The sequence below is a fragment of the Actinia tenebrosa genome, unplaced genomic scaffold (assembly GCF_029948245.1).
Source record: "Actinia tenebrosa isolate PJP-AT-01 unplaced genomic scaffold, QUT_ActTen_1.0 PGA_scaffold3__52_contigs__length_22856419, whole genome shotgun sequence".
Taxonomy (NCBI): Eukaryota; Metazoa; Cnidaria; class Anthozoa; order Actiniaria; family Actiniidae; genus Actinia; species Actinia tenebrosa.
The window spans coordinates 7,192,573-7,331,253 of NW_028292580.1; the positions used below are offsets into that span (position 1 = coordinate 7,192,573).

Here is a 138,681-nt window from a genome sequence, read left to right on the forward strand (position 1 = left end):
TCATTTGGCTTACAATTTGATAAGTCAATATGAGAAACTTTGCGTTCTCTTAATTTTGCTGTAATTTTTTCTATGATCACATGTTCAGGATCAACTGTGCTGTATCTCACTAAACCATCAAACACCACCATATCATCTTTGAATTGGGCAACTTCTGGTACCTCTGCTCCTGGATATTCCAGTGCCACCAATCTTCGCAATTCTTCTTTCACTGATACCTTTGGTGTCTTGCCTTTGTAAAATGCTCTTTTTGCCCCTGGTCTTTTTCGGTTAAGCTTGTTTGTTTGAGGATTGAACTGATTAGCAGATACCATAGGGTCAGTTGACTGGGTTGAAGGATTGGACTGCAAAGATGCAAGAACATTTCTGGCAGAAGTGATGGTTGCTGTGGTTGTGGATGTGGATGTGGATGTATTACTTTGAGACTGTGTAGGAATTAAAAAACACCCTTCTTAGCTCCTCCTGAACAACATCCTCTACATTGCAAAAGAAAAATATTCAGTGTTAAACTTAACTGGAAACTGTCAATGTGATCATTGTGAGAAATAACCTGCAATGAAAAATTTCTATTATGCATACTTAATCAAACAGATATTTCAAAAGAAATGCACAATATGGGCCATGAATATTTAATTAATGGAAGGTCACAGCATGATATACAGTATTCTCTACTGCTACACATTATTTTCATGTGACAAAAATACAACAGTTTTTTAGCTTGTCCAGCATCACGAATGATGTAGATGCACCAAGCAACAAAACCTTCACAAACGGCTTTCAGCTATCTTAGTAATGATACTGGACAAATAGGGGCACCTGAGGTATATAGATGCACCCCTAGGGGTGCCCCTATTTGTCAGGTAATGTTGCTTTGGACCACCTCTCCCCTTCCCCTTCCCCCTATATGTCGGATGTCCCTGTTTGTCAGGTAACGTTAGAGTGCAGTTGTAAAACCCTTAAATAAGCGTAGCTATTTAGCAGTACATACCCGGAACTACTGCTGTTTAATTCTAGGTCTTTCACACGATTAGCTGTAATTACCTGTATTTGCGCGTATTCAAAGTTACACATATTTGATGGGTTTACTGACTACACTCTACAAAACCCCGATCACTTTTTTTATTAGTGGAATCAGGAGTATGTCATCGAAACCTCCAGCAAACTTTTCCTGAATTAACAGTTCGAAACTATAACTTACGTGAAGCTTGTCTGCTTATTCTTTTTATTTTCAAACGGTCGCCCGTGTTTTTTTTTACTTTGTTGACCTCTGCATCATCCGCCATCATGGTAATACACGTGTGTAGAAATGCCTTGCACAAACTTGCCCAAATTGGTGTCCAGGAAAGCTCGCGGTTGCACTAAATAGGAAGCCCAACGGAGAGAATTTACCTTGTACCTAGGGCTCCTCGGCGTCTTGTCTACTCAGTAAAATTTAGCGCCTCAATTATATGTAAACTGGCGAGTAGTGAGTTAATTTTACCGACAGCGACTGCAAACTGGCGACAGCGACTGCACATTTTAGCGATTGTAAGTTAGTGACAAGGAATAGCTATTTAGCGACTGCGATTGTAAATTAGCGACAAGGAATAGCTATTTAATGACAGCGATTGGACATTTTGGCGATAAGGAATTGCTTTTTTTCAACAACGACAGCAAAGTTATCAACAAGGAATAGCATTTAGCGACAAGGATTGCATGTTAGCGTCAAGGAATTTTATTTAGCGAATTTTGAAACGTCCGTATGACCATAGTATTTCAGATCATGTTAATTTTCTAGTCCTGTCAGTTTTCATACTTTGAAAATTTATTACCAATGTTTCTGATTTTTGTCTAAATGAAGGATTGCTATGCGTACACTCTTTTCCTATTTCTAACAGCATCCTGAATTTTTTCTGTTTGCAAACATGTTTCGACATCACACCAAATGAATATATTTCACTTGAGAAGGATTGTTTATGTGTTCCATCAATTAATTCTGGGGCAATATGCCAGTGGTGGCTATTGTATAATTGTTTTTCCTCTTTAGAAAGTGCATATTGTTTTGCCTCACATACTTTTCTTGCCTTCCTAAAATCAATCAAAATAGAATTGAAGACCATTATATTTTGTTAAGACAACATTATCACCTTTTATATCATTGTGTAGCAAAAATTTGGTGCAAAAACTCAAGAGCTTGAGCAGTTTCGTGGAATAGTCTTGCACATTCTTTTTTAGAATTTTAATAACTCTTAGTTGTTATGATGTTCAACTTTTATTAAAATGAATGGGATGTTTAAACCAATATCATTACTAATGTCATGTTATGTACTAGTATGTATGTTTAAAACAAAAAAATGTATTGATCAATAAAATAGTAATTGTCTAAATTTGAACTTTTAATTCTATTATTGAAAATGTTATAGAAAATGTAAAGCGTTGTTGAACGTGTGGCAACGGGCCAAGTCCTGCGATTGCGACCTACGGCCTACGGAAAACAGCAGATGATGGAGTGGAAATTCACGGCGAGGAGGCTAGAGCCTTCATTCACGAAAATTTCTATGTGGATGATGGTCTTGTATCGCGAGAGAAGCCCGAAGATGTCATCAAGCTGATCAAAGCAGCTCAAGGATCTCTTATGACGGCCAACATAAGGCTGCACAAGGTCATCTCAAACTCAACGGAAGTAATGAAGGCATTTCCCGCAGACGACAGAGCCTCCAGTGTACAAGATCTTGATCTCAACCATGATGTCCTCCCAGCCCAACGCTCCCTCGGAGTCATCTGGAACCTAAAGAACGACTCATTTGCATTCAAGGTTCAAACCGAAGAGAAGCCATTCACTCGTCGAGGCGTCTTGTCAGTCGTTAACTCCATTTACGACCCAATCGGCCTAGCAGTACCTGTCACTCTTAAAGGGAAGCTACTTCTCCAAAGACTTGTATCTCTTGGAAAGGAAAAGAACGGGAAAGCTTTGGGCTGGGACGATCCCCTTCCAGACGATCTGGCTCTTACATGGCAACAATGGAGATCATCTCTTCCAAATCTTGAGGAGGTCGAAGTACCCAGGTGTCATCACAGCATTGGTTTCGGCAATACGACCAGAGCCGAAGTACACGCATTCTCAGATGCGAGCCAGGAGGCTGTGGGAGCAGTTGTTTTCCTGCGACTTCTAAACGGAAGAGGAGAGGTCAGCGTGTCTTTACTGTACGGCCAGTCTAAGGTAGCTAGCAAAGTAACCAGCATCCCACGATTGGAGTTATGCGCCGCCGTTATGGCCACACAAGCCGTCCGCAAAATCTTGAAAGAGATTCGTCTGAAGATCGACGAAGTAGCCTACTACACGGACTCGAAGGTAGTACTCGGCTACATAGAGAATGAAAGTAGAAGATTTTATGTTTACATTGCCAACAGAGTGCAACTTATTCGAGGCCTCTCTATGCCGCAACAATGGAGATACGTCGAAACCGACCAGAACCCAGCAGACCTTGCTACCAGAGGCATTGACGCCAACCGACTAGCTGACAGCACCTGGCTGTCCGGTCCTGAGTTCCTGCGACAAAGAAACCTGCCAAAACCGGAGAAGAACGACGCAACGGAATTGTCTGGAGACGACCCGGAAGTAAGACAAGTTTCAGCAAAGTCATCGAAGGTCATAAGAATTGACTCTTCACGTTTTAACCGCTTCTCATCTTGGATTTCACTTGTTCGTGCCATAGCCTTGCTATTAAAGAAAATCAGGAGCAGAAAAGTTGCCCAAGACGAATCCCGAAGCGCAACCCCAAACCACGGCGAGGAGGGCCTACTTCGAGCTGGTGTCACAGAGCGCCGCGAAGCCGAGACAGCTGTAATTAACATCGTGCAAGCCGAAGCCTTCCCTGAAGAGACCGTGATGCCGAACTGCACCGAACAGCCAGCCACCATCAATCGGAGCACCTCGAGAGCCAAGAAGGAGTCCCTCAAGAGGTCGAAACTCTGCGACCTAGACCCCTTCAAGGATGAAGATGGTACCCTTCGCGTCGGCGGAAGATTGAGACGCTCGTCATTACCCCTGGCAGAAAAGCATCCAGTCATCCTGCCTAAAGATCACCACATCTCGGAGCTGATAATCCGACATTATCACCATAAAGTCCATCACCAAGGCAGGAGCATCACCCATGGAGCTGTGAGGCAAGCAGGATATTGGATAATTTCCGGCCACAGCGCAGTTACCAAGGTCTTGGAGAAGTGCGTAACCTGGAGAACTGCGTAACCTGCAAAAGAGCACGAGGCAGACTACTGGCACAGAAGATGTCCGACCTACCAGAAGATCGTGTGGAACCAGCTCCTCCTTTCACCAACGTTGGTATAGACGTATTCGGGCCATGGCTGATAACTACTCGCAAGCTTCGAGGTGGCGCCGCAAACTCAAAGCGGTGGGGTCTACTATTCACGTGCCTCAGTTCCCGTGCGATCCACATCGAACTGCTGGAGACGATGGACGCCAGCTCCTTCATTTGTGCCCTTCGCAGATTCACAGCAATAAGAGGGCCTGTTGCAAGAATCCGCTGTGACAGAGGATCCAACTTCGTCGGCGGAAAGTCGGAACTGTCAGATTCCCTATCTGAACCTGATGTCAGGAAGATCCAAGAGCACGCATTGGATCAAGGGTGTGAATGGGTCTTCAACCCACCACATGCGTCGCACTTTGGTGGGGTTTGGGAACGGCAAATCCGCACCATCCGCAGTGTTCTCAATGGAATGTTAGCACAGATCGGGAGCTCTCAGCTCACACATGAGCTCCTATCAACCCTCATGGCGGAAGTGACGTCTTTCGTCAATTCCCGTCCTATTACAGCCATACCAACAGAAGCAGATCAGCCCCAACCCCTCACTCCATCAATGCTATTGACGGCGAAGGAGCAACCCCTCAAGCCACCGCCCGGGGACTTCACTCAAGAAGATCTGTATTCCAGAAGACGTTGGAGAAGAAGCCAGTACTTGGCCGACCAATTCTGGACCAGATGGCGCAAGGAGTACTTGCAGAATCTCCAGCGTCGAACCAAGTGGCAAGCCCTCAAGCCAAACCTGGAGGTTGATGACCTAGTGATCATTAAGAGTGAGGACAGCCGTAGGAACCACTGGCCACTTGGAAGGGTGACGAAGGCCATCGAGAGTGCTGATGGCCAAGTCCGAAAAGCTGAGGTACGCCGACCTGATGGAAAGATGATGCTGAGACCAATCTGTGAACTGGTCTTCCTGATGTCTACCAAGCAGGACTGAGGACTGAACTCAAGATATGAACATTATCAGATAGAGTAGATAGTTTAGTTGCAGCTCATTATATACCCATCTATCCTTTTTAAAGGTGCATATTTAGCGATTATGATTCTTTAGTGATTCAGATCGATTTTCAGCAAGGAGTCGTATCCTTGGGCGAGGAGTGTTGTGTTTGATATTTTGTACTTTATGAGATATTAGTTCTACGTATTTCCGGTGTAATCTAATACTTTAGCGTCCTCTCTTAACTCGTGTTCTAGGAGCAGATCAGATGTAAGTGTCTTGTTATTTAGCCCTTTTATTTATTTTCTTATAGCAGTTTATTGAGTTTATCATCGTAATTAATTGTATATTTCTTGTAGTTTTCACCGTGTGATTTATAGTAAATAAATAGTGGAGTTGGAGCCTGTTTCGTTTACGAATCTCATACGGTTGACACTCGGCGCAAGATCACAATGCCCCGCACTGTCTTCGAGCGCTACAACGACCATGAAACAAAACCGTACATGTTTTATAAAATAATTGAGATCATCCCATTTCTTGCTCGGCAGGGCCTTGCTATGCAAGGAGACACGGAAGCTGAATCCAATTTTAACCAGCTCCGTAAACTGAGAGCTAATGATGTACCGTTGCTTTCCGATTGGCTTCAGAGAAAGTACACCTCTCACGACATACAGAACGAGTTGGTGTCAATCATGGAAGACATGGTATCCAGACAAATAGTTACTGGCTTAGACAACTCCTTTTTTTCAATCCTTTGTGATGAATACACTGATGTCAACAATAAGGAACAATTGACACTCTGTGTTAGATGTATTGACGAAGAACTTGAAGCGCATGAAGATTTCCTAGGGTTACTGGGTTTTCAGTGACAAGGCAAATGGTATATCGACAGGTGCCTTTAAATGGGATGTGCTAACTCTTCCAGAATTTTAGAGCAATTTAGCTCTGCCCTCGAATGGATAACACATAACAAATTGGGCATTAACAACATGATCCACATTTTGGATGACTTTTTGATTGTAGCACAATCCCTCTCCCTACATTAAGCCCAGCTTGATCAATTTCTTGCCTTATGCGCGGACCTGGGTGTGCCGATTGCTCAGGAGAAAACGGAAGGGCCAGCACACACGTTGAGTTTCCCAGGTGTGGAACTTGATTGCACTGAGTTTGAGGCCAGGCTTCCACAAGAAAAAAATCAGTGTCTCAGGGCTATTGAAAACACAAAGTCACGTAAAAAAGTAACCCTAAGGGATTTACAATCACTAAAAGGACTACTCAATTTTGCTTGTACAACCGTGGTTCCGGAAAGATATTTTTATGTCGCCTTATAAACCTAACATTAGTCAAATAACGAGGGAAGGAAAGATCTAGCTATTTGGAAGCAATTCTTGACCACTCACAATGGCAGAGCAAGGTTCTAGAGGATAACTGGTGCTCATCTGATGCTGGAGTTTTACACCGATGCTGCATAATCACTAGGCTATGGTCGATGAACTTATGGCAAATGGCCAGAGAACTGAAAAAGAAAAACATAGCTATAATGGAACTTTTTCCCATCGTTGTAGGTGTCAGCATGTGGTGCGAGCAATTGACAAATAAAAGAGTACTCTTTCGGTCTGACAACGAAAGCGTGGTATTCGCGATTAACAAACAAACATCCAAAGACAGAGACGTGATGGCCTTGATACGGCGTTTAGTGTTCACATGCCTACAGCACAATATACTGTTTAGGGCTAAACATTATACGTGATAAAATGAACGCTCTTGCTGACAGTTTATCTCGTTTTCAGATCCAAAAATTCAGAAATCTCGCGACAGGAAAGGAATCCTCTGCAACTCCCATCCCCGAACGTCTCCTACCGGAGAACTGGGAGATATCTTAACTTCATTGCTGCATAGCTCCCTTAGTCACTCCTCACTGCCTACCTACCAAAGGTCTTGGAAAATGTTCGGAGAATTCCACCACTACCACATTGGCACACCGAAATTCGCCCTCCCAATTGACGCAGATAGCATAACATTATTCGTAGCCTATCTAGCAAAGCAAAAATACACGGCTTCTACAGTTTTTACATACATTTCTGCTATTAGCTACACACATCGATTAGCATCTGTGTCAGACCCCACTCAATCTGCTGGTTGTAAATTGGCTTTAAAAGGGTACTGGAAGATACATCCGTCTCTTGATTCTAGACTACCTATAACCTTACCACTACTAGAGCAAAAAGTTCATGCTTTTAACCAAACTATTTTGCTTGACTACCACAAGCGGTTGATGAAAGCCATGTGCTCTACAGCATTTTTGCTGATCTTACGATAGGTGAAATGACATAGAACCACGGGCAAAGCATCAGAAATGTAATTAAGCTCAATCAGATTACCTTTTGCAAATCAGCAGACGGTATCACAATGTCGATTCAGCTTACCCTGAGATTTTTTAAACACAGCAATGTAAACCACCCTTCAAATGTGATAATGCACAACCCATCTGCCCGGTTACCTTAATCGCCGAGTACTTAAGAGTAAGACATCTTCAAAACGGCCCTTCGTTCTGTTGGCCAGATAATTCACCAGTTCAACGCTCTCAATTTGTAGAAGTGCTCAGACAAGCCCTAATATTTTGCGGATTAGATACATCTCTTTACAAAACACACAGTTTTCGAATAGGGGATGCCTCCTGGGCTGCAGCCCAAGGATTTTCAGACGCACAAATCAGACGCTTTGGCCGATGGAAGTGAAATGCCTTCCTAAAATACGTACGTTCCCCTTCACTATAATTTCTAAAGCCGCTTGCTGTAAGGCCATCGCCCTATTTAATTTAGATAGCGGAATCGTCCTGCAGCAGTAGCGAAGGAAATGATTCTCAGCCATATTCCGGGTAGTGGATTACTAAAATCATTATTGGGATACTTCACAAGACTTTCAGCAGGAACGAAAGTTATACGTTACGTTAACAATGTGATTATACGCAGTGAAAACATAAAGCCGTTCAATAGTTAACGATAAAAAGACACCAATGCAGCGAAAATTAAGTTTGCATTCACGTAATAGAATATATATTTTGAAGACTTCAGCAGGAGCGAAGATCGTATATTATGTTTTGATTGAGGTTGCAAACTCAAGTGTGCATTTACGTTAATAAAAGGTGTAGGAAGACTTTCAGCAGGAGCGAAACTCGTACGTTAGGTTTAAGATGTAACGATACTCCGTGTGAACATTAGGCTCATGTTAGAATTTTACGATACATAATTCATAGTTATTGTTATTACTTAAAGATATAGCGATCAAAACATTGCATTGGCCTTGGGTGGAGTGCCCGATTCATGTCCATTCATCAGTCTAAGCGGTTTGACCCTCACCTTTGATGAGAACATTGTATTGTAAGAAGTGGACTTACCATTTTGGGAAAACCCAAAATACAGTGGTATTAGTTATGTTAATAAACGGCCACACTCGTGGCCAAAAGTTTGCCAACATTGGCGTCTTATTACTGCATTGTGTCCTCATCAAACATAGCTAGTCCAATGCAACGTTCGTGATTCTTAAAGACGAACAAGCAGCATAAATGGTATTTTATATAGCGCCAAGATGCACAGTCATGTGGTATTCGATTATTTCCTTGTCTGGGTCGTTGTTCTTGTACCACAAGAAGCGCAGGAAGTCTCTGTGCTTTTGTTCCACTTTGAAGGAGTGGAACATCTGCTCGATGTCGCACATGGCAGCAGTGGCGTGCTCGCGGAACCGAAGAAGTACTCCATACAGACCGTTGGCAAGGTCGGGGCCGGTTAGCAGCTGTTTGTTTAGCGACACGCCTTGGAATTCCGCCGAGGAGTCGAAGACTACCCGTTTTTTATCGGGCTTTTTGGGGTGATACACCCCGAAGTGTGGAAGGTACCACACGTGACCGTCGTCGTCGCGACACTCGGCCCGTGAGGCAGGAAGCTCAACTGCGTGACCTTTTGCCAGTATCTTGCCCATGAAACCAAGGTAGTCGCTCTGCATCTTGGGCTTTCGTCTGAGTGACTTTAGAAGCCCAGCGAGGCGGTTTTTGGCTTGTTCCCGGTTGTTGGGCAAACATACATTGCTGCTGCGGAATGGGAGGGGAAGCTCCCAATTTCCTAGTTGGTCTTTGCGTGCTGCCGTCTCCATTATTGACATGAATCTTCTGTCTTCTATTGACATGTCCACTTCGTTGTCAAGAGGGCTTGTGTAGAAAATGTCCTCCTTTATTTTCTTTTCTTGGGTGAGGGTTTCTTTTACTTTGAACATGTTGGGGCAGTGAATGGCCTGAATTTGAACGGGTTCGTTAGACGCCATATTCAGAGCCGTGCGTTTGGTCGATAGATGAACGGGTCTTCTGATTCGATCCACGCACACCTGTCCGGAGATGGTCCATCCGAGATCTAGTTTCTGGGCCCACGGAGCTCCCTTGGGACCGTTCCTTGACTCTCTAACTTTAAGAAGCTCTGGTGCATCTCTTCCAATGAGCAAGTGGACCTTTGCATGCTGATCAAGTGGAGGTATTTCCGAGGCGATGCTTTTCAGGTGCTTGAAGCGCTTAGCAATTTCCGGAGTTGGGATTTCGCTTTTTTCTTGTGGGATTTGATGGCATTCGACGAGAAATGTCCTGCTATGGGATCTTATAGAAATACCGCTCGCTCTCCGTCCGTGCTTCTCCATCTTTTCTCCACTGCAGGTTGAGAGAAAGTACTTTTCAGCAGGACCTTTGACCTTAAGCTTGTCTGCGAGTTGAGGCGAGATCATGGAAGCGTTGCTTTGATCATCTATGATTGCGTAGACGCATTGACAGTTTTCAGGATCATTTGAAGAGAAGATGTCGACGAGGACAATCTTTGCGCACGACATCCCTCCCACCTGGCACACCGAAGTGCAGGCTGTCTTGACGTCCTTCTCTTTGTCTTTGTGGAGCGTAGTTGGATGCAGTTTGCTGTCGCACTTTGCGCAAACGATGCTTTCTTTGCAGTTTTTAGAAATGTGACCGGATTCAAAACAGCGAAAACACAGTTTTTGCTCGAGTATCCAAGCATTCTTCTCCTCAAGAGTCTTCTCGTTGAAGGCCTTGCAGTCAACTAAGGTGTGGCCTGAACGGTTGTGGAACTTGCAGTAACTCTGCTCTGTTTGCTTAGTTGTCTTTAAAACGCGTTTCACGTTGGGTTGGTCTCTGTTGACTCTTCTTCCGGGTCTTTCGGCGTTATCATAACTCTGCACTCCACTGGCTTTAACATTGGGGTGGTTCTTTTTCTCGGCTTGCCGACGGACCATTGAAGCGAACTCTTTGAAGCCGGGGTAACTACCGTCGTGTCTATCCGCATAATCAACGATATCTTTCTCCCATCTCGATCGTAGGAAACTAGGCAGTTTTTCGACGATAGGCCGCATGACGTTAGGGTAACTTAAGCACAACAGACCAGGTAGGTAGTCGAGTTGGCTAGAAATGTCCATGCAGAGGTCGGCAAACGTTTGTAGGCTTTCGAAGTCTTTTTCAGTGAAGGAGGCCTTTTCCTTGAGGTGCTGGAGAAGCGAGTTCGTTATGGCTGCTGTGTTTCCAAATCTCCGCTCTAATTCTTTCCAGAGCTCGCTGAGTACTGCGGCTTGGTCGGTGTGATGTCTTTTGCGGTAATTGTCTACTAGCGTCTGCACATCCCCTTTTGTGAAGCTTCGCAAGTAGTTCATTTCTTGAGCTGGGGTGACGTCAGCGTCATCCATCATGGCCTTGAAGGCCCTCTTCCAGGGGTGGAAGAGAGTAACTTCGCCATCGAACACATCGGGGCGACACTTCGGTAGGCTTTGCTTCGTGAGACCTGAGACAAGTCGCTGGTTGGTGGTCGTAAATGTCTCCAGCATTTCCAGAGTATAGTCTTGTTTGGGTGCCGGTGTGGATGCTGCTAACGGCTTTCTATCATCCATCCAGGCGATAACTTTTTCTTGAGGGTCGGTACGGGGTCGTTCGTCGAGTTCAACCAGAAGGTCGTCCAAGCCTGTTCTAGCTTGTTCTTCCTCTTCTTCGTTAAGGCACTTTTCGATTGCATCGAGTCGAGCGCTAGGTATTGCTTTTGCGTGATCTGCTGCGAGGAGCGCCATGTCGAGCTCATGTTTAGCCTCCTCTTCTTCTCTCCGTCTCCTTTCATCTGCTTCGCGCATTCTCCTTTGGTTCTCCTTTTCTGCGATCAGCCGGTCGTACTCGGCTTGCTTTTGAGCAGCAGCAAGCTTGGCAATTGCTTTTCTTCTCGAGCTACTTGAACTTGATGACAACATTTGCGAGGCGCGAGAGCGTGTGAGCGATCGTTGACTAATGAAGCTTGGTGCTTTTTCAGGCTCGACGATGTTCAGACGACTGGGGGAACGTTTAGGCGAGCGCTGGCTAGTGAAAGTTGGTGCTAGATTGACTGGTTGTTTTTGCAGAATTGCTCTCGCTTTTCCAAGAAGCTCATACTCGTCTTCCAGGTTCTCTTTTAGGTTCCCCCACTTATCTTTTTCATAAAGCTCAGTGAGATGAATGAGTGCTTCACGATAAATCTCGACCCTCTCCTTTAGCGACTCGATAATAGTTTTGTCTGGACCTTTCTCACTTTTCAAAACAATGTGAATCATTTTTTGTAATTTTCGGCCATGTTCTGCGAGGTTTTTCTTTGATTTATCAATTTCAGCTTCCAGAGCCTTTTCCGTGGGGCAGAATGGCCGTTTTTGTCGGGTTCCTTGTGCCCCCGCTGACCAATCAGGATGGAGGCTCATTTTGACACAGGGAGCCCAAACGTATGAACTTCAATAACTTGTCCAACAGTGAAGATTGGCAAGAAGTCGATAAATGATTGTGAAACTATAGCTTCAGATGACTTGAATAATATACTAACAAGATACTCGATGTCAAGGACGGCGATGGTTAAGGAATAAACAAAGTTCTGACCTTAGATCGAGGAAACAACCTTCAAAACTCCAGAAACTCCAAGCGTTGGGTGCGTGGAGGCGACGATAAAGTCGTCTTGTATTTCTCCTTGACTCCTTTCGAAGATTTCTGACTCCTTGGGAATCAGATTTTTCACTGTAGCGCTCGAAGACAGTGCGGGGCGTTGTGATCTTGCGCCGAGTGTCAACCGTATGAGATTCGTAAACGAAACAGGCTCCAACTCCACTATTTATTTACTATAAATCACACGGTGAAAACTACAAGAAATATACAATTAATTACGATGATAAACTCAATAAACTGCTATAAGAAAATAAATAAAAGGGCTAAATAACAAGACACTTACATCTGATCTGCTCCTAGAACACGAGTTAAGAGAGGACGCTAAAGTATTAGATTACACCGGAAATACGTAGAACTAATATCTCACAAAGTACAAAATATCAAACACAACAGTCGTGTCGGCTGCATTGCTACACATCTCAACGATGTTTCCACTTGACGTTATAACGCCAACTTGGTGATCAGTTGCCAAAATGTGACATTTAGACTTCTGGTGCTCTTGGCAATAGCATTTTTCCAATTTGAATAACCACCCTTGATGAAAGTCAATTCTTTGTTTTTTGCAGTAGAAAGATTGCCTTGTTTATTTTGATGAGCACAGACGTAACAAATGACAGAATCACTTTCTTCGCCATAGTGCAACCTTGGAAAATCGTTAAACCAGTTAGATTGAAATGAGCGATTCCATTATCCGATTTTCTTTCTAGGGAAACTGAAGTTACGTGGTTGATAAGGTTTTACTACAGGGCCAATGCATTTACTTGACAACTCGATGGTCGCAGCATTACTTGGTGTAGAATTGTGTACAACTACAATATTAAAAAATGCAAAAGATAACGTTAATTTTGGACGCATTCGAAATGTGTTTTTCGTAAAAAGGAACTAAGATAATGATGCATTTTTTATCATAAACCCATCAAAGAATACACACAAGCTACCTGTTCTATTATTTTGTTTTCATCACATCTTCTACAAAACATGCATTAAATATCCGATGACAATAATTGCATACGCAATATATAGCTTATTAAATGAAATAAATGCTAACATCGTATTGTGCACCCAGCCTCCTAAAAATCTGGCTTGTCAATAGTACGCTTTGAAAGCTGTAAAAAGAGTAGACTTGGGTTATTTTGAAAGAGTATTTCGGCAGTTTCTACAGACAACACTGCACCTGTCAAACCTATACTAAAAAGCCTGGATAGCTCTAAATGAGCGATAACTTGAACATTATCTGGCGAAAGGGATAAGCCATTTAAAGACGGCATTTTAAGTTTAGGCGACAGCTCTACTACCTGAATGACACTATATGCATTCAAATTTTTGCAGTTGTCAAGAAGTAAGTACTCTAAATTTGAACACACAGTTTTCCCCCAAAAAATTAATATCTCTCAACACATCTTGCCAGCTTAGATCTAGATAAACTAGTTTTGAAGAATTGGCTAAGTGACGTAAAAATGACACAGCCGAATACTTTATGGTGACATTCGTCATGGAAAAATAGGTAAAAGCTTCTGCATGTGACATTGTTGCCATTGGGTGTTTATCGGTTTCACTTACACACACGGATAAGGTCTGGTATCACCGGACCTGGTATTCTCATTAATTATGCTGTCAAATCGCTTGTTCGTAAACGAAAAAAATTAAATGTGTGTCAAACCGATCAAATTTTCAATTAAATAGCTCTCAATATTGCATATATGTTGGGGTTTCTGTGAAGCAGCATCAACTTTTAGCGTTAAAATAAATTACGAAAAGTCCCCAAAATGAACACCCCCCCCCCCACCGTTTTAAAGGCAGCCTACGGGCCTGTGTCAAAAACATATTGCATGAAGTTTGTATGAAGTTGATTTGTACCTGGTCCTATTTGTACAGTTATTCCGTAAAGCTTTAGCGCCCACCTAGCAAGATCCAGAGTAACTACATCTCCTCCAGATAGGACTCTCATATTTCCATTATGATTTGGCATGTTACAAGACCTTTTATGAGGTCGCCAAAATTTACCAAGAGTATATCGGTGGTGTGGACAAATCCACCAGGTTGAAACCTGATCAGCCAGTTCGTCGAATTTTCCGCATCTTGCTAGTATAAATTCATATTCAGTCAATTCTTCCCGAGAGAGGTGATATGTAAGAAGATGTCGTTTTATATCATCAGCACATTCAGTCAATCTAATTAAATGGGACCAAACTTCGTGATTCGCTGCAGTTTTCATCACCAATAAAGCAAACTTCCATTGCTTCACTTTGAAATTGAAACAATTTCAAAACACGTGCATTTGACAGCTCATTTATTTTGCTGGTCAGTGGCCTCATTTCTAAGACTACAAACAAAGCCACTGGCTCTGCATGATGTTTGGTGTTAACATACCGCTTTTTTGCTCTAATGCAGCACTTGTGCTACAAAAATCATACTTAACTACAAAGTAATGCTTGGGACAATCGTTGGGAGAGGAATTGAAGACTCGTCTTGATGGTTGCTTGTAGAATCACGTTGTTTTACCGATCGTGCAAATCTGATGTGAATAACTGTGTCAATCAAAGGTCTGTTCAATTTGTTGTATTTAATGCTCTCTATTGCCAAATTTACAGGTCTTTCCTGGAAATTCAATGGAATTAAAACTAAAGTAGTATATCTTTATTGATTTATTGATCTTACAAGTGGAAAGTTGTCTTCAATTATTTGAAATAAGCGTTCGCATCGTTTTCTATTAATTCATGGCTAATTCAAAATACAAATTTCTTACAAAACCAACCACAAATGAACGATAAAAAATATTTTTCTGAGCCCACTTGTGGAATGTGTTCAAAGAAATACCTTTAAAATATCCTATCTTTGGTTTAAACATAATTCTATGTCAATAGAGTAGAAATTTGAGGGACGTAACAACATTCGATTTTCATTTTCAGTTTGACAACTCGTAAAATGCTTAGATTTGGCGGAGTCACAATATGCCTAAAACATACTGGCCGCAAAATATTTTTACATTTTATGAAAGATCAATGTTTACTTGTATCACGATAAAACTACTAGAGTTATAGAGCGATCCACTTTTGAGATTTGAATTTGTATCTTTTGTCATAATTTTGCTCGTCACGAAATGTCAAATATAGTGCAAAAGTAGTGTAAATTTTCTCCAAATAAAATACTTCTTGAAGCTTTTAATATGTCAGGTTTTTCCTCAGATGTGTATCTACCAGCATGTAAAAGGATATAATTTTGTGCGCATTTTAAAAAGAGGTACGAAGCCTCAAATGTCATTCAAATTACGTTACCAGAAGGTGTCCAAAGACTTAATTTTTGCCTGAAACTTGACCCCCCTTGAACTTAGCGAATTTGAGACGACATTCAAAATAAAATGCATTTTAATACTACCAGTAGGAAAGGCTTTCTGTACATAAAGTTTGAAAGAAATCTGAGACCCCATCCAATTTGGGTTGGTGATTCTTAGGGACACAGCCTCTTAAGAGAATAATTAATGCATTGACCATTGTATTTTACATTAAATATTGATTATCACTTTTGTGAGTGAATGAGATAAATTTTCATTCGCTTTTTGAATGTTTGAAAGGAAGTAACATTTTTAATTGGAGCTTGAATTTCTTCACAAACCTTAGAATCTTAAATTTACCATAGTTGGTATTGATTGATGAACGAACAACATTACCTTTATAGGCATATATTGTATTATAAGAATGCTGCTCACTCACCAGCTTAAGTATATTTTTGAATATATGAGGTACTTCAGATTTATTATTTATAATTTGATGTGTAAGTAATGCTGATCTTAGTTTGAAAATGTTACTGAAGGATAGTAACTCTAACAGATTGTAAAAGGGAGATGCATGTTCTCTCGTACCACAAAAAAAACATGCATCTTACACATTTGTTCTGGATTGTGCGGATTTTTTTCAAATTTGTCTTATATGTGCAGCCCCAAGAGTGTATACCATAAGAGAGGTAGGGATAAATCAATGAATAGTAGATATTTCTTAAGGTTTTTATGGAAACATAGTACCGTAAAATCCTTAAAATTCCTATGTTTTTACTGTGTACAACTTTTATTTGATGTTCCCAATTAAAATGCTGGTCTATAAAATATGAATGGTATGTAAGCGCCTTCACGGTCGCATGCTTTTTTCAATAGCTCTACAAGATTTTTGAGTTTTTAGTATAGATTTAGGATTTTTTTTCACATTTTTCCAATTTGTAGATATTTTAAGAACTTTTATTAGTCTTAGGACATTTTTTTTTTGTTTGGATTCTAAAATCATTTACTTTTTTTCTGGGTGACTTAAACAAGGCAAAACCTCTATCTTCTGAAGAGATCTAGAAAGCTGAACTGTTCTGGATAAGAGATGCACAAGTACAACTGAAACAGGACATGAACAACAAGAGCTCAAAACGCCTTTGTCCTACAACCAACAAGGATCATGGTATGATAACAGTTGGCGGACGAGTAGATAAATGGATGCAAATGAGCTACAATCAAATTGAAGTCATTCTCTTACCCTATGATCATCGTTTTTCTCGTCTTTATGTAACGTACGTACATAATCAAGGACATTATGGCGTCGCGACTACTGTTGCCAAAGTCAGAGCAAGATTTTGGATCATTGGTGCTCACAAGATCGCTTCAACTTTGAATATATTTTTCTAGATATGAGTAACGCTTTATTTTTGCTTCGCTTTTTTTTAGATTTCGAACAACTCGCATATCAAACTCGCAACTAGCAACTAGCTTCTACCTTCTAGCTTCATGTACGTAAGAAGAGAATAAAGTTCTGAAACCGTAGCTTTTCATATTTCGTTTATTGACGAAACATTCGAAATCCGGTAGCTTGCTCTGAAACTCATTTATTTTACTCCACTAATAATTTACAGTGGCACCTCTATTAAGCGGCCACCTATTAAGCAGTCACCCTCTATACAGCGGCGACCTTTCAAAGTCCCAAAAATATGCCACTAAATTATTGTTTTTAGTACCTCTAGTCACTGTTTTCCTACCGCAACGGTAATATTGATTGCTTTTATTACCTCTGTTAAGCGACCAATAAGCCTTGTGTTGAAATATACTCTAATGCTATGAAGGAATCTTCAATGACATCATCCTTAAAATTGGCTAATTCAAATGTCATAGATCCTTGGTTGCCCTCAGAACTTTCTCCGCCAGGGAAAAAAAACTCAAGACCGATCTTTTTACATTCATACAAAGAAGCATTTTTTGGAACCCCAAATTGTCGATTTCCAACACCTTGTTGCTATTTTTAGGACATATTTCTTTCCATTCCAGAGCTTCCACCCAAACTGGAACTTCAAAGTTTCCTTCTCTGGTCGTTTTGGCTTTTTCGTTAAAGCACCATCTCCAGCTTCTTCTTTCTTGGATCTTTTTGAAAGTCGTGTTGCACCTGCCTCTTCAATGGCAATTGGCATTTTCTCTAATTTCTCTTCACGAGAGACTTCCAATTTATTACTCTTGTCACTAAAATCATCCCTCAGCAACATGCTATCCCCAAGAGCGTTAATTCCGAGGTCTTTCATTTGATTATCGGAAAGTAATTTTACATTGCTTTTGTCAATCTGTAAATAGAAGTTCGCTTGGAAGTTCTATACTTACAAAAACTGGATTTCCACTATTTATATATGTGTGTGTGAAGATCATAAAAGCAAAAGAACAGTTACTGTTCAGTAAAAAGGGGATAAATATATATGTCTCCAGTAATTCTCAATTTTCTGGAAGTGTGTGTAAATATATATATGTATAACTGTACAACTGGACATGATTGTACTTTTGATTGTACAATCGTGTCCAGTGATTCTTTACGATTGCCCTACCAACTAGCATTGAGCACTCTTGGCACACTTATTCAAAACTTTATTGGATATATGTTTGTGTCAAGATGGTCAATTGGTAGTTATTCCAACCACTAACTAACTTTAATTCCAGCAAACAAAATTAATGTAGGGGTGGGGCATGGGGGATATAGCCCCTCCACTTTTTCCCTTTTCCCATACTAGTCTCCTATATTTTCCAATCTTAACCCCCCCCCCCCAACTTTTTCCCACACAAGTCTTGTATATTTTATTTTCCGATCTTATCTTACCCCCCCCCCCTTAAAGTGCCTATAACCTTTATAGGATTATGATCAATTTTGATTTTCTGTGTGTTGGAGATGAATAAACAAAAAAATTTTTTTCGATTGACTAAATATTCTCGGAGATATAACGCCCTAAAGTACGCAGTTTTGCCACGCCCCATCAATTTGGACGGGATCACGAGGTCTGGTACCTAGTTGGCGTCGAATGACGTCACAACAAGAATGACTCGGCTTCCAATAAGTAAAACAAAGTAGAGCTAGGCTGTTCCTTCCAGTGTTTTTACCTGTTTTGGTCGCTTTATTTGCCTCTTTGAAATTAACCAGTTGTCAAAGAAAGGCTGTAAGATGAAATCCATTGATAATACTGATGAATGCTTTGATTCAAGTGACGAGAATGAGAGTATTTACAACCTCGAGGGCGAAGAATTAGACGAAGCCGTTAATGGATATCCCGGCGAACAGGAATATTCTGATGAAGAAGTTTATGACACTTGGGTTTTATCCTGTCAAATAGTTCCATGCTAGTTTCTTTCATTGTTATAGCTGGCCCCAGTTTTATAGTTACTTAAAAATATGACTTACTGAATCAACAACCATCCTCCAAAAAAGCCCTCAAGAAGTTTTTTGTAAATTTGGGTTATAAAGTTTGACTTTATTATCATTCTATGTTGTAGATATTACGAAAGATGCATGCAATAATAAAACTAGTCAATATTTTGCTTAATAAAACCTGTTACTGACACAATTTAGGTACGACAAATAAAGTATATGTTATGTTTACATGTAAATAAAGAATACTTTTCCCTACAACTAGCCACTGGATGTATTAGATTAAAATTATTGTTGTTGTTCGACTACTTCTCGCACTGGCAACTCAACTTCTTTAGGTGAAGACACAGAGGCAATTGCATCTTTTAAAACCTTTGGAAAATAGATAATTTAAACAGTTTGAAAAATAAAATCAGGGAATTAGAACTATCGAACCAGTAAACATTCCTGGAGATTTGACCAGCGACACTTTTCGGCGATTACGATCCGACAGTTTGGTTTGCTCTTCATGGTTGCAGACATAAATCCTTGGGATGGCAACAGTCCCAACCTCATCTTTAACTAACTGAGGACGATTTTACGAGATAAAATCAAATCTCTGATCATAATCATCTGGTAGGAAGTGTGTAGAAAATATGACGGAGGTAGCCGAGGGGTTGAAATTTGCTTGCTTTCTCCGCACAAAATCAATCCATCTTTGCTTCTGGGCGATTGTCGTTATGAAATGGGATCTTATGCAAGTATATACCTTTCGTAAAATCTGGGGTGTTTGAGCGGAACATTCCTGTGGAGTGATTAGACATAAATGTGAGTGATAACAAACCACTCGCCGTGGTTCCTGCCGTTTCTATTGCTCAATCGCGTCACTTGATATAGTGGGATTGTAAGCGATTCTGTATTTACAAAAGATATTTCCGGAACTTGTTTAAATTTGCCACTTCTCTTATGAATCCATCCAACGTGAACTTTAAATGGCTTAGTGGTGCAATTTTCCTATAAAACAATTTTTCTGGAAGTCAATTTATAATAATTCACAAGCATTTGATTTAGTACATTAACTGTAAAAGTATTAACTGTGCAAGATAATTAAACTACCATACAATCTTATTATGTGTAAATGTACTGTATTTGTATAATTTAATTTAACAGTGTAAACTGTTTACCTTCAAATTTTGGCTGGAGTTTTTGCCATAATTTTGAACTTTTTGTTTCTCCTTTATACTGTCTACTAGTCTTCTGATTTCTTGTGCACGTACATCTACAATATCAAAATGGTTACTCCTAGATTTAATTATCATAAAATAAGACAATACTTTAAGACAGTTCAATTAATTAAGTATGAGATCGAGCTATGATAATTTTGAGGAGGCTGAAAATTTGCAATGGCAGTTATTGGGTGGTGTGGGAGGGTGGGGGGCTATAAAAATATCCCCAAAATGAGGAAGGCATAAAGGGGGAGTCATAGCCATCTTAGAGGATACTTAGCTTCATGACGGGAATATCACTAACATTACGATAAATTCAAGGGGGACAGCAAAATAACCAAGGACAAAATCAAAATAGAATAGCTTCCTCCCTACGTAAATTTTGAGCCATCGCCTACCCAAATAATATTTTATAATTGATTAACATTATTGACTATTTTGAATTCAGTACCATTCAGCAAAATGCTCCATAAATGCAATTGTTTGTCAATTGGTGTTATTCAAGTTTAATTGCGCGCACAAGAAAATACATTCCGCGCATATGAATGTACAAACGCGCTATTGATTGTCCATTGATGCCCATGAATGTACACGCATATTCAATTATCGTGATTGAAAGTTGATTCGCGCTATGCTACCTGTGGTGTTGATGAAAGTACATTACACGTTATTGATACAAGTATTGTTTAGTTTAAGTACCTTTGCAGTCTCCTCGTCTTTGTGCCATTCTGCATCATATATTTCACCCGAAAACTTTAGAGACGAAGTTGATATAACAATAACAATAACGACAACAAGAACTACAAAGACAACGACAACTTTATTACAAAGCTTCTAGCTTGGCACACTTCCCTTGCTAATCGGGGAGACCAAGCTTAATAGACTATATATATACAATTAAGAATATAAGGAGGAATATACTATATATACAATTAAGAATATATGGGGGATTAAACATATATTGTTTATATGAGCTGAACATATGCTTGTGACAGATTCAGTACTGAAATCAGAAGAATAATGACTCACAGGGAAAAAATAAAACTTCACGCTTTCATGTTGTTTGATGCAAATTTGTGAACCTAATTTGCATATCGTACCAATAAAAAATAAATATCGTTTTAAAAAACGTTTTTAAAATGTTTAAAAAGACTCAACATGCTTACTTAAAGGCACAAGTGTTATTTAATGACTTGTTGATATACTCAGTTAGTTTTGGTTCCAAACTTGGTCTTTTTTCATCGCACCGGCAATTATCGGTTTTGCTTAACCTGGCGAAATTTAATGAATTGCCGACTTCTTGTACGGCGCGTAAGCAAGAGTACCCACAAATTTTATTTCATAAGTTTGTGGAGAATCTTCTGTTCAATAATGTTTTGTGTGGTGTTTTTGAGCCGATGGTGCCACCATAACACTGGTTCTCAGAAAGACGGAGGCTTGCTTTGGGGTTTGCAACCAAGACTTGTTTATGCTGGTTCAATTTGACCGTAAAAAATATTCAGACCGAATCCACGGACTATCTTCTGTCTTACAATGACTAAATCCCAAATAGTCTTCTACTCTATTAAAAGTATCCAATGTGCCCAGCACATTTGACACGTTTTCCCGTGTCAAAACTTGTTAGATTCTGATTTCATAATACATACGTAGGAATACACCTATATTTCATAGTATGAACTCTTAGGGAGTGTCCAACTGTTGACAGCTTGGTAAAAACGGACCCTAAACATGTAGTTTGTAGCTTCTGATCACGTAATATTCAATGCACATTTATTTAAAATGAACCTTTTAAATACGAGTATCCGAGATCTTTACATTTTTTTTTACTTTTATTGATGAATAAAAGAATACAAAAGAGAAAAACTATATAACCTGCATATAGCTAAAGCTAGTCTAGGCAGGTTAAATTCACAGAATATACACGTAGATTTACAAAGATGTCTTTATATGTTAATAATACTAAATAATCAGAGTACAAAGAGCTGAATAGGAAATGAAAAGCAGTTCACTGAGTAGAAAATGAAAAATAGCTCATTACAGATAGACTTACTTAAAAAGTTTGAAGATCTCAGTATCATAGCGATTAATATTAAGATCGTTTAATAAAACGGTTTTGATTTCCTTTTGGAAGTTTTTTTTGGATAAACTCCTAATGAAAGGTGGTATTTGAATATGTAGACGTGCACCCACTCGCGAGAAGGAATCTTTTTGAGTGTTTAAACGTGAATATCTAGTGTAGAAATTATCACTGGAAGAAGATCTTGTTTCATAGGAGTGAATATCTTTTATGTAAGTAAAGAGTTTGCTAATATTACTGGGAATATAATCATATTTAACATCGTACATTAGCTGTGCTACTGAATAAAAATAAAGAGATTTCGTTCTACGGTACCTAGTTAAAACACAATTGTTAAATAATATGATATCATGATCTTCCTTCACTGTTCAATAGTGCGTTAATCTGTGAGAAATAAGCTTTACTTGAACCCACCATTTCGATAATGTTCAATTTCATTTTCTAGGTCTTTGATCTTGTCCTGCAGCTCAGCTATAGTTGCCTTGCACTGCGCGTGGATATCCTTTGGGCATTTGCCCCCAAATTCTCTGTACAGGCCACGTTTGGCTGTATCTATTAGACGTGCTTCTACAACGCTTTTTGCAGAAGCACTAGGTGTTTCTACTGACCGCATAATAACCTCTTTTGCAACCTCTTTTTCTTGTTTTAGTTGATGTAATTCAATTGCCTTCTTTTGTATTTTCAAAGCTTTTACTCCGTTCGTAGCCCGACAGTTTTCATCACGATTGGAGGGACTATTTTTCTTGACTTTTATTTCAATCAATTCTACGGGATCTGAGCAGAGATCAAAGGAAAACATTTTGGAAAATGTCCATAATATTTATCAATTTACGCAATATATATTTAATGATCAGAAGACAACCGTGTATCGGCAGCAAGTTGACGACTCTACTATATACAGATATGTATATGTGGAAATTGTGGCTACACTTCTAACAGTCCATGGCATAAAACTATGTGTGAGACAGTTGAAAAGGATATTGTCTCGTCTCCGTCTGAAACGAAGATTGTTTTGTGGCGACGAATCTGATATTGACGATATTGTCAGGGCAATTGAACGACAACTACAGGACAGTGGGGGGAGTATCGGGTATCGAACGATGTGGAGACGCATACAAGAAGAGCATAATTTATGTGTTAATCAAAAAACCGTAAGGCAACTCATGAAAGTTATTGATCCGATAGTAGTTGAAACAAAGAAACGTCACAGACTAGCTAGAAGGAAGTACGCTGCCCCTGGCCCTAATTATTTATGGCATGCTGATGGTTATGACAAACTTAAACCTTTTGGGTTTGCTATTCATGGTGCTGTGGATGGATACAGCAGACGAGTTCTATGGTTACACGTGTCCCCAAGGAATAATGATCCAGCGGCAGTTGCTTGGTATTACCTGAAATACTTGGAACAGCATCAGCAAGCCCCAAGAATTCTCCGATGTGATTTGGGCACGGAAAATACAACAATCGAGGTTTTACAACCATTTTCCCGCTAGGACCGCAACGATACATTCGATGGGGTGAAAAGCTTCATGCATGGGAAAAGCACAGCAGACCAAAGAATAGAGGCATGGTGTGCGTTGTTGAGAAAGTCCTGCACAGGTTGGTGGATAAATATGTTTAACGATCTCAGGGATGGGGGATTGTACAATGGTCATGATCCCGTACACATTCAGTGTTTGAGGTATTGCTTCATAGGTGTGCTTCTGGCTGAGCTTCAAAGGACAGTTATGGAATGGAACTCTCATCCAATCAGAAGCAACAAAAATGGAGAATGTCCATCCGGTAGACCAAATGTCATTTACTTTTCACCTGAATTGTATGATTCAGAAAACTTTGGGATAACGGTGGACGTTGAAGACGTTGAAATTTGTTTAGACGAATATGCAAGTCCACAACCTCCTTACTACACTGATGACTTTCTACAACTACTACATCTGCTAAGGCCATTTGCTGAGAGACCAAACACAGTTGGTGCAGCTTGCGATCTGTATGTCGAACTTATTGAAGAGCTACGCTGTTTGTAAAGGGAGTAGACTTGAAAATTAACACCGACCTTGATCTGGATGTCAACTACATTTTTACTTGAAGTTTCCAAACATTTTCGTAATCAAGACTTTGTTAGACTTATAGTTCGCTTTAAATACTGAAAAAATACAAGTTTTATTATGCTTTTATGACATCAATTACAAGAACTGTCATATCTTTAATAAAAATTTCTATATCATAAATAACAGTAGTCCAATTATCATCAACGATGATGATACTAACAATAATTATGTCATCAATTATAATAACTATCATATTTTCAATCATAAAAAATCAAGTATTATCAATAACAATAACTATAATAACATAAAGTATATAATCTTTAATAATCAATCATTACCAATTATCAATTATCAATTATAATAACTATCATATTTTCAATCATAAAAAATCAAGTATCATCAATAACAATAACTATAATAACATAAAGTATATAATCTTTAATAATCAATCATTACCCTAAGCTCAACCAAGATCGAACGCATGTTTACGAACGGCCAGAGTACGACAAACAGAGGGAATCGCCTTTATGTGTCTTTCAGGATTACCTGAAACTGAACAAAAACCGACTGTATATTTGTTTAAATAATTAACACACAACGCCGAATGGAATAAAGTATAAAAACTATAAGTGTGTAATTTAAAAAAACTATTAAAACTAAACATAGTGCGCGCTAAATAGCGATAAATTGCTAATCCTATTGTTTTCAATAGCTTTTTAAACAATGCTTTGCATTTTTTAGTCCTATAAAAATAGCACTGTATAGGACTTGATAGTGAAAACTATTGCACACTTTTACTGTTTGTACTCTATAGTTTAAAGGTTCCTTTTCAAAAGTAATTTTAAATATGATTATATGTCTAACTATAACAAAACATTCAAAACCTAAAGTTCTCCTGTCATTTGCAGTCGAACGGGCCTCTGATTTAGTGACACACGGACATAATACTGAGAAGATGTTCAAGGGCTTTGACTTATTTGCCCCTTACCCCAAATGACACCGCATTAAGGATATCAATTGCACGTGGATGTTTCGTTGGATCGTACTCCAAACAGTTGGTTAGAATAGGAGGCAACTGGTTTAATGCTTCAGGGCTTTTCTCTTTCTTCAGCAGTGATTCCACATCGACACAAGCCTCCCCTGATACGTCTTGCCAACAATCTTTTTCTTAAACAAGCTCAACCAATGTGCAAGCAAGGGACCATATATCTGAGTGTAATGTTCCTGGTTGTTTGTCCAGTAAACATTCAGGAGCTAGATATTGCGGCGTACCCGGGACTCCATTGGTAGCTGTGGTTGCTATTTCTGGCTTGATTTTGCTCAATCCCATATCGCACAGTTTCGTCGCAACAGATTTCTTGTCAACTAGGACATTTGCTGGCTTGATGTCGCGGTGCACTACTGCAGGTTTCAGATGATGCAAATAGGTCACTGCTTGACATATTTGTTTGGCAACAAGGACTTTGTCTTGAAGCAGCATTTCTCGATGGCTGTGTGCTTGATAACGTTCATCACAAAATAAAATATCTTCTAGGTTAAACCCGTCCACTATTTCTGACACTATGTAAACAGAATTCTTGAGCAGGGACATGGCCATTATTTGTACGATATTGGGATGGCGAACCATACTGTGTACCTGCACTTCTGCTTCAAAAACAGATTGCATACTTTTGGCATTTCGCAATTTTATATGTTTCTTTTTTCAAGCATATAACCTAACTGATTAACCTTAAATAAAGGTGTACACTGAAAACATCTACTACATCTACCTACCAATGCTAAATAAGCATCTTTCTAACTGGAAAAATGCGTGGTCTCATCATCCTCTAAGAACTGAAAAGAACCTGAGCCCCATCCAGCTGTGGATACGTGGCGTTCACCTAACTGATGGCTCCACATTGGATGTTGTTTAGGTATGCAAATTCAAATGTATGGCCATTTGAAGGCCCATTTTGCAACCTTGTCAATCAAAAAATTTGTTTTCTTTTGATTTTATTCCTGAATGGAGCACAAACAATCAAAGTGTATTACAATGTATTACTGCTTAATACACTAGTATTGTGTCACAGGTTCTTTTTGAAAATCACACTGTAACAGTATAGTGACAATATCACATTTATTCTTGGGTTGTTCCTTGCAACCTCAGTTTTTTCAACTAAAGTTTAACAAAATAATTTGAGGCAAATGGTGTAAAACCCATGCAGTTTATTCTAATGTGTTGGGGACTCATGGTTATCACCATCACATCTTGATGAGACTGTTCACTGATAGCAAAATTCAGACAAAGAATACGATTCAAAACACTTTTTGATGGTGTGACAACCTTTGAACACAGTTTTATATGTGTTTAATATTTATCTATCTCACCCTGGTATATAGAATATGGATGAGTATGGAATTGACTGGTAGGGTCCTTCACCCATGGAGGAAGAAGCTACCATTGAAGTTCCTGATACGCCCTGCTGTTTAAATGATGCATAGTTGGCATCAATACAGGTTATCAGCCAGGAAACGGAAGATCATGATCCATATGCCATAGCTTTATACAGCAGAATTGTGAGTGAGGTAGAAGGATTTTTAGAGTGAATTCAGTGATGATTCAGAGCCATTGCAATAATTAATTTTACAGTGCAGACACTCAAACACTTTTGATGTTTTTCTTTTACATAAATTAAGGCTTTCAAGAGCCAATCAAATCATTAACATCTTTTAAACGACTTTACAATGTCGAGGATCAGTTTCTTTAGTTTGTATTTCAATAATGTTTAATTTTGTATGTTTGACAATAATTATTAATCAAGAAGGTGTATAAAATGTTTATTCGAGAGCAAGTCATTGAACTTGATAACTTGAAGATATATTTACCCCAAACAATGCTGCCATTTGGAATTTCTGAAGGCAAGGGTATTGTACAGTACTTGCATGGGAGAGGGGTTGGCTGTAATTAGTTTACCTTTGCAGAAGGTTTGAACACAGATACAATTAGGACGATAGCCGTGGTGTTAAAGCATTTTTGAAAATCCTGGTTGCATGGTTGGGGGTACAGATCTATATCCTTTCTGAAATTAAAATCCACTGCTTTTTAAAATTCCAATCACATTCCTTTTCCTGATTCACACATTAACAACATTATTAACAACAACAGTGATCTTCTCTCACTTGATATACAAGTCAACTATTTGAAAATCATCTATTTTTTGAAAGATGACATGATACCTTTCTCTAGCATATCACAATATTCAAATTGATATTATATGACAATGCCCTAATGGAACAATAACTATAACACAAACTGTAACATTGAAACATAGGATTATAAAAATAGATAATCTGAAACTTCATTGACTTAAAAGTCATTTATGATTCTATAGGACCTATGAAAAGCCTATTAAAGGGCCACTTGGACGAAAATCGCTCCAAAATTAAAACTCTTTCATTCGAGCTGGAACTTTGCTGAAATAATCTTGAACACATTAAGAACCTCTCACTGAAATATCTTTCTAATATTCGAAAGGGAAGGGCCAAAATTTTACGATTTATTTTCGTCCGCCATTAATTTCTTTGAATCACAGAATTCGACTCAAGAAGACTGGCACGAGTACTTATGACGTCATTTACTCAACCCAAACCAAAACATTGGTGGGTAATGTATGTGCCATGTTCGTAAAACTCGGTTTATTCAGAAAATATATAATGTTTCATTCGGTTTCCTAACTACTATATGACCAAATAATGTCTAGGCGCTGAAACTTTTCAGTTTCAATAATACTGACGATCATAATTCGAAAATTTCAATACATCTCGGCACGCCAAGAATCACAACAAAGTAGGACGCATGGACGAGATTCTAGCGGTTCCATCGCGCGAAGTGACTGAGATATTCGGGATTTATTCGAATCATTTTAAGGATAACAATTTTTCAAGGCATATTTACATACGAGGGCAAAGAGCAACCCCACAATTTGTGTCCGCGAGACATCCGACACAATGAAAGAAAAATCTACGAGCTGAGTGACAGACGCCGCTGTCGCGCGAGTAATAAATAAGAAACCTTTGACATGTTCTATTACAAAGATGATATTAGATAATCGTATGTTTGTACCTATTCAATGCATAATAAACATTTTGAAGCAAATAATAACCGTTCTGTAGTAAATCAGCTAGGAGAATTACGAGCTCACATTCTAAATTATTCGGCACGTAGATCTAAGTATATTGTCACAAATCTTTATATCACAACGCAGAATTCAAAAGGCAATCGGTTGTTTTCATAACATCAATCACTATTAGATTACATTGAAACTTCAAATTTAAGATCTTTATATCATGGACAGTACGTAGCAAATACAAATAATGAAATGAACGTAAGGAATTTTTATGAAAACCTTTTCCCAAGCATTGCTTCTTCTTCTAGTTCGGCTTCATCTTCATACATTATAACTTATGGTTCTAACTCTTCAGGATTGACAAAGCGAGCGTCCAAAGGAGTTTCCATCATATTTGAAGAGGTATCAAAGGCTTAAAAAAAGTCTGTTTAGAGATTCTTTTCACGATAACGCGTTTAAAACATCAAATAAACTTCAGGTAATCTAACAAGAAATGTATAGTCAAAACGACGCTAACATGACGGTGTTGAGTAAATGACGTCACAGCGTAAAACTGCTGTACATAATGACTCGTTGGCCGTGACACAAAGAAATTAATGGCGGACGAAAATAAATCGTAAAATTTTGGCCCTTCCCTTTCGAATATTAGAAAGATATTTCAGTGAGAGGTTCTTAATGTGTTCAAGATTATTTCAGCAAAGTTCCAGCTCGAATGAAAGAGTTTTAATTTTGGAACGATTTTCGTCCAAGTGGCCCTTTAAAATATTATCTGATTTAAAATCTTATATAATAGTTAATAAATTGTTAAGTTTAAAAACTGCTGTCTAGCTTAGTAGTGAAACTTTAGACCTCACTGCTTATATATAAGCATTTACAGTTATTCATACCTCTCCAGAACAGCCACCTCTACACTGTGGCCACAATTTGTAACACCAAAATGTGGCCACTGTGTAAATCTAAGCTACTGTACATGTTGTTGCAAAAATCGTCTCAGACAATGAATAACAAAAGAGCTTGAATTCTGAATTTTAAATTGACTTTGGGATATTGAATATAGAGTTTCCCAATTTTGACTATCAACTTTTGCAATTTTGACTATCAACCTTTGGTGGCCACTCTTGGCCAAACTCAGGGACTATTGGCAACGATGAGAGCATAACTTGTTCAAGATATAAGAGCGGTTGTCCGTGTCGGCCAGGTAAGACGTGTAAAATGCGAAAATTCAAAATCCTTCAAACTTCGTCAAAATGTAGACCTATAAGAACTAACAACGTTGTGTGAGTTTCATCTCGATCAGATAAATGTTTTAGGAGATAGGCGTCTACATTTGATTTCAAAGTTCACTTCCGGTTTTTCGAGGCCATTCTACAGCACTTCCAAAAGTACTCTGGATCTCAAAATATTTTGTGTCTTTCAACCAAGTAAGAAACGCTCCATAAACTAGAGATAATGTCTTATCAATAGGCATTTTATTTTAAACATTTGGACTTATACTAAATATTTTAAGGATTTTTCAATCATTTTTAATTTTTCAAGCACTTTTGCGTAGGTGAAATTACGTGCCAAATAACTCTACTGTTACATCGATTCACGAATAAAAAATATCTTTTAATCAAAGAATCATGTTTCCTCTTTGTAAATATCAAATAAAATTTTTGGGCAACTGAAAATTGAATTTTTTATGATTTTTTTTGTAACGTCCATTTGACCCGAAAATCATTTCACTATAGTCAACACGGATTTTTCCCCAAACAAATATACAAAGCCTTCAAAAATGCTTTATCCGTGGATGTGGATATCTTTTAAAATACTTACATTTTATATTCCGTCATTTTAAGAATATTTTCTAGTGCTTGACAAGAGGTCAAAGAACACCAAATTAAAATGCTTCAGCCAACGGTGAAGGTCCCCTTTCAAACTATAAAAAATTATAAACATAATCCTCCTATCTATTGGATAACTAAAGGCTACCTTGAAGTTTTCGTCATCCTGAAACTTGGAACTTGGAAATCATCTTCAAATCTGCCGTAAATCTGTGCGAATCTGAACTGTCCGACGTAATGTTAAGATTGCGTGACAAACATGTAGCCCAATATTATTTCTAAAGGCGGAGTTACACGTTGCGACCTGTCGGTCAGCGTTTTATTTATTTATCTTATTTTATCTTATCTTATCTTATCTTATCTTATCTTATCTTATCTTATCTTATCTTATCTTATCTTATCTTATCTTATCTTATCTTATCTTATCTTATCTTATCTTATCTTATCTTATCTTATCTTATCTTATCTTATCTTATCTTATCTTATCTTATCTTATCTTATCTTATCTTATCTTATCTTATCTTATCTTATCTTATCTTATCTTATCTTATCTTATCTTATCTTATCTTATCTTATCTTATCTTATCTTATCTTATCTTATCTTATCTTATCTTATCTTATCTTTTTTCTTTTTTCTTTTTTGTTTGCTCTAGTTTTACCCGTTTGAATGATTCAAAAATCGAGCCAACAAGAGAAAAATCTCTCTTACATTGCAACTCTATCGTGCCGATTTCTACCGTTTCTGCAACATCCGGCCTGCGAATAACTAAGAGAATATGAACAAAACGGAAAAGAACAAAAGCCTAATTAAATCATCTTCAGATTTTCGGTATAACTTGGTATCTACACTCTTCTACAGTTGTAAGAAGTCCAGTCCCGGACTCCGTTTTCTGTCCGCTCCGACTAGCCTGCGTTACATCCGGAATTTTCTTCGTAAAGTCCGTAGACTTTACAAAGAAAATTCCGGATGTAACGCAGGCGGGTTGAGATCTCAACCCATCGGAGCGGACAGAAAGAATGTCCGGCGGTTGTGAGTTACGTCAAACAAATATTTCTTGCACACAGCTACATGATTGCACTGCAGTCACAATCAACTCTATGAAAGGCTTCTTCAGCTGACGACCTTTAGACTTTAGGTGCGATGTGTCCAAGTCAAGTTCTTCGCACACTAACTTGAGAACTGCGACAGAAAGCTTCTCCAACTTTTTTGTTTTGTAAAGATTGCATAAATTGATAGATTCATACATGATAGGATGCTCGAGCTGACATTGATCGAGGATAGAGCTTCTTGTAGACTGGTACACGGTCTCGTCTTGTGCTGCTTCAGTGTCATCATTATCATCCTCATCATTCACCGGGTGTTGCAGGGTCGGGCCACTCTTCTTTAACTTGGCTGATTTTCGCGAAAAGTAGGACTGTATTTGCGTTGCCATTAGGAACTCTTCGAGCTGGAACCTGCGGTTGCCGTCCAAACTCTTAGCGTATCGCATTTGTTGTGCCACAGTACTTGGGTCTTGTTTGTTACCCGTATCTTGACCAATAAAAAACATTTCGTCTAGGAATGCCTTTTGTTTCTCTGAAAAACGTGCAGACTTCTTAGATGTTTTGAGGGCCCAACCACGGTTTAACAACAAATGACAATTTTCTGTTCTTTTGGCTTGCATGGGCTTCAGTGATGGCGCAGAAGCCTCACTTTCCAGCTTTTCTTGATATTTTTTCATGGCTTTGTCAAACAGTCTTTCTTTTTCTTGTTTCAGCACGCACTTGCCATACTGAATGTGGTCGTCAAGGGATGTATAACGTTGAAACATTTTGACACATCACTCAACAGGACATGCAAATAGTTTAGATATCCCTTCACCATCATCATCACTCTCACTGTCTACCATTTCATTTTCTTCTTCAGCAACAGACTTTCTCTTTGCAGAGGAGATTTCTGTGAACGAACCTTCACTGAATAGGGAATTGATGGGAGAAATACCCAAAGTTTCCGGAACTGAAAGGAAAAATGAAAAACGTGTGTGTGAAGCTATCCCTCTAACGAGTAAGATGTCTACTTAGTAAATGATTGTTATTGTTTATGTGTTCTTTTGTGGCTATGAAGTCCGATTCTAGAAAAACATTGTCTTTGACAGGTAGCACATACGAACTCTGTAGCTGTTGGTTCAACTGTTGGAGAAGTTTGTTGCCTCGATTTTCTTTGCGACCGAAGTCTTTCTCTGTGCTCTTTTCTTCGTTGTTCACTTTGCTTCACTCCTACGTAAATAGCATGTCTCCAGCCAGGTCTGTTGCCAGCGTGCTCCTCCCAATCATCTGTGTTGATAGCACATTGTTTGAGATTGTGCTTCAAATTGTCTTTGAAGCGTTTTAGTTGACCAACTCGGTTTCGCTTTCCATTGGTCTGCTCACCGTATAGAATTTTCTTGGGGAGTCTGGATTCGGGCATACGCACAACGTGCCCAGCCCATCTAAGTTGGTTCTTGATAATGATGGTCTCGATGCTGGAGATATTGGCCTCTTCTAACACACTATTGTTGGTACGTCTGTCCTGCCATTTGGTGTTCAATATACGGCGAAGGCATCGCTAATGGTATTTCTCCAGGTTTTTGAGGTGGCGACTGTAGGAGAAAGTTTTAACGCCAGTTTCACTGCAAAACTGGCGATATTGGTCACAAATTCTAGAGGGAATCATGGACCGGATCACATTTGGTGTTTCCAGAAGGCGCCCATCAGATAATCGAAGATAACGTTGGCCAAACGGCAGGTCTTGGACCACGTGAGGGCTCGTTATGAACGACAAAAAGTGATCCAATCGAACATCGTCTATTCTAACTCTCGCAGTCCTACTTAATGGTACGGCTGCAACACGACCATGCTCCAAAATGTGCCGTCTGGCAGCTTCAAAGCGATAATGAGTGAGTCCCGAGATGTGCTTTTGTATTTCTTTCAATGGGACCAAGTCGGCCATGATGGCAAGTATTTGTCTTCTCGTGTCCCAACTCGTAGCGTTTTGATATGTTTCTGCCAATGCTTCTAAGTATTTATTATCAACAGGGGATCGTACTCCAAGGGCTTTATCCACTACTTTAGACTCCTGCACAGCCTGCCAAAGGCGTCCAGCCTCACCAGGTGTGATGACCTCAAGTGCTGACATGATGGCGGCTCCAGCTTTTGAGACCTGTACCTTTTTCGCGCGCATGCTCATGTTTTTCCATGTTTTTTTCGGTTTTCCAACTTGCTGAGATTTCCCGCAAACATCGAGGAACTCATTTAGCTTTTTCCTGTGACGAACTTGCTGTTTTTGTTCACTTTCGTTGGTTGATCCTGTACTTGAGCTGGCACTATTTTCAGAAATGATAACGGTTGGGTCCCCCTTGGAGATAATAAGCTGTTCAAGAGCCTCCACTAGAGAGTCGCAACTATCGTCACTTTTCCTATCTTGATCCTTGTAAATAAAGCAAAGTTGCAGGATGTTAATTTTTTGCGATCATAACCCACAAAGTAACCCTCTGTCGCCTTTCTGGAAACTATGCTAACTGATTTATAAGAAACAATGAGAAGGGGCAATTTCGTGCACCTTTACAAAGCTTTTTGAAATTATATCCGACTCAGTATAACTAGAGCTTTCAATTAACGAACATTTCTCAAGCGAAAAATTGGCAAATTTATTTGATTTGGGATGACATAATATTTTCAACATTTTACAGTAATTAAAAAAAACCTTTTCTACATCCTTGCTTTGTCGAAAACTTTCAGCAACCTCCTGTTCTGCTTCAGCGCCTGCTACTTCAGGTTCAGTTCCTGGGACGATCGGAAGAGATTCTGATGTACATGAAGTAGATGCACCAATTTGCAGTTCATCTTCGACATCGTAAGAGTGTTCTAATGTAGCTCCTTGTTTCAGTTGTTCACGACATCGTCTACATATTGCTGAAATGATAATTGCACAACTTATCAATAAATTGTTTTAATATATAATTCGGTTTGCTCGCCATCATGACTGAACGGAAACAGAAGCTATAGTATTTCTGGAGTATGAGGCTCTTTCATGGGGCAAAGGGTCTATTATTGAATGGGTCTATTACTCAGTCGACACTGTGTGATAATACTTTTCGCATTCCTAAGGAGATCGCTGAAAATGGTTGAAACATTAGTGATTGAAAGGTAGCAATAGAAGGCGAAGAAAGTTTATATAAACAAAAGTCTCCCCCCCTCCCCTCCCCTAAACCTGTAAGCTAAATACGGTCAGCTTTACAATATATCTGCGGCATTAGACTTACATGAACCAACAGGTACTAAACACTTCGAGAGGTGGTATAAATCCTTGGACTGTGCAAGCGTGATCCCTCTGTCCCCTTTTCCTTTGCTCTTTTTATGCGCTGACAACTCTACGGGAACTGAGCATGTTTTCTTGTTGCAAAACCATCTGGTCCCATACCTTTCGCGGTGTCTAGGACATATAGTTCTCTTTATTTCTTGTTCGATATTTTCAAAAATCCCTGCCAATAAATAGACAAAGACTTGTGGTTCACACTAAACTGAAAAAACACAAGCGAATAAAAGGATGACTGGATGTGTGTGCGTGTCTGTGTGTCTCACCGGCTCGAGGTAATAGAAGTCGAGATTCTGCCCTCAAACTTGAATCGTTCACAGCAACCGACCTCAAGTGACCCTTGATATCTTTATTACAATCGCCAAGAAGGACGCACTCTTTATCAGCTGGATTACTAATGCTGGGACCACATGAACCTTCAACAAGTGAGGAATAACCGCAAGCAGCCATGCAGAACAGAGAAGATATCTCGGGAAATCCCCCGAAAAATCATAACATTTCATAGGAAAGTTTAAAGGACGAATAATTGTATGGTATAAATGAAAACCACAACTGATCACAAGTTGTATACTTACCGGTACAGGTGTTGATAGATTCTTGTCTTTAGTAATTAGTTATTCCAGTAAATTGTAAGAAAAACTATCAATCCTCAAAAAATATCTTTAAAATAATAACGAAGACAACGGCAGGATAAGGGCCGGAGCTGTTTTATGCTACCCAACGAAGTAAACTGCTTGCGAAATGTATTCCTCGTGACCAGAACAGGAGAAGTTACTGAAAGTGTTAGTGAAGTGTGAAAATTATATTGTGTTACAACTATAGTTGTGCACACATTTACTAGGAAACGAAAATCATGGTAAAATCACAATTGTCTAAGTACCAAGATTGAATATTAATGTCTGAGCTCTAAAATCGATAATGATTGTAATAAACGTGGGTACAAACAATACACACAAGCAAGACAGTGCTTGTATAGTACAAACGCTGACTTGATAATATTGGGCTACCTGTTTGTCACGCAATATTATCGTTACGTCGGACAGTTCAGATTCGCACAGATTTACGGCAGATTTAAAGATGATTTCCAAGTTTCAGGATGACGAAAACTTCAAGGTAGGATCGTTATAAAATTTTTCTAGTCTTTAGTTATCTAATAGAAGGATTATGTTTATATTTTTTCATAGTTTGAAAGAGGACCTTCACCGTTGGCTGAAGCATTTTAATTTGGTGTTCTTTGACCTCTTGTCAAGCACTAGAAAATATTCTTAAAATGACGGAATATAAAATGTAAGTATTTTAAAAGATATCCACATCCACGGATAAAGCATTTTTGAAGGCTTTGTATATTTGTTTGGGGAAAAATCCGTGTTGACTATAGTGAAATGATTTTCGGGTCAAATGGACGTTACAAAAAAAATCATAAAAAATTCAATTTTCAGTTGCCCAAAAATTTTATTTGATATTTACAAAGAGGAAACATGATTCTTTGATTAAAAGATATTTTTTATTCGTGAATCAATGTAACAGTATAGTTATTTGGCACGTAATTTCACCTACGTAAAAGTGCTTGAAAAATTAAAAATGATTGAAAAATCCTTAAAATATTTAGTATAAGTCCAAATGTTTAAAAAAAAAATGCCTATTGATAAGACATTATCTCTAGTTTATGGAGCGTTTCTTACTTGGTTGAAAGACACAAAATATTTTGAGATCCAGAGTACTTTTGGAAGTGCTGTAGAATGGCCTCGAAAAACCGGAAGTGAACTTTGAAATCAAATGTAGACGCCTATCTCCTAAAACATTTATCTGATCGAGATGAAACTCACACAACGTTGTTAGTTCTTATAGGTCTACATTTTGACGAAGTTTGAAGGATTTTGAATTTTCGCATTTTACACGTCTTACCTGACCGACACAGACAACCGTTCATAAAAGTTAGAGCAATAAAACTAAATCCATAAAATAAATAATAATTGTTAATTGTGTAATAGTTCTAATTTCGTTACTATTAGTCAATATCACTCAACGAGAACAACCTTTAATGAATACCATACACAAGAGGCATCAAATACACAGGAGACAATAAAAAAGTAATAATATGTGATTGCTTTGGTCGAGTGATATGGACTAATAGTCAATAAATTAACTAATAATAGTCACTACTATTACGCAATAGCAATTTAGATTTTATTTCACAGATTTAGTGTTATCACTCAACACCAACTTTCTGTGAAATACTTTGAAGGTACATTTTTATCAGGGTGGGGGGTGGGATACAACAAACAAGGTAGTGATTTTTAAGCTGATAAAATGTTTAGGAATGCAAATGAGGCAGACCCAATTTGGTACTTCCCTTGCTTTATGGGCTAGTAAATGAGCCCATCCCCTCATAGACCCTATCCCTTCCCCTCCTGGTATAAAATGTACCTTTCCTTATAATTACCTATCACACAGAAGTAAATGCCCTTCCAGCACTATCACATACGTCCTGGATTGCAGCTACAAATGTATCTTTATCAGGGAAATACCTTGGAAATGTAATTTTTTTAAACAGGTTGAAGAAAAGATTGAAGAGTTGTCAGCAAATTCTACCTTGATCTTCCCCAAACCAAAATCTGGAAGACAAGGTGCCCCAGTGGCAAGTATCAGTAGATCATTGAGCATCTTACATGAGGCAGACATAATATATTCATTAAGATATTCTATGGTGGCTGTTACATTGTCATCAATCTCGGCTGGAAATTCTAGGCACTTCTTCAATTCCTCAGCTTTAATGGATTCACTGGCAATGAACAGACTCTTGAAAATGTTTGGATACATTTTCATCCGTTTTCCAAACCCTAGAATTTGGAGACCTTCTCTCAATTGGTCCAGTACAATTTTTCTCTTCCCAAATGCATCATGTACAATTAGACTTTGGATGAGTGTTACCTTGTTATCATTCTAAAAAAAATTGGAAAGAAAATAAAATAATATCATTTCAACTGCAAGTACAATTTTCATGTACATATTCAATGGTTATCTACTAAGAAAATGTAATAAATACACGAGTCACCCAACGAAAATCAGTTTAAGGAAACTGCCTAAGTATGTATTAGATCAAAAACTTTGATCAAGGGTTCCGAACACTGAGAAGCTGATGCAAGCTTGATCACGTATCCTGACCTATGCATGTGACTAAAATGTAAACTCACTATTGGTCCATGAGGTCATGAATTATCGATGAGTTTGAGAATGAAATATTGGACTACTACACAAACAGGTGCATGTACAATGTACAGTACATCACAGCATTGATATTTTAGCAAACTCAATAAAGATCAAAGTTCCAATTTTAAATTGAAATTCACTTCCAAAATTCTTCTTGATTTTTGTGTTCTAAATAAGACTGGATTGTAACAAGCAAAAACTTTTAACAGACAGACAGGCTAGCTAGCTTTGTTACACACAGATATGCATCTAGTATAATCCAATAGCTTAAGTTAAGAACACCTTTAATCAATTTATTATTTATTTATCTATTTATAAATATCTGATTGATCGATCTATCTGTCTATCTATCTACAGTGGAACCCCGCTCTAAGAACACCCGCTTAATAAGGACACCTCGCTATTAAGGACAGGTTTACATTTTCTGTTAAATTAACCCGCTTTATAAGGACACCTTTTAATAAGTACAAAGGACACATTTCTAGGACCTGACTGACAGTTTCCATACAAAATCAACCCCGCATTAAGGTCACTTGAAATTTGAAGACGTCTTTAATGTATTTGCTTATTGATATAATGAGCTTAATTCGGATTATATTGTCAGTTTTTGCGTATCAACGGACCACACACTGATCATTGCAGTAAAGTTTCCTATTACAGCATAATGAAATAGACAAAGCTCGCAATACCATTGCATTGTTATTTTCCAGAACTCAACTCAAAATGAAATTGTACAATGCAGTGCAGTAAAATACGAATGTAGTTCTTGTACGGTCATGCACTTTTTGTTTTTGTTCCAGTTTAGGATGTTATATTGAGCATGTAGTTCAAGCATTACAGCACAGTATAAATAAATGGTTAAAAATGTGTTTTCAGCTGTTTTTCTGACACCTCGGTTAATAGGGACACCCCGTTAATAAGGACAGTTTTGTCCGTCCCAACGGTGTCCATATTAACGGGGTTCCACTGTATCTATTTATCTATCTATCTATAACTTTAAATTACGTCTGCCTGTCACGCAATTCAATACTAAATATGTTTTAATGTCAGCCAAAAATGTAAAAATATATGATCAGTTGTGCTTCTGTTTCATGCCATCCATGATGACTTGTGCTATCTGTTGCTTTACTAAGGGACCGACCTGTTACATTGTTTCAGCTTAAAGGAGAAGGATTACAAACTGAAATCAAATTAGACAGCATAACTTTGGTAAAAGATGTTGCATATATAGCTTCAATCCTGATGTTTTTATGGCGCAAGTGTGACAGGGTCACTAGGACCTATTTTTTGACTATATTTCTCTCTATAGCATTAATTATCGATTATTGTATCTGAGACTACACATTTTACTAGTAATACTCTAAAAATGTTCATTATCTTGTGCGGGAGAGTTTTTACTAAATAAATAATTACTGGTTCTGCTAAATGTTCCACTTGAGTTCAGAGATGTTTCCAGCTCAGTCATTGTCTTTTCTGGAAACATCTCTGCAAGGTGTTGCAATTCATTACTTTTTAGTGCTTCAACAGCTTGGGGCTTCATCTTCCTAGAAGGCGAGGAGGCCTTGTCATCATCGTCATCAATACTATAAAAACAAGGAACCAGGTTTACAAACGCATTTTAACAATTGAAAATAAATTGTTCACAAAACACTGCAGAGCACTCTTTAACTAACATATATAATGACATGCAGAAAAGAGAAATGTGTTATCATGTTGGTCATGAATTGAAGAGCTCTGTAAAAATCTAAGACAGCCCCACAACATAATCACCTCTAGAAAATACTTAATTGGTACCTTGTAACGCTTTCCATTTTTTTTGACGTGGAAATTATTAGTAACGGTTGCCATGTAGGTATGCTTGTTTTCTAGTTTGATGACATTGCAGCACTTTCATCATTTAGAATAGAGAATGACATGATAATAAATCCTTTTATTCTGGACATTTTGGCACTAACCCCACTTATTTTGACCTTCAACAGTATCATTCTTAGAGTCTGGGTTCTTCTTGTGCTATAAAGGTAGAAATTTAAGATCTAACCAGTCATGTTTATTTGAAATTTAATATAAAAAAATAATGATGATGATGATGATGATGATGATCATGATGATGACGATGACGACGACGACGACGACAATGATGACGATGATGTTGACGTTGATGTTGACGATGAGGATGATGATGATGCTGATGATGACGATAATCGTTCGCTAACTTGACAAATCTGTTTACTTTTGTTTGCTAGTACTGTACCCTTAGGAAGATCTAATTTGGCAATGTAGTCAGCAAGTTGTTTGTTTTCTTCAGGGACCTTATCATAGTGTTCTTGCAGTTGTTTGTGGAAATTTTCCTTTTCCATTTGTATTTGATAGGCATGCTTGAGTTCTTGAAACAGCTTTCCACACATCTGAAGAAGTTCATCACTCTCCTCAGCCGTTGTGTATAGATAATTCTGCCTACTGTCCAACTACTTTTGTAAATAAGTAATGACTATTAGTTCAGTTGACAAAGGAACAATACTCTTGCTGCAACAGTTGAGGTACTCTTGCCTTTGACGTCCTCTTTTTCTTCTACATTTTGCAGTGATTACGCAACAGTACCTAATGAAGCTATCTATTCGTTCGGAGTTGCATTTAACTTATGGACCTTTGGCTGGGATAAATGCATAATTGAATGCAGATTCACTAGCTCTGAAAATGCTTTAAATTCTGTGGGATAACTGGTGTGATTTAACACAATTAATCTTCTGAAGGTTCTAATTGACTATTTGCTGCATCCTTAGCGAGGAGAAGGAAAAACTAGAAATCGGGAAAATATTTTTAATTTTTGGAAAGTGTTGGAATGCATGCGCTCTTAAACCATAAATCCAAGAAATCCTGCTTTCAAAAAATGGATTTTGCCAGAGCCCTTGTTCTTCACTGCAGGCCAGAAGAAACGTAGTCTCTGGGTACGAGATTGCTTGGACAAGGAAAAACACATTTGTTTGGTAGGCCATCGCACGCGCATAAAATCATAAGAACTTACTTGGGCTGGTAGCGGCCAGTTCGTCATTTTCTGATGAAAGAAGGGAAAAAAGACACCTATATCATCATCTCCGAGGGGAAAAAATATTATTGCTTGCTAGGTAAACGCACGTTCATCGGTTTCGTACAGTCGATCATCACTACTAATTTCACTTTCTGAGGAAAGAAGAAGAAAAAGGAATATGAATATTCAGTCATAAGAATACTCGCACTTTGTAATTAGTGCTTCGAGCATATAGAGGAACACTTCGTTTCAAAGAAATGTTTTCGCTTCTGGTTGACAAACTTCAAGTTGCTTTTCCGGCTTTTTGCTTTTGAACGATTATCATTAAGAAGGGATTGCAGCTAAAAATATTCTTTCTTTGCCGTTTGGGGTACTACTACAACCCCAAACGACATGCTGGTTCGGCATGTTCACTTACAACTTTGCTAAATAAATAAATAAATAAACTTTATTTGAATGCAGAATCAATTTCAATTACCCTTCCTTGGAGCTGTATAAAAAAATTACGATGCTATTTACACATGAATAATTAAATTATAAATTTATATTAAAATTTTTAATATTAATTTCATAGTAAAAACTAGATGTAATTGCATTTAAAGAGGTGATCTGTATCCTATTTAGACATTCCACAGACCACCTATCACTATTTGTCGGACAGGCCTTTACTGGTAGATGCCCAAACACAACTAGAATAGTCAAGGTATGGTAAAATCAGAGCTTTATACATACTGAGACGAGTGTCAAATGGTGTAGCTGTTCCTAGACGCTTCAAAATAGATAAACCTGCTCTAATTCTCTTTGATGTTTCCATAGTTACTTGGCCAAGTTGAAATTGTCTTCCAATAATAATGTACTTAGTTTTCTTAACATTTAGAGATTATTTATTTGCTCTAAGCCAAGTCGGTATGTTTTCAAGATCTTGAATCATTAGAGTTTGAAGCATAATGGGATCTTCTGCTGCTGCAGTTAGAGTAGTGTGATCAGCATACATACTTGAGAATGAACGTACAAGATGTCGACCAAATCGTTCGAAAGTGTGTTGATGAAGTAAGTCAGTTTACGTTACTATTCTAATTATTTTTAGTCTTGTTTTATTCTTGGGGTCATTCTTGTAATCAATCATCTTTATATTTAGGTAGAAAGATGATGTTTGGCTATGTTAGTAGTAAATATTATTCATTTACAAAACAACAAAAAAGAGAATCCTTAAAGAGAGTGAGTCCTGACAATAATCGAAAACGCCGGTCAGATGCCATCAGAAGAAGCAACCCTACACACTACAACGCACTATACTACAGACAAAAGCTTCACTGTGAACAAAATGAGAAGTTACAAAGATATGGTTGTACGTTTATAGCCTTCAGTGATGGATACAGTCGCAAAATTGTCTCTTTTTCTCATGACAAATCATAGCATATTCACACTTAAGGTAAGTAAGCTGTCAGGAGCCGGTTGTATAAAGGCTGGGAAAAACTATCCGCCGGATAAGGGCTAGCCAGTGTATAAGATTCAGGACGGCTTTTATCTCTTAGATTGCGCTATTCACCCTTCGTACTAATACAACCAGTAATAATAATATTATGTAATAATAATATAATAGTTCCTGAGCATTATTAGAACTCAATGCTCTTACATAATTGTCCTAAAGTCAAAAGCAATAAATATAAATTTACAATATCATTGAGATAGATACCAATGAAATAGATAGATACCAAGAAAAAATCAGAACGCGAACGAATAAAGGGAAAAAAATCAGGATGTGAACAAATAAATTTTAAGCGCTGATTTAAACGAGCATATCGTACTAGCAGTCCTAACTATGTATGGTAGCGAGTTCCATAACCTAGCAGCAGCTACGGAAAAAGATCGGTCTCCATATGTCTTAGGATTAGATTTAGGAACAACTAATAAATTTTAGTTAGATGATCTTAGATTTCTTGCTGGTTGATATTTAACTACTAAATCAGAAATGTATTTAGGAGCCTGTCCATTTAAAGCCTTAAATGTAATCAACAAGATCTTAAAATTAATGGTGTAATATGGTGTAATATGTTCGTGTTTTTTAGACCTAATGACTAATCTAGCTGCCGTGTTCTGTATGCTTTGTAGTTTGTCCATTTGCGAGTCTGGTAACCCATACAGGATAGCATTACAATAGTCTAGCCTTGATGTTATAAAGGCGTGTACAAACTTTTCACAGTCTGCTTGCGTCAGGAATCTGCGGATCCTGCCAATGTTCTTAATGGCAAAAGAAGCAGATTTACATATGCTGTTAATGTGCTTGTCTAGGGTCAGATGGTTGTCAACTATCACCCCAAGGTCCCTTGACGCAGGTATAGGAGAAATGATCTACCAGTACCAGATTTTTCCTGATAGTGACTGGGTAGGAGACTAGCCGGAGGGATATCCTCGGAAACGGCCTACATTAGCTTAAAAGATGACAAATGATTTTCAATTGCTAATTACGTATCAATATTCTCTTAAATTATAATAGAGATCTTATGTTAAGAGAAGGAATATGGGATATGATAAGAGTTGACGATGGGACAGAATTTGCCTCTGATGTTATACATTCAGCCACTGCTTAAAGATTTTCGTTCAACATTGTGAGCCAGTCATGTCAGGTAACGCAAATCAGAAATACCAATCTTTAAGAATTTTCAGTTTGATTTGCTTGAGCACTATTAAAGTAGTGATAATTTTAGAGACATTTTGAACAGCTGCGTCATGACCAGTCTCAGCTGTCACCTAGGCAAGAGCCCCTGGCTAGTACAGACGCCATGAACTTGAGTAGTCATGATGTCAAGGTCAGCACTGTCTGCCCAGTTGAGGGTGAAAGAGCGCCATCAACCCCTAATCCTAAGATGGATGTCAGTCATGTATTGTTTTCACTAGGAAAACCATTGTTATGTAGCTAAGGGGGGAGGCGTTGTAGAGTATTGGGGTACCTGTGTTATTACGTGTCAGAAGTAATGAGAATAAACGTGGTTCTGCCATCTTGTCTAAAAAGTCCTCGTGAAAACTCAACATTCAGTTTTCGTCGCGAAGTCCTTGTTTCCTTTCTTCCGCCATGGTTTACGGAATGGAATAAAGAGAAGCATCCCTTTTTGCATAAATCCCATATGAGGATTGGGGGATGATGTCGCAATTGTAGCAAAAGTGGTTGTTTTGGTGGTTCGACAGGTTTTTAGGAAGCTGTTGTACCATCTGATCAATTTCAAAATCCAAAAGCTCCTCCTCACTAAATGTCTCGGAGTCTGATAAGTCTTCCTCCGAATCTTCAACCCACTTTCCCTTCATGATGATCACTGATTTGTTGACTAGGGTGTTGTTGTTGTTGACTATTTTTATTCTTTTGTACGAAAACATTGAATGATTATATTCGCGACTGCAAAGGAATGTAGAAAAAAATGACAAACTGTTTAAACTGGTGTGGCAGTTTTTATGAGCTTACCTGCTTAAACTTGATCTTTTCTTTAGTGTCGGTGGTCTTTTTTTTGTGAGTGTAGTGTGTTTTGTAACATTCCTTGAAATTTAAAAACTCCCTTTGCTGCATCACTTGTACCATAAGGGGTTTGAGCCTGTTGGCTTCTTCCACTACCTTTTGCCATTCTTGTGGAAGATTGACCATGGCAATTCGCTTTCTCTTCTCTATTTGTGCGAAGTCTGTATCATTAGGGAGGAATGTGTGTCCACGCATGAGAAACTTGTGATTCATCACTCTGTACACACCTTTCCTCACGAATTCGCAATAAAGTGCCATTATTATGATGTTTTTGTTCTGACCACCACAGCCGTCAGAGTAACTCACTAAAGACTTTGCTCCTGTTAAAAAGATAAGGTCTTTATAAGTTAAAGTATGTAACAAAGCATAATCTCTATACTTAGAGATGCTTAGGCCTGTTTATTTCGTCTAGAATAGTGGACTGCGAGTCTTGAAGTGTGGCTTCTTTTTCCTATGCTTCCAGGTCTTCTTCATTCAACTCTTTGGGGAAGCACGGATGGCGTAGCGGTCGCGAGTTCGAGTCCCGCCGGGTTCGGTGTTGTATATGAGTAGAGTTGTTTGTTGGTTCTCTCCTGTGCTTCGAGGGTTTTCTGGGTTCTCCGGTTTTCATTACTCCGCAAAAAGCAACTCTTAAATTCCAATTCGATCACGGAATGAGGGCCACAGGTTTGTTAGCCACTGGCTATTAAGTGCTACCCTCGTGAAAAAAAGACGTTTTTTTTGTCCTCTTGCTCGGCGGCTTGCAATCAATGGTCGACACCCATTTGCTGCTGCTGCAGTTTGGAACTGTTTCTCGAAAAAAGCTCTTTCCCATTCCGAGGTTTCTTCAATTTCATGTCCCTTGAGACTGATAGGGGGTCTGCCTTATTCCCGCGTCTTTCACCCAATTCAAACTTTTCGATCAAGAACGCTTTGACTTTTTCCCCAAACCTTGGTCTCTTCTTACTTATTTTTAGCGCCCAACCTATGGAACGAGCATTGCTTGTTGTTGATGGGCAAAAGAATTATCCATGTGTGCTTTTGCCTCTCGCTCAGATCTAAAAGTCAAGATACAAGTACTCTCACTGAATGAAAAGATTTCTGATTGCGTAGTGCTAATAACGCCTAGTTTTTTATGACGAGGTCCAAATGGTTGAATCACTTTTTAAACTTTCAATAACTTGTCGATCTGCTTGCAGGTCTTTGTAGGTGAGCACTTTACCTTTCCCAATGTCGTAGCCTTTCCAAAGTCTTATTCCACGCGGCTCATAATTAACTTATCTTTGGAATTTTGTTAGCTTCATGAAGGTCTTTGGAGGAGTTCACCTCAACTACAGCTGCGCTTCAACCTTTTTATCCTCCATAAGACTCCAGAGCTTTCTAGATGTCTTATGCACTCATTCACGAACCGTCTGATGTGGGCTTTCATTGGAGCAGTTTTCCTATCGCAAATGTCTTTGCCAGCTTACTTCTTGAGGGTCAGAAAAGTCATAGCAAATAGGTGTGACACCAGTTCTTTTGCCAAGTTCTGGAAGGCAGAGCAGCAGCGGGCCATTGTATAGTATGTACTCTATAATTCTCGTCTAACACCGAAGCTAATAAGATGTGAACTCATGTCTTCATCACATTTCACCAATGACAAAATTATAAAATCGGATCCAAATGGACCACAAGCCGAGCTTTGGGAGCCGAACGAATGTCAAGAGTCTAAACAAAAATGAACGTGTGTGGCAAATTGTTTATTGGGAAATAGTAAACATGTGTGGCGAAATCGTACATCATTATTCATGACTTCTCATGGTTTCTCGTTTTCTCCTAAGAAATTCACTAATAATAATACCTTTTAACATTTTTAGGCAAATGTCGACATGTTTTAGGTCGTAAATGTACGCGTAATGCAAAAATATTAGAACGATTTTACATAACCCACTTTTAACAACTGGAGTCAAATAACATGCTAATTAGAAAACAAGAAAATTAATTTGTAAAAGAGACTATATAAATAGCTTGTAAACAAAAGAATCTAAACTCTGCATCTTGAATTTCTTCCTTATTTAAAACAATATTATTGCTTTTTGTGCAAAAATATAATTGAACCTAATGATGACGGGTCGAACATTGACTTTCGGGGGAAAATTGAGAAGTCCGAGATCGCCAGCTCCTGTCACCACCTCTATTCTATGATGGTTTCAAAAGAGAAACACAAAACAGAGCTTTCGATAAGTCTTTTTGAGCTTATTTCATTGACCAGAAAGCATTTTTGAAGTAAAATAGCGAAAGAGGACTTAATTGGCATATGGCGCGAAAAAGCCGAACCAATTAGGACGAATACACTGCAATTCAGTGAACTTTGAAGCGATGCTGCGCTTCGGCAATTTAAGTTGCCAATCACAAGTTTACTCAAATCTCTCATTTAACACCAAAAGAAGCATGCAGTCGACAAATATTTTTGAAAAAATTTCGAAAAATTGAATTTTAAAAGTCACTAAATTTATGTCATCCATCATGTCTGACATGATAACGATATTTAACTGAATACATAAAAAAGAAAATTTTATGAAATAAAGCTATTACAACGCAAACATATTATTTCAAAGGTATTTAATCTGCTAAAAATATGTAGAAGTTTATTTATGCCGCACACAACATTTTATGGATCTCCAAACTCGGTCTTAAATTCATTCGATTTTACAGCCCGTGAGTGCCAAAAACTGAGGGGGGTGGTGATCTCGGGAACGAAGATATTTGGCTAATCGTAATCTTATCAGATACCTATCAAATGGTATAAATATTGAGGGAATCGGCGGACCCCCATCTTTTGACTCTGCCCGGTTTTCTCAGACAATGACTCTTAAGTTTCGACATAATTTAATATTCGAGATTTTTTATATGGTTGCCACTTACTCCAAAAGCAAGAGAAACACTGCTTAACATTTCAATACGAATACATATGTTCAGCTAGTGATGTGAAGCACTCCTGGGCTGTGGCATAACATTGTGTGTTAATGATATAAAGGAACAATTTGCGCACTTTACCTGTGTTGTTGCGCCGCCCCTTTTCTCGCTCGCTTCCTCTTTGTTGGTGGACTGGCTGGCTGACTGCACTGATCGAAGACACTGATTAGCAAAATGGAATGAACGAACGCAACGTGCAGCCCTGGGAAGCTTTACGTACCCCGACCCTGACCCTGACTCCGACTAACTAAGGTTTTTTTCCACATGCGTCCCTCACTCCCTGTCCATCCTCTCCACCCTGCACCACTCGATTTCCCGCTGCCCTACTTCCCAACTCCGACTGACTGCAAATAGAAAAGAATGTTATTAAAAATAAGCTTCTGCAAAACTGAGGTGTCGGGAAGCTTGTGAAATTTGATCTGCTAGAGCTTGGGGTCTGAGTAAACTCGCTGTTAGGGAATAGTTTTTCATATAGCATTTTAAAAAAAGGATGAAACGTTGTGACAATGTGCTCTCTGCTGTTAAGGGAGATGTACAGGGGTCCAAGCATTGGTACAAGAGAAAGAATTCGTGGCTGAGCTGAGGTAATCGTTTGACCAGAAGTAGAAAGAAGAGTTCTATGACGCAGATATGAATAGGAGCGATCAATGTTGCAGTCAGGATTGCACATTATTGGTGGGTCGGAGGTGGTATACTTCTTGGAGCTGTGGTAGATAAGTTGACAAGAGTAAAATTGGCATGGCCAGTACCCAGGTTGAAAGAGAAAAAAAAAACTTTTTTAAGTACTGATTTAGTGCAGTGTTGAGGACAATATTATAAACAGTGTCAAAGTCATGTCGTGATTTGAGTTCGAATTGTATTAGATGCATATTATTCATTTTCCGCACAGTTCTCACATGATCGCTGTCAAAGTATTGAATAAGACAACAACACTATTACTTTTAATTACGTTTTTAGTAGACGTTTTTTTTTTGCTGAGAAAGATAACATGAGATTACTTTTCATATTATTATTGCCAACGTACCTTTGAAGACAAAAACATGTAATGAATTCAAATTTCTGCATTGGGTTGACTATAAATATTAGACGTCATTTTTTAAAATAATACTAGGTCAAACTACAATAGAAAACTTGACATGCACACTCTAGAACATAGAATTGATTATTTAAATAAATGCATACGTATAACTTCATACATTTACAATATGTAATCCAGATCATAAACTAACCAATTTAAACTTCAATGAAATAACAGATTTTTAGAATACCTTCACAAAATCGCAGCATACATGTATGAAGTAATTCGATCATTGGTTGTCATAGAGAAGCCATTAGCTTAGCTTTAGGACTTGCTTTGCTATGGCTATCAATATTTTATTAATCATTTTTCATTGCATGAGAGTTCTGCTTTCTGACTTAAAGAATAGGCTCGAGTCTTTTCAAGGACAATACTAACAAAATTGACTACACAGTACATGCCACTCACAGCAAGTCGTAGATTTCTTCTGCTTATTCGTAGCAAAGCTTGCTCCAAGAAAGAGAGAAAGCTGCTTTCTTCAACGCTTGCACAGCATCTCTGATTCTCTTGTGAGGAATCACACAAAGAATCATTCCTTCACACACTATGTAGAGGTTGTCCATGTCAAACAACTCACCTACAGCCACCACTTGAGTCTGTAAGTAATTAGAGATCTCTTCATCAATGGAGCTTTCTCTTTGAGAGAATAATAGTATAACTATATGTAGATATATTGAAGAAAATGAAAATGATGAAGTTCTAGGGAAATAAGCTTAAAAATCGCAAGTATGTGATTTTTCAAAAAGTGCGAGTTAAAAAAAACCTTTGTCAAATGTAACCATGCATGGATTTCCGTTGTTAAATCGTCATTTTGGAAAATTCTGCAAAACTTTGCTCTAAAAAAATATTGGGCACATGTCGTATTCTAATAATCTAACAATCAGTATAAATGCATAGTCTATTTAAGAAATGTCGATCACAAGGAAGATTTCCTCAAATCACACAGCAATTGTACTGTATACCTATTTCAACAAAGTTTTTAAGGGCCAATGACAATAGGGAATATCAATTAAATCTTATTTATTTCATAAATGGTTTACAACATTTGTATTTTTATTGAATCAGATCTACAATACTTATGTATGGCTTGTGACTGTCAATCTTGTAAGATCAGTCTGCTTACACTTACTGTATAACCATCATAAACATATGTACATTTTAAACGTACAGAAAATCACTCGTTTAACTTACATGAACAAACTGTTGAAGTGGTGAATAGCATGCCACCACAACTTCGACCAACAGGGATTGTACAGGATCTCATGGCGGCGAATACAGTATGTGCTCTTCATGAAATCCTAGTTCAGCTTGATGTCTTTGGGCTTCTTGACATCCTGCCTACTACTCTTTGCTTTTCTTTTTAATTACTGTAAGGTCTCTCCTTCAGTGATTTGTGGTTTGATACTCCACAAATCCTATTTGAAGACCTCTTTTTTCTTTTTTGCTGGTCCATCTTCTTATCCAGTCTCTGCCACACGTCAATTTTAATTTCCAGCGAACCCTGTTTGTGAAAAAAAAAAAAAGAAAAAAAAAAAAAAAAAAAAGAATTTGCACAGTAAAATAAGGAAATAAAAAATATTTACCTAGGGGATTTTTATTCCAGACTCGCTGGAGCTCATGGGGCTTGGATTACCAATTACCAATATTCCCGACATAAGGGACTTCGTTCGTATTGTCTTCTATTCCTGACTCCGCACTCTGATATTAGTCGTCCTCCGGCATATCCTCAACAAGTGTAGTGGGATTGGGGTCTATGCCAGATGCTGAAGTAAGGCGAACATACAGGTTTCCACTTCCCTTGATGCTATTGATTGCTTTGGTGTCGAATTTGTGTAACGGCGAAAGAGTTGGCTTGATGATTGACTTCCTGCCAACTCTTTTTAAGAATGAAAACTGTGCTTCGTACTTTGCCAGACCTTCAAACATTTCAAGAGTGGAAAGTATTCCTTGCTCGCACTGCTTCTCATCAATTGTTGAAAACAGAGTTAGTTGAACTGTACCCAGAGTAGACCGAATAAGTCACTAATTACTCACTTGGATCTGTCTATCCAAGTTTTGTTGATTGTTACGTTTCGTCTTCCATGAATAAACATGAATTAGATGGTCGTTTGACCTCCTTTAATAGTTTTCTTCGATTCTAACCGCCATCTTTGTCCTTTCTAATGAGCCCGCTATATTTTATTTTCAAAAACGGCAAATACGTCATTAAAACAGGGTGCCCAGTTTCTGTTGTATTTTCATTTTACTTAAAATTAAGAGGGTAGGTCCAAAGTGGGCGTTGCCACCCTCTCAACCAATGAGATGTATGGATTATGTACTACGTGATCACTTTGAAATGCTTTGAGCTCGAATCCTGTTGTTTCGTCATCATACGGCCTCGTTTCAGTTTTATGGGTCCAAAATTCGTTTTGTAAACTCCTTTGAAAACTACAATCAACTGTTCTTGTCGTTGTCGTCAATTAAAACGTTCTCGATCCCAATACAAGTATTGCTTTATATCTTATATTATTACTTGCTTGCTGTCAATAAAACGCTCTTAGAAAGAATTAAACATGTTTATTGCTGAGAACTTTAAAAGAATGTTTTAGGGCATGAATTAAAATATGGAAAGCTAACATCGGCGCTAACATCATTTGTTTACTGTTTTAAAAATATAGACGGGTTTTTAGCTCAGCTTTAAAGACCCACTGCCACTTACCGTGATGCACCACAATTTGTTTACATTTTGAATCGTGTCTCCACTGAAAAAACAATTTCAACATTTTGAATAAACTCATAAATAGTCCCTAAAGCCGTAAAATAATATAAAAGAATCATTTTTGTGCATTAGTGCTATGTCGGAAAAGGATTTAATATGAAGTTATTATTCAATATATGAATCTTTGAATTTCATGGACCACGAAATTCATCTGTGACCGCGGTGCATCACGGTAAGTGGCAATGGGTCTTTAAATAAATCGGAAATACAAATACTGCTATGCATTTTACTTAGTACAAGTAAAGCATTGGACCCTAATGAACTCTTCATGGCTGTAAGAAGCATCCAAAATAAGAGGTTTCATAGTATAAATCAAAATATTTTTTAAACGGCGATACGTCTTTATAAATATTTAAACCCAGATGCTCAACGGCTGCATTTTATCCATAGAACTGGGTCATGACGGGAGATTCAATACTCCATTTTACAGTTCCGTTCCAGGCCGAGTTTCCACGCTTGATAAAAAGTAGTTTTGCTATGCGCAGAAACTGCAGCCTCGACTTGCAACTATTATTCGTGATCACGCGAACGGAACTGTAAAATGGATTATTCGTTCATGTTCTTCAGATAGTGAGATTAGTACATTTACAATTAATCAAAATTAATTAAAGGGGACAGGGTAGTTTCCTTATATAGATGAAGGGGACAGGGTAGTTTCCTTTTATGGAGATATCGCGTCATCATCTGGCATCAAGGTTAGTACGATGAAATATTACTTTGGGCTTACCCTCTTAATGACGTATCTGCGGTCTTTCCTAATAAGATATTGCAGGCTCAGCAATAACAAAGATGGCGAGTTTTATCGAAGGAACAGGACGTAAAGACTATTGAATTCATGTTTATTCATCGAAGACTAACGTAACGATTAATAAAATATGGATAGAAAGATCCAAGTGAGTAATTAGTGATTTTTTTGGTCTACTAACAAGCACAAACCAATTATTCTTCTACAACCTATGATAGAATAGTAAACTCAGCATAATAAGAATATGTATGCTAGTATTGCACATTAATTTGTATATACAGTACACCTATATGATGGTTAGCTATACTGTTATCCTTAATTGTAGATAACAAATACCAGGATTATATCGAAATCATGTTGAATCCAAAAATATTTACAATTCAATATTTTAAGAATTTATTAATTGTACAATATGTAAACTTGGTAACGGACATTCTGTCGGGATACTTTTATAATTACAGGTGTAATTTGTGCTTCTTCACAGAAAAGGTTGCAATGGAATTATGGAATTAAAAAATTTATATTATGTTATAATATTATAAATACTATATACTTGTACATGCAGTAGCTAGCTACACTAACGTTTCTCTGAACCAAGTATTTCACATATATATATACTGTCATGAATGTATACTTAGGAAACTGATCGATGATATATATTTCAATTTACAAAAATATCAAATCGCTTACCAATTATACTATCGAGTATATCTTTATCAGGATGCCTTTTCCCATGGGCTGCAGTCAAGTTCATGCCCTCCATTTCTGAATTTGTATAAAAACAATTCGTCAGAAGTGAAGCACATGATGTTGCTGTTTTCTTTGTTTTGGCCTGGTCAATGTGCTTTTCATACACAAAAACACAAGAGCGTTATAATGTTGCCACTGCCCTGCCGTTATGCTCAATGAGTTTAAACACTACAAACATTCGTTAGAATTATATCTAGTTTCTTTTCGGGATTTTCGCTCTGACTAGCGAGTCTTTAAGCGATTTATTCCTCTCGTAAGAGACGAAAGGAGAATCAGGAAAGATCCTTTTAAGGTTCTGGTTGCCAGTAATAAGGTGCCAATGCTTAATTAAAATGTTTTTGATGTTCGGTACGGCTGGATTGTACATAGTGACGAATGGTAGCATTTTACGATGTGATTTTGTGTTTCGCTTTTTTAAGCGCTTCTTGTCTTCCAATAAATTTAACTTCCTTAAGGATGTTTGTGAAGCTTTGTATGGCGTTTTCAAAAGCTTCGGCTACGGAGTCGTTACGTAGTAACAAAAGCCCTTGACAAAACCCTTTTTTACGCTAAGAGGGTGACATGATGAGAAGTGGGTGTATTGGAAGGTTTCAGTTGGCTTAAAATATGTTTTCACATCTAAAATGTGTGAAGTAGGGAATCTTGGTCCTTTATAAACTGTAGTGTCTGGAATAGGAGTATTCCCAATAAAGTTTATAAAGTCAGTAGAATCCTTTATGTATGACTCTTTTTTTTTTTTTAGCAATCAGTTGTAGAAGGTAATCTACAAATCTAGAAATACGTTCAGTTGGTCCTGCACTAGCAGATGCTATAGGTCGCCCTACTGGAGTTTTCTTATGAAATGTGGTAAGGGTGAATTCTGGTATTCGTGTGCGTGACTGGTTTAGGGGTAACCACTTACGTGTCATAGTATCTATATGACCGTCCGTTCGTAGTTTATTTACTAAAGTACAAACTTTGGCAGCAGTTTCTTCTACTATGGGATTTGAGAGTGCACGGTAGAATTTTTTATCATCCAATTGATCCGTTCCTTCTTTGATTTTAGTAGTGGTGTCGTAAATGACGGTGCCGGTCCCTTTATCAGCTTTTTTACATTTATATCCCTATTACTTTTGAGATTCTTAAGTGCTTCTTTTTCGCCGCTAAACAAGAGTCAGTAAGAGAGACAGTTTGATACAATTCACTTCTTGCTTTATTATCATCCTTAGATAAATTGTTACAATAGTTGAGAGGAGTCTAAGATGGCCTTAAGTTCGTTGAATTTGGCTTGGATGTTGACCATATTTACATTGTCTTTCTTATTTACATGTATCTTATTGATCCTAGATTGGGTCGTACTTGATGCTTATTTCACAGCTTTGTCACTAATGTTGGTTAGGCGGCTCTTTACATCAGTGATGGCTTGTGAATCCTTGATTTTCTTCTGCTGAAATATCATCAGGGCTAGTAGTTTTTGTTCTTCTTCGACACAGATGTGACTCATGGCTTTCTGAAAGTCTCTTGTCTGTCTCAGGTGCGGCTTGGGCTGGTATTGGAGGCCCACAGGACAAGTGCCTTTGGCGTGGTACTCTCTCAGGTATAACAAGGACTTTGTGGCTTTGGCTCTACGGGTCTGTAGGTACGATAGCCGGTTGAGATCAGGTTTGCTGCTGGTGACTTTAGGCCTCTTCGCCGGTGGCTGGCTTGAGGGGATTTAATCGTCACTACTCATTTCTGTGGCTGATTGTTTAGTCGGCGATGTTAATGGTGAGATGGTTGGCAGAATCTCGGCAGTTTGTGTGTTGCTGAGAGGAAGATCGTCCATAGTTCCTAGTAGAACTGTTTTAAGTAGCAATACCGGTTTCGATAAATATTATATATCTATCTTCGTCAGTTGCTTTTATAGGTTAGTAATTTTCAAGTATATGTGAGCAGCAAGTGTGGCTAGAGGAATTTAGAGCTACGTTTATATACCGTTAGCCTTGAACCTGATTGATTGGTTAGATATAATAAGGGTCAAGCTGCGTTCTGGTAGCTTGGTATTCGTCTGATTCAGGATGACTGGCAACAAACTGGTGCTCTCTAATAAGGAGAGATTCGTCATTTTCGAAATGAACCGTTGGATATCCTTCACAGAAATAAACAATTTTTCCGATGGTACCATTATCCAAAGTTTCTGACAAATTCTTTAGTAAAACTACTCCAGCTTCAGTTTTAAGGCGTAGGACGTAAGGCGCATTGCACGGACTCTTTAATACTGATGTGTTTATGTCAACATCCTTCGCTTTGAAAACGTATTCCTCCCCTTCCAGCTGTTCTAGTATTTGGTTGTTGTAGACTTCGCAAGGCATTCTTTTTGAGAAGAGGGTACGGCAGTTTCTTTCAGTGACGCCTGGTATGGGGCGTTTAATTGATTTTAGATAAGCAATGGCTATATGCAATGGTTTTCCTCTTCTAATATCACGAAGAATGTGAAGAAGGTCGTCGTTTTCATTTAAGATGGAAACCATATATCCAACTTTTCAAACAGTGATTTGCTTACAAGGGAAATCTCATCAATAACGAGTGTCCGGCATTGTTTCCAACGCTGAAAGATGGCGTGGTTTATGTCCAATACCAATGCCTATACAGCATGAAATAAATTTGTTATAATCTCAAGTTATGTGATATTATTTATCGCTGATTAAGATCGAAGAAAAACTTACCAGCAAAGGAGTGAATGGTACAACCATTAATATTGCTTGCGGCGATCCCCGTGGGAGCAGTATAAAACAATCCATCTCTGAATTCCTGGAGATTGCGAATTTTCGAAAGTACTCGAGACTTTCCTGTTCCAGCCTCACAAGTTAAAAAAATGCTTCGTCCGGTCTTGATAATATCTATTACGCGATTTTGATGGACGCCAAGATCCAGATGCATTAAAAATGTTTAGTATAAGCACTTCACTGACTTCAGGCGATTAAACTTTTAACTTCTAATCGATCACAATAATGGTCGTTGGCTAGCTTGACCTCGAGGATGGGTCTGTCATCGCGTTAGGGTCGTATTACGAAGAACGAACCTTCGTTCGGGCTTCGTTTTGCGTTCGCCAAAGTCATATCTGTCATTGCTGTGTAAACAAAGTGCCCTATGTACTGCCAAAATAATTGGATTATCCGAGCAGACAAGAGCACAAAAGAACCGCTCTTGCTTTCCTACCCCGGTCTATTTTACTGTACTGAAGGTAAATTTGATTAACTTATTAAAGGTGAGTAATCGCTAACGAAGCGGCGCCGGCGCTGCTTAGCACGGATAGTGCAGCGGTAAATACTCAGAGCGTACAGCCGATTCAAACCAAAAAGACCGTTGGTGGACGTGATACATATATTCCTATCGTACAGCTGATTCAAACCTGAAAGACTGTTGGTTGGAAAAGACGTTTAGTTTTAGAGATAAGTGAACACTATTTAATATCAATTTAGGGAGCTGTCATTAATTATTGGGGGGGGGAGGGCCGGTAAATTATTTGAAACTAGGGATCAAAAATTTTGGCAACACATAAAACTTGAGCCCAAACATTTTGGCCCCCTCTGGCAAGACAGCCCCAAAAATTACAGCCCTCCCCCTCCTATAAATATCTTAAATTTTTGTATATTAATCTGGAACGTTGCATATATAAGCATATATAGCACTATAAGCATATATAGCAGTTAGATTGATATGTGGTGTTGCTTGCGAGGCACTTATTCTTTATAAAATACATCGATTTGAAAATGTTATGATGGAAAAATATAGTAAAAATAGAAAATAATATATAGTTTTAGTTAGTTATGCCAAAAACATTTTAGTCAGCAACACTTGCTCTCCCCCTCCAAGTTCTGCAAACTCTTTCTGATCTTGTAGTGTTCAACAGACTAGCAATTTGTTCTTCTTCTTGATGCAATTCATCTTCAGTGTCTGAAGAGGAAAATGATGAAAGATCATCGTCATCGCTTCCAATCTCTTCAACCACTATTGATCATCATCCTCATCTTCGCCGACAGCATCCACTTTTTCGGGGTTTTTTTTCTTTTTTCTTTGCTCCCCTGGAGATTTTTAGTTGCTTGTTTTCTATATACATGTCGAGTACTGACACCTTTAATTTTTTCAGACCTCCATCCCCGGTATAAACCCTCCTAATTAAAGTCGTTGAAACATTTCTTCTTTTCTTCCTTCCTTGTAAGTTCTCTGGTCTCTGCCCTCTTTTTTTCCCTTTGCTCCAGATGATGAAGAAGTTCTAAGTATTGTGCTACTAGCCGTTTTTCAACCATGTACTTCTTGCCGAATTTCTCAACTGCGTCTTTATCATTCAGTTTGCCTGTAATTTAAATCAATTGAAATTATGTGAAACTGATTGATATTTATAAAGAAAAATGTGTTAAATAACATGCAATTCCAAACACCTTCCTTAATATTCTTACCAACAGCAAACAACTTTCGTAACGCAACTCTTAGTTGATAGTCAACTTCCCTGTTGTCTCTTGGGGTATCCTCCAATGCACAGTACGTAGTGCAGACCCTCCCTGCCATAGTCAGGATAAGGCCTCCTTACTCTCTCAACTTCTAACTCCATACCCTCACGAACCTCACACAAGGTTTCTACCAAACAGAATTATTATCAGTTTGTATGATTTATTTTGTGATATGCAAACTACACATATAGCATATAAGGGGCGGCGGAAGCTGAAAGATTTTGGGGGGGCACTCCAATATTTCACGGTACCTTGAAATGACCCCCCCCCCTCCCTGTTTAGCTTGATTACAAACGTGTATGTGTGATATTTCAATCAGTAACATTTTGCGCGCATTAAACCACTGGCAATTGTGCTGAGAGACTGAAAAATGATGCAAGTCGTCGCTAGATATATCGTATATTTTTTAGATACAGAAAATTATGTAATATCAAAATAATAAATAATGGTAATCATAACCAAATCTCATGCGTTTTGTGTGTGTGTGTGTGTGTGTGTGTGAGGCATTATATTCTGGGGGGGCAGGCCCGCCCAAAAAATCTAGAGGGGGGGCCAGTGCCCCCCCCGGTCCCCCCGCTTCCGCCGCCCCTGATATAATTTATAATAATTGACATGCACGTTGCAACGTTTTGACAATAATTGTAATAACTAGCACATGAACTGTCCTAGATGTAATTGTTTTGTTTTATTATTCCTCTTACATACTCCATGTACAACTCACCAATGTCATAATGGATCTTCATAAACTCTTCAAATTTTTTAAAGTATCCATGCCCATGTACGTTCCCCTTCTTTGATACGGCAGCTTTTATATTTTCCTCTAGATATGCTTTTCTGTAAAAGGAAACGTTCCAATTTAGACTGTGAAATGAACATAGAGGTCATGAATGAAACATTATATACACATTATTACAATAGAAATCATTTTACCTTCATTGTGTGTCGCATAAGCTGTCATATTGCCAGATGGAGCAGGTTCACCATCAATTCTGCTTCGAACTTCGTCGCATACTTTCCAAGCATTTTTCATCATGCACTTATCCTCTGTGTCCTTCAACTCGATCTTCACTCGTCATCTGTTTAAGTTCTTCTACCGAAACTTCAAAGTGTTCCCACTTTATGGTTGAGCCGTCGACTAAAGCTTCTCCAAAAATATGAAAAGTGGCGGTATTTTAGAATGCTTCTTTTAAAACAATGACTTTGAAGAGTTTTCAATCTACAACTATAAGGAACTATTTTGAATGTACTTTACCTATTGCCGCATTTGTACGTTCTGCTTTGTTTTGACTGGAGTCATTTCTAGCTCTATGTATCCGGTTTCTCCTCTTACTTTTATCAGGTCTGGCAATTTCAGCGTCCGTATATCGCACCTGCAGATTGGAAACTCCTACACCAGGGCCAACATCAGTAAGGTTCTGGAAGTTGGCAGGAATCAATGTCTTCGTGTATAGAGTCAATAACAAGTAACAACTCTAAATATACAGGCCACAATTCTTTTCCTTGGACTCTAGCTTTCAAAGACGAGAGTAGCTGCTGAAGCCGTTGTAACAAACTATCCATTTTGCCCATAATTTCATTCGCAAGCTCTCAGTCCTTCACTAGTGCATCACTTTTTAGTGTGTCGTTCCATGTTCTTGATATATATATACTTTATATAACAATTTATCATAGATATTTTTACATTTTTGCGAGTTTATAGTGTGTAGAACAAAACATACATATGAAGAAAAAATGGTTTGGACGTGTTACTACTCTTATAAATAATGTTTTGAATAAAATCAATAGAATTTGTCTGCATACCAAAAAAGTCAGAGGCTTATACTCTGTAACTAGCTTATAGGTGGGATACATATTGAACAGGTGGTTTCTGTGGATTATATGGGGGCCCAGAAAATTGCGACCCTCCCTCTAGCATGCGCCCAAAAATATTTGGCCCTCCCTAATGGCGGGCCCAAAAAATCGCAGCCCTCCCCATAAATTTACTGGCCCTCCCCCCCCCCCCAATAATTAATGACCGCTCCCTTAGAAACAAACATATATCAATTCAATTAGAAATCTACGAATAAGTTGAACAATCACACATATTCAAAACCCAATCCGTCTGTCCTGGCGCCCTTGCACAGAGTGCAAATTTCGTATTCTGAACAGACAGAGGTGAATTTAAAAAGTGGTACTTGCCCTGTAGTGTTATTATTTGTCAGCTCTGTAGTCCCGACTGAAAATAAAAAATAAAATACATAAGTCATTGTTGGTGAAGGATGTTAATTTTAATGTTTCAACACAGCTTAAACGAGCTAGAGTGGTTTTCACGAACCCGAATTATGAAATAAACTTTAGCATAATTATTTAGTGCTATAAAACACTCTTTTTCTTTTGTTATGAGCTGAATGTGCCTCGGGATCTCGTATATGCCATGATGATGGAGGTCGACCCTGAAGGGCTTGAAGAAAGAGGTGGCGTAGGAAAACGCAAGAGACCACCTAGAAATAAAGTGTTCACATCCAATGTGAGTAGTGAATATTACGTTTTCTGTTAGAGGTATTAAGAGTAGGTCTCTGTAAGACTCAAGCAAAGTGGGAAATGAAATTTTTTGACCACCCTTGAAATTTGGTGTGTGAGTAGGCCTTTATATGGGATTCAAAAAAACAACAACAATTTGGTCACCAAATGTATTGTTGCCATGGAAACGGCAAGTGTTTTATGAGACCTTAATTTCCAAATTTTGGAATAAATTAAACCCACTCGAAGGTAAAATTCAATGCTGTGTTTCTCATACATGTTAAACTTAATTTCCTTAAAACTTTCGTCAATTATAAAGTATCTTTTCTAGTTTAGAAAAATACCAATTATTGTTAGTTTGTTATTTCGTACATGAAATATTCGTGCCTTCAAGTAACCGATGTATCAACTGTTTTAGCAACAAGATAAAATGGTCAAAATGTTTTTTGGTCGTTCTCCAAAAGTATTGCATTTCTAATATAGAGGCTTGGTGGGAAGTTTTCTGAAACATTGAAGTTACCAAATCGTGCAAAATCTCTGCGGGTACAATCATCTTTAGTCCTTGGATAGTCAAATTATAAGGCCTAAAATTCCAAATTCAACTATATCTAAGCTTCGAAAATTAGGACCAAAAACAATACCGCATTTATAGTTTCTTCGAGCTTTACAATTTCTGTATTTCTTGGTAGAATTACCTGTAAGCTGTTATTTGACATAAATGCTGAAATTTTGAAGACTACAAAGTAAAAAAAATATGCTTATTTCGAGAAAATTTGAAAGAAAGAAGTCTTGATCTAAAATTATTGTTCTCATTTTCAACCGCTGATAGTTATCGCAATAGTAATCGGATTTTTTAACCCTCCTCCGTATCGGCTAACGGGCCTTCAAAAACTAACTCACATTTCTGCTTAAGTAGTTTGAAACGTTTATGTAAGTCGCCCGGAATTGTCCAGTCCATCTTTGGCGTTGTGAATTTCTCAGCCATAATGCTATGTTGTATATTTGCTGTTGGAAATAGCGAATTAAGGACCGTAAGCTTGAAATATTGCAAATAACACAAAGGTGACTTGAAAATGTTAATAGATAGTTAAACTTGATGTACTTATGAAGTTCTGGAGTCCATTTGTTTTAACTTGAAAACTCAGCGGTCGATTGTAAGGTAGTCGAGCCGCTTGAATCCGGTCGCTTGAAGTAATCTCTTTTTTTTTTATGGTAACAAGATAAATCTGCCAAACTAATCGTGTAAACGTGTTGATCCCACTTCTGACGCCACGTTGTAACACTATCGAACAAGAATGGTTGGTTTAAGCAGTATATTTGAACTATATAATGCACTCCATATTTAACACATAAAGCCCACATGTAGTCGGTGGGGAGAACAAGTCAAAAATGCACTGCAAGCCTAACTAGAACTTATGATTACGTCATACTTTTACACAATGATTTGAAAAGATTGAAACATCTGCAAATATTGACATGCTACATAAACAAAAACAACAGTTAAACTATTAATAATAAACAGTTAATTCTATAAAAAACAAACGTTATTAGGGTCAATTCCAGAACTAGTTCCATATTTTAAAAAATATAATGCTTTTTATTTAACTGGGTGATCATTTTCATTTTTTCTTAGATTTCAAAACTAATTTTCCAGACTTCATGAGTGTTTCTATCGAAACAGATGCCGTTGTGGAACTTGGAACTTCCTCGCTAACACTGAAAGCCAACTAACTACTTTAGATTTGCAATAGGTGTTTTCATCAGGATTATCAGTAGATACAGCATAGAAAATCTGTTTTCAATGTAGCTTTTGTCAAGATGGACAAAGATAGTTTGATGATTGTACTATCTTTCCCTGGTACTCCACTGTGCAGCAGTAATCTCCCAGCTCCTTGACTTTCAAAAATCAAAGATTTACGACCAACAGTAATCAACCACTATTTGGCTGTGAGCGCTTGTCATCACACCAACAAATAAGTCACCATCGTGATATCCATTTATAATATCTGGACCATGAAGAACAGTAATATCAGCACTATTACTACTACTACTACTAGTATCCACACGATCATTTGCGGCTGGGAATGACAATAGTCCATGAACGTTCTTTTCCAATTCCATGTAAATGCTATTTACTTAATTTCTGCTAACTAAAAATCTATCTTCTTGAGGGTCGTACATCTCTTGGCTTTGATCGAGGAACTCTTCTCTGCAACAACTAAATGTTGAAGTCCAACCGTTCACAATAAAATTCTGAGTTCCCCAGAGTATAACAAGTACTTCGTTCGCATTCTTAAATTAAATGACATTCTTGGATGGACTTAATCTGGGATTACAGTTTTGTTATGTAATCCGTGCAGAATGTTATCATCATCTTAAAAACGATTACAATAGTTTCTTTAGCCGTGCCTAAATATTTGCTTTATACTGGTTATTTTTTTTCCAAACTGTTTAAATTTTTTGACAATGGTTATTTTTTTCGAACTTTTAAAAATGTTAAAAAGTTTGATATTCTGTAATTTAAAATGGGTTTGGGTTTAGGGTTAGGGTCTTGACCCCACAAGAAAGGTGAATCGGTTTTGGTGGTTTTGTCTTTCCACAGGTAACAGTATAGATGATATCTTGGCTGAAAGACTCTACCAGCATCTGAACTCGAGGAGAGGGATTCTTCAATTCAGGATTAGATGTGAACAAACAGAAGAGAAAACCGCGAAGACAACCTGGAATCGAGAAATGATCCAAGTTTAAGTCTGATGGAAGAATAGGCCATGACTTGGTCCATTTGGTATTTAATATTGCACTGTGTAAATGCTGAGCACTCTGATCGACTATGGCTTGCATTCTGGATCCTCTCTATTAAGTTTTCTTTAATTCATTCTCGGCCGCAGTCATCTTCTTTACAATGTCCTTTTTGGACGAACCAGTTCCTCGTAAGATTCGAGATCAACCGAGTACGATAGCAGTGTAGATATATCATCCATATTGGCAATAGTCGTTAATTTTTATCAAATATAATATATATATAAATGTCGACGAAGAGGCGAAGCTGTACAAATTGTACTATTTTGAAGATCAGTCGTGGAGTAAATGACGTCATACGTCACACGTCACGCAATTGCCGGAGGTCAGATTTCTTTTGGCCGCGAGTATAAGTAGCCTCATTTTCAAAGCCTCATTTCTCCGCAATAAGTGTTTTTCAAACTAATTTTTTTTGTACATAACTTTTAAACAATCACATTACAGTCATACTAACCTAGAAAAATTTGTTTATTTGGACTTTTCAAAATCCGGGCGTTTTCGTCCAAGTACTACTTTAAAACTGTAACTTAAACGTCTAAATAAACTCATTGTCAAAATGTTAAATCATTACAACTGTTAGAATCATAATGTATGAAATATCATAGTTCAAATATTATAACCGTGAATCAGTTCAACAGAACATCGCAGAGGATGATTCGAATATTAAACCAGAAAACAAACAATTTTGCAAAAGTTAGTTCACAAAAGGAATATTATTTGCACTCAAAGTATCACTAACATGTCTATCACTAACTTTCTATAAACTAATGCCTCATCAGTTATCATATAACTGTGGTTACAGTAATCAACTTTATTCCAAGAAAAAAAAAGAAAAAAAAAGAAAAGAGATTAGTGGTATCCTAGCCCGTCTCGTCCCACGAAGCGCTCTTACAACACAATTAGCATACATGATCTCCGCATACATTATAAAGCGCGCGAAAATTACAACGAAGACACGACATCGCGTTTGTCCTATGTCTTGGAGTGTCCTTATGACCACAATAATTCAACGTTTGTTTTTCACCATCGATGTTGGCTTGACAGTTTGTCAGGATCATTGGTTTGTCAGGATCATTGACCTTGAAGAGAAACAGATCTTCTTCCACACTGTGCAAAGAGAGTAATATTCGTTCAGTATACACTTGAAAATGGATACGCATACCTCAAGTGTTCAAAGAAATCCGATGATGTTCATACCCGAGGAACGCTTTGTCAGTCATACGTATTCGAGTTGAATACAGACTGTTTTAGGAAACGCTAGAATACGGAAAGTCCGATACATTTAAAATGGGTATGCAAGACTCATACTTCAGGTTACAGGAAAAATGCTAAAATATTCTAGACTTTTCAACATTTGAATATTGCCTAATTTATTTGAACACGCATATATATTTATTTTGATGGCAAATCCGAGGATTTTCAACTAGGAAACGCTAGAATACGGACAGACCGATACATCTAAAATGGGTATGCAAGACTCATACTTCAGATTACAGGAAAAATGAAAGAGTATTCTAAACTTTTCAACATTTGAATATTGCGTATTTCATTTGAACACGTAGATATATTTTGTTTTGATGTATGGTTTAGCCGTGCCCTGACTGTGATGATCAGACCAGAATGTTAGTTCTTTTCAGGTTATCGAGGAGTGAGGTGTGCATGTAACGTTTAATTGTTATTAGAACGATGAACATAATCACAATACATATTATGGAATACTGGATATCTATTGTTTTGCTGTAAGAAATGTTTATTAAAAAATATCGTAAATGCTCAAAATAATCAAAATACTTTTAAATAGAGATAATATTACAATAACATCCTGGATTATGGTTGAACATTCATACCAATCGTTTTTATTATTCCGACAGGCATTTATTCTAACTTGAACAATTGAAACAGTCTACAAATAATTAGCCCTTTCATGAGAAGTATAAACATTCTGACAACTTATTAGTTGTGCATTTATTTTTCATAAAAGAAATATAAAATAGTTTTCCATTTTATATACTTTGATCTTCTATTCATTATGGTTTACTACACTTCTAAAAAGTATCTAAAAATGTATGTAAACAACTTAAAATTGAGAACGATTATTATCTTTATCCAACAGTTTGGAATACTTTCTGGTCAATGTAATTAATGTACTTTTAACTTGAATGATCAGAAACTTTAAACTTATATAAATACTAAATTCTGATATTGAGAAAGATATATTTGTATATGCACAAGAAAATTCTGGAACTAAAATCTCATATTCTTAATTACAACTAAATAATAATATCCTGTTGGCAAATTATAGTTTCTTTGACCTCCTTTAAAATGTAATGACTGCAATTGCAAATGACATGCATGTATATATAGAAAGAGATGTTACTACACATAAGATGAGGGCCAGTCACTATTAATTGTAAAGAAAGGGAGAAATTTAAAAAAAGATGTTTTGAACTTAGTACATTTATCACCAGGTGTATCAAAATTTATCATAACATCAAATTGCTGTGTGTAAAATTAAGAAGATTCCGTTCGTAAAAAGAGAATAAATAGACTCCAAAGATTCAAAAATTCGTTTCAATCCGGCATGTTTTATTTTACTCGCCACGAAGCCCCATGATGCCTCGCGCACTTAACTTATTACAAATTCAACACACTCCCCACGTTGGGAAGCAATTCTCACTGCTTGCTCAGCAGTTATGATAGAGTTCTAATTTTTAACTAACAAATTCAACGATGTCAACGTTCAAAACAAAAGTTCATTATTAATGTTGTGGTTCTTCTGAAACGTCCTTCATTCTTCTTCCTTGTCGTTTATCTCTAAGGGGTACAACTTCTGTAACGGCCTCTTTAAGACAGATGGTGCTCTCTTCTTTGACTTGACTCTAACGACTGCTCCACGGATCTGGTTGTCAGCTCCAGCGATGACCTTCTCTATTCTGCCGAGTCTCCAGAATCCTTGAGGCTGCTCATGATCCTGAACGATAACAACATCACCGTTCCTTGGGGTGTCTGCTTTACCCCTTTTCCTTGCAGAGTGACGGTGTGTTTCTCTCAGCTCCAGTAGATACTCGTTTCGCCACCTGAGCCAGAAATGGTTCATCAAATTGCTCAGGGGTTTCATTCTCTTGTTCAAGTCTTGTTCATGGACGGCGGAGTCCAGGCTTGTCATCACATTCGCATCTGGAAGGTTTAATAATATTCGACCACAAAGTAAGTGAGACGACGTCAGCGGTTCTTCCATGTCATTAACTGTCACATACGATAATGGTCTGGAGTTGAGTATCGCCTCAACCTCGATAACAGTAGCGAGCAGTTCTTCATATGTGAGACTTGCTCTACCCAATGTTTTCTTTAAACATCTCTTGGTAGACTTCACTAGTCTTTCGAAGAATCCTCCCCATCAAGGGGTCCTTGGCAAATTGAATGACCATTCAATTCTTTGTTCTGCCAAATATCGGCGTACTTTAAAGTCATTCATTAATGCTGTTATCCTCTTGCTTGCGGCTTGGAAGGTGGTTCCGTTATCTGATATAATTTTTGGCTTCTCATTTTTGGCTTCTGGCGTCATAATTGGTACAACATCCAAATGTAAGGCTCTTGTCACACAGCACGTGTAGAGACAAATCCATACCTTGTAACTTGGTTTCTTCTTTCCTTCACTTGCATGAAAGGGTCCTGCAAATTCTATTCCAGTGAAGGTGAATGGTGGTGATTCCTTGATTCTTGACTCTGGAAGTGGCGGCGATAAAGATGCGTTGTAGGGTCTCTCTTCGAACTTACGGCAAACAACGCAACCATGGATAACCTTTCTCACTGTGTGCCTTCCCTTGACCAAGCAGAATCTTGCTCTGAGTTCTGTGAGAGTATCCTTTACTCCATTATGCATCATCCTCGACTGACAATCCCTTATTAGAAGCACTGAGAATTCATTATTAGCATCCAATAGTGTTGGGTGCTTAGTTCCGTAAGGTAGGTTTGCATTGGATATTCTTCCTCCGCATCGCAGGATTCCATCTTCATCAGTGAATACTCCGAATTCTTGTTTCCAGTACTTAAACCGATGGTTCCTTGACATGTTGCATTGTGCTTCCCTAATCCAAAGTAGCTCTGCTTTCTTCAGATCAGTCTTTGTGATGTCCTTCACTTCTTCATCCTTGTTCCTTCTTTCTGACTTTCATTCTTGATTGAAGGATCCTGACAAACTTGATGGCCATGGCTGTAACTCGTAAGAGTCTTTGGAGGCTGCTGAACCTCTCACACTTGATAATATCATTCATGCACTTTGGTTGTTCTTCGGCAGTTACTAGTACAACCTGCTTAACTTGCTCCTTAACTGTCATTTCGTCAAAGCATTCAGCTGGTGGTTCTATCGATGAGTCCTTGCCTTGTCAAAACTCTATTTTGAACGAACTGTTTCCATTCCTTATCAACTTGTGTTATCCAATAGAGAGCTACTGTCGAGTCACTCCAACAGGTAATGCTATCTGCTGGAACTTCGCTCTCCAATGCCTTGATTATAGTCGTGATGAGTCTTGCTAGGATCAGTGCTGCCAAACGTTCTAACCGGGGAGTGGACTGTGTGTCAAACGGAGCTGCTCTTGTTTTAGATCCTACAAACCTGACATAAGTACACTACGGCTGTGTATGCCTTATTTGAAGCATCGCAGAATTCATGGTAGTTGCAGGACAAAACTTGCTCCTTGACCTCACCAAAATAGGAACGGTCTAATAGAATAGGCTCCGAGTTCCGTAATGTTTCAACTATTTTCCTCCCTTTTTTTTATTCAATTCATCATTCAACTCTTCCTCCCAATCAACCTTTGTAGTGCATATATCTTGTAAAATTATCTTTATTTGTAGAGTGACTGGGGATAAGAATCCAATAGGGTCGTACAGTTTTGCAGCAACAGCCGCAACGTTCCTCTTAGTAGGCTCAAGGCCATTGGCATACATTCCTAGAGAATTCAGATCATAAATGAATTGATCTTCCTTAAAGTTCCACTGTACTCCTAGGATCTTGTGGGTTGTTGTACTGCTATTAGACTTGTTAGGGGTTTGTTCTTCACCGTGGGTGTCAATGTTTGAGTGGTGCAACTCTGTTGTAGGGGATGATTTCATGCACTCTATGCTTGCTTCATTGTCTTCTATTCGCCGCCTTAATTCTGCAGAGTTGGAAATGAACTTTCTAAGATTAAATCCTCCTTCAGCTAGTCTGACCTTAGATTTCAAGTAGAGTTCATACGCCTGCTCTACTTTCTCAGCTCCTGTGCTAACATCATCTACATAGGTTGCACGCATCATAGTGTCCACGAAGTCTGGATCTTGTTTTCTGTACCGTTCCAAATGAAAGTTTAGAGTTGCATTTAGTAGAAATGGGCTCGAAGTTACTCCAAATACAGCTCTAGTGAATCGTAATACCACTACGATGGAAGTGTCTTTAGTCACATCGTCAATCCAAAGAAATCTTAAGACATCTCTATTTTCCTTGATTACAGATATGTTCAGAAATGCCTTCTCTATATCACCAGCTAAAGCTACCTTGTAAGATCTGAATTTCAGAATGATTTCCATTATCTTCTGTGACATAGCAGGACCAGTGTAAAGACAATCATTTAGGGAAGGACTCGTTGACTTGCATGAGGCATCATAAACAACTCGCAACTTTGTTGTACTTTTGTCCTTCCTTACAACTGGATGATGGGGTAAGTAATGGACCTTACCTTCTTCATAAGGTTCTGACTTATCCACCACTTCAAAAATTCCTCTCTCTATCTGATCTTTGATGACAGCGTCATATTCTAGCAGCATATCAGGTATTTGTCGTAGTCGTGTGAGTAGTCCATTCAAACGCTTTAGACTGAGTTCATAATTGTCTGGAAGGGCTGGTCTTGGATCCTTCCAGGGTAAGTGCACTTCATATCTTCCATCCTTGAATGAGATGGTATCAACAAACTAATCGTACACTGATTTTTCTGGTTGTGTGATGCGCAATGTTTCTAAGTCCCTGTAGGTTCTGAGATCACAATTGATATTACTAGTTCTTAGGGCAAGAGTCTGTGTTACAAGGTTTACTGTGGCGCCTGTGTCATGTTGGGCATCTTCTTCCAAGCGTCCAGAAAGGACCCATCCCAGTTTGGTATGTAGTGCTATTGGACCACTCTCCCCTTTAACCACACATCCTGTCACTAATTTCCAATACTGATCAGATCCAATAACAATATCAATCTCCGCATCTTAGTCTTCAGCAATTGGATCTGCTAATTTTAAGTTGGCTAGGTGATCATTCCTGGAATGCTCTGTGTAGTAGTAGGCTACTTGAATTTATAAATAGGAATAATGTTCTTTACGATAAGCAGTTTGGATTTCGTAAGAAACATTCCACTACTCATGCCATTTTATTAATTACTAATAGCATTTAATGTGCTATTGAAAGTGGTAATTACTCTTGTGGAATCTTTTTGGATCTAAGAAAAGCCTTCGATACTGTTGACCATCAAATTTTCTTTCTAAGCTTGAGCATTATGGCATACGTGAAGTAGCAGGAAATTGGCTCTCTTCTTATTTGCATAACAGAAAGCAATTTGTTTCTCTTGGAAGTGTTTGCTCTAAAACTCTACCGATAACCTGTGGTGTTCCTCAAGGCTCACTCCTTGGACCCATCCTTTTTCTTCTATACATTAATGATATGTGCAATTCATCTACCTTGTTCTCTTTTCATTTATTTGCAGATGACAGCAATCTTTTCTATCCTAATAAAAGTTTATTGAGCCTTGAATCTACTATTAATAATGAACTAATGAATGTTTATTCATGGCTTTGTGCAAATAAGTTGCCTTTAAACATTGACAAATCCAATTTTATCATTTTTCATTCTATTCACAAAAAGGTACATGACATATCAATCAACATAAACAACAAGTCTCTTGAGCAAAAACAGCATCTTAAATATCTTGGTGTTATGATTGACAGTTATCTTAATTGGAAACCTCATGTTGCCTATATTTCAAATAAAATCAAACGCAGCATTGGAATTATATCCAAAGCCCATCATTATAATAACTTAGAAATTTTAACAAGTCTCTATTATTCTCTAATTTACCCTTACTTAATATATGGCCTTATATTTTGGGACCATACTTATAAATCTGTTCTTACTCCTCTGTTCATTCTTCAAAAAAAAGCAGTCAGACTTATGACTTTTTCTCATTATATTGATCACACTAGTCCACTTTTTCTTAGGTTAAATATCCTGAAATTGGAGGATCTAGTCTATCTACATACAGCTTTATTTATGTTTGATTTTTATTCAGGAAATCTCCCTAGTACCTTTGAACATTACTTCCAACCAGTGAATCAGAGACATAATTATAATACAAGATTAGCTGCAAAGTCTTCCTATTCTCTTCCTAAAGCTAGGACCAACTATGGCTTATTTAACATTAAGTATATAGGAGTAAAAATTTGGAATTCAGTTGATGAAAATTTAAGAGCGACTGTCTGTAAAAATCGACCAATATCGACTTTTCGTGGCACAAGTCAAAAAATCGATTTCGCTCATATTTTATCCATAGGTAGGCTATAGTGTGAAATGAAACGTGCTGTAGTTAGTTTTTTTAAATATTGCTTTGTTTGGCGAGAATTTGAGAAAAACGATTTTGACCGGAAACGGCACTGAAATCGCCTTTCGCAAAGGTCAAAACTATCAGATTCTAATGAGCCTCGCGCTGGAATACTACGGCTCTGAACATCGTTGAAACACTATATTTTCTTTTTTAGTATATCTCTTCTTAGTTTGGCATTGAAATACTCCCATAATTTTATTTATTTTCGTCTGGAGAAAATTACAAATTTAAGCTATAATCGCCAAATTGCTTGTAAACAAATCATAGAGTCTGAAAATCGCTTACGTTTCATATGTGCTCTTCCTCCAAATTGCTCAAAAACTGTCTTGTAGGCTTTATGAGACAATAATCTTCCAAAATATGCAGAAAAATCGCTGGGCAATTTATTTTGACTGAGCTGCTGGGGAGCTTTCTGATCAGCTATTTAGCAATTTTTTGGCTCGTTGTATATTGCGTGACATGATAGAAATTCGCCACGATATTTCAAAAATCTTTAAAGATCGTCTTAAAAAATAGTGAAATCGATGAATATTAAGTATTTCTTTTATTTATAGAACTTCGAGTTATTATTTGGAAGATTTCTGAACTGTTTGTTTACCTCCAAGATCATGAAGCTTGAATCTTGCGTTACACTAAATTGTTGTGAAGGCGGCACAGAGTCCCGGTAAACACTGAATTAATTTGCCTTTTTTTTGTCCGCAATAAAATTGCCTCACGCAGAAGTAGATATTTTCATAACAACAAGCAGACCGTCCTTTCCTTTTTTCCTCGATACTCGCCTGCTTTTTTTCCCTACTTCTCGATTTAAACTTAACCCATTCATGCCACTGAAAGCTCAAGAGATCCGCGACAACACAGGTAGCCCACGCTGTTTGAGTATGCTTAATTAGTAGAACTGATGTGTGAATGATAAAAAACAAAACAAAACACACTCGTCATACTCATAGTTAGGTTTATAAGCTTTTCAATTCATCTAATTAGCTTTGCTTGATAACAGGTACACGATTCTACCAACTGCTGCAACTTGTCGACATACGGTTTCTTTCGCTTGGCTTTGATTTCAGAAACATCAAGGTCGAAGTAAAAGCACGCATCTCGTAATGCAGAAACACTGAACTTAGCACTGAGTTTCCCATTGGAAAGGAGTTCGCAAATATTATGTGTGTCATACATGGTAGGATGACTGAGGCCTATTTCCTTTGTTACTAGTATTCTCAACTCTTCCAATGTCTTTTCCTGTCTAGCACTGCATACACCTTCATCCTCATCGCCATCATCATCATCTTCTTCTTCTTCTTCTGCAGCTTCTTCTGCAATCAAACCAACGTTGCTTTTTGAAGCAATTCTTGAAAAGAAACTTGCTATTCGCTGACTTGTTAGAAAGTCCTTCCTATTAGAGAACAAGCGATTACCATCAGCATCTTTTGCGCGCCTCATCTCCTTAGCAACAGTAGACGGGTCTTGTTTTCTTCCAGTATCTCTACCAATGTTAAATTTCTTAAGAAGGTAATCTTTTTGGGCGGCCGTGAACTTTCCTCGTCGCATGGTTTTTAGGGCCCAACCCTTCGGTAGAGACTGTAGATTGGAGCTGACCTCTTTATCGTACGAAGAACCAACAGCAACTTCTTGTAACCTGGTACTACCTTGTTCGAGCTTATTTGCATAATCAATCATAGCCTTGTCTTGCAGGGTTCCCTGCTCCAGCACCTTCTTATGCCTTCCACATTCAAGGTGATACTGTAAGTTAGAATACCCTACGGGGCAGCAGAAGAATTTGTCAAATGAAGGGTTGACTGGGAGCTCACTGTCCGACTCTTCTTCGTCGTTATCTGTTGGTGTGTCACTGACTTTCTTTCCAGACCTCGGCGCTGCGAACTGGATCTTTTGGGCCATACTGCTCTCAATTACCGGAAGAGTCGGTATTTCAGCTTTACAATTTTTGGCAAACCTTTTCCAAGAAATGAGGTTTCCAGATCCGATATTGTACGCTTTCCAAATGCGCAGCTCATTTTCACCGTACTCAACGTTATTGACATAACTGACTCCCGCCCACTTGAAAGTTTTAAGAGCTGATGTATCTGGCAAACCCGAAAGCGTGACACTAACATTTGGAACTCCACCTGAAGATTCAATTGCTCTCTTCATCTGGACAGCAGTTTCAATGTCATTGCCTGCGTTGAGGAATAGACGCATGTGGGATTTTATAGTCGCTGCTTTTCTGTCGCAGGCTCCTTCCCCCCCCCCCCCCCCCCCCCCGTGGGTCGGAAAAGTCCATCCTTCGAACATTGACACCAAATTTTCCCCCGACTTTTTTTGCGTTGGCAATGGTCAATGCCGAGTGATAACACCCTGCATTGTCTGATCTAAAATACACTGATTCGAGGTTGGGCATAACGCCTTTTAGCTGCCTTATTACATCGGCCATGATAACCAAGACTACATCACTTTCTTGGCTACAAGATTGAAAAATGTGAACAATGGTGGTCATCTCGAGCTCGTTGTTTTGCCCACGTCTGAACGCCACAGTGATATGCCAGGGTATCCCACGTTTTCCGTACCAATCCCTTTGGCTTTCACGATACTTTCTGGGTAAATATTTCATCGCCCAGTCTTGGACTAAAAAGACTGATTGATCATCTAATTTATCTATCAAGTCAAGCCTTGCGTCCTCCTGGTTAATGGAACGAAGTAGATGGGACTTCCAAGCAAGAATGCTGTGCTTTGCTTGTTCAATGGTGAAGGTTAAATCGTCTACTTCATCTTGGGTTCCAGATATCTTGTCAGGTGATTTCTCGATTTCGTTAATGATTGAAGTCAAGAGGTCACAACGTGCACAATGGCCATCATGGATGTGATCACATGCACACTGGTAATCTTTCGCGGTTGGATCGCTTAGAGTGTATTTTCGACAGTGGTCTGGTACATCAGATGACATAGAAATATGGACCTATCGTCAAGGTCAGAAATATTACGTATTAATACATGAGGTTAATGGACCACTCTACTACCATCCTGCCTCTCCTACCCCACCCATCCCACTCCCTAGTGGTAGGCCATTACCTTATAGTCACTTTTCAGATAACGCTTGCACAACGCCAACTGCTGTTTCTTCTCTTTGGCCAAAGACATACCCATGCCCAGATCTCCTAGCTTTTCAACTGCTTCCATCAAGTCATCAAAGCCTTTCGCACCAGAGGCCGTAATATAATCCAGGCCCTGTAGGGACTTTCGAACCGATGCTGTACAAACTTCTAAAATTCGAAGAAGAGTGCTCCGACTTAGCGGACTAAATTTGGTTTCTGAACAGTACTGCTGATATTGTTTGACAATGCGTTCTGGAACCATCGACCTGATAACATTGGGTACTGTGATTACTTCATTAGACGACAGGGTGAGCTTCTTCTCGCCAAAGGGCAAATCCTGGATGATATGCTGGCTCGTTATGAAGCAAATAAAATGGTCCAATTTTTCTTGAGGAACACGCATTCTCGTATGACACGGTCTTGGAACAGGCACTCCCTTACCATGAATTAGTGAGTGTTTTTTGGCGATTTGATAGCGATATCGACTCAGATCCGGGATCCACATGCAAAGAGTCTTGTAGCTTATTTTCTCAACCATGATAGATAGTATCTGTCTGCGGGTATCCCACTGATCTGCCTCATTATGACACTGGACAAGGCATTCAAGTAGGGCGTTGTCTACACTTTCAGCGTCGTTTGATGATGTCGGTATCTGCTTTTGAATTGCCTTTGAACCAACTAGGGAATGCCACAATTCATCAGAATCATTAGGTGCCATCATGTTTAAAGATACTGCTACGGCTTGGCTAGCTTTCCTCACGTAATATCGCTTGGTCCGGTCTCCAGCTTCACTCCACGGTTTATCTAAACAGGATCGCACGGGGCTGATATCTCTACTTTTAAAAAACCTATTAAGGTGATACTTGGCGCTATCTTTCTCGCGCACTTTCGAGGTAGAATCATCTGAAATATCTGAATGCAGGGACAAACTTTCCAAACGCACATCGGCTTCAAAGAGACATGATGGTCGCTCGGCTGCTGGAGTGCTAGTTCCCAGGAAATCAGCTGATTTTTTGTCACCATCCTTGATAAAAAAAAGTAAGCTCAACATGAGTCGGCAGACCTGAAGAAAATTTATGTGATAGCTCCACTGATATTTTTTTGGTAATCTATTACGAAGGCTATGTGAAGAAAATGTCATCAATGGTATCCATGCATATTTTCAGATATATTTTTGTAGTTGAAATAGTCAAAGTTTTTAAATTTGGCCTTGCGCATACAGTATTTATCCCTAACCATTGAAAATAGGCGGGCCAATCAGAAGCCAGAAAAGGCCTGGTTATATAATTGGCTGTATGGCATTGCGGTCTAGGTATTTTCGTTGGTATGGAATAAGAAGGCTAGTTGCCGCTTACCAAACTCAAGTTGGTTATTCCATCTGTCAGACTTTCGATTTCTACAGAATCGGGAAGTTCTCTCGGTTTCCCCGTCTTTACTGGGAGGTTTTCTTTATCTTCTTGTACTTCAAGGGTTTGAAGTTTCTCGACCTTGATATAAAAATACACACAAGTTAACTTAAACTTACTGTGAGTCAGCAGACCTGAAGAAAGAAATATGGGATACAAATGCTATCTGAAGAAAATAACATCAAACCTATCCCATTTAATAAGTTCTTTGAATCAGCGGCCTCACATTTATCTATCTCAAACCATTGAAAATTGGCGGGCCAATCAGAATCCAGAAAGGGCGTCGTTATATAGTTGGTGGTATATTCTACGGTGTGTACCCATCAAGCATTGCGGTCTAAGTATTTTGAATGGTGTGGAATAAAGAAAACTAGTTGCTGCTTACCAAACTCAAGTTGTACATTCCGTCAATCAGACTTTCGATTTCCTTTGCTTCCTCCTTGTTTGTTGAGTGTTCTTCATCTTCTTGTACTTCAGTAAAGGTTTGAAGTTTCTCTCTGCACGATCGGCACAACCCTTGACCATAAATAATTTCATCTTAATATTTAAATGTCTTTATTCTCAGGAATGAAAAGTTATCGATTTACTTGATATTACCTGAACCAACTGGAATCAAAATACCCCTTTGTCTTTTTACTTGGCGAGAGAGTACTTTTGACATTCCTCGATCCCCCTTTGGTAATTTTGCTTTATCGGCATGACAAGATAGCATTTGAGGAACGCTACACCTGGTACTACTTCTTTTCCATCCAATTCCAAGAGTGAGGCGATGGAAGGGACAAATGCTCATTGACTCGATGTTTTCCGAGCGTTCAAATATTGATGCACGGGCAAGAATTAAATCAACTTCATTGTCAACATCTTGAAAGCTCCAAAGTGATTTGTGAGAAGAAATATCTTTTGTGCACGTTAACAAAGGAACCATCTCTGTTGAGTGCTTCCTGTCTCTCCGATCGTAGGTACAATGCCCTCCAACAAGCGTGTAAAATGAACAGTGCGCTTCCATTTTACTACTGATTTATTTTGAGTGTTTCACAGCAATATAGTGATAAAAACAACATTCTCACGGGATTTTTGTGCGTAGTTATAGCACCTTATTAAAATGTACAAACTGCCACTCAGCAATCCCATTTATGAAATTTTGTTCCAAAACAAATGATAGCAAACCTGCATCGAAATCTTTGATATATATTTAATTTGCTCGCTAAAACTAAGTAAGAAAGACTGCAAGCACAAATGTTTTACGGCACGCCTAGAAATTAAAAAATCTTTTGTAACCATTTATGATCAGGAATCGCAGCAAAGTCCCTGGTCATTTCTGTTGACTACAATGTAACGCAAGATTCAAGGTTCATGACCTCGGAGGTAAACAAACAGTCCAAAAATTTTCCAAATAATAGCTTAAAATTCTAGAATTGAAAGAAATACTTAATCTTCATCGATTTCACTATTCTTGAAGTCGATTTTTAGAGATTTCTGAAATAGCTTGTCACGTCACGCAATATACCACGAGCCAAAAAGATTGCTAAATAGCTGATCAAAAAGCTCTCCAGCGGCTCAGTCAAAATAATTTGCCCAGGGATTTCTCTTTATATTGTGGAAGATTATTGTCTTATAAAGCCTACAAGATAGTTTTTGAGCAATTTGGAGGAAGAGCACATATGAAACGTAAGCGATTTTCAGACCCTATGATTTGTTTACAAGCAATTTGACGATTATAGCTTAACTTTGTAATTTTCTCCAGACGAAAATAAATAAAATTATGGAAGTATTTCAATGCCAAACTAAGAAGAGATATACTAAAAAAGAAAATATAGTGTTTCAACGATGTTCAGAGCCGTAGTATTCCAGCGCGAGGCTCATTAGAATCTGATAGTTTTGACCTTTGCGAAAGGCGATTTCAGTGCCGTTTCCGGTCAAAATCGTTTTTCTCAAATTCTCGCCAAACAAAGCAATATTTAAAAAAACTAACTACAGCACGTTTCATTTCACACTATAGGCTACCTATGGACAAAATATGAGCGAAATCGATTTTTTGACTGTGCCGCCGTTTGGTGGATTTTTACAGAAAGTCGCTCTTAAAAAGAACTACCAGAAATAATTTTATTAAATCAATACGTAGCAAATTGCTAGATTGTTTTTTTTTCCTGATCTATTAATATTAGTGTTTATTTATTTATTGTATATTTTCTATGATTATTTTGCTGCTTATTTATTTAATTCTTGTAATATATTATATATTTTTTTCTTATATGAATATGATTATATTGTAATTAAAATTAATATACCTCTCTCGACAATCAAATTTTATATAATTATTGTAAATATGCTAGCTGCCTATCTTGGCTAACCTTTAGGTTATTATAGGTAGCTTGTGCCTGAATTCTTGTTAATTTATATATCTATGACTTGTAAATATCAAATTGAGGTACCAAATAATAAAGTATGTATGTATGTATTGTATGTATGCTTCAGGTTTTGTCTTGTGCTTGTGATACTGATTGTTCAATATTACTTCCTTGGCTACATATGCTGATGTGATGAAGTCCCTTACCCTTGTTACAGTTCCCCTTGGATCTACATTCCTTGCTAACATGACCCCTCCTTAGACAAATAAAACACCTTCCACTGCTCATCAATATCCTCTTTCTTGCAGCTATGTCTGTGACCACATTACAACTATTAGAGGCATGTGCTTGTTTACAGTTGGAACAGGTGACACTGCCAGTATTAATGCTTGTGGTTCCTGACACCAATGTAGCTGCTGTAGGTAGACGTGTGGTGCGGTTTGAGATAGGCTGTCTAGCTGTGGGGATGTGTTTCCCTGCACGCTCTCTAGCCTCTAACTCAGCTTCAAATACCCTTAACGAACGATCCAGCTCCATTTCTTCACCCTTCACTTCTCGGTTGATCAGCAACTTCAATTCCTGTGGGAGCTTATTCATGACAATGGATGTCAAAAGAGCTCCATAACAGCTCGAGAGTACACCTAGTGACTTAAAACTGCGTACGTGTGATTATATGATGTAATATAACTGTCTCAATTACTTTACTTGATATCCAGATCTCACAGAGTTAAGGTTAAGAATTATTTCCATATGTCTATTGATTATCTGCTGCTTATTGCCAAATCTTCTCTGTAATATTTCTATTGCCTCCAGATAGTTAGCACTAGTGATGGATAAACCTGCAATTGCATCAGAGGCTGGGCCTTGTAGTAATGAAATCAGATAATTAAACTTATCTATAGGTGCTTAGGTTTGGTTATTGTGTTTTGAAGCTTCATATGTATCCCAGAAGGCTTGCCATTTGCTTAAATCACCATTAAACTTCTTGGGGTCAACTATGGGTAATTTAACTCTAGGGCTTTGGATCGTAGGGATTGACAGCTGTGGACCTAACACATGTTGTTGTGCCCCCAAATTCAAAGTTTGGTACGAATCACTTACTGTGTTAAAAGGATGTTGGCCTCCAGATTCAATATTACTTGTACTTAAAGATTGTTGAATTTCAGGACTCCCCAGCTCTTGTTGCACTTGTGGACTAGGTGATTCTACATCACCAGAACTTGAAGACTGGTTATCATTCCTGGATGAAGTTTCAGTTGCAACGACAACAGGTATTTCCTGTGATTCCTTTGATGGTTGGCCTACATGTTTGTTCTGAATTACCTCGGTTCCATTACTGATAAGCTTCAGTTTTCCTTCGATTTGAAACAAATATAGTTGGATGTTACCTCTTGAACGGTCAGCCTCTTCTATCTCCTTTTCTATTTCTTAGTCGCTGACAAGATGCAACATTTGAAGCAGTTTGAGTTTTTCTTCCAGTGTCGTCATTAACTGCTTCAACTTTGCCTCGTGTTTAGCTACGGCTTGTGTGTCGATCTCCATTATCTCATCCACGATTATCATCGTTTGGGTCACCGAACCCCGATGACGGCCCCTTATTTTCCTTTTTGGAGTAAGATCTGTAGACATGATTCCAATAATTTGTAGATTCAATTCCAAACCCCGATGACCGCCTCTTATTTTCCTTTTTCGAGTAAGATCTGTAGACATGATTCCAATAATCTGTAGATTCAATTCCAAATTTTCGTGCAGACTTAAAATTCCAATTTCCGTAAGATTTATGTCAGTTTAACGCTTTGAGATTTTAATCCAAAGTTCCGATTCCGATCCGGCTCCATGGACCATGTAAAATCAAGAAGATTCCGTTCGTAAGAAGAGAATAAATAGACTCCAAAGATTCAAAAATTCGTTTCAATCCGGCATGTTTTTTTTTACTCGCCACGAGGCCCCATGATGCCTCGCGCACTTAACTAATTACAAATTCAGTGTGCAGTATATCAGTATGTCAGGGGGAGTCAAATTCAGAGTCTTTTTTAGAGGTCAGGTCATGCTCAATTCTTTATTGTTTTCCTGTTATTAATTCTAAATTAATGTAATGTCTATGGGTTATATTTATAATATATGTACCATTTAATATGGAGTGCATGTTGTTGTACTCATCCCCAAGTTCTACTAAACCAACTAGCTTCCATACTCCATCAACACTTTTCAAATTCAAATCCTCCTATAAGTATTAAATAACCAAAAATATATTAATTATGAATATTAAATGTGGGCGATTACAAAAGTATACCAATTAGTAAATAAATATGAGAACAAAAGAGTAGTTGAGTCGGGGGCCGCAGAGCAACTTATAAAAAGTCGCCCCTGCTAGTCAGATCTTATTGTTTATGTTTGTTTAGGCTGCGTTCATAATGTATGGCAAGGGGGGGGTGGGGGGAAGTTGAAAAAGTATGTCGACAGCCGTCACATGGCGTCCTGGTTGTCGTCCTTTCACATTTCCAGACATGATTTTATGACTAGTTTGACTTAGACCCATACATCGGAAACACTTTGAGCTTGTTTTTGACTTGTGGAAGAGGATTCTAGGTCTGATATTTGTTTTCCACTAGTGGATTGCAAGTCTGACATATCCTGTTCTGCTTCACAACTGTATGTACTTGTCATAATGAATTACAGCTGTGATGAAGGTTGTAGGAGTTGATCAAAAGAAGTAAATACTTATAAATACCAATACCAGAATTTCAGCTAGATTAAAATACCGAAAACTACCAGAAACGAGATACTTTATACTGTCCTGATACCAATGTGCCCTAAACTCTGGCCGGGTATGAATAATATAAATTTAGAAAGCTTGCACATTTCAGACATTATTTGAAATTATACTCATACCTCGGAAACATCTTTTAAAATTTTTTCTCTAGAATTTGGTTAGGACGAGCTGCAGGAATTCAACTACTAGATAAAGCTCTGGCTTATTGATGTAGGAAGTTTGAAGAAAAACCTTGGAGCCATTTTGAATTGTGCAAAACTCTCATATTTGAGATTACAACGACAATTAGTAAAACAGCAATTATTCGATGGAGTTTTTAAGATTTGATGCTGATTTTTCGTAAGGCTCATCCGCTATACTTGAAAATAGATATGTGAAAACATCAAGGCAATCCATTCCATGGTAATGTTTGTACAGCGCGAAGTCTTATATGTTTCAAATTTTGGATCGAATTTTCAAGGGGCGTCATAACGTTTGCCCAAGACTTTCCATCCAAATTCATACACAGACTGCATTTGTACCAGATGACGAGATTCAGGAAATTTAAGGAGGATGAGGAGAAAAAAGCCAAAAACTAAAAATAGCACTGTTTGATTTTCGGCCGTAATAGGCTAAACACCTAAAACATCTTAAGTTTTGCGAAGCGAGCGAGAATAAAATTGTCCAAAATTCGCTCTAAATTAGTTTGGTTCCACCTTAAAGTAGTGAATTCTTGAACTGACTTAAAGAGTTCGCCATCTACAGAAGCTTTAAGAGCTATAAAATGACGTTCAATGTTATCAAGTGTTTCTGACACAGATTATCTTATCGAGAGATTGGTCTTGACTTGACTCGGTGCATTTAGGATTATGCTCACCATTAACTGCATTTTGAGCTACAAACTGATTATCGAGAAAATTTTGCTGAGACAGAACCAATAAATCATGATCATCACCATCGTCGATTAATTTCTGAATCATCTCACGTAAGAAAGGAAATTTGTTTGTCGCCCATATATCATGATACATTCCCTGAACTTGAATTCGTCCAGTAATAACAAAAATTGTAATCAGAAACAATTTCTCCTTATCCTTGTTGACTTGAACTTTTATTTTATCAGGCTTTCCAGGATCACAGTAGCATTCCAATTCCTACCATGAAACGTGTATATTCTGTTGTTGAGCAATATTATCAACATACCTCGAAATGACAACTTGTATCGGTCGTCCTAAATCCTACCAACTTTGCTCTCGCCTTATATAGATCTAGATCTATTTCTTTAAAAGTAACCTCTTTTGAACCATTAGCTTTCATCAACTATATAACTATATAAGGTCTGGGCTGCTACCTGTAACACGTGGTGTATGTAACCTTTTTGATTTTTTATCGTTTTCTTGAATATCTTTGCTTAATTCCCATTCCATTATGACAAATTGAATTAAAATAAACTAAACATTGTAAAATAACTGGGAATTTGCCTCTTCAGCGCTTACAGACCGGAAATATGACGCCATTCATTATCTTTGGCTTTCTTTGTGTTCACGCTTAGAACATCGAGTAGCTTCATATCTAAACCACTACTACTTTCTTCGCTGACTTCGTTTATGCTACTGACTTCTCTGCGTTTTTCGACACGCGTGCAAAATGACCAATTTTGTGGCAGACATTGCATTTTTCACTCTTGGTTGGACATTTTTGGCCCTGTTCATGAGCTTCATAGCCACACCGGCGACATGTTTCTTTTCTACTTGGCGGATTCTCATACACTTTCTTCGGTGGCTTTGCTTTCCGCTTTATCTTTCGTTTGCTTTTTCCACTAGATTTATGCGCGATTTTGTTCACGGTTATTTTGGCGTCTTCGCAGTCAATTATCTTCAAACGTCATAGTCATTAACATATTGGAAATATAAACCTTCGTATCTCAAAGACCCGACATTCAAATGACGAAATATTTTCACAATCAACTATTCACTATCTAAAGAATCAATTCTGAAAATATTGTGTAAAGGCTTATAAGCACTTTAAGATATGTGACAAAATCATCAACCGACTCACCGCCCTGTTGTGGTAGTCTATCAAAGAGTACCGCCGCCATGATGGGATTTTTCTTTGACTCGATTTGTATTTGGAATTTTTCTGCGACCTTTTCTAGCACCTTTTTCTGGCTGAATTCCTCATCTCTAATCTTAACTGTTCCCCACTCAAAACAAAGATACATTTCTCGGCCCTTGTCACCGACGAAGTTCATCAGATTGCAAATCTTTTCATTTCCTGTACACTTAGCTAGTGGTCCTCCGAAGACGAATTCACAGTGTTGGTACATGTGTCAATCAATGAATACATTACACAGTACATGCAAAAGAAGTGTACAACACATACAAACAAGGGCTTTTGACAGTCACCATGGAGGGTAGGGAAGCTAAACATATTATCTTACACAGTTTGAGTGAAAATACTTCATACCAAAATAGGTGCTATGAGATTTTCAAACATGAGTTTATCATGCTGATATGGTTACCCGAGCAAGGGCACTATTCCTGCTCTTACAATCCTAGCAAGAGTGTATATATTCCTCCCAGGACTTTTACTGATACAAATTATTGCTAATGTGGATTAGAAAAGTCTGATCCAGACAACACAAGCTGCCACTTCTGTGGAGACCCCCTATTCCCTCTGATTCATGCAAGTGTTATGCAAGGTAAAATAGTAGCTGGTTTAGTATAAATAAAGCACACATATTGAATACATTAAACCTGTAAAGCAAAACCTAATAGTCAGAGTAATAATCAATTTGGAGCGAAGGAAAACAATGGGATTAGAGATTAATGTCTTTCTATTGTTGGTAAGCATAAAAGTATTACTTCATCCCTCTATATAGTATTGATGTTTAGACACAAATATTGCCATAAAAAATTTTATTATAAGAAAATATCATGTATGTACTAAAAACTTATATTATTATTTGATCTATTATGAGCTTATTAACAAAATGTTTCTAGATATCTTTTTGTGGGTTTGCTAATAAAAAAGAAATTTGAGCATAATATATACAAACAAGTAGAAGCAATCTATAAGCATACAAACAATGGAAATGATATCTCAATTTCTTTCATGTGTTTAACTTTTGTTTTTTTTTACAAGTAAACACAAGACACTAAATAATACCTATATCTTATTTAGCTTTACGTAGCTTGTGATTAAATGAATAATCAAATATGAATAAAATTATCAATGAGGACACTTGTCTTTATGGTTATTGTTATTTGAACCTTTCATCTGCTTTGTTATTTTGAAAGTAAGTTATTTTATAGATTACATTAATGCATGAAAAATCAAAGTAAGCCACAAATAATAAGGAACGAGCTAAGGCAACGAACAGTAAATATCAGAGACATGCTTAACATGATTGAGTGTCCTCATTCTTATCATAAAGAGCTTGTAGTGCTCTTTCAATGATTTCTTTTTGCAAAAAAACAACAAAAAAACCAAAACCAAAAAAAAAACAAAAAACAAAACAAAACAACATATAACAGTATAATCAGTTAATGGGCCTGCGAAGAAATTCTGCAAAGATAAGTTTACTGCTTGGTACTCCGGAGAAGTCCAAAGACAACTAGAAAGTCGGAAGAGTATTGAAGACGTGGATGTGGATCTCAAACTATCTGTTCTTAAACCTATTCATGCTACCTGGCTGGTAGAACTGTACAATTATCTTACCACCTCAGAGGGAAGGGTCTATATCAACAAGGGATGGGAGAAAGGCGAGATATCAATGCCACCTGTCGACCCATATCATTCCATTTATGCCGCCATCTGAGTTCTTTCCATCAATGCACAGTTGAAGAATTTATACTTTGAACAATTAATACACAGCTGTTTGTTGACTATCTTTTTAGTCCTATAAACAGAAGTTCACCTTAATTGCCCTTCAGATTTTTGCAGTTATAGTTACAGTTTTATTTGGAACTATCATTGGCCCACAAATACTAATAGGTATATATTTTGTGTTACAATTCGTGTTATTAAAATACATTTTATTTGAATCGCTTTCGCTTCATTTAAGGTATTTAATTTGAAGAACATTTAAGCTTTGGGTGCGGAGAATCGCGAAAATAAAGTGACTTAGTTTTCACCTAAATTGGAAAATCGCGAAAATTAAGTGTCGCGAAATAACGCCATCAAAAAATCGCGAAATTTAGAAGTCGCGAAAATTAAGTGGAATAAGGTATAATATAAAACACACCTGTTGATGCCACGTATAACCAAATTCGTTTTGTATTAGCTAGTCTTATTATGGACATTACCGATTTTGATTTATAAAGTTTTATTTCGGTTTTACTTGTCAAGGAGATGGAAGGCTGCATGCTCTTAAAATAACTATTAAGGACAGATATGGAGATGCCACTTTTAAACCAAATTCGTTTTGTTTTATCTTGTGACTATTTAAGAGATTTGTAAAAAGTTTCATTTCGGTTTTATATTCATGGCATTTAGGTCCTGTTTTGTGTTTGAAGCAATGACAGATTTAAAATCATTGACGTTTGGAAGTGGTTTCAAGTTGCAATGTTTTTGTTAGTGAGGAACACATTACAAAAGACACAAAATCAAGCAAGAATCCCATGGCGGATTTTTCTGTAACTTCACCATTCTTTTATTTAGATATTGAATTGTATCAGCCAGAATTAAAGCGGGACATGCTTTTAGTGAAAAGCACGAAGTCTAAGGAATTTGAATTTGGCGCTTTGAGGCGAATGAACAAATTAGATATTGTTTTATAATTAAATTAAAGGATTATATTCGTAGCACGGCTTTATTTGCCAGATTAGCGCGAAATCTCATTAGTTCGTACACACATGCTTACTTAACATACAAAAGTATAGACTAGGGTTCGATTGATGCCCGAGTGAATATTTCAATTACTTGTTCAGGTTTGGTGTAGAAGCACTATAACTATAACATCTATAAAGAACGTAAGGCCAAATGTTGGCCATATTAGTAGATATTAGCACAACGACAAGTGTTAGTCGGCCGTTAAAATTATTTGTTGATTGATTTGTTTGATTGTTGGATTTCTGTAGTGCTTTTAAGTCACAAGTGACATAAGAACAAAAGACAACCCTTCATAAACAGGCGCTTAGTGAACCCTAGTAGCAGGGTTTCCTCAAGTCCATGTTTTTTGATAAATTGAAGTCTAATAGCATTCATCCCGCTTGTGTTATATTCATTCATGGGTTCGTTCGTTCGTTCATTTGTGTAGTTCTTTCTTTATCAATTTGTTTGTTTGTGTCCGTTTTCGAAAATCACGGTCGCCTTTTTATTTCTACTTTTTTTGATTAATTAATTAATTAATTAAAGTTTATTATTTATTTATGTTTTTTTTGTTTTTTTTATTATGCCATGCATTTTTTGCATGCCTCACATACTTATTGAACTCGTAGTCTTCCGCGTAGAGTACAACAGGCGAGAGAAGATCATGCTCTACTGATGACGACAACTCCGACTTTTCATATAGGGCTCTAGGTCGTTCAAACTGGAGTCTAAAACGGACATATCCCATTATTATGAAACCCCGCTTAACCAGTGAGAAAAAAGAATTGTGTTTGGATGTGTGCGGTTTTTACTATCTTACGACCTAAAGTCTTACGTGAAAACACACTGATAATTTGCATATTTGAGACTTCTGCCTGTGCGTTCACACGGTACAACCCACAATAATCGATGACTATGAAGCACAAATGTTGGTATGGTAAGTATCGAAATATACGTTTATGTTGCCATGTAGTGATATGTCAGTAAAATCACAGTAGATTAGGTAAAGACCATATTCAATTAAAAGTTTCCGGGAAAAACAAACAATTTATTTGGCAAAATGGTGAGGAAAGCATTCCCTGGAATAGAGCGATCTCTGGACGGTGTGGCCTACTATTATCGTCCTCTATGTAGAATCTCCACCAACTAAGGAAATACTGCAGAAACAAGCTCGCCGAAAAACAAGGAGCAAATGAGACCTTGCAAAAAGATAACGAGTTCCTAAGGACGAATGTCAATGAACTGCAATCAAAAAACCAGAAGTGGAAAGAATATTACGCAAAACGCCATGATAGTGAGAGAGTAACTAGTAATAGGCGGGGCGCAAAGAATGCCGAAAAAAGGACCAGTAAGAGAGCCAAAATTCAGGATGTGAACATAATAAACCCTGATGAATCAAAACATTCACTCGAACAGGAACACTGGTAGCGATAAAAACCATGAAGTATGAACACTACGAAGCATGTAAACGCGAAGCCAAAATCATGCAATCGCTACAGAGCGATTAATTTTCCGTGTAATTTTGGCATCTTGGAGCAGCCGTTGAGCATTGTGATGCAATATATTGGAGACCAAGAAATGAAGAGATCGGCAACTCTTTATCAAGTTGTGTCAGACAAGGGAAATGAGAAGCTATGATGAAACGAGATTGGTTCAAAGTATGCAAGGACATGACCGTCGGCATACACTAGTTGCACTCGTTAAGTTTTCTCTATAATGATTTAAGGAATAACAATGTTTTGATAGATAGGAAAAGAGCGTACATAATAGATTAAGGGAAAGCATGCGAAGCGTTAAATCCTCCCGCGAAAACGTATGTCACATTTTACTGTCATCTAGCACCAGTAGTTTTGCAAGGACGTCGTTCTTCCGAAAGTGATATTTATTCTCTTGGTATAATCTTCAATTTTATAAATATCTAAAAATCTAATTTCATATTCTATTAATTTTCATATTTCAATTTAATTTTTAATTTTTATATATATTTTATATTATATTTATTATTACATATACATCTGCATTCTCCACCAAGTCAATTTCTTTTCTCTCTGATTCATTTTTCATTTATTCAGTTGTCTTATGGGAACATAAACATAACAACATACGCAAGCGCAGTTAGCCTTACATGGTTAGTTACCCCCTTTGTATTTGGACAGCACAAAACAGTCGTCAACCTTAAAGTACTATCTGCGCTTGCGTATGTCATTATGCTTCTTCTTGCGTCGCTTGTGAGAACCAAGGCTTTAGAGTGGTTTTCATAAACCTGTTGAAACAAAGTGTATTTACTAGGGTGTAATAGTTAGATTGAAACAATGGAAACCAAAAGCATTAGAATATAATTGTAGTAAATACGCTAAACAAATTTCAAGGGTTTATGAAAACGATCTTATGCTTACCATCCACAAGAAAATCATTTTATTTATTTTATTTACTGTTTTTCCTTCATTCATTGAAATCTATTTTTTGTATTTCCCATTCTTTTAAGCTACTCATTTTTTTATTGCAACTCAAGCTTAGCGCTCGTTTATTATTTATTACTCAGAATGTTTACAAAGTACCAAAAAGCACCAAAATACATAAGTTATAGCTCAGTATAGCTGATATCCGTTCAAAATATAAGTTGTTGTAGATAAAGAAATGCGTGTATTAATCTACTAAGAATCATTTTCCTCTTGATCATCAACTCCCTCATTTGGTTCTGCAGACACACTTTCCGAACAGAAAGCAGCAGCATTCCTCAGGCATTAGGCTTACACAATTCTTTTATTATTCAACGCACCAACCAACCCTGAATCTAAAAGGAAACACAAAATACAAATTTAAAGAATTTAGATTGAGAAAGAAAATTCATATCATAGCAAGATTGCAAAAATTTTATACAAGTATTCCTACTTACTATTTTACATTTAGTACAAGTAATTTATACTTGAATTATTTGTTTAAGATCGTTTACAACAGTTTTTTAATATTTGTAGAATACCTAGATATTCAATTTATACTTTATTGTTACGTTGTTGTTATAGTTTCACCTTAATACTTTCCTTAATACTTAATATTATGTAACAACCACATTTTTCTTCTAAACTATTTGTAAATAAATATGATTCATGGTAATAAACACATTGTGTCTTACTTATTATTACTACATTCCGCACACACGACAACCAAAAATCATAGTTGGCCGTCCGATACTAATCGGATACTGGTTCGAATCCAGAATATGATTTCTCTTGTCCACACATTTTACACATCACCACTGTCAATTCTAAGTACACGTCATAAAGCTCACAGCGTCTATTTAACGAGTCTGTTTACTTGGAAAGCTAACAATTTTCAACCTAGCCAGAATTAAAGCATAACCCTTAAATGTTCTTGGGAGGGTGGCAGTGGAGTTAGTCGGGTGGGCTGATACCACTGAAAGCGTATTGATTATACAGAGGTTAAACGTATATAACCTTAATATTTGGTGGTTTTATTTGATTACATATTGATATAAGAATGGAGGAAAAAATTTTCAAAACCTCTTTTATAAAATGTTGTTATGTAAAAATGACTGATGAAACTGTACAAATCAAATCATGCACATTGTACACATCTCTGATGTTGATGACGTCATAATTTCATAAATTTAATTATTAAATAAGTGTAATCGAGAAGACGACTGGTCTCTTACACAATTAATTAATAATGCTTTAAAGATTATACTTAATAAATCTCACTAACTAATCAGATTAATCAACAAATCCCAAGGTTTGAAATATTTGGGGGAGGGGAGAGAGTACTTACAGTGAGGAAAAAGAAGCCATGTTGACTGTTTCTTGATGGATTTCGGAGGAAAAGGTACGTTTTCTTCTTATTAATACCATAAATTTTCAGTAATATAATCTAGTCTTGATGTCCTAAGCCTTTCTTTCAATAACTTCAGCCTGCAAGCTAAGGTTTTTGCATTAAAAACGCTTCATTCATCATTCCTCAGTCGAAGTCAAGACTGCACACTTTGGAAGTGAATTAATCTTAGGCTTCTATACTTTTTTCCACATTTTTACATCAAAATTGTTTAGAATACATACTTTTAAAATAAAATTAGCTTTTATGCTAAAAGTGTTGTATGTAGATATCCTATTTAACTCCCTTTGCATGGGATTATTTTAGTTAATTCGTTTGATGATTACCTGTTCCATTTTCTAACTTCAATTCGAAGTCTACTTCTACTTTCTATTCTTCAGACTAAACAATTTACTTGGTATTAATGATTCCGTCTTTATGTTCAGGAAATAAAAAATAAAAATACTCTCTACGCAGGCTACCATAAGTAAATCAAAGGTAAGAAAAAGGCTAATGTAAGAAAATCAGCTATTCCTTCTTCTAGTTTCCAAAGCTAGTTTTGATTCTTTTTTTTACTAGACCTAGACAGTTACAATTCAACGTTATAATTGAGAGGTTGTCAGTCTTCACTGAAATATGTTGCAATAAAATTTATACAATAATTACAAGTTCTCAAATGAAAGAAAAACTGTAAAATATGAATTGAGAACATTGAAAAGTTAGAGCCCTTGAAAGCTCTAATCAGTTGTCAAACTAGCGAAAGATCTGATAAAAATGTTTATTAACTTAGCCATCAATGATTCAAACCATATTACATAATATAAAAAGGATGTGGTGATAAACTAGGTGTAAATATTGCGTGAAGGTTCTATATAAGAATAACTTATATTTAACTAATGCATATGATTAAAGTATAAGTATGCAAATAATGAAATATGAGTTGATGCATTTCTAGAGCTACTGTTTTACTTGATACTATTGATGTTACTTTATTTTCAAGACGGCATTTGCCCCAGGCAGCCCGGGAATTAAACTCACTCTAAAAAAACAAGATTGAGCACCGATTACGACAAGTGCATCAAATGTCAAGGCAAGAAAAATGAAAAGCTTCAGACAGGTATGCCCTCGTCTGTTGTTAAATTCATTCAGAGTGCTAGACGGAGGAGCGATGAAATTTTTCGACGCATTGAACCAGACCTAGAAAAGGACAAGTCTTTGGACAAAAAAACTGTAAAATGGCACAAGTCATGTTATAGTGTTTATACCAGCATAGAAAACATGAAATATCAAGTTCCTCTAGCAGCTCAAGATACAGACCAGTCCAGTTCATCATCTGGAGTAACATTACGAAGTTCAGGAGCGACGACCAACTGGGATTTGTGTTTTGTATGTCAGAAAATAAAATGTAAGGGGGAAAAAGCTGTGGCACAAGTTGTCACAAAAAACGCATATGAAACGCTGATGGGAGCTGCGGAATATCGAGACGATGAGTCAATGAAGACAAGAATTCGTGACATGGACCTAATTGCTCTTAAAGGGAAATACCATATAGGGTGCTATCAACGGTATATAGTAGTTACATCATCGACTAAAGCCAAGACTGGGCATTATGGGCAAGCATTTTTAAAGTTAAAGCAAGAAATGGGACACAATCTCATTGAAGGGGGTAGAGCATATGACATGGCCACTTTGCTTAATATGTATAAACGCTACCTTATTGAAGCTGGAATAGAGCAAGAAACCGCAGAATTATATAAAACTCAAAACCTGAAAAAGAGATTAATAGCCAAATTCGGAGAAGAAATTGCATTCCACCGGTACGGTAGTAATACTTCTGAGCATGTTTGTAGTTCCTCTCTGAATCTTGGAGAAATAATAAATTTTGTAGCAGAACTGAAAGATGTTGAGAATCAGTCTTCAATGTCACCAACGAAAGACACCAAGTTACAAGTTTTGTACCATGCCTCTTAATATTACGAAGTAAATTAAAGGATGTTGTAGGCATAGAAACCCAACCATTAAATGTCTCTGATTTGAGTACAGAAAAGGCCAATGATCCTTATACCGGAGAAATTGCTTAGATTTTTGAGATGGCTTATGCAGTCTCAAAGATCATTCAATGATGAGCAGTTACCTATTAATGATGAATCAGACTTCGACGAGGCCAGCAATCAAAAACGCGAAGCAAGAAAGATCCTATCCATTGCCCAAGATGTTGTTGCATGCTATTCTTGTGGTCGAAAAAAGATGCCCAAAAATGTAGGATTGGGCCTTGCAATTAAAACCATGGTGCGAGGAAAAGAAATTTTACCAATGCTTAACCATCTTGGTCACAGTATAAATGACTGGGAATGCCAACAAGTGAAGACCGAGTGGGCAGAGATGAGCTTAAAGCAATTTGATGATGGTGAAGGCTACTACCAAGCAATTCTGCCTTCACACATAGTGAAAGGTACGTTTGCACAAAGTGCGGCAGACAATGTAGACTTTATGCAAGACACTGTTGATGGCAAAGAAAGTGTGCATATCATGAGCCTTGCATATTACCAGGGAGGATTTCCTCTAGGTAATGAAAAATTGCTTGCCACAAAGCAATGTTGCTAAAGTCAGACGTAGGGCATTAAAGTCTGCCGAAACAGTTTTACCAACTACCTTTCATTGGTAACACGCCAGCTCCTACAATCATGAGAAAAGCAAAGAGTGATTTTTTCATGCAGTGTGCCACAGAACGCGATACCCTAGAGGGATTGAACAGAGCATGGATCTTCACTCGAAACACTCCAACAAGACTGCTTTGTGTACAAATAGAACAACCTCATACAAGGCAGAGAATACCTGGATGGACAGGCTTTCATGCTATAGTTACTATGCATGAATTGATACCTACTCGAATTGGCTTCCCACCAATGATACCAGCTCCAGTGAAGGACCCAAACACGGTTTACACATGCTTGAAGAGTCTTGACAAGACATTTCGAAATACACTAGAACAAGGCAATGGAGTTGTTACATTTGACGAGGGACTTTATTGTGAGGCTAAACGAATCCAGTGGGCTTTATCGCCAGAACTAGACAACTTAGTGATACGTCTCGGAGGCTTTCATCGAGCAAAGAACTTCATTGGTGTGATTGGTAAGCGCATGGAAGAATCAGGTATAGAGGATCTTTGGATAGAGAGTGACATACGGTCAATCCAAAAAACGTTGTCGTCGACCGGTTCCAAGCCTACGCTACTGGACCGAAAGGAATATGGGTAAAAATCACTGAAGCGGTTAAATATTCGGTCTGAATTAATTGTTCCCGGTAGTAGCAAAGATAATAATGGCGAGTAAAAAATCCATTAAATGCATGTCTTCTTGGGTTTAAGGAAAGAAAAACAAAGTAGTTGTGATTCAGTTCACAATCCCGAAAATATGAAGGCACTAAAAAAGTCTCCTTCAACATTTCCGCACGCCTACGAAGGTTCGTGCTTTAAACCAGGCATAACTAGTCAGATAAAATTATGGAGTCAACTCAGCTTCAATGATTGCTACCCAGAGTTCCTTTCGGTCCAGTCGCGTAGGCTTGAGTTGGTCGACGACAACATTTTTTGAATTGACTGTATGTGGAAGCAATGTTGCAGCAAAGATCATTAGTGGCACGCATTACAATAGGGCGACGAGAGCTCATAAACTCGCTCTTAAGGCACTTGAAAGGCTCCAGTGGGAACACTTTTTGGAATGGCTTGAGAAAAACGAAGTCAACGAAACAGCACTGAATGATATTAACAACAAGAAACAAGAATTAATCGATATGTTTCAGTCAGGGCATGATTCTGTGGTGAAACATCGAGAGGAGATTCACCATCAGGTGGTGGAGCTTGGCAATATTCTCACTACAAAGCTCGGACCACAATTCAAACAGTTCAAGATGTATGGTTGCCAGCGCTCAGCTTTATTTGCGTTTTGGAACGAGTATATGGAAATGGTCTGGTTGTTGCTTAATTTTGTCCATGGTGATAGAGATGGCAATTGGAAGCTGCACCTTGAGACATTCAATGCAATGATACCATATGATAGAGCATTTGACCACCTAAACTACTTCAGATGGGGAACAGTCTACATAACGGGCATAAAAAGGCTTTCAGATGTTGCCCCAGATGTTCACAGAGAATTCACAGAAAATCGAGCCCATGCTGTCTCAACATCATCGTTGCAATCATCATTCAATCGTGTTTCACCAGACATGGCACTGGAACAAACGATCAACAAAGATTCCAAAACTAAAGGAGGAATCGTTGGAGTCAGTGGCATGGAGGAAACTAGAGATAAGTGGGCTCTCTCGGCTCACATGATGGCAGCTGCAACAACTGCTGTCAAAGCCATGAGTGGAATGGCAACAACCTCAAACTTCCAGAAAGAACTCGGAATAGAGAGAATAGAAAGAGATGAAAAGGACATTCAAAACATCATCCGATGCATCAGGACAAAAATGGCAAATCCCTTTGATAGATAGCCTATCCTTTGCATCTTTGACTTTATTTAATTCATCGATCTTCTCTGAGAGATTAGCGTTAAGGTTTCGTGACATTTCCTTGAAGACTGCCTTATCGTGTGCAGTAGCATCATAAGGGGGAGGATTGCCATCATGCTCCTCAATGATTTTCCTTTCGCGTTCGATTGCCCTCTTAATAATCGACACCGTTTCATCCAGTTTACCAAAGTCTTCCCTCGTATCACTGAGGCCTACTTCCTCTGGCGTTTCTTTTGGTATTGTTTCTTCTGACGTTTCTGATCCAGTGCCTAAGTCTACTTCGGGTAGTCTGGTGTAACCCTTGGTTCCCATCACTCCAAGGAGATGGCCGCTTTTCTTAGTCAAGTCTTTCATCATGTCAAGGCTTCGTTGCATGATGCCTTGATTATTGTGTACCTGCAAGAGCGTATTTGGTTTTCATAAAGCATTCTTGATTTCCTTAGGAAGGCCCTTGTTAATCATCATAGAGTCCTTAGCGTTAAACAGGGGATACCATTTGTCGCGACCTTGATATTGAACTTGTGTCCTACCACTCTTTACCTCGGTCTGAAAGTTAAGGCGACCAAAGTCTGCATCTGGGAACATTTCTTTGAGGTCATTCAAAAGTTCCACTTGGAGCCTAGCCCTAGCACCCAAGTTTTGCATTTCTATGTTCTCAGGAACCGGTAGGCTGTGCGTTTGTGATATCGTCAAGTAAGGAGGAATTTTCATGCCTCTACGCTTTGCCTTTTCGAATAGCTTAGCCTTAAACAATTACAAGGCCTGTAGCTTTGTCCTCGTGTATTTTGCTTAGTACTTTTTGGATTATGCAGATAGGGGGGAAGGCATAAAAACATAGCTTTTCCCATGATATATGAAATGCATTCACTGCCCATGCCCCTGGATCTGGGTGGTAGGAAACATATTTGTTGCATTTAGAATTTGTTCTGGATGCAAATAAATCAATATCTGGGGTAATGCCCATTTTATCAAAAGCCTTGGTGGTGATTCTGGGGTTTAAACTCCATTCAGTTTCCCTTCGTGTTTTTCTTGATTCTGCATCAGCAGATGGGTTATCCTTTCCTGGGATATGGGATACAGTTAGCCAGATATTGTGTGATATGCACCACTCCCAGATTTCAATAACTAATCTGTTAATATCTATAGAGTGGCAAGTTCCCATTTGGTTTATACAAGCAACTGCTGTTGTGTTGTCAACCAACACTTTGATTGTTTTTCCTGATATTGTTTTTTCAAAGGACTTCAAGGCAAAAAATACTGCCCTTGTTTCTAGGCTTTCTGCCTCATCTGAGGTCCAGCTGCCACCTGTTGAAGTGCCCCCTAGTGTGCAGCCCCACCCCTTTTTTGAAGCATCAGTGTTCATTGTGAGCTGGGGTGCTTAATGGTTGACTGCATTATAGGCTGTCTCAACTGATTTAACCCACCATTCAAGTTCTCTTAAAGCTTCAGGTGAAAGAGACATTGGCCCATCAAAGTTTCCCCTATTATTTTTTTCAGGGCTTGTATTTTGTCTAACTCTAGCCACCTATAGTGTAACGGCCCAAACATTACACCTGGAAAGCTGGAGGTAATGAGACCCAAAACCTTAGCTACTGTTCTGATGGTTGGCTGGCTAGTGTCTAGAAGCCTTTGACATGCACTCTTAACGTTTAGTGCTTTTTCAGGTGTGAGGGAAATTTTCATGCAGGAGGAGTCTAACAGGAATCCCAAGAAAACAAGCCTTTGAGTTGGGACTAAAATAGATTTTTCTGGGTGTATAACAAAGCCTAAGCTGTTGAGTAGTGTAACTGTGTCAATAATGTTCTGAACACATGAGTCATAAGAGTCAGCCTGTAGGTATGAGTCATCAATATAACCCACAGATAAATGTCCCATTTTTCTCAATGTGGAGTATGCAGGTTTAAGCGAGTTAGTAAATTTTCGTGGGCAGGGCGCAAGGCCATTAGGGAAACATGTGAATTGATATAAATCACCTCTCCATTTAAATTTGAGGTATTTCTGGTATTGTTTAGCAATGGCAACAGAGTAATAGGCATCCTTCAGGTCTATAGATGCCATATAACAATTTGGTTTCATCATTTGAACAGCAGTCCATACTGTGTCCATCTTAAAATGGTGATAAACAACATATTGGTTTAAGGATATTAAGTTTAAAATCATACGCCATGAGCCATCCTTCTTTGGACGGAGGAATAAAGGGGAAATAAATTCCCCTTTTTCATCAAAAGACTGCTGAATCACACCTTTCTGAAGTAACTTTTTAATTTCAGAATCAATAAATTGCCCTTCCTCAAAAGACCAGTTCGGTTGGAATGGAGGTGTAATGCGTATCGGAGTTTGTTTCATGCTGATAATTTCGCCTCTGGTTAGGGTTCGAGCTTGTGGTATTCCCAATCTTGTTTGCAGCTCTAATGTGAGTCAACTGTGTCCGCAATTCATCTCCGAATAGCAGATCAGTCATCGGCACGTTGGCCGAGCAAAGGTCACTATAATCCTTGTGTAGGTTTGGTTTTATTTCTTCGCGACGAATTGTGACATTTCGAACCTCGAGTGACCTAACAGTGCAACGGCATCAGTCGTCATGATCACTAGATCATTAAGCTCCTTGCCTGATTCAGAATTTTTCTTTAAACTGAGGAGAGATTCTGTTAATTTGACAGCTATGTGGCCGACCTTGGTCACGTTCGTTTGTAGGCAGGAAAGTTTGAGGTCTTTACCTCGGGCTGGCCTTGGAAGTTTGCTCCAGATTTCTTCGTTCACTTTTGGAACGATGACCTTACTTCAATTAGAAGGTCTGTGATATTTATCACATTTTTCTTTCAGATGATCGTCGCTGAGCTTGTGGAGCCAGCTTGTATTAGCGACCTTTGCTAATTTTTCTGAGACCGGTTCGGCGGTTCGCTCGGTCTCATTTAGGGATTGCACAATGTCATCAAGCAGGCTGTCCTCGCCTTCGGTTTTCGTACTACTATTCTTCGAGTTGTTGTGCCCATCATTTAGTAGGGCTGCGACACTGGCTTCAACACCTGATTCAGTTGGTGTTTGGTGTTTCTTCTGTTCCATCAGATAGTTCGTCTTGTAGTGCAAGTATGTCTTCATCTGTTGAATTTTGTGCCATAATGATAAATATTCGCTAGAGGTTTGCTTTCGCAAACCTGACTGCTCGATCACCAAGCGCAACTGACTGCTTGCTTGCCCCGTGCTATCTCACGTGACTTCGTAGCGACTTAGACCAATGACGAAGTAGAATTCGGTATCATTCTTGATCGATTACATAGCCAACTCTTCACCCTCGGGCGAGTAGAGCGAGTCAGATCACTTAAATTTTTTTTTTTTAATTTAATATTTTTTTATTGACTATTTTTACTTGCAGATGCTATATCATCAACAACAAAATGGGGGGAAAGAGAGCTGAGAATGGTGAAGAGGAAGCACATAGGTAGAAGCAAAGGAATGGATTTCCTTTGGATTTGATTCCAAAACAGTATCAACGACTCATGTTTGGAAAGAGTAGAGAAGTTTAAACTCCTTGGAGTTTGGCATCAGAACAACTTATGCGGGAACTATCGCATTGAGAAAACTATCAAAAAAGCAAACAAAAGCTTAAAGGAACTATTCACTGCTTGGTTGAAGCTTATAACATTAATACTTTTTTAGACATTGAAAAGCTGTCGAAACTATTATTCTTGCTACGAATGTTTGGAAGCACCTTTTTATATTTCAAAAATATGTCTTCCGTTTTGATGTATTGTGTTCATGCAGAGGACAGGAAAGACAATAAGGAGGGGCAGTTACAACTACAAACGTTCAAGGCTGAAATAGTCCATCATCTGACCCTCAAAATTTGCGCTCTAATACTCACTTAAGGGGAACAGATTAAACTCATTTTATAATAATCTTTGACTATTCAGGATTACAAAAAGGTATGATGGCAAATCTGGAACGGCAGCTTTCATGTTGAAATTGACATTTGAAATGAGGGAGTTTTGCGCCAAGCATCCGCCATATTGATCTTTTACAAAAGCCTATGTTTCAGTTATTCATTTATGTAATGAATGATTTCTGCATTCAGTGTCTATAACATATGAATATTAACAAATATGAGTATCTACATCGTATATGTAGGTTGAAGTGATGTCACTCTTACGTCATATATGACGTCATTTCTTTTGTAATAACTGCATGATTTGAAATATATTGTTGGATAGATGAATAAAATGTCTTTTAAAGTCTATCAAAGGACAAAATTAGTGTCTTATTGTAAAAAGTAAAGCAAAAATACCAATTTAACTTTCAATCTCCTGAGATTAGAAAAGAAAATAATGAAAATAACATCATTTTCATACTCAGACCCATGCCCCCTCATCTCTCAGAATTCAAGATGGCGTCCATTATGAACGTAGGATGAACGTATAGATCGAGTTTATGGCAGATTTATGCGTTATCTGTGGCAAACGTGGGTTAGATTTAACAACTTTAAGAGATGAAAGGTCATGGAAAACATTATACCAAGCATTATTCGTAAACTTTCAAGCATGTTTGAAGAGCTTCAGTTCGTTTCTTATCAACATAATAAAGTGTTGGTGTACCCATGTACGTTAGATATGCAAACTGTAGTAATTGACAGTTATAAGTCAAAATGTGAGTTAAACTCATTTTCCTCAAATAGAGATAACACTGAAAGAGTAGTTGAAGTAGCAAAGCTTTTGAATGACGAAATAAGAAACCATAAGGTGAACATGTCATGGCCACCTACAGAACAAGATTTAAGAGCTGAAAGGGTAGGTTCCTACATCCCTGATCTTTTAGATACATTCTACACTGTTTTAATATCAGGTCCAGTTGAAGGCGAGAAGAATAAGAAAGAAAAAACTTTAAGACTTAAAAATTCTTTTGCTCAGGATGTTGTATTTTCAGTCACAAATGGAGCTATCAAGACCCCCAAAAGTGTCCTTTTTCTCTGTGTTGTAAAAGCGCTTTGCAACAATACTGAAATTGTGAAGATCATTAATAAATATGGACATGGTGTAAGCTATGACAAATATGGACATGGTGTAAGCTATGACCTTGTTGAAGAGATTGATACTGAATGTGCATTAGATATCATCAATGAGCAAAAGGAAAATCGTGTCGTCATCCCAAAAGAAGTGAAACAGGAAGAGATTAATCCCTCTACTGCTCTAATGATTGCTGACAATATCGACAACTTAGAGAGCACCCTAAGTGGATCAGGGACATCTCACCGCGTGAATTCTATTCTTGTTTGGCAAAGGAAGAAAGAAGAAAATGCAATTCAGGAGCCAGAAGGAAACAATGAACCGCCTTCAAAAAGAAAGTGCAAGAGGTCTTTGCCATCAAACATCGTAGCAAGAGAAATCCCTGAGTACTGTAGTGGAAGGCGTGTTGGACCAGAACAAATGAGTCATGTTGCAGACCTTGGTGTAAACTCAACGTACGAAGAAAAGTCCCAGTCACAAATAATGGAATATCTCGTCTGGATTGAATTGCGAAAGCTGAAGACTCACCCGTTATTGCTAGTACCGGGTTGGACAGGTTTCAACATCAAAGTTCGAGAAGGCATGGTTGTCATGGAAAGTGAAATAAGTTACTTAGATACGCTGGGTTCTCCTGCTACAGATCTAAGGACTGTGTATGAAGTGCTCTGCAGAGGATGCGAAATACGAGATAAACTGCACCTTAAAGCCGTCGTTTGCGTGCTTGATCAGGCGTTTTATGCAAAAGCAGCGGAAATATACTGGAAACATAAGACATTATTCAAAGGTCTTGTGCTAATGATGGGTGGTTTTCACTTGTTAATGATGCTGATGGGTGTGATCGGAAATCGCTTCGGCGATGCAGGACTTAAAGAGCTTGCTGTTGAAAGTGACATCGTGGCAGAAGGCTTTATCGAGAAAGTATTAAGTGGCAAGCATTATAACCATGCAGTTCGTCTCCACAAGATCACTTATGAAGGAATGATGCAAGTTTTAGTTAATGAATTCGAGTCGTCACTACCAGCAGCTTCTTTGGCAATGGCTAATGATGAAAAACGCCAAATGGAGAAACTTAAATTAAGCATTGGTCCGAAAGAGTTCGAAGGAGTTCTAGACAGTCAAGAATTTTCTAGATGGAAGAATGAGTTTTGTGTGTTTGTAAATGATATCAAAGAGAAGGAGACTGATTTAGCACGCTTCTGGTTGTCATACCTGCATCTATGTGAACTTTCGTTAAATCTTATCTATTCAACACGAACTGGCGACTGGGAACTTTATCTTTCCTCTGTTGAAGAAGTCATCCCTCGGGCGTTCGCCTACGATCGTCAGAACTATGCGCGCTACCTGATTCCATTTCTAAACGACATGCGTAGCTTACCAACTACCATGCCCGATGTACATAAGTCATTTCAAGACGGTCACTTTTCTGTTCAGATGAACAAAGACAACCCATTTGGTCGCAATGAAGCCAACAAAGCAATTGAGAATACAGTAAACAGAGACGGTAAAACTGGAGGAGGATATGTTGGATTTAGTGCAAATTTCGCCGCAACTCAAAGGTGGATTTTGAATGACTCGAGAAGAAGCAAGTTGCTAAGAGAACACTTGACGATGACTCCCAACAAGGGATATGTTCACAAAGAGCTGGCTCCCGCACGAATCAAAACTGATTCTAAAGCTGTTGAGCAGATTGTGTATAACCTAACAAATGTTGTCACTAACCCGTGGTCAAACGATGGAGATCTTATCAACTTGTCAACAGGAATGACAGCGACTCCTGATGTCCGGGAAGGCAAGGCAGCTATGAGAAACTTTGTGATGAGTCGATGCTTGTCAAATCCAGCTAAAGACTTCCTCGATCCTCTTAAGAAAATGAAGCTTAAATCGTTCAGGAGTATGAAGAATGTCACAAATGTTCGTGCAAAAGATCTTCTGCTTCCCTTACAAATGGACCGAGCTTTGTTTTCAAGAATGGCGTTACTTAGTCAGTTCCGGAAGATTGACATGAAAACAGTCTTCAAATATCCTCTTGGACCACTTCCCTGGTCTCTTGCAGATCCTTATGGCCTGCCTCGTAAAACTTGCAAGTCTAAGCTTTTACAGCAGCTCGAGAAGCATGTCAAGTTGACAGAGAGGTATCCTGATGAATCAACAAGTATTTTCGATGGTATGGCTGTACTTCAGAAGCTTAAGATTCCTTCCGGAGCAACAGAGAGGTCAAAACGATCATCTAATGAAGGAGTCAAGTACAAGAACATTCTACCAAGTTTCAAAGTGAAGTCGTGGAATAAAGTCTGAAGTGTCTCTTCAAAGACAGAAATTGTGAAATTCCTTGTGGCTCATTGGAAGAAAGACGAAATCCGCAGCAAGCTCTATGACCGTTCATTATATGTCACTGTCGATAACGAATGTTGGATGATATCTGCAACACGTGTCGAGAAGGTTCCAGAACTGCAGTGCAACCACGAAGAGGCGGATACCCGCATGATACTTCATGTAAAGCACGCTGGTGGTAAGCGCATCATTCATGCTGATGATACAGATGTTTTGGTACTCCTAGTTGGCCATAGTAAATCTCTTGGACAATGCTATATAAAGAAAGGACATGGTTCTCAAAGCAGGATCATCGAAGTAATGTACATTTGTTCACATTGTTTTATTTCATTTTTTTTGCAGTTGACGTTGTGTGATTCTGATAGCTGTTGACCACATGAAGTTCTGTTTACTGAAGCTGTTATGTACATATATTATTGAGTTAGGAAAAAACAAGAAAGGTAATAGAACGAAAAGAGCTATTTTCAAACATGTTCAGTTAGTTTACATCTTTCTTTCCTTTCTTTTGCAGTTCTACTCAGCTGTTAGATACATGGGTGTAAGGCCAGATTCGGTTGCGTCTGAAATATATAACTTTGCTACAGACATGTTCTATTTGGTATTACAACGACTGAAAGTTCTGAAAGAGGTAAAAGTTGGGATCCGAAATATATATTGTTTGCTATCAATATAGAATTTGTTTTTAAGAGAAATATATATAAAAATGAAGAAATGTACATTATTAGTGCATTTTGATACCATACGAGTGACATCATAAGGCCACAAACCATGAATCTTTTATTTAATGGTACTTCAGTTTCATTGTAGAGTAAATTTCTAAGCATCAACATCAATATGTAATAGATAAAACATTCATCTAATGGATATAAAATTTAAGCACACTTAAATAGAACTTAATGGAATATATCAATATTTAGGTTAGAGATGACATCAGATATGACGTAATGCTGACGTAATTTATCCTTACGAACAATGAATACAATTTGACTTATTCATATTCACTACTAGTTGAACAACAAATGACGAACTATTCCTCATAATAAATGAATAACGCCGCTTTAGCTTTACCGAGAAAAACAAAATGGCGGCCATTGAGTGAATGTAGTGTAAGGATTGAAATGTCAATTTCAACATGAAAGCTGCCGTTCCAGATTTGCCATCATACCTTTTTGTAATCCTGAATAGTCAAAGATTATCATAAAATGAGTTTAATCTGTTCCCCTTAAGTGAGTATTAGACTCGGGTCAGCTGATGGACTAAAACTGAGAGTTTACTATGTCTCTTGCAAGGCGCATCCAATTCCTTCGAGAAAAAATTCAGGTAACAGCTTAACAGTATATGATTTATATGTAATTGTCACTACTCACAGAAAAACCTTTACCTTTTGCCTTTTAATTTTTACCTTTTACCTTAAAATTTTACCTTTGCCTTTTAGGAACCTCCACGATTTTGGTCTGAAAAACGAAACGGCTACAGCATGTTTGTTGTCACAGACAGTACAAATTGCTGATATTGCAACAGAAATTTATCGACCGATCAGAAAATAGATAATGATTTTGATGTTTTAGGCTAGAATCTAATGACCAAACTTGAGTCCGCACTATCTTCATTGGCGTCCGATCTAAATAGTTGTATTTTTCACGTTGTTGAAATTTTTCTTCCTGCAAACATTTTTCTAACAACCCAACAGTATCAATCTGTACAGACCTTTATTACTGGTAACGATACTTTCGTTTCTTTACCGACTGGGCACGGTAAATTGCTGATCTATCAAGCCATAACTGCTATTGCGAAGGAACTCGCTCTACATGGCTGGGAAATTTTCCAACACAAATAACCTATAGTCTTGGTCGTGGCTCCTCTACAAGCCCTCATTACATACCAATTCTTCCAATTCTTAACCATTATGATGATCTATTTGGAGATGTTGAAGAAGCAAGGGAGTCCGGACAGCTTTCGGAATCGGTAAACATTAATACATAGATAAATATTTTCCAGACTGTTATAATTCATCAAGTTCAAGTGGGGAATCTTTATAATTTTGAGGTTTGATAGGACTGTTTTGAATCAAGTGAAGATTATGAAATGTATTCATAGGCAACCTTCTTTCAGCTAATTAACATTGAATTTTAATATCGTTATAGGGCACTGTTGTGGAATTCGAAGATACAGCGAAAGGGGAAGCTGTGGACCTTCAGTTCTCTAACGATAATGGTAAGAGTGTTATCTATTATTTCGTAAATAAGTCACTGAATTCAACGTAATATTCACTCCTTTCCAAGTGAAATGAATCATAAATAAATCTTAATCTAACCTTAATTCCTTTAATTCAACATTAAAATTTCATTTTCTGATTGATAATGTCAAAAAAAAAATTTAATTCAAAATTAGGACACTTCTATCTACGTAGTTACAAGAACATTTTTTGTTGCGAAGAACGCCAAGATGTTTCCTGTATGAACATCTCAGTCTTAAGATACAAATCAAAATACAACTTCAATTCCTCTCATGTCAATAATAGTTTCAAAAATCAACTGTTCTAAGATACTTTAAGTTACTTTAAATGTTTCAATAAAAGTGAAAAAACGTTTTAAATTTTTTTCATTCAAGATTAGGACACTTCTATCAACCTTACGCTTTTCGTTGCGAAGGACGCTAACATGTTTTCTGTTGTTTTTGTTAACAAAATCTTAATACAAATTCAGAAATCAACTGTTCCAAAATACTTGAAGAAAAAATCTTCATGAAAGCCTTTGATTTTCTTATTAGGTCAAATGAGATCAAATGAGACTTTCAATAATAACGAAAAGGAGAAAATAAATACAATATTATACATCATGGATCGGTTCTCCATCTCCCTCGAAGGGTATCACGAGCTGACTTAAGTAAACCCGACCCCTCCTCGAACCTATGCCATCGAACAATGTGCAAAAGACATGAACAAGAAATGGAAAATTACCAGAACTCCTGGAAGGTGCCATGGTGCTGAGCTCTCATTTAAAGACTTGCTTGAAAAAGAGATTAAAAAACATGTAAGTGAAAAACAAAAATTCCTTCTTAGGGTCTCTAATCTTCCCTATCTCTTCATTCTTCGCGTTATATCTCTCTTTTCTTATATATGAATTGCCCTAATAAGTTTTCCTTTTTTCTTTTTTCTTTTAGTTGGAGTCAGGTGGAGCTCAGGAGAAATTAAGAGTGAGACTGAGTGGAGATGGAGTCAAAATGTCTCATTCCAGTAATTTATTTGTTTTTAGTTTTACCCTTCTAGACATGGAAGGGCACAACATCCTATCAAGTGCTGATAAGTATCATTATGCAATTTCATACAAAATATACAAAAATAGTGCATGCATATCCAGCATCAAAAGTTGATACATTTTTCTGTTTCTCTCCATTTTTCACTAGCAATCCACACAGTTGCCATGATAATGGGAAGTGAAGATCATGGGAACATGAAAGAATCCCTTGCCAATGTCAATGAGGATGTAAACAGCCTCATTGATATTGGCAAGATACAAGTCCAAGACAAGGAATTTAAGTTGGAGTTCTTCTTAGGTGGAGATTATAAGGTAATGTAAGAAAAATATGCTGATTAATATTCTATATAGAAATTAGTTGATGATAAGGGAGAAATACCAGTTTTTCGAAACCAATTTATAGCAATCTTAGTCGAAGTGCAATCCTCGAAGTTTGAAGTCTACAATCAAATGACATTCTTTGGTATGTTATTTTTTAAGGTTATTGGAAAACGTACTGGTGCAAATTAGCTGAATGATGAATTTCTTTGAATTCTAGTTTCTTCTCAATGCCATGAGAATGAAAGCTGCTACATCGGATATTAGCTGTATTTGGTGCAATCTACATAAACAAGACAGGTAAATTATAAGAAACTACTTAAAAATTACTGAGGCCTTTACATGAAGTCAATGATGAGGACTGTTTGCAATCCTAATTCACTCAAACTACATTATTTCTGATGTTTTAGATGTGACATGAGCCACAGTTGTAGCTATTTTCATGGCGAACTGTCTAGGAAACTTGGGGCCCTCTGACACACAGAGCCTAACTGCCAGTACCAACCGCTTGGAGGAGGGTTTAATTAAAGATATCATCTTTTGGGATAAGGTAATTGAAAAACTATATTATGATGTTGATATTTTCAAAGTATATACACCTACATTTATGAATATTGTCCCATAAGCAATGCATTTGTTGAGGTGCAAGCTAACTGGAATATAACCTATAAGTTAGGGCTACTCTAAGCCAGTTAGCTTACATGGCTACATCAATATTTTTTAATCATATAAATATTTTAATTTTAATCTTTTCAGGAAGAAGGAAAAGTAAAAACCCCAGGGTACAAGAAAGGGAAACACCTCCTGGACTTTCTGGATTCAGTCCATTCCTTGGGTGTGTCATTTGAAGTTTGGCATAATAAGGCCATGGAACTAGAATGGACACCCCTGCTTGGGAACGAGAAAAGATGCCTCCTCGAAAGACTGCCAAAGTTTTTTAATGCTTTTCTGCCAGAGGCAAAAGTTGAGAAAACCCAAAGTCTCTGGGTTTTAAGTACAAATACTTATTGCACTTATGTAAAAATCCTTTTTTTCTTATATATCAAAAACTTTTTTTTAAAGAATTTTTGCCATCTACTCAGTCAAGTCAATACTGTTCTTACTCAAGAGAGTGCAGAATCCTTTGGGGAAAAGGTATATACACACTGCTTTTTTACTTCTGTATAAATTATCTTATGAACTGTATATCATAAGTGAGCTTAATCACATGCTTTCAAGATCCAATTAAATTTTTTTTTTCAGGCATTAGCATGGGGAAAAGAAATGATTGCTATGAGTGGTAGCGGGCCAGGATATATGCATACAGTAATAATAACACCCTATATGCATATCCTGGTCTATCATGTTCCAGAAATGTTAAAGAAATATTATACTTTGAAGCTCTTTAGTGGTTAAGGTAAACAGCTGTACAATGCAAACAAAGAAATATATTTCCTATTACAAATAACAATTACGTATTTACAGTTTCTACTTATAGGTGTTGCAAAAAAGAATGATTATCGCCGCTATTTCCACCGAAAAATCAACAGGTGGGATGCTTCCTATCAGCTCCTTCTTATCGAGAAACAACAAGAAACCCTCAGACACCTGGAGAGGCGGCAGAAACGCAAATATACCAAGACAGAAAGACCCTAGGTAGCCAAGAAAGTCCCACGTGTATCAACTTGTGCTAACATCTTAGAGCCAAGATTGCCATCCAGCCTACTAGAGCTCCTACAGAGCCATGGGATACAGATGAATCACAGGGCGAAATGACAACTTTATTCACCTTTAATATTCAGGCTTAATATGATTAAAAGCACATTTCTACCTTTAAGCTATCAAATAAAGGTAATTAACGGCGCATTGTCTTTACAAATGTTTTATGGTGTCGTAATGTCGTGTTAAATGTAAGTCACCTTTAAACAACATCAAAGGTAGTATATTAAAGGTAGATAAAGGTTACGGTTGGATTTATATACCGTTAATGTTGCGTGGTAAACGTGGATAAAGTTATGTTCCTGTTTAAACAACTTTGTAGTTAGTGATTAAAGGGAAGTAAAGATGTATTGGTGGGTCTTTGCAATTAAAGCGCAACTAAAGCTATGTAAAGGGATCGCGTTTCACAGAGCAATTGATGTGTCAATTCTTTTTTTCTCGTTTCTGTGAGCTTAGATGCCCTCTATTTTAATGATATGCTTTTTAAGCCTGGTCCCTTACGGAAAAACCATAGTTAATAGATCCCCTCTATTAACTATGGGAAAAACAGAATAAAAACTGTAAAACGACTCCGAGAAGACGAAAACAGCCCTGCCGTTCCCATGGTAATTAGTAAACAAACATTGGACGCCGCTATTTAATAACTGCGTCTACTTACTTTAAACGTAGCACTTTCAGCATCATATTTTGTAATTATTACATCGTACAAGCGACATGACAAGCCTTAATGCTAACTCTGGCTATGTTTATTGTTCTCATTGCAATGAGAAAGTTTCGGAATCGACGTATAGACGTCACATGAACTCGTTTAGTTTCGCAAGGAAAGCTACTGGTTTTAACAAATATTCCAAAGTTGAACCGCATGAAGAAACTTCATCGTCTGATTCTGAAGGGGAATCGCCGCCAGGTTCGTATTTTTGTAAAATATTTAACTAAATTTACTATTCTTACAAACGAACTATTTGTACGCTAAAGTATTTTCTTGGTGTAAAGCTAACGCTCATAAATTTGCTAAAGGTGGTTTTCAACAATCAGAACCGAGTGATCATGAGTTTGAAGCTGAATCAAATTCTCACATACTGTTGGTAAGTCTCATTCCTTAACCTGGTTAAGCGAAGTATATAACCTTCAGGCCCACACAGATATAGCATATACGTATACCTCATTCTTTCTATATTGAAAGCAAGATGATGTTTGGAGTGAAAGCTGGATTGGCTTGTTATGCGAACCCACACGTGGAATCTTAATGTCTAATATTTGTTTAGTATGCAAATGTCTTCAGATTGGATAAGTGAATAGAATAATAAAAGAAAACACAACACTCCTAGCTATGTAAAAATATGATAAGATGATTTGGCTATCCTCAGCTATTCTGTAATCTAGTACTCTTTATAAAAATGAAAATCGTCTAGGAAATTGTATAGTATAATGTATCTGTGAGAGAAAAATGTTAAGAAAAAAATTATTAAAAAATATTAAGAAAATATAAATGTCTGTAATGGATTTTTGCCCCTGGCTAATATTAGTGAGTGAGAAATTAAACAATTCGATAACTTTTACTTTCCAGGATGATGAAGACATAACATTCACAGAGAGTGATATTAGTCAGGATGAAAGTGAAAATGATGGAAGTGAAGGAGATGAAGAATCTGATTGCAATGAAATTTGGGATGACACTCCAGAATGCCTGATAAACCAAGATATTGAAACAGCACCACCACTGCCAGAACCAACAAAAAAAAGTTGTCATACTGTGCATTCCCTTCTTCATTGGATGTTATATTTTCTTCTCATTTGGCAAAGCTATTGCCATCTGAGTGATAATGGCCTCATATGGCTCTTAAGATTTTTTCTCCAGTTTTTTAAAGCTCTCAATCTTCACATCTCAAATGAAATCTTAACAGAAATAATTGCATTACTCCCTTGCTCCATGTATATGGTTCGACAATATATGAGTTTGAATAGAGATAATTTTACCAAGTATGTGGTGTGCCCAAAGTGTACAAAATGCTACAAATATGATGAATGTCTAACCTATATCAATGGTATACAAGTTGGAAAAACATGCAATAACAAGTCCTATAAAAGAAGAAGACTCCAGACATGTGGTAGCCCATTGGTTAAGAAAGTGACACTAAAAAATAATGCAGTAAAGTTTTACCCCATACATTACTACTGTTATAATGGTATAATAAATCCCTTAGAAGAATTAGTAAAGAAAAGTGGATTCCCTAATAAATGTGAGGAATGGAGAGCTTGTCAGCCTACAGGTCCAGTAATGACAGATATTTATGATGGTCAGCTTTGGAAGGATTTCAAGAAATACAAAGGCAAAGACTTCTTGGATGCTCCAAGAAACTATGGATTCATGCTAAACTTTGATTTTTTTCAACCCATGAAAAGAAGAAAAGACTATTCTGTAGGTGTGTTATACTTGGTGCTGTTAAACTTACCTAGGTCTGAAAGATTTAAGTGGGAAAATGTAATTGTAGTAGGAATCATACCATCAATGAACCGTGAACCCAAATCCTTAAATGAATTTCTAAAACCAGCCATTGATGAGCTCAAGGCTTTATGGTCAGGAGTGTACCTAAAAAACAGTCTGTCAAGTGTTCAACTGAAATTTAGAGGAGCAGTACTGTGTACTTCATCTGATATCCCAGCAGCAAGAAAACTTTGTGGTTTGAAGGGACACAGTGCAGAGCTAGGATGTTATCGATGTCTCAAAAAGTTTCCAGGTAACTTTGGGGGAAAAAGGGACTATTCTGGATTTGACAGAAGCAGTTGGGAAAAACGAACAAATGATAATCACAGAAAACATGCAAAAAGAATAAGGGACAGCAAAACAAAGAAAAAAGCCACAGAGTTATCAAAGAAGTATGGCATAGCTTTCTATTCCAGTCTCTTAGACCTTGAATACTTTGACATTATAAGATTCTGTGCCATAGATCCTATGCACAATTTATTCCTGGGTACTGCCAAATTTGTTTTTAGGTTTTGGATTGAAGAAGGAATTTTATCAACAAAGCAATTGAAAAAGGTAGTAGCTAGAATAGAACAAATGGATGTTCCACCTCATCTGGGAAGACTTCCAAACAATATTTCTTCACATTATGGGACATACACTGCTGAACAGTGGAAGAACTGGACTTTGTATTATTCTCTTTTTGCACTGAAAGGGGTCATTGAGGATAAACATCTCACTCCCTGGCACACATTTACATTAGCTTGCAGATACCTCTGTAAACCTGTGCTTTTGCAAGAAGATATAATAAAAGGAGATGGCTTAATCATCAAATTTTGCAAACAGTTTCAGGCACTCTATGGGATCAAAGCTATAACACCAAATATGCACCTGCATTGTCATTTGAAGGATGTAATAACTGACTATGGTCCAGTACATAGTTTTTGGCGTTTTAGCTTTGAACGGTACAATGGAATTCTTGGTAATATTGTTACCAACAATACATCAGTTGAACTACAGCTAATGAGAAAAATTTGTACCACCAGATTTCTTGATACTACTTCTTTGCCAGAACAATTCAGATCATCATTTACGGACTTAACAACATCCCTTCAGTCCATTTCAGAAGACCAGCTCCCCAGTTTTACAAATGAAACCTACCTTGACCACCTCGAGTTTTATTACATGGATTCCAAATCTCCACTGCATTATATAAACTGGAAAAATGTTTCTCCAGTATCAGTACCTACAAGTTACAAGCAAGGTGTTTTTTGTGAGGAAGACATTGACATTATTTCCCAAGTGTACAACATAATGTATATAGATATGCATGTTACAAAGGAAAATCTCAGCAGAACTTTTAAGAAGTATGGTACTATTACAATTTATGGTATTGACTTTGGCTCAAAAATGGCTTATAGAAGCAGACGGTCCACTGGCATCCTTGCTGCCTGGCCAGATATGCATGGCAACATTACCCAGATAAATTCAACTTACACTTTTGGTACTGTTGATTACTATTTTACACACTCAGTAGTTACAAATGGAAAGTACAGCAAGCATACTTTTGCATGTGTTACCTGGTATAAACCATCAAATGACACAACCTATGCAAACTTCAATTCCATGCTGGTTGCCAGCAAAAAGGACACTCTACCAGGAGGGCCTTCAAGATTCATACCTGTACAAAGAATTTCTTCAAAATGTTCTTTTGCTACAGTCAAAAATGACAATGACCAAGAAAGATATGTAATAACTCCTTTGGTAAAACATTTCTGTTAAAAGTAGAGGTACCCCACCTGAAGAAATTAGTAAAAGCCTGGGGAAGAGCCATGCAAAATATAAAGTATCATCAGCTTCACAAGAAAGAGCATATCTAATTTTTGAAATTTGTTGGAATTATTTAAGCATATTTAATATCACAGTAGTCAATCTATATGCATTTAAAGCATACAAGAAAAATCTTAGGAATATCTTAGTTGTTGTCCTTACATCACTGTCTAATTTCATAAAAATGTAGTTTTGTATCATTTATGATTCTGTTTATAAACTGGAATTTAGGAACGATAACTAAGGATTTGATATGCTCTTTGGAAAATAAACTATGCTTTCTTCCATACTTAATGATCTAACATACAGTATCTCCATGGTCAAGGTCAGCATGTGTACATTTAGTACTCCCTATTTCTTGATCTTGAATTTAAAATATAAAAAAAATCATGAATAAAAATTTGAAGTCATTCTTGAACTATTTATTGATCGCACGAAGTCGTGAAATGATTGTGTCTATTGTTGGTCGTTTACATGGTGTTCCATGTATACACTTTACTGCCAAACATCTCAAGTCTTCATACTTGTTATAATAACATATAAGTCAAATAATAAGCCCAAATGCATAAACATCACTTGCCGTAGACTAAGGATGGGTTCCCCTAACTACTTCAGGTGCAATGTGTTTATGGTTTAACCTATATCTATCTTGCTCTTTAATACTTAAAGTGTATTTTTTGGCATCATATGATTTCTTCATCTTGCCAAAATCAATTATAATGGGTAAGTATTGCCCATCTACAGTGTGAAATACAATATTGTCACCCTTGATATCACAATGTATATACCCCCTTTCATGCAAGTAGGCAATAGCTTCAGAACAATGCAAAAGACTCTCAGCCCAATTACTCTGAGTCTTAAGCAAATTGCGTTTTGCACCTTCTGCAAGTGTAACTGTTTCACCATTTCCAATACCATAAAATTCAACAACCATAAAATATGGCTTCTGCTTGATTGATATTCCAAAAACAAATGGCAACCCTGAAAAAAATTAATTACTGATTTTTTTACATTGACTCAACAAGGGATTGTGTTTATTTTAATAACCAATGGCTGAATATCAGCTCTTAGGATTGACTGAATATGGAACAGCATTAAAATGTGTGTGATGGGGGAGTCATTAAAGACAAAAACAAATATGCTCTTCAATTAAATGCCATCCAACAGAAATATTTTTAGAATTCAACCACAAAACTGAAAATGTTCTTGAGATACCAGTACTGGTAGCAATGAAACATTTACCATCTCAGTTGATCTATTAAGAAAGGCTAAACGAAGAATGCTTTAAATTTAGTCCACAAACATTACATCTTTGATGTAACACGTATTCTCAACAATAAAACATATTCATAAAACATTGCTAAGAAACAAATAAGACAGCATTTTAATATTTAGAATATTGTCTTACTACACTCTACAACAGGTAGGTTTTTTAGGAACAAGATGGCACGAATTTATAGTGAGAGAAGTGCAGTTGTGCCTTTATAGCATTCAAGATAGATATTTAACCCATGGAAGAAAAAAATAATATCACGAATAACAGTGGAATCAAATAAAGAGAGATATGGATCTCTCTTAAATATTACATCCAAGTTCTTTTTTTGCTTTAACCTACCTGGATGATCAAAGGAATTTATCAGTTTAGCTTCTCTTTCAAGCATGGAAAGTGTGACAGACGGCTTAAAGTACTTCACTGCAACAAATTTTCCCCTGTAAAGCTTTTTCTCACACTTTCCAAATCGTCCTTCACCAAGCCGTTTTTCTTGTGGAAGATCCTGTATGTTTTCTTGATCTATTTGACGAAGTTGCCTATAAAAAATGAATATAGAAAGCTTTTAAACCGACGAGCATCGTAGGCGTTCCTCGAGGGATTCGGGTGGATTGGGGCCGAAATTAACAAGGAAAGCCTCGATAATAATCAAATGAAAAGTTATGAATGCTGACTATATTCAAATTTATATCAAAATAGAAATAATTTACCCTGATTCGTTATCTTTAACAAGCAGTCTTGTTTCTTTCCATTTTCTCCAAAAACATATGGCTCTTGCTCTTTGTTCTTTGGCAAACACTGTTTGCTTGTGTAATTCATATTTCAACTGCTGGCATTCAATGTCGTGTTGCTTGGAGAACAACTTTTTTAAGCGAATTCGTTTTTCCCCTTTGGACAACAGCTTATTTTGCCTTTGAATTCGCTGCTTTCTTCTGTGTCTCATCTTTCGTATTTCATCCTTTGTGTTGGGACGGGAAAGACGTCTTTGTTTAGCATTTGATGGCGGCAGTGGTTCGATTACATGTAAACCCTGTTCGACCTGCATTTCACTGATGGCAAGTGCGCCACTCGCCGTGTGAATTACCCCACCAAAATGGGACATTTCAGGGAGTTTTGCAGCACGATATTTCCACCATATAACAAACGATAAAAGACAAAGATTCTACCGAAGTTCAAGCAATCAAGCTAGCACGAAATGATGTACAAGTTAGATTGCTGTAGTTTCGCGCTTTCTTATCGAACAGATGTCACGTGTTAAGCCTGTTGCAAATACTATTCGCCATGTTCTAAACGAGCCGGGATCTGGGTTCGAGTTACGACCGCAAAGCATCTATGGATTGCTTGGAGGGACAGAGTCGCCATGTTTACAAAGCAGTTATAGGAATGTTGAGATGTCTCACTATAATTGCTGTGTTCCTGGCTGTACAAATAGCTTTAGAAGCGCTTCTCATTTACACTACTACAGGATACCGAAAGATGAGGCTGTTAGAAAATCCTACAAAGTTATTTTGAAGAATGATAGCCTGAAATTGAACTCAACAAGTACACGGATCTGCTCAGAACATTTTGAAGGTGGTGCGAAACTAAGCCGCACTCATTTGCCGTCGATATTCCCCTGGACAAAGCCAGAAATCAAAAGAAGAGAACTTAAAAGAGTCAGTTTTGATAAAATTAAAGAAATCGAGGAAGAAAAGAGACAGAGAAGGCTGCTAAAGGAAAACTCAAGTCAGGCTTCTCTGACATGTGATCATGATGGCGAACGTAACGACACGTTCGAAGTCCTTGCCATCGAAACACAAACAAATACGACCAGTCAAACATCTCTTACGAGCTTGGACATTGAATCGCTGCTGAAAGATTTACAGAGACACAAAGAGGACATTGTTAAACTGACTGAAGAAAAGGAGAAGCTGCAAAACGAAAATGTGAAGTTAAGCGATGAAAATACAACCCTGCTCCAGGCCAATTGTAAGCTTGAACAAGAAGTAAAGAGACTAAGATATTCTCTGCAAAACATTCGATTTGATGTTGAGAAATATAAAGACAAAAATGAAGACATTGCTTTTTACACGGGTTTCCCTGACTACAAGGCAATGCTTCTTTGTTTTAAGATGGTTGAAGATTCTGCTAATAACATTGTATATGAACATGAAAGGGTCAGTTGTGGAAATGTCGGAAGACCTCGATGTCTGACCAAATTTCAAGAGTTCACATTAGTATTAATGAGATTGAGACTTGGACTATTTGAGAAGGATCTTGCCCATCGTTTTAATGTGTCAAGATCCACAGTATCTAAAGTTACTAATGCCTGGATTAGATTCTTGAGGAGTGAGTTTGAACCACTTATTACCATACCTCCACGAGATGTCATTAAAATGTACATGCCTGACATTTTTAAGTCTTTTTACCCTGATTGTGTGGTAATTGTGGACTGTACTGAGTTTGAAATGGAGAAACCATCTTCTCTTAACTGTCAATCTGCCTGCTATTCATCATACAAGTCCAGAACGACCATGAAGGCCTTGCTTGGCATCACACCCAGTGGTGCTTTGTGTTTTGTTAGTGAGCTATTTCCTGGTTCAACATCAGACAAGGAGATCACAGCTCAAAGTGGATTTTTGGGCAAACTACTACCACATGATAAAGTTATGGCAGACAAAGGTTTCAACTGCACTGATGAATTAGCTTCTGTGGGAGCAGAACTAATAAGGCCAGCATTTTTGGACAAAAAGAAACAATTCTCAAAAGAAGAGACCAACCACAACAAGACAGTCGCAAGCCTAAGAGTACACGTTGGGAGATTAATGGAAAGAGTGAAGAATTGGCACATATTTGATCATAGAATTCCCATTACTCTTTCTCCAATAGCAACTGATATGCTATTTGTAGTGGGTGCACTATCTAATTTTCACCCTCCATTAATCAATTGACAATGTAACAGTTTATAACACTAACAAAATTTATTACTTAGATCAAACAAAATAAATCAATGAATAATACTCTACAACATCATAGTTTATAGCATCATCAATAATAATAAATAATCTTTATTGAGGTTATCGCTGTCACCATAAGGTGATTTACAAGAGAGACCTCTAAAATAAATATATAACAAAAAAGAAAAATGAAGACTAAAATATAAATATATAAAAAATAACAAAAATGTAAATTTACAAATAATGACAATGTTAGAATGCAGACACTAAATGTGTGCAACACAGAAGCTAGGCATATTACCACTGAACTTTACAGTGCTCAGTAGCAATAGAGCAGAGTGTTGCACACATTCAGTGTCCGCATATCAAATAGTCAAATATTAAAAATAGATATTATATATGAGATATGAATAGGATTAATTAAAAATTATTAGTGTCGATATTAAAAACTATTTAAATTTCTTAAAGCTCTTTTAAAACTAGCTAATGATGGGCTTTGTCTAATTGATAAGTCTAATTCATTCCAGTCGTTTGAGGCAAAATTTGTCGATGTCCAGTGTCCCCAGTTTCTAGTAGAAGCACTCTTACGGATATTGTTCTTAGATCTAGTGTTATAATTGTGTATGTCTTTATTAAATACTAAGTTAAAACGATGTGAAAATAAATCATTTAAACATTTATAAAGAAAAGTTGCCCTATGCTCGGCCCTACGTCTTGCAAGAGTTTTCCATTTCAGTTTATTCAGGGCCTCATTAGAAGATGATCTCATAGGTAAGTCTAGAATTATTTTTGCAGCTTTGTTGTGTAAAGTTTGAAGCTGCAACATTAGAGTGGAATTGCCCCTATCACCCCATACAATGTCTGCGTAATCAAATAATGGTAATACATAGCTGTTAAAATACAGCAATCTAGCATCTAAATTAATTAATGTACAAATAGACAAATAAAAAGAATTATGATTATAAAAAGATTCAAGTATGAATATGGATTTTTTTCATTGAAAACTCTTTAGAAATAATAAAAAAAAAACATTTAAAGTGTGCAACATTTTATAGTACTAATTTAAGCTAAATTGTGTGAATTATATAATTTTATATTATTAAATTGGTATTATTTAGTACTAAAATAGAGAAAAGTATTGCACACTTTTAGTGTTTTTACTCTACTTTACAAAATGCTTTAAAAGTGTTTTTAAAGTGAACGAGCATCCAACTTAGAAATTCCAAATTTAACTCTTGGGTATACAAGTTCTGGCACAATCCAGTTGTTAAAAAATGATTCTAGCCTGGGCAAAATAGATTCCCAGTGATCCCTTGAGAAATTCACTCTTTCACAAAACAGTGAACTACAGCTTGAACCCTTTACAACAAAGTCTGTCCATTTTCTCTTTGCCACAAACATCTGCTGTTGTACTTGGTAAAAATATTTATGTCTCTCATTTAATCTTACAATGTCATTGTTTTGTTTACAAATGCCTTTGCGCACTAATGCCATCTCTAGTGTTTCATCTTTTGATGTCTGAACATACTTTACTTCTATAAGTCCTTCTGAATCATCAGTTGATGGATCATATACAAGACCATCAGGGCTTGCACCAAGGAAGCAATGATCTTTTGAAACAAAAAAACCACACTTAGAGATTTTGATGCCTTCAGCTCCTTGAGTTTGCTCGAAAAGCTTGTAATCATTGATAATCTGGTCTTCCATCTTTAATCCTTCCTCCATTGATTTACTTTGGAATCCTTTATTGTAACCAAGTACATCTCTGATAATCTTGGTAGGAGATGTGCTCTCTCTCTGTACAGCTACTCGGTAACATTTCGTAGCAGTTATCCTTGGTTGTCTGTGACGATGCCACAAATCAATGTTCGATTGACCTCTAGTTTGTTTCTCAATTTCTTTCACTTTCAAATCATCAACCATAAGATTTCTCTTAACTTTATCAAATTTTTCTTTCAACTCTCTAGCTGAAACAGGATGACATTTTACTGGTGAAATGGCAGGCTTCTTTACTTCTTGCGGCAGAATATGCGTCCAGGCAAGAATATTCCCTGATAGCTTTTGATACTCTTTCATCATTTCTAACATTTTTGCAGTTTTTTCATCTTGACAACTTTCTGTGGTTGAATTTTCCTTGGAGTGATGAGGCTTGGGTATCTTTTTTTCTTTTGCATAATCATGCTTCACGAAACTCATTTTAGCTATTGGCTGTACAGGGCCTTTTCTCTTTCGAGGGACATTCCACTTACAGGGTTTAGACGTACAAGAATCATCTGTGTCTACTACTGTTATCTTCTGTCTTTCTTTACAATGTTGTTCCAGTGCAAACAGTGTTGATGCAACATGGTTGCATCGGCCATCTATGCCAGCAGGGCATCTGCAGTGTGCCCTCAGCATCTTGCCAAATGAGCTAATAACTAAAAAACATGTGTAGACTTTGTCTTTTTTCATTGATGGCAGAACTTGACTCTTGATAAAGTGTTTGCCGTTTTCATGTAAGTGGCCAATGTAAAGGACATGTCCAGATTTGAAGAAATTGAAGCCCTTTACAAGTGGTTTTGCAGTGGAGAGCTGCTTTTTGCACTCTACTCCCTCTATCATGAATCTCCACACAGTTCCAAATGATATTTTTGGAAGTCCCTTTAGATCGGCTTCGAATCCTTCTTTAGGGAAAGTCTCCGTGATCTCTGGTTCTTGGTGGTCAAGGACGCCAAGTTTTGCCTTCTTTCGTAGCAGGTTTACACCACCGTCTGGATCACGCAAGTATTTAACGTCAAGACTATGTTTCATGTAATCCTGTACTCTGTAATTTGAAATAATAAGATATATCAATGAAATGAGGCTTTATGCTGCATTGGAGTTCGAAAATCTAGCCTGTATGATATGCGAGTCTTATAAGTTAAATTGTAACGCCATATACGAACCTTGAGACTAAAACTTTCTTTACTCCTGTTGTTTTTGCGCCTCTACAAAGCAGCCACCTCTTTAGTTGAACACAACTACATTTCTCAACAGAATCCCTTGGAAGTTTCGCTCCAGGAATGTCACTTTCTGTTAGTTTTACTATTTTAGTATCTACATTTACACTGTCAGCCATATTGTTTGGACTCTGGCTGTCCCTCCAAACAATCCATAGATGCTTTGCGGTCGTAACTCGAACCCAGATCCCGGCTCGTTTAGAACATGGCGAATTTCCTCACTCTCCCTCTCCTCCCCCCTCCCCCCTCCCAAAGAAATATGTTTTGGGTCGAAAAAATCTTTTACTATATCACCATCGTTTTGTTCTCGAAACAGAAACATACTAGATCATAAAATCGTGTAATTTTACACTTGCCATTTTCATTAAACAAACTAAACATACCTTCATATACGTTAAGATACTGGACTCTTCTACTGTCCTACCACAGGAGAATGTTTATTTTGACCGGAAATGGCAATTTAGGTGAGTATGGTTTTCCCGCCGAAATTTGTAATATATTACAGCAGCATAATTATAACGACTCTTTTTCGCCTGTGACTTGTTACTTGCACACTACACCGTCTCAAGACTCTTCTTATCATTTATTTTCTACTATGGCTGTATCGTTGACAGATCAGTACGTGCTACTACTAGAAAACGTCGTGAAAGAAAATAGGGAGCTTCGTGAGCAGATACGTGCTGCAAACCAGCAAGATCGTGCTGTCCTGAAGGAGGTTACGAATAAAGTCCAGGAGCTTTCGAGCAAGGTCGATCTTTGTGTGGCAAGCGGTTCTGGAAGACGACCGGTCCGTCAAACCGGTGGGACTGTTCGTGTCCCCAAGATGTGTAGTGTGAGTATCATAGCTAAACTTAGATAAAAGAGGTACTTTATACCGATTTAAGAGTACAAAGGCACTCTAATAAAAGAGTACTTAAGCTTTTAAGTTCTTGTTCGACCTTTGATCTCTCCTTTTAAGCGTTTAACACCTCAATTGAATACACTCAATTTCCCTAAGGCGTTCTCAGGCTCAAATCGTAGCTGGAGTTCGACTATAGTTATGTATACGTAGTGTTCGCAGTTCAAGAAGCTACGTACGTATCTAAGTGTAATAATGATGCTTATCAGTAAAATGCTCGTAAATTTTTCCCGCCTAAAATTCTTTTGTTCTGAGTACTCTGCGAGTTAAGAAAGACACATGGAATAATGCATGTCAATAATCATTTAAACTTCTTAGTTTAACTTTTGATGATTGTGCATGGAGGATTTATAAAAGAGGATTTATAAAACTGATCTAGAACCTTGTTTACATGATTATGTTTATATGAATGTATAGAAAGATGTAATATGAACAGAGTGCTCGCACTAAACCCGTGAAACTAAAACTAATTTTAAGCACTAAAGAGTGATAACTAAACAATAGAAAACAAAAGATTCTGTATGAAATAGTATTACTAATTAGTACTAATTATTGTGCACGGGTTAAGTGTGTGCACTCTACTAACATGATTGTAAAATTATTATAGAATGACGTAAGAAGAGTGTTAAAAGCCATGGCAAGCAGTGACAACACTGGCATGACATTAAAGGTTGATGAGAGGTATAGTAAGAAACATAAATCAAAACCATGCATATATATATATATATTATATATATATATATATGGTTTTGCACTTTTGCACTTCATAACAGACCAACACTCAGGGCCTTAAAATAACTGAGGAGAAGGTGCTGCCTTTGTAATTATTTCTGAAAATGGTTAGATCTTTAAGTCTTCTCGGATAAGGACTTAAAACTGTAGGCCCTGTCTACCAACCCTTCCCAACCTACAGTAAATGGGGGACATAAAAGAACCACTGATGACGAGAAAAGAAACCCTGGAAGTGACCACCCTCAGTGCCTCCACTTCATACTAACCATCTCCCATGATTGTAAATTGCATAAAAAGCAATTGTCATTCTCAACTCCATGTAAAGCGCCTTTGATTATATCCACATAGCAAAGGGTGCTATATAAATCATAACCATCATCATTGTGAGAAGGTCATGACTTATTGTAAGGACCTTATTTATTAAATTGTTTTGGTGAGAGAATGAGTAAATTACTTACTGCAAAGTGGCGGGCCTTCAAAATCTTACTAGCAGTCCAAATTATAATTCATTATGATAGCAAATAAGGCATTACTGCAAATAACAGATGTGTGTGACCAAGTGAGTATTAGATATACAGCTGATGAACACCAGCATGAAAATGACCAAATTTCTATCAATAATTTAAGATTGTATATTTGTCTTTATGTAGCCAAGATTCAGAATTCAACATTGGGGTTTTTCAAAAGTTAAAAACTGAGCTTCTCCATGAATATGGCGGAGAAGAAAAGTGTCCATGGACATTATTGCAAATGAAAGGTAAATGTTTTATATAGAGTAAAAATTTTAACTTGTACGACCGACACTAAAAACAGATGCCAGGGAGACTAGCACTTGCTATAGTTTGAAAAAAAAAGAGTGATGTTAAACGTTGTAGAAATTTTCCATGCATATGTACATGCATACGTAAACTTTATTTTAACTCGAGTTTTAGAGTAGCTATACAAGCTAATATCTTCGATAATTGTTAGTGGATATTTTTTCATTTTATTTATTTATTATTTGTTTATTTAATATCATATGCAGCTGCATACAAGACATACTTCAAAACGCTAAAGGCCAGCATGAAAAGGAGAGCTAAAAACAAAGATAAGGAGCATGTTCAGGCATGTAGAAGGCAAAATAGAAAACGAGAGGTGGGTTTATATCATGAAAGATTATTAACATCGCAATTATATAATCACTAGATCAGCAAAGCTTTCCAATGCTTTTTAGAACTTACAGGCCAATCAGACAGCCAGGATTTGTGCATTTGTACATATCTTTTGAGCAACCAGGATTTTTTTAATTCTGAATTTAATTATGTCTGTGCTTCTGTAGAAATTGGGCAGACGTCTTAAGAGTGTTACCGCGAAAAAACGGAGTGATGAGAAGAAGGCAAGAGTTGCTGATGTCATGAGGGTGGAGTACATGTCAAGTGAAGAAAGTGATCTTGATGAAGAACCTCCACATAAAACTCTTCGTTATGTTGTGAGACCTCTCATGTGGGAGAGCCAAGAGCTTAAAAAAGTAAAACGATCCCTTGACAAGCATCACATGAACTCTTTACCAGAATTGGTGAGAAAGAGAATACTGGAAAGAGAAACTGGCCCTCCATCGCCAAGGCAAAAGCAAAATCAATGCCCAAACTGGGCTTCTATTTATTAAAGGTTTTTATTGTATAATTACCAATGACTATCTATTTTTCTCTATTTCAAAAAATTGATATCTTTTCACGTGTGAAAATAACACCATTGCGATGGCTATTCAGAAATACGGAACGAATTGCCTGAAAAAGCCAAAACATACTTCATTGATAATTATATAATAAACAGAGGATATTACATGGCCGCTTGGAGATAGGAATTTTATCTTCTTGTGTAAAAAATCTTTTCAACACTCGACGAAAAAATTCGTATCTTCGCGCGCCCATGTAATATCCTCTATAACATATTGAAAAAATAAACCTACATAACTCGGAAATTCATCATCGAGCAAGTCATAAACAAATACCACAAAATTTAACTATTTACTATTATACCAAGGCAAGAGAAAATGAACTAAGAGAAGGAATTACACCCCAATATTGCCTTGTAACCATCATGTGCACAGTTTGATGCTATTTTTAAACAATTTGTTTTTCTGCACGCGCATTTTAATACTGCGCGCGCTCTACGCTGTTTGCTTACGTTTTGAGAGTTTTCCGTTATTTCGACTCTGTCCTAGACATGAATGTGCACGTCGAAAGCTTGGCAAGTATGACAGAAAATTGAAGTAGTATTTTGTTCAAATTCTACATTTATCCTATTATTTCTACATTTATTTTCCAAAGCTTTTGACCTACATCGTCATCTTGAGGGCAGGTTTGAACATTTGAACATAAGAAAAGCACGAGAAAACATTAGCAAACAGCGTAGAGCGCTCGTGTACTATGCGCGTGCAGAAACTAAACGATTAAATATATAAATGATGTCATTGGATGATTTTTTTAGAATGGATTGTAAAAATAGCATCAAAGTGTGCACATGATGGGGTATGGGGATTCCTTCTCTTAGTTCATATTCTCTTGACCGAGGGTATTGAGTTATTGGTAATTATCCGGCATAATTTGTAGTGTAACAACCTCGATCTCTGTATATTTTAAATTGGATATATCATAATTTCGTGATTACTTTTCTTTTGTATTAATATTAGAATTTTATTGAATGAGCACGATATGGTAAATTACGTACCATGGCCGAGACTGTGTTATCTGTCTACAAATCTGTGAGATAAAGCAGCCTTGATATTTTATATCATTCAGAAACTGTTTAAATATTTAATTCTGCTTAAAAAGATACCAACGTATATATATATATATGTATATATGTATGCCTTAATCTCGGCCATTTTGAGCATCACCTTTCATAATTCAACTGCAAGAAAGGGAGGCCTTGAGTGAACTCAACATGAAATTTGTGTTACTAGAGACATAAAAATTACAGATATTAATGCATTTGTATACGTTTCAATTTTTGATGTCTTTCGATTTGTCGTATGCTGATGCAAACATTTTAGAACTACTTCAATAAAATGCATTTATTTATAGAAGAATAAAAATTATATACCGTGAAATATAGTCTTATATTATACTAAATACGCTAAATATACAGATTTTGAAGAAATGAATAAGTGTATACGTATGATTACATTTAGAGAACTCAATATCTTTACCATGCTTTTAATGTTTCCTTATTGTAGTTATCACACACATTTACCATACCTTTACCAAACATTTGATATATTGGCACTGTCTTTATCACATCCATTTACCATACCTTTACCATATATTTGATATATTGGCGCTGTCTATATTATATCTTTACCATACCTTTAATCAAGCGATCAGTAGCTTTATATACCTTTCATATGAATTTAAACATATGCCTGTATTGGACCTTTAATAACATTTACACGATGTGTATAGATCCATTTAAATTGCCTTTAATGCAGTTTCAGACAAAAGGCAAAGGTTCCTTTAAACCCCTTTACTACTGCTTTCAATTGCTTGGTAAAGCTTCCATTACCGTTATTTAATTTCACTATGTTAAATGTGTGTTTAGACATCTTTACCACCTTTAACTTAACTACATAAAGGTGAGTAAAGTTACCATTCATAGGTCTTTAAAACTATTTAACATCGACATAAAGCTTAAGAGTGACTGTCTGTAACCATCGAGCAAAACGTGGCAAACTTCGAAAAATCGATTTCGCTCATACTTTCAAGTTAGTTAGGGTAATGTATCCTAAGAATCGCTGTATAGTTGGTTTGATCAAATAACGCTTTATTATGGAGAAAAATGGAATTTTTTAAACACTCCCGAAAACGCCGTTCGCGACAGTAAATTTTGACTCAACTTTCGCGGCTGCTGGACACAAAATAAGCAACACTGGGAATTAAAACAACCCATATTCTTGAAGAACAATCTATTGAGTACGATATGCGTGACTTTGGGATCAATTGTACAATTTTAAGATAACAAAATAATTTTATTCGCTAGACGTGTGTTTAGAGTATCAAAAAGTAGGTCTTACAAAAATATTCATTCTGAATGTGCTTAACCTCTCAGTCGCGTGAAACGTCGCTGGTTGATTATTCAGATGTTGGTCTTTCTAGTGATGTAAAGAAATCTTTGGGCAAATGATTGTGTGTCACGCAGTATGTCTTCAAACTTTGGTCAAATTACTCATTTCTGACCTCTGGCCGCTTTCTATAGCAGACAAGATACTAGTGTTTATAAGTAAAATATAAACTCAAAAACAAGCCTAAAACACTTTTATAGCCTTAAATAATGTAGCTGTTTAAGAATTCTTACCTGGCAAACTCTGAAACCTGGATTTTTATGAATGTTTTTAGACACAACATCGATCTGGTTTCTTTCATTACCGACTCGAACTTGTCAACGGCCGAGTGCCACAGGGAGCCCAACCTTTCTTGTTGTGGTGCAAAACACAGGAAACCCAGATTGATTAAAAAATCGTTTTAATTTGTTTTAATGATGATGCAAACACACACAATAAAAATTTTCACAACTATTCCAGTAACACTTACTGAATTACATGATAATCTATAATATGAATGACTAATAAAGAGGGGGAAAACCTGCAGTAGAACCTTACTAATGGTAACAGTTCTAAATTGATTTTAAAGAAGTTGAACCGTATACACTACATGCAATTTTTCTGCTCGGCATGTCATCATAAATGATCACCGGCCTCTAAGGTTCATAATTAGTACCGAACAAATGTATGTGACAGAGGCACCCACGATTTTATTGGAGTAGATGCAGAACATGAAAATCTTTGGAAAGTTTTTACGCATCCTTCTTCGGAACAGGTGAACAGCGTGTCATCATCGGTATCGCTGTTTTCCTTGCGGGAATCTGTAGTGGTCTTTGGTTTGTATTTCCTACTTTGTCTAGGTATGACAACGCAGAAATCTGGAACCTGGTCATCAGAATACTCCATCTTCCTAAGGGTGGGTAAGGCTAGAGCTGACGATTTCTTCGTTGTTTCAAAATTTTTGCTTTGGATGCAAATTATATTCATCTTGAGTCCTACATATTTTCAAGTACTTTCACCAAAACTAATTAAACCAAGCCCCAATACTCCTCTTTATAGTTCCATTCAGTGATCACGAATAATAGTTCCTAGCCGAGGCTGGAGTTACCGCGCATGATAAACTATAGTTTATCATGCGCGGAAACTCCAGCCTCGGCTAGAGACTATTATTCGTGGTCACTGAATGGAACTGTAAAATGGAGTATTAAAGAGTGACTGTCTGTAACCATCGAGCAAGGCGTAAGCCTTGACAATGATGTTATCTTCAAAAAGCGTAACATTGTGGTTTGGAGAGCATACGGCGTTGGAAAAGGAAAAAAGATACCCAACACGAAATTTGAAACAACGAAGAAATCGTCAGCTCTAGCCTTACCCACCCTTAGGAAGATGGAGTATTCTGATGACCAGGTTCCAGATTTCTGCGTTGTCATACCTAGACAAAGTAGGAAATACAAACCAAAGACCACTACAGATTCCCGCAAGGAAAACAGCGATACCGATGATGACACGCTGTTCACCTGTTCCGAAGAAGGATGCGTAAAAACTTTCCAAAGATTTTCATGTTCCGCATCTACTCCAATAAAATCGTGGGTGCCTCTGTCACATACATTTGTTCGGTACTAATTATGAACCTTAGAGGCCGGTGATCATTTATGATGACATGCCGAGCAGAAAAATTGCATGTAGTGTATACGGTTCAACTTCTTTAAAATCAATTTAGAACTGTTACCATTAGTAAGGTTCTACTGCAGGTTTTCCCCCTCTTTATTAGTCATTCATATTATAGATTATCATGTAATTCAGTAAGTGTTACTGGAATAGTTGTGAAAATTTTTATTGTGTGTGTTTGCATCATCATTAAAACAAATTAAAACGATTTTTTAATCAATCTGGGTTTCCTGTGTTTTGCACCACAACAAGAAAGGTTGGGCTCCCTGTGGCACTCGGCCGTTGACAAGTTCGAGTCGGTAATGAAAGAAACCAGATCGATGTTGTGTCTAAAAACATTCATAAAAATCCAGGTTTCAGAGTTTGCCAGGTAAGAATTCTTAAACAGCTACATTATTTAAGGCTATAAAAGTGTTTTAGGCTTGTTTTTGAGTTTATATTTTACTTATAAACACTAGTATCTTGTCTGTTATAGAAAGCGGCCAGAGGTCAGAAATGAGTAATTTGACCAAAGTTTGAAGACATACTGCGTGACACACAATCATTTGCCCAAAGATTTCTTTACATCACTAGAAAGACCAACACCTGAATAATCAACCAGCGACGTTTCACGCGACTGAGAGGTTAAGCACATTCAGAATGAATATTTTTGTAAGACCTACTTTTTGATACTCTAAACACACGTCTAGCGAATAAAATTATTTTGTTATCTTAAAATTGTACAATTGATCCCAAAGTCACGCATATCGTACTCAATAGATTGTTCTTCAAGAATATGGGTTGTTTTAATTCCCAGTGTTGCTTATTTTGTGTCCAGCAGCCGCGAAAGTTGAGTCAAAATTTACTGTCGCGAACGGCGTTTTCGGGAGTGTTTAAAAAATTCCATTTTTCTCCATAATAAAGCGTTATTTGATCAAACCAACTATACAGCGATTCTTAGGATACATTACCCTAACTAACTTGAAAGTATGAGCGAAATCGATTTTTCGAAGTTTGCCACGGATTTTGAATTTTGCTTGATCGTTACAGACAGTCACTCTTAAATTTCGCCCTGTGAATGGTAAAAGAAGAAAACAAGATCTCATTGAAGCTTAACCAACTACCATAAACCATGGTCCTGTAGGAGTGGAAAGTAATAAAAAACGGCTCTTTTTAGAGCCAAAAAAAAACAATGCTCTTTTCAGATCCATCCAAATACTAAAAAAGCCAATACCATATGATTTATGCTTTGATATGACAATGCAAATTTTAAATAAGAATAATAAAACAAAAAAATGTTTTTTTCATATTTTTCACTTTATTAGGAAGACATAAAAATCAATTCAGTTGAAGCCATTTTGGTCCGTGTAACACTCCACAAAGAGCTTTTCAATTTAGTTAGCGTGAATTGGACATGAAATTTGCCTGATTTTTGAATTTTCATTTTTTACGATCATGTCAAAATTCGAAAATTATCTCATCAATGTCAATTTTCAATTTTCGAATTCAAAAATTAAAAATCAAAATATATACTTGAAATGACTTTTCGATATTTTGATTTTGTTCTCTGAAAACGAACTTTGGAAAAATATCCTGTAGACAGGGGGAGCTGAAGATTAGGCGGACTGAGGGTAGGTGGGTCCACTAACAACAACAACAATAATAAAAAACAGAGGGAGGGGAGGCACCAAGAACCCACTACTGACCAGACTTATACGGCATGAGGTTTCTAGTTCGTAATCGTATCATCCCGGCTTCGACTTTACTACCTAGGCCACTTTGGAAGACTAGTATGGAGCGTGAGAACGCAATAACCTCATTGGCTAATGCTGTTATCAGTTCATCTCCGTCTAGCTTTACTGTTATATGATTGGTGATTTTTGTTGCAAGTGGCGCTGCCATAAGTTTAGTAGACTAGACGCAATCGAAAAATAATTCTTCAGTCTCTCATTCTTGTGCAAGTTGGTTGAAAAGATGTCGGGTGCAAAATTCACATTTCTTTTTAAGGAAAGGCATATGCCTATTAGCGACAGTGATATAAACAGAACGCGTTCGTCGAGTCTTTTTAAGGTAACTACTTTTGTCCTACTTACATGTCATTTTGTAACTACTTTTGTATGTTGATACTTATTACATAACAATATCTTACTACATCGTAAACACCTCGTATTCCCATTTAGATCGTTCCAGAGACTATTGATGTAATGGATGACGACGATAACGTATTCTTTCCTTATGAGAACGGGGGCTTTGGCACAGCGCGAATGAACCAATTCACAGTCTTTAAAGTGGATGGAGATTCAATGCAAGCACCTGTTGATAATCCTCAGTGCAGACCGACTTCAAGCACCAGGTGGGTAGTCATATGGCTTATACTTATCTGCAACCTTTGATATAGCAGCTATATGCAAATGTTTTCTGTATCTATTTAGTTTCGTGAATGCAATCGAGGTCGAAAATATCAGCCGCATGCTAGATATTTTTAAAATTTGCAAGTCTGTACGTTTACTTTTTATACTAATACCCGAGTAGTCTGGAAATGAACAGACTGTTAGGATTTTGAAGATTTACCTGAGTACGAGTTACGATCACATTGAGTATATATTTTCCTCGAAATTTTATCGCACATTTTAAAACATTTGGAACGTTCCCTTGTGGAAAAGCTGTTGGACGTGTGAAATGTCAAGACATCGGAAAACACAGACATTTTCAAGGGCGGCACGTGCCAGTGACCTTGTTTTACCGATCAGCCACACTGACATCTCCTTGGCATTACTACCTCATTCTTATTTACCTAAAACATGTGAGTTTTACGAGAACTAGTTAACTTGGCAGCTTTAAGATTCCTAGACCGCTTATCTGAGAATAAATGTCCAATGATTTCGTTTTTACGTCACTGATCGGCGACGCCTTTGTTGTAGATTTCAGAATTATTGTCGACTACGGCAGCGATTTTGCACAGAAATACTGTACTCAAACATTTCACCCAAAACCAGTGCACAGAAAGAAGAGGAAAGAGACCGGGCAAACGTTCGTACTCTTAGCACCGAAATGTTATTCAATTCATTCGGAATTCCTGTGTTGATGACGGGTAAATGGTACAGCTTCAAATCCCAACCCGTGGCCCCACCCCTCTGGTTCGTGACCGATAACTCGATAGCGCTACAATGACGTCTGCCCGATCTGTAGTAGCTTAGCGTTGGGTTCGCTCGAGGACTCGATAATGCATTGTCTAAGTGTTTTTGGTGAAGACGTTGATGTTCATTCATATTAAAGCTAGTAAAAACAGACTAATTCGTAAATTAATTTACAAAGTGTATTTTAATTCACTTTCTTTTTCAGTGCCTATGTTACCTTCCCACGACCAACCCAAAATCGGCACATACCGGCGCCCCTACGTCAAAAAAATGAAAAAAAGAATCATGAAATAAGAAAGGCAATTTTGCTAGCAGACTTTGATGATGCATTAAAGCCATTTGTTACTGGAACAGTGCATATCCAAATCGACGACAAGTCGGCAAACCCCGAGGCGATTGCTAATTTAGTAAAAGAATACAACAATACTAGTGAAGATTATACTATTTGCGACGCAAATGGTTTTGAAATCGTCTCAAGTCCAGGCACAACAGGTAATTATTAAATATATATAATTTCAATGTTTTAGTGCTTCTCAATCACACGCGCGATAGTCTTAATAGAAAACTTTCTACGATTTCGCGCCTCTAAAAACAAGAAGCGCCGTAAAAAGCGTCCCAATTTTTAAAATAATCCTTGCTGAACAATTTAAACTTATCTCTTTTCTGCATAGGTATTGACTTCTGGAAAATACCATCAAAGAAGTTTTTGGCTGTGCCTGCGGCACGCTATTTCAGCGTGTCTAAAGAAAGAGAAGCTCCTCGTTACGGAAAAAAGAGAAAGAGGTAATTTATTTGAAGAAATAACACGAGTTATTAGAAGGGTGCAGGGGCCGTGCAAAGGGAGGGGCTGGGGGGTCTATGGTCCCCAGTTTTTCCTTTTTTCCATACTAGTCTCGTATATTTTGCAATCTTAGCCCTCCCCCCCCCCCCCCCCCCCCCCACCTCCCACTTTTTCCAATATTTTTCATTCTTTGCCCCACCCCATCCCCGACACACGAACACACATTTTAGGGTGCCCTGGGGTGTGGTTTAAGTTAAACTTGATTAAAACAACAAAATATAAGTGAATTTAGATATATAATTTTAAGTCGTCTCTCTGATTTATTTTAACAACTAGGTCTTCCACTTTAACAAGTGAAGAAATGGAAGAGACCGTACAGAATGTTCTTGAAGCAACAACAGGAGTTGATGAGAAGTGCAAAGATCTAATGACCTCCATATCGAAGACAAACAGTTTGATAGAAGCAAAGTTTTTGGATTTTGAATTTCATTTCGATGAAGGAGTGAAAGAAAGTCAGAGTAGTATTCAGAAAGATCTCTGTGATATTAAGTCATTGTTATCTAATGATACAAATAGGGATCAGAGTGATCTATTGCAGTCACTAAAAACAACGCTAACATGTAAAATATGCCAGAGAATCTCAAAGAAGGAAATTGCGTTCGCACAATGCTGTGGGCAAATAGTCGGTTGCTCTGAATGCATGAATAGGTGGTTTGAGGAGGAGGACACTTGTCCCCTTTGTAGAAATGCCGAAGGGGTTAGCAAAGTGATCCCTTTCCACGGGCTCGATGAAATAATTGAGAAAATGCAGTGACCAGGTTGCATGAGAGTGATCTAAAAGTTGCGTTACTGTTTTAGTACATACAAACGTCCACAGTCAAGAGTCAGTATCAAACTTAAGTTTAGCTTTGAGTTAATGTATATTGTTTCTGCATGTACATTTTTTCCAGACTTAAACAAATATGTAAAATCAATGCAGCCAGTTGAGTTATTTTTCGTAGCAAATATCTTAATTTTCGTAAAACATTGGTTAGATTTTAAAATGTAGTCCATTGTAGGGCATACTGCGAGAACAAAACTGATACTATTTATGTGAATATACGAATCACAGAATACTATAAACTAACATACTGTTACATTATGCAATAAGAAATAACAACCAGTTGGATATTTTCAAGTTGCGTTAAGAGTGACGTCAATAAAATGCAAAATAGATTCTTCAAAAAAATCTTCACGGTGATTAGCGATAGCGTGCGCATCTGTTGCGTATGAATTATAGCGCAAAAAGAATTGTTGGTCACGAGCATATTTAGCGTTGCAATCCCCGTGGAGTGGGTCGATACCAAAGGAAGATTCTTCATTGATTTGACCTCCCTTTTGTCTGTATTCCTCTACTACTTCAGCTGCAGATGGTACTTGACTGGGCAACAGTGAGCGGCAACGGAAATTATCTCGAAAACGGATTTCAGGAACCCCTTTACCTAATATGAAAAACAAAACTTAATTTAGAAATTTTAAAGTGCCGGTGCAATTAAGAAAAACTTTATCCCTTATCAAGTGAAACAAATATCTGATTACCTGGTATTGTCCTCGTGTTCTACTACTGTAGCTCTCTTTATTGCTTATTTGTATGATCGCAAATACGCGGCATCAACAGTCAGCACTTATGTTTCAGCTATAGGGTATAGCCACAGATTGTATGGATTTCCGGATGCAACCAAAACATTTTTTATAGTTCAAATGTGAAAGGTTACTGTAAGGTTTCCCATCCTTTGGACTGCAGATTGCCAATTACTGTCCCAGTTTTGGATAGAATAGTTGGAGCAGCCTCGCAGATAACTTGTTCGCAATTTCACAAAAGCCTATTTAAGGCCATGTGCTTGTTTGCCTTTTTTACATTTTCGAGAGTGGGGTAAATAACAGATTCTCCTTCTGGTAACACTATACAGTTACATCATGTCACTCAGCTTTTCAATAATAAGAACCAAGTTGAGGCACTCAAGGTACAGTTTGTTAATTACAAACACAATTACAATCAGCGACCTTTCTCACTTGTGGTTTCTCGACAACTTTCCTTTTGTCCGGTTGAGCACTTACTAGAAAACCTTGCACTAAGAGGCTACAGTGGGGGTGCTCTTTTTGTCATGCCTGATGGCAACCCGGTTCCTAGATCCTTTTTTACCGATAAGTTGGCGATAGCTCTGCGGTATTGTAGTCTTGATCCCTCTAAGTATAAAGGACATAGCTTCCGCATCGGAGTTGCTTCTCATGCTGCTGATAAGGGGATGTCTGATGCGCAGATCCGAACCATGGGGCGCTGGAAATCCAATGCATTTTAAAAATACATACGTATTCAATCTGTTTCAACTTAATGTTGTTGATCAGTGTTGCAGAGGATTAGGCTGATTAGCAAGGGCAGCAGCCATGGTCGTTCGTGCCTGTTTCTTCAACTTTTAAGCAATCCCTGTTGATTGGCAGGTGCATTCAAAGGGGATCATGCCATGTTCTTATAAGTTTTCAGCTTTGAACTGTCTGATCAGCAAGGGCAGCAGAGGCAGGCCAAAGTTTCTTTTTACATTACAATATAGTATTTAATTAATATGAGTTTTCTGAATCTGATTAGCAAGAGCAGCAGATTCAGATCACTTGTAACGGGGTTGTGCTGCTTTTCCTTTGGATGGGGTGTGCATCATAATCTATTATCTCTTCGACATAATATGATGATGCTTTGGCGTTTGTAGCCCACATCTTTACTGGGGCAAAATTAAATTGAAGAATTGTAATTTTTATTTTATGAATATTATTTGATTAAAGCGGCTATGCTCAATTGGGCATGGCCAATATAGTCCAATGTTGGATTAAGTGTTTATATATCTTTGCCCAAGTAAACTAGTTTCATTCCTGACCATCCGATTTGATCAATACTAAAAGCCATATTCATATCTCCATCTATAGGTTCAGAAATTTTTTAAGCCCAAGGTTAATGCCAAGTCCTGTTTGTGTGGGGAGGTGTTCTCATTCCATCTTGAGCAGTCCATGGCCTTCATAAATGCAAATGGCAGTGAAGACCACATTCACAATTACATCCGATTCACAAGGCCAAACATTGGATGTAATAAGGTGAAGCTCAACTTTTTTTTATACACCCATTACAGGATCCTGCAAAACTGACATGAATTGCACATGTACCATGGTAGCTTCTATAGACAAAGGCATGGTTACTAGAAGAAAACAACTTTTTAACAGCTACGTCTACATTGAAAGTTGCTCGATGTGTTCAATTAATTAATTGCATTAATTCATTAATTGCACAGTATTAAGAAAAAAATCATGATAGTTCTTTGACCAAACAGAAACGAGTATTTTATGTAGGCGTGATATTAACACAGTAACCCTATTTTTTTATTCCTGACCATCCGATTTGATCAATACTAAAAGCCATATTCATATCTCTATCTATAGGTTCAGAAATTTTTTAAGCCAAAGGTTAATACCAAGTCCTGTTTGTGTGGGGAGGTGTTCTCATTCCATCTTGAGCAGTCCATGGCCTTCATAAATGCAAATGGCAGTGAAGACCACATTCACAATTACATCCGATTCACAAGGCCAAACATTGGATGTAATAAGGTGAAGCTTAACTTTTTTTTATACACCCATTACAGGATCCTGCAAAACTGATATGAATTGCACATGTACCATGGTAGCTTCTATAGACAACGGCATGGTTACTAGAAGAAAACAACTTTTTAACAGCCACGTCTACATTGAAAGTTGCTGGATGTGTTCAATTAATTAATTGCATTAATTCATTAATTGCACAGTATTAAGAAAAAAATCATGATAGTTCTTTGACCAAACAGAAACGAGTATTTTATGTAGGCGTGATATTAACACAGTAACCCTATTTTTTCACTCCTGACCATCCGATTTGATCAATACTAAAAGCCATATTCATATCTCTATCTATAGGTTCAGAAATGTTTTAAGCCAAAGGTTAATGCCAAGTCCTGTTTGTGTGGGGAGGTGTTCTCATTCCATCTTGAGCAGTCCATGGCCTTCATAAATGCAAATGGCAGTGAAGACCACATTCACACTTACATCCGATTCACAAGGCCAAACATTGGATGTAGTAAGGTGAAGCTTAACTTTGGCCACGACCAAAGCAGTGGCTCCCACATCAAGAGAAGATTGGGGGGACATCAAAGGAAGAGACTGCCTAGAAAGAAGGTATGTTTGATCACTGATAAAGTGTACCTGACTGTGTGGTTCCAGGAACCCACTACAAATGGTTGCACATATTACAGTGCTACTAGCAGTAAAATTAAGTACAGGAAATAATCTCAGAACATCGCTTTATTTGGCTTGTGGATGGTCTGGAATTGTAGCTTACCAGACTCTGCTCAATCTTATGGCCAGAAATGGCCATGATATGCCTCTAAGGAACTCCTGGTTTGACAGCGTTGTGACCGATGTGCTTTTTACGCTCTGGTTGGTGTAGACCTTTAACAAATTGGCACCAATGGAGATATTTTTCATCATTTTTGCCAGATTGTTCACACCAAGTGGCTTGTTTTCGTACCATACTGGGTTGTGGACATTATTACACTATACATACAAGCAAAAGAAAGTCAAGAGAAGAAATTTCTGAAAACCAACACCAGAAATGGAAATGTGTAGCACTTTAATATTAGTAAGATTTATAAGGATTTGTATACCTGACAAAATTTGTCCTATTACAACTACTACTGATATGCTTGGTAAATATAATTTAAAATTTTCTTTTTGTATTATGTTTTTGCAAATAACAATAGGGTATGGCAATTGAAACTTGTAATTTCAACTTAAAGGCACTTACGAGATGCTGTACTTTGTGGTGAGGTAAATGTTATTTTTGTTTTTCCTTGATTTGTTTTATAGTGGATGCATGAACATAGCAGCTGGACGAAAAGTCACAAAGTCCTCTCCATTGATGACCAGTAACTGGTCCACTGATAAGGAGCGGTGAGGATTTGGATGTTATCATTTTATCATATTGCATACTTCTTAAACCTTCAATTTCAAAGTAATCATCAAAGAGGATTTTTTTAAAATCGAATTTCAACAAGGTTTGCATTTATCTCTCTTAAACAGTTCCACTCATACCTTCCCTCACCCTTTTAGTTTCTGTAGTATATTTCTCCCACGCTTTGTTCACAGAGGCGTCTCCAAGCACAGTAATTAAAATCTGTTGTTCCTGTAACAATGTGAAGCTTGATTTCGATAGAGCTATGTGGTCAGCACTTCGAGTAGTATTACCAGAGGTAGGTGCAGCTTCACAACTTATAGTACGCTTCGGACCTTCTTCCCAGATAAGGATATCAGTATTATCCGAGTTTGCAGTATGCAGCTCAAAGAATCATTCCTAAGAGACTTGATCAAGCTTGACAAGGTAGAGGAAGATTTCTTGACAAGACTTCAATGAAATGTTGTCAACCGAAAAAGGTTCTTCTGAGAGCAACTGGTTTATTGGGAGTTGTTATTAATACTTACACGTCCATATTTTTTAGGGAAACTCGTATAGGAAAAGAGACTGGACCAAACTGCGGCTGCAGCAGAGGTCGTATGGACAAATATGACGATAGGTCCAAAGTCCACATTTTAAAGAGATTCAATGCCCTCGCAGACACAAACCTCCAGAACGTTTACCTTATCGCTGGCAGACAAGGTACAGTATGATTTTCTTTCTACATCATTTATTGTTGTTTATTATTTTTTGTGGGAGAAACAATTAATGAAGTTGTATTTTATTGCAGGTCGCGGTGGTAAGTGTTACCAAGATAACCCTGCCCATAAAGGACCAACAATTACAAATACTTTGTATCCAATAAAAAGACAAACAGTATACAAGTAAGTCAGCCAGCTTTTCAGTTCGTCCATGGCATAACTTACCGTCGAGTCAGAACAGTAAGAAGCAAGGTAAGTTCACATTTTCAAAATGCATTTTATACACTACTTATTAACTGGCAGTGACAACAGAAATATAAAAACAAAAACTCATATTTTGCTTTTGGCTGATTCGGATTTTACGCAAAAAATAGTGATAAAGGATAGGATTAAAAATTGAAATGTTGCCAAAAGAAGTATATATAGTCATCGTTTTAGTTGTAAAATCAAACGAGTGATATAGTGAGATTTTTATTCTCATACTTTATGAGTGAAATGCTACATAATTTTTTACAAGTTACGGCAAAAAATGCTCAACATCACTTTTCAGCCTTTGAAGAGACTTGAACTTTCTATAAAGCGCACGTGCAAAACTTAAAAGTCTCTTATTTGACTTAAAGCAGTGTATGACGGACCTCGTTCCCCGGCAAGTACATCACATTCTAGCTCTGTATGAAAATGCGTTTTACAGGCCGTTTTGATGCTCTCAAGTGTCAGGTCTTGCTTTTGAGGAAACGGTAGAAGTTTTGTATCATTGCAGAATATTGAGCAAGTCATAACTTTGAAAGTGTTGGAAGAACTCACACTCTATTAATATACATATATAAATATATTTGTATATAGTTTTAATAAACGCTGATTGTTTTATATCCGATGTAAACTATATATTCGTCGTCTCATCATTCATGATGGTGTTTCATTTATAAATTTGAGTTTATATCACAGATGCACAAGAACCTTTAAAAAGTGTGTTGTTTCGGTTTTTTTGTTTTGTTTTGTGCTTGTTTCGTTTTGTTATTTAATATTTATGTTTCGACCGGCTTGAATGGCACCATGTCTGGCCTAAAATAATTTCTGCCGTACATGTGTCCGAGCCACTGTTATTTTAAGCCCTGTGTACACATGATGATGTAGACATTTTAACATATTGCATAGATTTCAAAATAAATTAGTATTTTTTCTGCTATTAATCATTAGGAAAGTAACTACATCACTGACCAGACTGAAGAAGATATAGGTACAGACAGATACAAGACACAGATCAGTTAAAGTTACTTAAAAAGCTCACTGAAGTAAAAGTCCTTCGATGTGCTCAAGTGCATTATCCCAGATCTGTTCCATACTCAAATGAAGATTCACACGAGAGGACGCCAGATTCTCAAAGATCCAGTGTTAGTATAAGCTACTTCATTGGTTACCCTTAAGATCAAGGAAAAGAGACTACCAAGGCTTCGAAAGATCATTTCGCCAACTTCTAAAAGAGCGTTTGTATTCAACTTCTTCTCTCTAAAAGCCAAGAGCAGAAATAAAGTAAGATCAATTATATCTCGTCTTTGATTTGATAAGTATAATTTAGTCTGTAAATCCTTCTTCAAGCTTAAAATTACGAAATTAGTTTGGTATCCCAGTCACTCTCACTGTTTACGCCATCTTGAATTTGCTCAAGGACCTTAATCCTTTTATCCGTTTACCACAGGGTTTTCTTAAAAACGAAGCAAGGCAAGCATCATTTGTCTTCGAGATATTAACCAGATATATTTGTATTTTAACAGATCGTGCACTGGTTCCAGAACAAAAGAAGAAAGGAAAAAGAGGGAAATTATACACCAGGGGATTGAGGGGGAGAGGCTAGCCTTATTCCACAGCCTGAGAATTACAAAATTTTGTAACTTCTGGTATCATATTTCTGGTCAATAAACATGTACATCTCAGTTGTTGTGTGAGTTTTATTTCCCATAGATCATCCATCAAATACATAAAACAGAGCAAGAACACAGAAAACTGTGAAAAAAGTGATTTCAAAAAGCGTAAAAATTGGGCTTTGTTGCACAGCAGGTTCAATATATTTAACTGCCTGCTTTAAAAGTTTTTTTTTTTGCCTTCTGTAATTCCTACACGGAACGAATTAGACAACAATATTTGTAACTCAAAATCTTTAAACATATTTTTTTAAATCAATCTCACCACTGTAAAGAATATAATCAACTTTTAAACATATCTTTAAGTAGGCAGGCCTCCATACTGCAAACGCTACTGCGTCTTCAACAGTCTGCTCTGAATTCATATATTTAAAATCGCATGTAAGCCCCCTCCATTTTGTGAATGCAATGATGGTTCAGTTGAATCAGCTTGTTATTATTTCTTTCACTCTCATCCTTTACTCTCAATATGCCACTATTCGTACAGCCCTTTTTGTCAGTTTTCACACAGCTTTATGAGAACTATACCACTGATAAATAAAAGGTTGATCACTTTTTGAACGGATCTCCCAATTTAAGTGTTTCTAATTATCTTAATTTGTTTCTAAAAGTACAAAAATATATCATTGAAACAAAAAGGTTTACGAAAGATTCATTATACATTCGTAAAAAAGAAATAATTCTTTATAAATTCACTTATGTATAGCTATAACATAACTAACAATTTATATTATTGTTTATAACTTGTAATTATTGTCGATAATATTATCTTCATGTAACTATCGTTTAATCATCTACTGCCGATAACTGATCAATATTAATCAACTAATCTTATCGATTAATATTGATTATGAAATTAAACCAGCCAACCCTGACATGCAGTTTAACATGCTGGGTGTTTTCACATTTTTTCATATTTTTTACCTTCAAGGAAATTTTAATCTCATAGCAACTAAAGTAAGGGAAATTAATTGTAAGTTAAAATATAAGATTACAAGATTAGTAAAGCCTGGTTTCCATATGATCGCTCATGATCGCCGGATTGCTGAAATTATTGATGCATGAATCGCTCATGATCGCTATCAGTTTCTGACATGTTTCCATTAGGTCGCTGAAGTTTATGCTACAGCGAGCTCCACTTGAGTTTGTGGCTCTTTTATGAGCAAACGGATATTATGGTAAGTCGTAATCCATATGAGCCACGCGTGGTAGCATAGCGTTTTGACAACATGGCGGACGAAGAAAGCGTCTTTCTACGAGGAAGCAGTGTTCTTCTGCTTGCTTTAGCCAAGTGAAGATCACATTTGAAACAGAAAAGATCTCATCGATTTTGGGTGAGACGTCTTCAAAAACAGAAAACAGCAAGGTCTTTACCACAACCTATTCGATGAGCTTCCACTGTTTGATCGAGAATATTCCTGTTGTCCAGACATTCATACTTCGGATTTCTTCCTTAAGGCTGCACTATCATGACTTTCAGCCATATTGTGTAGAAATAACTTGAACTCAAAATCAATCTAGAATATACAGTCTTCACTCAAGGCCAATGTTTTGTTTAGTACGTTGCTATGGCTACCAAAACTGACAGATGTGTTATGGGATACATTTTGATCGCTCTATCGCTGACATGTGTTTCCACATAATCGCTAACGATCGCTCACGATCGCTCGATCGCTGAAAAGTGTTTCCATATAATCGTTCACGATCGCTGGCATCATTTTCAGCGATCCGGCGATCGTGAGCGATCATATGGAAACCAGGCTTAAGAGAAGCATTGCGAATGAGTCAAAGCATTAGAAGCGAAAAAACTCTTGTGGCACAACAAGATTGTTATATCTCCTCGAAATTCCTCAATGAAACCAAATACCAGGATTTTATAATGATTCCTTGCTTGCTTGCCCAAATCCTCAACCAAAATATGTGTTTTTATATCCACAAATAATTTATTAAGCCCTTCACTCCCAAGACTCTGAAGGCGAAGCTGAAGAGTCATGGGCAAGCAGTTCTTTCTAACTTGGGATTGACAAAGTTTATTTATTTACTCTAGGCGAGTTCAGACCCTACGATCACAAAGGACGTGCAGTAATCTTTGGATTTGAGAAATCTGATGTCTCTTATTCTCATAATAACTCGTATTCATTCAAGATTCCAAGCGCAAACAAAAATCAAACGCCGAACGAAAACTGACTTAAATAGTCTGTTTGATGAGCATGTAAAATCCAACAAAATCGCACAAAGTATAGATAATTTACCATGAAACATTGCTAAATTCCAAAGAAAGCATTAAAGCATAATCTATTTCGGATATTTAAGTTTTTTTCAAGCAATAAATCGTTCAACTTGAAGCTAATTGTTAAGAATGAATCCCCCAAAACTGCGACGGAGCAACCAACTCTTTACGGTAATTCAACTCTAAAATATCGCTCTAAATAAAATAAGAAAAAACAATATTAGCTAAAAATTATATGTCATAATTTACCTTTAGTATGCTATAGCGCCGGAAATATCCTATTTGAGATTAAAAGAAGGAGTTTAGTCATAAAATATTCACACAACAACTTCTCTCGTCGACTGCTCCCTCTTAACCCACGTGACTGCCTCGTTTACTACCACTTCAACACCAACAGCACCACAATGGGAGGGGAGGGGATTGATTCATGGTTCAGAGTGACTTTATACATTTTTCGGAGTAAAATAATATTCCCGCAAAACAACTCCAAAATATCTTTTCGTCCAACCAACTATAACTATTAAAGACACTTATTTTATTTTATTTTTGCGGAGAAAGTAATCACATTAAACAAAATGAATTCTTGCTAACGTTTTTAAGAGTTCTGAGTGTGATACAAAAGACAGCATTGGATCAATTCTATCTCGTGGGAACACTCGTGTGCGATTTCCTCCCAACACGATCAGATTGGTTTCATTCGTACTCGCAACGATCAGCTTGTCATCGTGCACGGTCAGTTTTGATAATCGTCACCATTAGTATTACAATCAATTCCCTTTTCAGTTTTGGATTTGCTTTTCAACTCATTCCTTATCCTTCGCTAACAATATCCCCCGCATAAATCGCATCAGGTTTTTAAACAACACCTGAATGTTTTAAATAT

General features: G+C 37.4%; 9 protein-coding genes, 2 long non-coding RNA genes and 3 pseudogenes across 11 annotated transcripts; 7 read left to right on the forward strand and 7 right to left on the reverse strand.

The window, feature by feature from the left end:
• Positions 1-2,614: 2,614 nt before the first annotated feature.
• LOC148908365 (uncharacterized) lies at positions 2,615-4,228 on the forward strand. The gene has a single exon (XM_089035839.1). It carries the CDS (start codon positions 2,615-2,617, stop codon positions 4,226-4,228), a length of 1,614 nt encoding a protein of 537 aa, XP_088891965.1.
• A 38-nt stretch (positions 4,229-4,266) lies between these two features.
• LOC148908366 (uncharacterized) lies at positions 4,267-5,238 on the forward strand. Its single transcript, XM_089035840.1, has one exon. The coding sequence runs from the start codon at positions 4,267-4,269 to the stop codon at positions 5,236-5,238; it is 972 nt and encodes a 323-aa protein (XP_088891966.1).
• A 20,133-nt stretch (positions 5,239-25,371) lies between these two features.
• LOC148908367 (serine/threonine-protein kinase nekl-2-like) lies at positions 25,372-25,800 on the reverse strand. Its single transcript, XM_089035842.1, has one exon. It carries the CDS (start codon positions 25,798-25,800, stop codon positions 25,372-25,374), a length of 429 nt encoding a protein of 142 aa, XP_088891968.1.
• A 26,866-nt stretch (positions 25,801-52,666) lies between these two features.
• LOC148908368 (uncharacterized) lies at positions 52,667-53,381 on the reverse strand (annotated as a pseudogene).
• A 12,256-nt stretch (positions 53,382-65,637) lies between these two features.
• On the reverse strand, positions 65,638-66,312 carry LOC148908369 (uncharacterized). The gene has a single exon (XM_089035843.1). The coding sequence runs from the start codon at positions 66,310-66,312 to the stop codon at positions 65,638-65,640; it is 675 nt and encodes a 224-aa protein (XP_088891969.1).
• A 686-nt stretch (positions 66,313-66,998) lies between these two features.
• On the reverse strand, positions 66,999-68,045 carry LOC148908370 (uncharacterized). The gene has a single exon (XM_089035844.1). It carries the CDS (start codon positions 68,043-68,045, stop codon positions 66,999-67,001), a length of 1,047 nt encoding a protein of 348 aa, XP_088891970.1.
• A 25,986-nt stretch (positions 68,046-94,031) lies between these two features.
• LOC148908371 (uncharacterized) lies at positions 94,032-94,700 on the reverse strand. The gene has a single exon (XM_089035845.1). The coding sequence runs from the start codon at positions 94,698-94,700 to the stop codon at positions 94,032-94,034; it is 669 nt and encodes a 222-aa protein (XP_088891971.1).
• Positions 94,701-94,884: 184 nt separating this feature from the next.
• Positions 94,885-95,693, reverse strand: LOC148908372 (uncharacterized; annotated as a pseudogene).
• Positions 95,694-105,909: 10,216 nt separating this feature from the next.
• LOC148908373 (uncharacterized) lies at positions 105,910-109,441 on the forward strand. The gene is made up of 3 exons (XM_089035846.1): positions 105,910-106,102; positions 106,189-106,280; positions 106,763-109,441. The coding sequence occupies exons 1-3, from the start codon at positions 105,910-105,912 to the stop codon at positions 109,439-109,441; spliced, it is 2,964 nt and encodes a 987-aa protein (XP_088891972.1).
• A 2,670-nt stretch (positions 109,442-112,111) lies between these two features.
• On the forward strand, positions 112,112-113,689 carry LOC116302072 (uncharacterized). Its single transcript, XM_031711270.2, has one exon. It carries the CDS (start codon positions 112,151-112,153, stop codon positions 113,687-113,689), a length of 1,539 nt encoding a protein of 512 aa, XP_031567130.2. The 5' UTR covers positions 112,112-112,150.
• Positions 113,690-114,886: 1,197 nt separating this feature from the next.
• On the reverse strand, positions 114,887-116,853 carry LOC148908374 (uncharacterized). The gene is made up of 2 exons (XM_089035847.1): positions 116,620-116,853; positions 114,887-116,498 (listed from the first exon to the last, which is right to left on the reverse strand). The coding sequence occupies exons 1-2, from the start codon at positions 116,790-116,792 to the stop codon at positions 114,887-114,889; spliced, it is 1,785 nt and encodes a 594-aa protein (XP_088891973.1). The 5' UTR covers positions 116,793-116,853.
• Positions 116,854-128,573: 11,720 nt separating this feature from the next.
• LOC148908375 (uncharacterized) lies at positions 128,574-130,318 on the forward strand (annotated as a pseudogene).
• A 2,877-nt stretch (positions 130,319-133,195) lies between these two features.
• LOC148908376 (uncharacterized) lies at positions 133,196-133,880 on the forward strand. The gene is made up of 3 exons (XR_016120655.1): positions 133,196-133,246; positions 133,493-133,650; positions 133,739-133,880. It is a non-coding gene; the product is annotated as an uncharacterized LOC148908376 (long non-coding RNA).
• LOC148908377 (uncharacterized) lies at positions 133,879-135,514 on the forward strand. The gene is made up of 3 exons (XR_016120654.1): positions 133,879-133,901; positions 134,847-135,179; positions 135,422-135,514. It is a non-coding gene; the product is annotated as an uncharacterized LOC148908377 (long non-coding RNA).
• The last annotated feature ends 3,167 nt before the right edge of the window (positions 135,515-138,681 follow it).

Excerpts from the sequence above, each read along its gene's own strand:
- LOC148908365 (XM_089035839.1), top strand. The coding sequence starts at position 2,615 with ATGACGGCCAACATAAGGCTGCACAAGGTCATCTCAAACTCAACGGAA.
- LOC148908366 (XM_089035840.1), top strand. The coding sequence starts at position 4,267 with ATGTCCGACCTACCAGAAGATCGTGTGGAACCAGCTCCTCCTTTCACC.
- LOC148908367 (XM_089035842.1), bottom strand. The coding sequence starts at position 25,800 with ATGGCCATGTCCCTGCTCAAGAATTCTGTTTACATAGTGTCAGAAATA.
- LOC148908369 (XM_089035843.1), bottom strand. The coding sequence starts at position 66,312 with ATGTCAAGGAACCATCGGTTTAAGTACTGGAAACAAGAATTCGGAGTA.
- LOC148908370 (XM_089035844.1), bottom strand. The coding sequence starts at position 68,045 with ATGCTGCTAGAATATGACGCTGTCATCAAAGATCAGATAGAGAGAGGA.
- LOC148908371 (XM_089035845.1), bottom strand. The coding sequence starts at position 94,700 with ATGGACACAGTATGGACTGCTGTTCAAATGATGAAACCAAATTGTTAT.
- LOC148908373 (XM_089035846.1), top strand. The coding sequence starts at position 105,910 with ATGACAAGCCTTAATGCTAACTCTGGCTATGTTTATTGTTCTCATTGC. Across the intron at positions 106,103-106,188 it reads TGAAGGGGAATCGCCGCCAG|CTAACGCTCATAAATTTGCT; the intron begins GTTCGTATTTTT and ends CTTGGTGTAAAG. Across the intron at positions 106,281-106,762 it reads CAAATTCTCACATACTGTTG|GATGATGAAGACATAACATT; the intron begins GTAAGTCTCATT and ends TTTACTTTCCAG.
- LOC116302072 (XM_031711270.2), top strand. The coding sequence starts at position 112,151 with ATGTCTCACTATAATTGCTGTGTTCCTGGCTGTACAAATAGCTTTAGA.
- LOC148908374 (XM_089035847.1), bottom strand. The coding sequence starts at position 116,792 with ATGGCTGACAGTGTAAATGTAGATACTAAAATAGTAAAACTAACAGAA. Across the intron at positions 116,499-116,619 it reads AAGAAAGTTTTAGTCTCAAG|AGTACAGGATTACATGAAAC; the intron begins GTTCGTATATGG and ends TTCAAATTACAG.